Genomic DNA, 121896 nt, shown 5'->3' with positions numbered 1-121896 from the left:
CCACAAAAATATTAAGCAGAACAATGGTTTTCAACACTGATAATATTAAGAAATGTTTCTTGAACACTAAATCAGCTAATTACAATGTTTCTGAAGTTACAATGAATTACAATGATTTGCTCATGTGACACTAAAGACTGCAGTAATGATTGCTGAAAATTCAGCTTTGCCATCACAGGAGTAAATTGCATTTTAATATGTATTAAAAATAAAGTAAAATAAAAAAGTTATTTAAAATTGTAATATTTCATAGTTTTTACTGTCAGCCCTTGAGGTGTAAGATATGTTGGCAGTGTAACATTCTTGTGGAATGAGTAACTCAGTACTTAGAAGTCAAGCCCTAGAAAGTGTGTCAAGTGAGATAAGATGCTAATATACTTCAGTGGAATTTGTTGCTATTGGCTGCCCTGGTCCTTCTTATGTAATCTCTGAATAGACTATTACAGAGTCCATTACATTCTCAAGGTGATTGCTGACTTTTGAACCTTTGGCGATTGCTTCACCCTGCTGACCTTCATATAGGGCTGGAACCCTGTTTGTTCATTATTCAGTGATTGCTCTTCTCAGGACTGCACAGAAGGAACGAAACTGTGTTATGTAAAAATAAATTAGCTGCACCCTCCCATTCCCAGATTAAAAAATGTGCTGAAGAATTATTTAACACTGTGTTTAAAGGGAAAGTTCACCTAAATATAAAGATTCAGTCATCATTTATCATCGCCCTCAAGTTGTTCAAAAACTATATGAGTTTATTTCTTCTGTTGTACACAAAAAAAATAAGATATTTTGAATAATGTGGGTAACCAAACTGTTGACGGTAGCCATTGACATACGTAATATGGAAAAAATTCTATGGAATCAATGGCTACCCACATTCTTCAAAATATCTTTTTCTTTTCAACAGCATGATTTTTTTGTTTGTTTTGTTACCTTTCATACATTGTTACTTGATATGAACAATGTTGTATGGCAACATAACGCTTTATTGTACTCTGGCTTGACAGGACCTACGGCTGAGGCAAAAGGGTGTCTGTTTCTTTCTAATCTATCCCATCCATGAGTGTGTGTAACCTTAACATAGTCTAATCTGCTTCTGACACCAGATCAATAAACTGCCCACCCAAGTGCAATTCATCTACTGTGGTCGGCCATAGACTTGTTCTTAGCTTCAGTGCAAACCTCACCCACCGCACATCTGTATGGCATTAGCAACGCTGAGAGATTTACAAGCGCTTTGTGAATCCTGCGAATGCATAGGCATCCTCCACTTAGCCCAGCTGGGCAAGAAACGCCGCAAAACTGAGTATACCTATAAATATGAAAAATCACATTTGGGATTCTGTCATATTGGATCAACAATTTAGTGTGCTTCACATGGCATTGATCCTAGATGGATTCTTCCTCAGCTAGCAGCAAGCATTTAAATCCATAAAACTGTAGAGATGTCTTAATCTTTGACTAAAATATAATTAAAGTTCAAGTACACCAGCCTAATTTTCTATTGACCACATAGTTATCTTCGGTCTAAAACTATATTCAACTCAGATGTGAATTATGTTTCTGCAGACCAAATGCTGTTTTTTTTTTTTTTTAATCAAGATTGTGCTGTTATATTGAGTTCATTAGATCATTAGTCTAAGTATTACTCACATATGCCAGTCTGGTTTTCTGAAAGTCTTCTTGGATTTCATCACTGGTCACTCTTATTTATTTATTTTTAAACAGTCTGTTAAAAAGCTAGAGTTGTCCAAATTCACTTTATGACTACTTCAGTCTATTGCTGCCTGTCAATGCCTCTGAAAAGATGGCAGTTGAAAGTGATGGCATTGACATGAATTAATGATAATGCATGGTAAAGATTGTTTACAGGTTAGAGAGTGTTTGCTCATGTTAAAGGAATAGTTCATTCGTCTGAAAATTTTATTAACCTCAGGCCATCCCAGATGTAGTTGAGTTTGTTTCTTCATCAGAACAGATTTGGGATTAATATAGCTTTACATCCACCAATGGAATCCACTGCAGTGAATGGGTGCCGTCAGAATGAGAGTCCAAACAGCTGATCAAAACATCACAATAATCCCTAATCCACATGACTCCAGTCCATCAGTTAATGTTCTGTGAAGTGAAAAGCTATGTTTGTAAGAAATACATTTGTTATTAAGGTATTGTAACTTTTATTTATATATTAATAATACTGCTTCCTAAGGTGAAAAAGTCAATTCTCTGTTGTCCTCTCACATAAAAAATCCACGGATATATTTGATTAGAACGGTTTTCAACTTTTTGCTTAATTTGATCATTTAGGTCTCCTGATTCAGGTGAGATGACTTTACACTGCAAAAAGCAAAATTATGGATAGAGGACTCGTTTGAATGGTTTACATTAATTGATGGACTTGAGTCTTGAGTTTGGATTATCATTCCGACGGCACCCATTCTGCAGAGGACCTACTGGAAAGCAAGTGATGTAATGCTAAATTTCTCTAAATCCATTGAAAATTAGCATTTTGTCAACAAACATCTTTGCCATTTTAAAGAATATACCGTATTAACATAAGAGAGTCTGATTTTACCGCTGCTGGACCATGCCGTGCTGGCCACTTTTCCACTCTGAAAAGAACAGATTTGGCAGCAGCAGGGAATTGCCATGTGGTGTTTTCCTGCCACAGTTACATGGATCAATGCATAACGCATGACCTGCCCTGGGCGCATGTTTTATAGTTGAAGTGACTCGCTCCAGCGATCCTGCCACGACATAGCTCGCTCTCTTTCGTCTCCATCTCCATCTCAATCTCAAAGCCAGCAGGGGAAGCTGCAGGCACTGTCATTTTAACAATTTTCCTCCAAACGGTGTAATCACTGTTCACCCAGATCTGAATTGGAGCATAAAAATGTATTTGTCGGCAATTTTTGTACAATATATACACTACTGGTCAAAAGTTTGGAATGATTAAGATTTTTTAAATGTTTTCGAAAGAAGTCTCTTATGATTACCCAGGTTACATTTATTTAATAAACACAGTGAAAACGGTAATATTGTAAAATATTATTACATTTTAAAATGTAATGTATTCCTGTGATGGCAAGTTTGAATTTTAATTTCTCAAGTCTGATTTGAACAGTATGAATGATTTCTGAAGGATCATGTGACTCTGAAGACTGGACTAATGGCTGCTGAAAATCAACTTTGCCATCACTGGAATAAATTACATTTTCAAATGTATTAAAATAGAAAGCAGTTATATTACATTGTAATAACATTTGTTTTTACTTGTATCTCTAAATTCACTTAAATGCAACAGCCCTAACTGTTGCATTAACTTGCTATTTACTTATTTTTCCAATTCATTCTGATCTGGTTTCTCTCATTGCGTAATATCATGCAATAAATCAGAGTAGCCAAACAGCAGTCTTAATGATATTGTTGGCTGTAATTCCAGAGGTGGATGTTGTTGTTGTTGTTGTTGCACTCTCTAGCAAGCTGTTGCATTCCCTTGCAGCATGAGTGAGCGCATCATTCATTTGATGGAAATGCTGAACAGCTATAACAGGTTTAAAGCTGGAGTCCAATAGCAGACCCAGAGCAGAACTGTTTAATGCATGAAGTATGCACACACGCTGTGCCAAGAATCCCCTTATTGACGGGAAAGGGCAAACTCCAACCCCCGGCGAAGCATGGCCAGGTGGATTAGCAAGTCAATGCTAACATCATGTGTGGGTAATCTTACTGCAGACACATGTGACCTTTGTTAATGATTTCACTCAAAGCTGCAGGTGGTGTTTCAATTACAGCCAAATGAACTCTCCTGAGGGGTGAGTGCTTGGCAAAGTAGTCACTCGCAAATGTGTACTCTAATAGAAGTACTGCACTAATTTGCAGTACAAATAATACCACCCTACACTGGGATCATGTACTGCTCTGGGCTGTGTAATTGAGCTCAGGTTCTTTTTGTCAATTTATATAGACAAATTGATCTCTTTCCCTCCTCAATGGGAATAACTCTCACATGTGTCTTATGATGTGTGTTTATGCAAGGAATTCATGTTATGCCCTTGTTCATGTAAGACCACACCATGATGGATCCAAATTAGAATAATTTGTGGGAGTGATAATAATCATTAATCACAGAATTTGGAAAGTAACTATAGTGCAAAGGGCTCGATAGAACTTGGGAAAGGTTCACACATTCTCAGAATGCAATTCTAGTTGCAATTCCTATAAAAGTTACAGGGAACAAATTATTTTCTCATTTGATGCATATTAAAAGTAAATTTAAAAGCCAGCTTGAGCACAAATAATAATCATTAATAAAGTAATCAAATGATCATTCTTGTTTTGTTTGCTCTTTTAAAGCTATACACTTAACTGGTGACTATGGAGGACTAAAAAAATAAATGAATAAATGGTAATTGCAACTTTTTATCTCACAATTTTGACTTTTTTTCAGAATTGCAAGATATAAACTCAATTTTAACATATAAACTCAACTGCAAGAAAAAGAATAGAATTGTGTGGTTAAAAATGTAACAATTTTTTGGCGAAAACAAACAATAAAAAATTCTGAGAAAGAAAGTCAGAATGAAAATGCGTATAAATAGTACGCAAAATAAAAATGAAAACACGTGGTATTGATACGCAAAAATGGACTTTGGCGTATATATGATACGAACGTGTTTGGCGTGCATATAATACGCAGTTTTCGCGTGCATATGATACGAAATTTGTTGGCGTGCATATGATGCGCATCTACCACACAACCCTAATCCTACCCATCGCGTAGCATATACACGCCAAATTCCATTTTTGTGTACTATTTATACGCACTTTCATGAGATCGGGTTGCTCAGATATGAGACTAAAATGATCAGGTAGGATGTATGTGCAGAGTTGCAGGTCTTACACACAGCCAGAAACAGGCTGGTAACGGTTTGACAATATTTCCTCATTCTGTTCTAACATTGATATATTGTTGCATAACCCTTATGTTGTTTCTAAAGGTTCTAGTCTTTATACTGTCCTCTGCTGTTTCAGTAAACTCTTATTTTAAATTTCCAGTTCTGAAAATTGCAGTATGGTTTTTTTTTTTTTTTTTTTTTTTTTATTACCTCAAGCTCTTTAATCTCAAAAAGAAAGAAGGTTTTGATTCCTCAAGATATGACTCTTTTAAGAATTCTTCTTTGAAGGATTCCTTTGATTGCATCACGACATTCTTCCTGACACTTAAGCAATAATTTCGTCATGAGGTGTGGAGAACTTATTTCTGCTATAATCAGATAACTGATAACAGTATAGACAGTGTATCTTCTGTGTACATTTTATGTGCTCATCCAAAATATGTAGTACTATAAATATTTAGAACCTAATATTCATGCATATATTAGGTTCATTAAAACAAGACCACTTCAGGGCATTAGGTTTATTTGAAAGTGCTTTTCTTGGAAAGCCTGTCACTGTTCCATGTGACATTAGCGACTTGCCTGAGGTTGCCTGCTTGATCAGTCTTTCAAACACAATAGCTTTAATACCATCATGAAAGGTTTCTGCTTATGATAAAATGTCACCCTGCTTGTTATTGAAGCCAAAAAAAAAAAGCCCTGGACTTCTCTCACCTCAGCAACAACCCCCTACCATCTTTCCTGATTCTCTCTCTCGCCTCATGTTCTGATGAAACACTCTCCATTATCCAATCCCACTTAACCTATTGTCCCCCATTCTCTGCCTTTCTCAGCCTCTGTCTCTGGCTTTAATGCATTTTCCCACCCACACCTCTCTGATTCCCTCTCTCTCCCTCCTCTGCTTTTCTGAGTCTCACACTTATCACATGTAATAATATGAGTCTAATGTGAAGGTTTCTTGCCCTCTCAAACTGTTGCAGACACATCATAATGGAGCTTAGGGGCTGTGGAGGAAAGTGATAAACACATAAAGCATCCTGTTCCTCTATCCCGTGAGTGCCAGATGGATATTTTCTGATAACTTCAATCATCTGGGAAGAGAACAGGTAATAGGCATGTAGAAAAAAATATACAGAACTTCAGCATTGTCCAATTTTGTGCAGTTCACGTACGGTTGTGTGATTCGCAACCAGCTGAGTCACCAGAAAGAAAAGGGGAGCAAATAGACAAAGAGTCCTCTAAAGGTCCTCGGTTAAATGAATCAAGCACACAGGGGATTGATTGGCCAGTTGATTGCATCGCGCTCGTCAATGCGTTAATCAGTCAAATTGAACTGGAACCCTGACCTGGTGAGATTTTACCGCTTGGTTCAGTCTAAATATTAGCCATACTAAGTTGAAGCCTTCTTAGCCATAGACAGCAAGCAAACGGAGCACCTGCAGTCTGTTCACTGACCATCTAATGCAAACTGCACACAAAAGCATGGTTTTGTGAACCACTTAGAATTGAATTGAGAATGTCTTTTAAATAGATTGCTGCAGCTGTCAAAACCCTGAAGACTAATTCTCCATGGGTTCCCTTGAGACTTTCATATGGGTTTTTATAATGGGAGTTTCAATTCATGAGTAAAATAAGGTCTGTGGTAAACATAACTTGACAATACTTGGATATTTTGTTGTTGTATAAACTGCACACCCTCACACCGTAATCACTTGATGCAGTTACTTATTATATACATTTTTAAAAATAAATGTAGAGTTTGCATTTTCAGTATGGGTGTGTGTAATTTACATTGTAGAGCACAACAACCAACCACAGACCATGTTTTACTCATAAATTGAAAAACTCAATTATAAAAACCCAAAGGAAAATCTTGAGGGAACCTATGGCAAATTAGTCTTCCAGGTTTTGACATCACGGCAACAACATTTTATTCCAGTACAGTTCCTGAAACCAAATCGAGACAGCAAATTAAGTTTGAAGGTAAGAATAATAAAATGGAGTTCATAAAACTAGAAAAAAAGATACATATAAGGATATACAAATATTTAAAACACCCGGTTTCACAGAATGTAATACCTGTTTTGAATGTCCTTCAATTCCATTTCCTTTTCCTGTCCAAATTTAAGTTAATTTCCGCTTCCTGTGGCTTATGGTGAATTCAATTCAAATTCCACATCCTGAAATGAAAGAGAGCAAATTCTAAATTCTGTTCCAGTCTGATGGCTTTTACACAGCATCCAGGAGTTAGGATGGGATTTTTATCCGAGTCTGCTAGAAGAATAATTTGCAGGGTTCACAGCATCTAAGGTATTTTGTTTAAGGCACTTTTTAGTATGAGGTTAACTACCTATTTACATTCATAACTTAATATTTGATGTTTGGTTTCCAAGTTTACCTGTGGAATAAAATTCTCTTAGAACTTGTGTATGGACTGAAATTCTTTGCACAGTAGTGTATTATTGTGGTATCATCAGTTTAATGTACCCACCCTTAAATGGTATGTAAAACAAACTGTGGTTGGCCTAAATGTCAGTCAGACAGTTTAATGTCTAGCTCTGCGAGACTCAGGTCTCCTTGACCACATCAGGTGATTTATAGTCTTCTGGATAAACCGCTCTTGTCAGAAGTACCACATAAAAGCATTACAAAGTCTCTAAACCTCTCATTCCTTCATCTAAAGGTGACCTATGCTCAAAGAGCTTGATTTGAGTTTTTTCCTGATGGAAAATGTGCCACATTTCTTGGTCTGTCATGCCTGATTGTTTTCAAGTGACTCTGGTTTTGATAAACCTTTTAGGAAGGGCTTTAACTGTGAAGAGTGACAATTTGAAAGATAAGCAAGCGCTCTCCTTTTCAAAGAGAGAAACAACATCTGAAAGTGAGAGCGGCAGAGCTGGCAGCTGACGCAAAGCGTCTCGTTTTCTTGTTTAAAGTTACAGTGCGCCTCTGAGTTAACAAACCATGGGATTGAGCCTTCCCACCATGCTGCCTGCGTGCATATGCATACTCCCCTGCACACACACTTAGCTCACAGGCCTTTGTTCTGCAACCTTTTGTGAAGCTTGCCCTGGATTCAGTAAAGCTCTACGCTGTAGAGTGAGACTAAAGGAGTCTCTCTCTCACTCTCATTCTCTCCCCCTTCGCCCCCAACGCTCAGTCTGGCTCTCTTTGTCGTCATTTTTTCAGTCTCTTCACCTGACTTTAGCAGTCTGCCTCTTTCCTTCTTCCTCTAACAAATAAAACACTCACGCTCTGAGCGTTTGCCAGCATTTGGTGGGATAATCTACCTTCCTTAAGATTTGGCTCCGCTTCTCCTTATCACTATGGGCTCATCAGAGCATAAGCAGCTCTTGGCTCTCTACCAGAGTGAGAGAACCACTTTCCAAACAGGAACTCTTATGGAGACATTCCTTGTGTGGAAAAGGAAATCATGTCCTCCATTTCCCCCTCACTCTACCAGAGCACACACGAACACACATACGAAAAATGCCTCGCTATTTAAGTTGACATCACTGAGAATTACGTTGAGTGTGTATATAAAAACATATGTGCACTGTAAGAACAGTCCATAAAAATATGTTTTATCTGAATTTTGACTTATGCATTGCATTGTGTTTTAGGATTAAAGAAAACGTCCATCAACTGTTTTTCTATTAATTTTTTTTCCTTACAGTGTTTATTACAGCACTATATTATAAACAAGTTAGGTCAAAAGTAATCAAAAAGTAGTCTGATTATAATATCTAAAAGATGCAATGCAATGGATCATGTAATTTGGAATCAGTAATGGACAACAATTTGTTAAATGTGCTGTAAAAAAAAATTTTTTTCAAAGTTGTAAACGAAACAAAAATTATTGCAGTATGTCATATAAGAACATACTATTTCACGTTTAATTCAAAGTGTTACTTTACTTGTTACTTTGTAATTATTAGTGAAATTTACTAGCAATTTCTGAGTAAAAATTCCTACAGTATATAAAAACTGAAAAAAAAGGTTTTGCTTCTCTAATCTCTTGCCACAAATCTAAGTCATGAGTGATAGTGTGGGATCCTAAAAGAATGTGCATTTCAAGTACGCCTATCGATGGAGCCCTTCATTTGGTAGCGTGCCAGCTGAGAGCTCAGGCCAGATTTTGTTTTGAATCAGTCAGTGCTCTGGAAAAAAAAACACATAAAATTCCCAGCGTCAGTGCCAGATATGCATAAATGGTCAACCACATCTGTCTCAAGAGAGAACAGGGATTGTAAGTAGCTCAAATGTGTCACCAAACACTGTTTACTGATCAGTGAAAACATGTTTGAAGTGTAACACAAGCGTATGCACACACAATGAGTTTAGCCAACAAGAAGCAGCCCTAGGGGCGGCAGCCAGATGTGTTTTATCTGTAAGGTTAAAGGTCAAGTAGAACAAATTGCATAAACTCATTCCCAGTAGCAAGAAAACTATCCACAGGGCTGCAGATATGCATCCGATTCTTTCTTCTGGCTTCAACAACATTAAATTCTGAATTAACAGGCCCTTCTTTTCTTCTTTTTATCATGTCTCCTTAGCTTATACAAAATAGAAAGGAAAAGTACTGCATAGTATTAAGTGAGACAGGCTTGAAAATGGCAGCAAAGGTCAGAGTTGTGCATCAGAGGTAATTGTCGAATTACTGGTTTGAAACTAATCAGGAAACATGAACCAAACACAAACAAAATGATAGAAATCTAGAGGTCACCCTGATTTTGTCCTTGAGCCAGGCATATAGTGCTCTTTTATTTTTAGGATACATTGGCCCCCTCTGATTAAATTGATTCATAATGTGTTTTATTTACCCTGGAAACAAACATTTTAAATGGATTAAAATGTCCTAGTAAAAGCAAGCAGGTCAGATAAAAGTGGCTTTTATGTCATTGCATCACTTCATTCAGTCTGGTTTTCAAAGCCCTGATTTTATAGTGTTTTTATTTATTTATTTTTTGTGATTATGGCTTCAATGATTTCTTTTTTCTTGAAAGAATCATGAATACTTTCAAAAATTCACTAATAAGCATTTATTTATTTAGTATATGCAAATGCTGGGTCTAAAGCCATTTATGCGAAACAAATAAGATTAGAAAGTTTAATAATCTTTAGTTTTCACTTTTCTTTCTTTGTTAAAACCCATGTATCCAAACACTGTGGGCTTTTAAAATGCATCATCAAATAAAGGTTGACCAGCCACAATGAGAACAGAAAGAAAGCATGTTTTCAGCTTCTGTCGATTTCATCTGTTTGCTAGATTCTCAGTTCTGATTGCTGTGTTCATCTGAGTCATTTTTCTAATTCACCTACTCCCACATCACATCTCATCATTCGTGAGACAGCACGTAAGAGCTAAAAAATCTGTGACATCAATCTGGTACCACAAAGGTGACAGCCAAATGTACTGTTCTAATTTTAAGACATCACAGGCTTGCTCATCTAGATTAAGGATCTGACAGGTTCTTATAACTTTTCTCCAAGTTCTTTGCATTCAGTTATGAATCAGTGTTTGAAGGCAGAGCATGAACTTGTTTTGTAAGCTCAGGTAATCAGTGCTGTGTAATAGTTCATATTCGTCTGATGTGACTAAAAACACTTTGACAGCATCTGTGTTGTATTTTGTATTTACAATTGTGTGATTCTTGTATCATTTTCATGTTCATACTTCATTGGCCTTTGAAGTTCTTGGCTTTTCCGAACCTTAGATGTTTGTATTCGTAGCTGTCCTGGATTTTGTAAGGAACCATCTGCAAAGAGTTCCAGATCAAACATCCAATCAACATCAGCCGGTAATAAACTTACGAGTCTGTCATGAAGTTGCAACAGAGACCCAGCAGCACATGGAGAGAAAAGGGGGCACAGAGGGGCTGGAACCCCGGAGAGCAGCTAATGATTCACATTTCATATCCCCCCACACAGGGGCCCTTGTGTCTGCCATGAGGGGCCTCTTCGAGGGTTTGTTTTCACTGTGCAATCCAAAATAAATGGAAGCCGCAGATGAGGACTGGACACTTGAGAAATTGAAATCATGAAGTCCATAAGAAAAACACTGAAAAACACTAAAAACACTCATATCATCGTCTGCTGCTCGTTATGTGTGTGTGTTCCCTTCGTGATGTCTTTGGCTGTGTGGCGATGGTGGTGCGTGTTTCACACCAAGAGAAACAGGTGAGGTAAATTATGTTTATACTCAGGACTTCTTGTATCCTCCACAAGACCACAGTTTATTTTGGCACAATTTAGTTTCTGGTCATGCTTGTCAAAGCAGATAAAAAAGCTATAACTTACAAAATGTCAATATGCTGATGTCAGTTACAACAAAACTCCATTCACAAGTGCAGCATTTAAGCTCAAAGTCACACTAAATGAAAAATCATTTTTTCTAAATCCATCTTATGAATGACTGATCCATACATGTTTCATTTTTCATTTTTTTTAGGTCATCATTTTTAATCAAAATGTCATAAAATGGTGACATTAACTTTTTTTTTCTCGATAATTAGTTTCACTATATGTCACGATTACAGGGGGGAAAAACTGTTGTAATTTGTAAAAGTTTCTTCATACCCGTTGTCAGACACTTAAAAACTTAAAATCTGTGCTACCAAACTTGTTGCACTGAAATGCTTCAAGAAGACAGACTTAAAACTGTAGTTAGGTGATCATTCAATCCCTGCATTTCCATTTTTTGGCTTTTGATATGGTTAAGTGATAATATGGTTTGAGATGGTAAACCATAAGACAAAGTAAACGCCTTCAGTCATTTCAGTACTGAGGTGTCCCAAGCTGAACTTGACTTTTCTCCCCACATACAGCCCAATCCAACGCACACTCCCCGGTGCTGCTGTTGACATCAGAGTCATTCAGTCACCGAGTCAGTCTTTCACTACTGCTTCCTCTCACCTCGACAGGCACACGGTCTAATTACGTTTGGCAATCGGAGAGTAGTGTAGTAGCTTACTATTACTCTATCCGTGCCGATTATTTCTGGCGAGACTTTTAAACCGACGACAGCGGTGATTGGGCGGCGCAGTCACGGGGTCCGCAGTCTCTTCGCCCTGCCTTGAGTCAGTCAGTCAGTCAGTCGGGGGAAGGCGAGTCTGCCTGCAAGCGCTTCTCTCTGTGTGGATCCACCAGACGCACACATACACGCTCACACGGACCTTCACACACACAATTATTGTTAATTACTGAACCCTTTTCGCTCTTTTGAGAGTCTGTCTTTCCACCATGGGCGACAAAAAGAGCCCGACCAGGTAAGAAAGCGTCAACAGTCGGTAGTTTGCGAGGCGATTTTGGTGTCCGCGCGGCTGTTTTTTTCCCTCGGTGGATATTCCGATGCTTTTCTCGAGGAGTGTTTCTCCTTTCTCTCAGAAACAAGCGCAGCTATGGCGGCTTTCTCTTCTTCACAGAGGACTCTAAACACGACTCGGTGCCTCTCAGACAAAGAGATTTTCTTCCTACGGGATACGCCTGGCCTCTTCGGACGGGGTTTTTAATCGAAGTTCGCCGTTAAATGGACGGTTTTTGACATTCAATTTCACGCCGTTCACCGACGCGATATCTTTAGCTCGCTGGCTAACGCTAGCTGCCGTGCCAGCGGACACCAATATAGACCCTTTAAGTGTATTATATCTCTGTTAAACCCGGTGACTAGGAGCTACGGAGAATAACCGTGGCTAGTTAGCTGGTTAGCGTGTAAGTTATTTCCAGTATTTTCCGGTTCTAATAAACCGTCCTCTAACGTCATGGCTCGGATTTTCTGTCACTTTTCTGTGCCACTTCGGTTCCGTCAAACGCATTCGAGACAGTATAAGTCAAGGTGTAGGATGTTAGGGGGCAAACGTGGAAGTTGACCTTAATAATTTGAGCTATTTTTTGTTATTTTAAGGCCAAAAAGACAAGCCAAACCGACAGCGGACGACGGATTTTGGGACTGTAGTGTGTGCACTTTCAGAAACAGTGCCGAAGCCTTCAAATGCAGCATCTGTGATGTACGGAAGGGCACGTCTACCAGGTATGGGCATTTACACTGGACTTCTGCAGCATTGCGATCCTGATCTCATCACTAATGCAGCTGATTTCGATGCTTTACTTGTTGATTTGCTCTTTAAGATTCATCGAAACGCCAGTCCTCTCATGCAAGTTAAATGTCATTTATTCAGTCTGATGACTGGCGCTAGATTGAGTGTGGCAGCCAGCCTGTGCAGTCATTGCAGTGGCAGGCAAACTTTCTTTGTCTTGCATTAGCTTGAACACAATTTATTGCAGTGGATTTGCGTGCAAATGTTTTGACTGCAGCTCCGTGATCATGCATGCTTGCTGTTGCGGTGCTGCAGTGTTTGCATGTGTGGCTCCAGTCAGATTTGCCATTGAAGGCTGCGGCTGGCATTTGTTGGGTTTGATCAAAGGTGTTTAATGTCTGGGTGTGTTTATGTGCTGTCAAGCTATTATAGAGACGTTTGCTGTTCAGATCCAGAACAGGAAACAAATTTCCTTGGGTTTTTCTTGTCTTTTTTTTTTTAATGTGTTTAAACGGTTTAAAGGTCAATCAGGTGTCAGAAATTCTTGTTCTGTCTTCTGGATGTGACACTTATGTTGTAACAAATCTGTAAGTGAAACAGTTTCTGCTTGATTTAAGAATTAGAGTAACATGCTGCTGCCCATTTGTAATGTCAGTTTAGCTAAGAGCAAAGAATCAGATGTTAATGTTGTCTTTCTGGTTTGTCTAATTGGATGATTGCATTGCTCTAATGTCTGTGCTGTTCAGTTGGAAGCTGTCACTAACAGGTCTAGGTGTGCTCACGAAGGTCATTTAATCAAGTGGTTCTCATTCTTTGTCCTGGAAGTCTCTACATTTTGGAGGTCACCCTTATTTGACCCCTAGTTCAGGATGTCTGGTTGTTTTTTGAAAGCAGCATAGATGCATCCTTCGCTACCTATGACATCCAACAAAAAATTGCTACTGTTAAACGATTTAACCATGTGGAACAACTTTATTGATATCTACAGCACTTTAACACTACCTGGCTTACAGTTCTCTGCACTTTTTTTCTTTCTTTTGCTCTTCATCAAAGACACTTTCGTATTTCATGAAGAAACTTTAACATCCATAGAAGCTTTCCATTGCAAGTTCTTTTGATTGTTACAATGTTCTTCACATTCTTCACTTCACTGTTTTTTGGGAACCCTAAATTGATTCTTTAATGGCATTGATGTGAAAACCCCCTTTTTTATGAGTGTACTGCATTTTGCATGCTGTATCGCAGGGGAAGTATGTACGTAATATTTTAAGTACGGTAAATGGGGAGACATCCAAAATGTGCAGTGCTGGGGTACTCCAAAACCAGGATTGAGAACCGTTGATTAAATCAACAAATGAATGTTTTTGGTTTGCCTGAAATGCCATCGTGGTCATATTCCTGTAAGCGAATGTGGCTGTGTATCCTCAGATACGTATGTTCTACGTCTGTCTGGTCTGCACTGTGTTTATGATGTGTGAACCCGCCAACACTTCTCATCAGCTGACTGATGTGGTGTCTACAGCTATGAGTAATATGCGGCCGCACGCAGTAATCCCCGTGCTCTAACCTTTCATCTGCTTTTTTTACACCCAGTGCTTTCCTGACATTTGGGGGAAAGAAGAGGTGTTGGGAGAAGTCAGACACTCCAAAACGGCGTATTTGTCAATAACGATTAGTCTGTTAATTCCCTTCGAAACCGAGCACAGCTCATGGATCTATTTGCAGAAAGCAGGCGCGTTACATTCGTGGTAATGACAGGAAATGATGCCATGCGTGTCGGAAACCCCTCGTCTCACTCTCGCTGGCAGAAGCCCAGCTCCTATCAGTCTGCTAAATGGAAATCGCACGGTATTGCTGATGAGAGCCGCTCTGTCTCTGTTTGATCTGCGCTGTCAAGCTTTGATGGATGCGATTGTTTGCTGATGTAAGAAGCCTGGATCCCTTTGTAATGAGGACTAATTAGCCATCTTGTCCACGTTTGATGTATTCCAGTGGTGCACGGGAGGGAGCGCGGGGCGCTCGCAGAGAAACGATGCGCTCTCTTACAAGTGTGCAGCGGTTTATGCTCCCATCTCAGCACCTTTTATCTCTGTTTCCCCTCAATGAATGGGTCTTTGTGGTGTGATAACGCATTCCACTCACCAATTATTTTATCTTTGTTGGTCTTTGGAGTTCAAAGAATGCAGAGACCCCCCTGTGAAAGGATGCTTGTAGATTAGCAGTGCATGTTTTTTTTTTGTTGTGTAAAGAAGGTCTGTTTAAAGCGCCAGGATGGTTGCGGAGCTTAATTTGATTCCCGAGCACTTTGGGTTCGAGCTGATCGATTATGTTCATGCGGCGTGAACTTGGCTGCCGTGGACTTTTAAGATGATAATTAAAGGCAACTTTTAGGGAAAAATGTTAATTGAGCATAACACAGTCTCTTTTGCCCAACTGACTCCCTAACAGACCTCGTAAAGGTTTGGATGTTCACTTGTGAACTGGGCAATTTGACGCTCAACAGTGTGCTAATGAAGTGTTGAATGAATTATATGTATGGCTTTCATGCTCGTGTATCCGCAACTTGCGGGATTGTATGAGTTGGATGACATTTTTGCTGGAGGGCATGTCTCTCACTGTTTTTCCCACAAAGCAGCTGTACACTTCATAGACTCATTCACTTTGTGTTTCCATGGCAGTAGAGGTTATCTAGGGTCATGCTACTGTCAACCCGGCAGAAATTTGTACTGCATCACTGTGGGCTTGTTGCATGATAAGTAAGAAGTTGCAGAAGTTGGTCTGTATGTTATTTGTGAGGTTGCACTTTTTGGATTCAAGTTAACCCTCAAGTAAAGCTTAAAACCATCTCCTTTCCTCGGAGCCCATCAAAATCAAATGTCCTCACACAGCATTCCTTGCAGATCGTGTTTTAATATTACATTGGAATCCTGAGAACAGGAGTGAAGAATGTGACACTTTGTTTCAGTATCAGATTCCGTGGTTTCTGTGTTCCAAGATGCATATCAGTCACCCACAGGTTAGAGGGAAGAATCCATTAGGGGATTCTTAAGTTGATTGATGTGCCGGATCTAGGGGAAGTGCCATGTGGCCTTTGCGTTACCTTTATCTTCAGCATGGCTACAGGTGTACTTTTACTTCCCCTGAAGCTCCCTGCCAGGTCCTAGCCAAAGTTTTTCCTCCTTTTTTCAAAATCGATAGGCTAATCAAATGCAAAACCACATGAAACATTTTTACCAAATTCTATGAAGCAAATCTGATTTTGAATGTCAATTTGAGTCCTTTAAAGCTCACGCATGACAAGAATGTTTAGTCTGTAAACATTTATTAATGTAGGGTAATGGTAATTTATACTTTTGGTCATCATTAATTCATGTTAGTTTATAACACATTAACACATCAAGTTGTATAAATTAACATTAGTGTATTAGCATATGTAGAAATTAACATTAACCAAGATTAATAAATGCTGTAAAAGTCTTGTTCATGATACCTAATACATTAACTTAATGAACTGAGCCTTATTGTAAAGTTTTACCCTTTTAAATGTCCCTCTCAGTTTCTTCTCGGTGTTTGTCTCTGTGTTTGTCCAGTTTTCTTCAACTTTCTATATTTTAACACACTCAGTGGTAGAGTTAGGGAAAATTGATTCACAGATGCATTGCAATTCCTTTGCGGTTCTGAAGCGATCCATATTAGATTATTAAATTATTAAAAATTCTGTTTATTGATAAAGCATACACAGGACAACACATTACAGATATAGATGGTATGCAGTGAGTGTGCAACCTTGCAGAATTGGCTCTCTCAGTGCTTCTACAGTAGCATATATACTTATATTTAAAGGGAAATGTGTTTACTTTTATGTGCATCACATGCTCAGTAGTTGATCAGTCGTGTGCATGTTTACAGAAAACAAGACCTACTGATTGGCATAGTTTAAGCTGCCACTTAATGTATTTCTGTTGATTGGCCAGACCAGATCTTTTACTATGGCTTTTTACAGAATCCTTTCATTGAATTTGCAGAGGGATACCTTGTTGAAAAGTTTTAGTCACTGAATCAAAATTGAGTTGTTTTCAACATTCCATGTTCAACGAGTTTCAGTGTTGACAATCTCTCTCATGTGTCATGTGCAGGTAGGCACATAGAGCAAGCAGATAGAATATTAAAAGTATGTCACGGCGCATAAATTCATAGATCTGTTTAGCTGATTTGATTCTTTCCTGATTCAATGGGAAATTGAGGTTTTAAATGCCTTGTTCCGCTTGGAATAACACAATATTTTGTTGACACTATTGATTCGTGAAATCAACAAGGATGGCTTAGATTTGGTGTGTAATTGATGAAGCAGAGATTTACAATCCAGTAGGGCTGGGTTTTGACACATTTCATGATTCGATTCTCATTCACAAGCTTGCGATTCGATTCAATATCGATTATTTTGGATATATATCAGGTACAGTACATGCCAAATTTTCCAAAGGAAAAAAAATTCTCTCAACTAATGCTGTAAAATATACATGAGAGTCAGTTGGTACTACATTACTATAATATTGAAGGTTAAAATGGACTGATTTGTTAAAATTACACTTAATGAAGTTTTTAAAATAATAGTTACAATTAGCCTACATAATATTTCTACTTCAGTTAGTTTTTTTTGAAAAATAAACCTAATGGTGGCAGTCATAACTTGATGGATTTATTCAAACATAAATTAAACATTGAAGAACAGTAAATGAATGTTATATAATGGATATATTTAGCAAAATGCACCTCTCTACAGTTTATTTTTCTTTATTTTTTATTTTATCTGACTAATGCGTTTATGATCACTGAATATGTTGTAGGTAAATATGACGTTACGTGACATTGTTTACAAGCCGTTATAATATTGAAACACTGATTGAGCGATTACATGAGACAAGATACGGATTGTAGAGTTGTACTCTTTCTTTTAACTTGCCTTCGGATGTTTAGTCATGTTTATTTCGTGCTGAAACTGGTATTAATGTGGAGGAGATGATAGGTTCACATACGCTACGCGCTGCCGCGTCTGTTGAACCGAGGCACTACAGTGATCTGTCACTCCACATTAAACAGTGCCAAACGGCATTTATTGTTTGAATACTGCAATACAATGGACAGAATTTGAAATCTGAGACTTTGTTTCATATTAAAAGTATTAAAGCACAATGCTTATTGCAATATATTGGATGGGAAGTGCCCTTCAGCATTCCTTCCATTAACTGAAAACAGACTAGACTAATCGATTCTTGGGATTTAAGAATCGATATCGTTCCGTAAAAATGCGAATCGATTAATATCGAGAGATCGATATTTTTTTACCCAGCCCTACAATCCAGTAATTTTCTTCGCCATTGCTTGAGTGCAGACTGTTGAGGATAATGAAATTACATAATCAGGCGGTGCTAACACTGTGTCAAATTCTCCCATGCCTCTACAAACACACTGTGACACACTTTTGCTTATCCACAGTTATCAGCATTTAGACCTGCTTTAAACCACTGGAATAAGCTTTTAATCTATACCAGTGTGTGAACTGAGGGTTTAAAACTTCTTAATGAGATTGTAGACATTTAAGCGAATGAGCACAATAGTCGTCTTTCACTGAAAATGAGAAAGATCGGAATACACAGATGGGATTTTCGTCTTGTAGAGTTCAAATAGAGGTGTTGAGTAGTGATAGGTTAATATATCAGCCAGGCTGATTTATCACACAATATCTGGCAATTTTGTCATTTGGGTTTGGCAGAATATACCAACAGGTACTGAACATGTTGTTTTAAAATGTTGTAGTCAGCAATTAACTTGGATACTGAATTTCTGCAGTTCTATGTACATCTCTTGTGTTGTATGAAGTGAGATCCAAAAGTCTGAGACCACCAGTTTAAATGCATCTATTTTTAATGTAATTTTACATTTTATTGTAGTTTTTTTTTTTAAATTTGATTTATACTTTTAAATGGGTTTGAATAATCCCAGATTTTAATTGTATTTTTAGACTTTTTCGACCCCGCTGAACACCATCCTCCCTGCCCTGGTGATATGTTGACGCTTAGTATTAAGTTTGAACCAAATGTGTGTGTGTGTGTGTGTGTGTGTGTGTGTGTTTGGGTGGGCTGAAATTGGCATGAAAGTGATTTAGCAACAGAGAAATTGCTGGCCGTGTGATTCTGAAGGGAGGCAGATGACAAGGCACCAGGGAGGAGATAAAAAAGGCACCAAAAGAATAGAGAGAGTGAATGAATGCAAGAGCGTGAGTGAGCAAGTGTGCGTGTTGTACGTGTGTGCGCTGGGAGGAGGGGGTTGTGGGCCACTGCATGCTGAGTTTGATGGACGGCTCTGTTGGGATGTGCTCACTCAGCCAAGAGCCTCTCAGAGGGAAGGCAGAATGGAGCACATCATTACCCAGCGCAGGGAAGCACTGGGTTCACCCTCCTTCAACTCTCGCGGTCCTCCTCCTCCTCCTCACCCGCCGCATGTCATTCAGTCAGCGGAGGAGAGGAGGCAGCCGTTCGCCTGACTCATGCATATATCACGTAACCACAGTCAGTGACGTTCGGTGACCACACTTAATCAGCTAACTGAGTAGGAACTGAAGCCGTTTCGATTGAGGGACTGTGCCTCGCTGTAGTCTGCAGCGCTGAGCGCTAATGAAGATGGTAAGGCAGACAATGGAAGCCGACGTGACTGACAGCTAGTCTTGATATGAGCTGGAATATGCTTTTGCCGGAGGAAATATAAAGCCATTACAATCTGCAGCTCTGCTTGTGTATAGATGTTAGTGCTAAGAGGATTAGTCAGCTTACTATATTGCTTGCTGATGTGTTTTTCTATGACATATTGAAATTCTTCAGAGCAGTAAGTGCATGGATTCGCAGATAACGTATGAAGGTGATGGTGAGGGAAACATCTTTTCAGTGAAATCTTCATGTGAAGGTTTTATTTTACAACAGCAAGCCTATTGGAAAATGCATGCAATATACCAAATCAAGCAACATCAACAAATGCTGCTAGAACCATTTTTTTTTTAAAATTAATTGTAAACAACCAGCCTCCAAATACAGTTTGTCTGTTGTTTTAATACTTTATTAAAATTAATTCGGAAATGTCTTTAAATTGCACTATTTCTATTCTCTTTAATGCAGTCACTTTTTTTTTTTAAGTGTGACTTCAGCGTTCAAATACTTTGTAGGCCCACAGTCTCCAGATAGTTAAGTGGGAGTACATCAGTATTGAAACTTTTCTCTCAGTGCAAAAGTGAATCACAAAGGAGCAGTTCAGCGACAAGATGTGGTTTTCTATTTGAGCGCTTAACAAAAAGTGCTTTATTGTTGCATTTCGCCTTATTAGTTTAGCAGAGCAGGCCAGTCTAGACATAAATATTCAATAAATTGTGTTGAATAGGGTGCATATTGCACAGCCTTTAGCTTGTTCATACCGATTCGAAAAGTGACCTGTAATTCAGTCCGAGGCAAAGGTGGCACACAAGGTTGAGTGAATCGGATAGAAAAGGGATCACTCTATCAGGTCGTCATATGAAAAGAAACATGGCAAGCCTCTGCTGATAGATGGATCCTTATGTGTGAAACACAAACACTACACCTGGTTTGCTGTCTGAGTGATGAGGGGAATAGTGCGGTTTCCTTTGGTGAAAGGTCAGACAACACAGGAAGCCTTCTCTTGGATGGATCAAAAAGAGAAAGAGATGTTTAGAGAAAATTATTTCTATTGCTTCCTTTTTGCTAGTTATAGACAGGCCCACACAGAGTCTGTGCCTGATTTCCAAATCCAAAATGCCAGTCATATTTCTTCATTTTAAGGAACATTTTAAGGACACTTAAGGAACAAACCCGTTGTTTGTGTTGTTACTTGCAAACATTTTTCTTGTATTTTTTAAATGAATTTGAATCTTTTTGTCCAATTTAATTTATTTTGGTGTTCATTTAATGTCTATTAAACAGTCTGTGACATTTGTGTTTTTAAACATTAAGAAATGTTAATGTATAAAATGAATAGAAAACTAAATAATTCATGTATTCTTTAGTTTGACCTCCTGAGGGTGATAATCATTTTCTGATTTCTGCTACTTAAAAAAAAAAAAAAGTGCAAAATGCAGGAAAGGAAAAAAAAAAAAAGCCAGCAGATTGCATTTAGGCTACTAGTTGATGGTTTTTATTTCATTTATTTTTCTACGCTATCAGCTATCTGCTATCTGCTGCGCTTTCACATTGCATTTCACATCCATTTGAAAGTTAGATAGCAGTTAGATATCATGGTTAGATTTTTCACCACAGCTGAGATCTTCTCCCCAGAGAGAAATTTCCTCAGGGAAGAGAGAGGGCAGAGTCCCTCCAGAAGGTGGAGATGAATGTTTAATGTCCTCCACCCAGTCAAGAGCGACGGCACAAGAACCCAGGGCCTGTTCTCTAGGTGCTCTCTTCGCTATCCGTTCTGTACAGCAGGCACAAAGCCACTAATCGCTTAGTAGGATGGCTTATGGGAGCCCGGTCCCAGAGCTTGTTCAACACGCGCACACATGGCAGCTTCATCATCCCCCACCAGCCAAACGCTTAATGCTGCTACGCCAGAGGATCAAGGCGCTCCGCGAACTGTCACTGCACATAACTGTCGTGTTTGTCGTGATGTAAGAGGCGAGTGATGTTAAATCTAGTGGAGAATCTCACGAACGCTGTCAGGAAATGTCTAAAAAATTTAGCATATTTTCAGGACAAATATGAGTGCTTTGCATTGCTTTTTTTTTTTTCTCGTTCAGAGTCCTCCATCTGAGCTTAATTAAATCCGTAGGCTCAGTAGAGAGTCTGGATTCAGTTTAACTAGCCTTGTCCTTTAATTGACAACAGATTGCTTTTTAGATTGCAGTCTGCCTATAAAGGTACAGCCTTAGTCCAGTACCATGCATAAGTACCAGATATGTATCCCATTGACCTGATTGTCCTCTCTCCAGGCCACTTTGTGCCCCCATAGAACGCAAAGAGTCAATGACCATGATTGCCTGGTTATGCTGTACTTGAAATGGAGAGCTGTGTTAATTGAGCGCTTTTTTTGTAGCCTCTCTTCACTGGAGCGTTCTCTCATTCTGTCTTGCCTCTACAAGCAATCTGTTTCATTTAACACTGCTGTAATTTACTGCACCGCTAACATTTGTGTAACTGAAGCCTAGACCGGAATCTCGCGGAAATGCCAACCACTCCAGGAATTAAAGAGCCTCCATGTGCGGTGTTATTAATTATAGCGCATCAGTTTAAAGTGACACATGCCACTGTGGGGGTCTTTTCAGACCAAGGCTTGTTTTCACTCAATATTACATCAAATATACTGGTCATTTTCTAGATGTACATTTGAATTTTTAATTTTTTTTTATAACGTAATGAAAAATAATAGGATTACATCCAAGTAACTTTTTCTTCAATATACAGCATAAAAAGTGCAATAGCCGGTTGCAACAAAGCCCTTTAAGCTAAGACAACCCTTTGTGATAACCTTTAGTTTTAAATAAAACAAATTCTCTTAGCTTAAGGGTTTTGTTGCAGCTGGGCCCAGATCTTGTGCAGCAATGTGACTGTTGGATCTTGAAGTTTGTGAAGGGTTTCTGATTTTTAATGATTCATGCATTTTCAATTGGTTTAATCTGAGGTTTTCCTTTTGCTCATGTTGGTTTCTGTCCAACAAGGGCTTGTTGAGCACTACTATGTTTGGAGTGGAATACTAGCGTCATACTTGCTGTTTACAGCACAGTAAAAGTTGGTAAACTGGAACACATTGCATATTTAATTCATCAAGTGGCATTCATTTAGCTTCTGGAAGTAAATATGAATATTTCACATTTTTAATCCATTTTTGCATAAATTCTTGGGTTTAGAGCCAGATTAAATGAGATGTTGTAGAGTAAATCATGATTTATGTTTCTTCCAGTTCATTGGTCAAACTGTAAATGGAAGTACAAGTCAAGTGCATTTCATTGCATTGTGGGATACAGTGTTATATATTGTACTGCAGATTTTGTCTAATGTAGGTCAACCGGATGTTCTATGCATAAAGGAAATGTACTATGCACAGTAAACATACTATATACTGCAGAAGCATTATTTAATTTGATGCAAATGAAAATAAGCCTGTGAGGAAGAGAGATGCAGTCCATTCAGTAGTTTGGAATATTTGTCTTAATGTGTAATTTTTCCAGCACATGTTTTCTGTGTTTTCTAAATGATGGACACACCGAAGCACACAAGAGTGCATTGTCCCTTACGGCCTCATTTTCATTCAAGCCAAATTAAATGTGGCATATGCCCTGACTAATCCATAGTAAGAGTAGTATGGTTTTCCAAAACAACCACAATGACATCTCTTATCCAGCTTCATTCAGGTTTCCCTTGACTTGGCGACGTCTCTTCGCTAATGTGAATGTGAGTTTGGTCCGTGTCCATCTCAAACTGTGTGCCGTTCCACTTTTCCCACTGGAGAGATGCCATCTGTGTTCATGCACGAGTCCCAGGCAACAGGGCGAGGTTGTGATGAGGCGGTCATGTGTCGATCAGTAAATAATATATTGTGTGGTTTTTGTCGTGCTCGGGGAGTGTTGACAGCAGTCCTGACATGCCAGTGAGCTTGCGTGGCTGAGTTACAGCTGGCACTGATTCATTGCTCAAACGCTTGGCCTGTTTCTGTCTTGCTGAACTGCCCCTGATACAAATCTCCCCGCGTGGCAGGAGATCCACTGAGGGGAGGTTAATCAAATCAATCATGGGCCTGTCCGGCGCTAGACTCCTGGGCTAACCACAAGTTGGAAGGGATTTCTGGATCCCCTCAGGAGGTGAACTAAGCCAAGTACCTGTTAAGTGGAGGATCGTGCACTTTTGACAAATCCCTGGTCAGGATTAGAGCGAATTCCCCAGTGTTCAAAGTACTACAGGTGATGGACTGAGCGATGCAACTGTCCTTGGCTTTCAGTACTGGTGTGTGATGAACTGATTGTTCTCATAAACCTTAGTCAGGGTAATGCCATATTTATTTTTGACAGGAATGAAAATGAGACCATGAAGGATAGAAGTACACTGCGTTCAGTGGATTGTACTGTTGTTTAACAACATGCTGACGAAACGTATTTCTAAAAAACTTTCAAAAGACAAAAACTCCATAAAACATTTTTAAAAATTGGGAGTTGTGAAAATTACACGATTTGGAACTTTTTATACAGTACATGCCATTGTAAAGATTGTAGGTCACAAACTCATTTTCATCCGCATTAAATTTAATTATGGTATCTAACCTGATTAGGATCTATACAGTTGTTGTTAACTAGCTAATAAATTCTTAAAACCTGTAACAATTTTGCCAAAATACTTTCATTATAATTCATAGATACTGGCAGATGCCTGTGACATCTATCAGATAATAACAACAACTATTATAAATAGAATAAAACTAGGGCAGCACGATATATCATTTCAGCATTGATATCGCGATGTGCGCATCCGCGATAGTCACATCGCAGGATGTGCAATGTTTAGTAGGACTATACTGATCGTTTTCTTTGCTCAAACACAGACACCATGTCTACACCAGACATGACAGCTGTACAGAGATGTCCATTTTTAAACTTACGCATCGTTGAGGAGAGAATAGGTCATGGTTTCTTAGCAACGGCAGATGCCACGAAAGCGCAAGCTCCCGAGTGCATTGGAAAGGAGGAGAAAGCAGCGTAGCTGGCTTTTTCCACACGTTTTTAAGTGCGCCTTGTGAACGGAGTCTGTCTACACTGGACGCGACAAAGCGACCGTTGCCAATCATTTGTGTCAGTACGTTATAAATAGAACGAAGCATCAGTTTACTGGCGGGGATTTGTCGTGTCGCACCGCATCCAGTGTAGACAGTCTCACAGCATCACTGATTATAATGGGTTCTAGGGCTGTGCGATTTGGGGAAAATATATAATTGCGATTTTATTTTATTTTTTGTTTTTTTATTTAAATTTTGTGAAGTCAAGCTTCAGCTCAATATTGTCAATAGTGTGCAGCACAGTATGGGTATTGTTCTCTGCTGAAAAAAAATAGAAACCATCACAGAAATTCTTATGGTTTCCATTAAAACCATTAAAAATTCGTTTTTGTAGTGTGTTTTGGGCATTATTGCAATAGGAATTACTGTTGTTCTATTGGTTCCCATCTGCCAGATTACATCCCACCAATAGAATCCATCTAATGCCAGTAGACACTAGCTATATTAAAACCAATACAATTCCCATTATAACCCTTAAATCAATTACATTTTCTATTGTGTTTTGGGAGGGGTTCTATTGTTTTTCCAGCAGGGAAGATTATAATGGTATTACTACTTTTACAGAATTTACTTAATTTCACCAGAAAGATGAATGTTTCATTTCATCCAAGTGAAATTAGCAAAGCAGTTAGACTGAATTTACATTTGTTTCAAACGCAGAGCCAGGCACGAGTTGACACAGGTTGCGCACGTGCGTCAAGCCTCGTCCATACTGCCAGATGCGCTCGTATAGAGACTTGCGGTGCAGAGCCGGGCGTGAGACCGTGAATATAAATGAGCATCACGAAACAAGCTGTGTGTGTGCGGCAAGTGTAAATGGCTCGTCCGTGAGATGCGGGATATGCGCCGCGTGGGGCAGAGAGGAGCGAGTATGAGAAGCATTCAGAGGCGCATGTGTGTGCGGTCTTCTGAATTGGGAATAGCGAACATGCATTATAAACTTATTTCAAATTAGAATCTGTTGGGGAGATAAAAGGTGTAAGATAACGTTCATGTACTAATAAAAACAAATAAGAAAATGTATATTTTATTCTCCAGTACTAAAAGCAGAACCGATAAGGGACCTCTTTTGCGTTGTGGCACAGCTCTTGCAAATTAACCTTTTTTGTTCGGTGTCTGTCATTTTGAAGCCGAAGTTATCTCATATTACATAACATTTTCTTAAGTATTACTTTGCCTGACTATTGATCTGACCTTGTAGATGCCATAATCCCACTCTCGCACTTTCTGTTTTTATTTTTTTTTGTTTGTCACTCAAGGCTGGCAGTCATGCATTTGCGTTTGATCTGGAACAGAGAATATCGCGTCCACATCGTAGGCTTTGCGATTAGTAAAATCGCAACATCTCAATCGTGATTGCGGTTCGATTTCGATTAATCACACAGCCCTAATGGGTTCTATCGTATTTTGTCGCGTCACATCGTGCCGCTCACATTCACTGTAGACACGTTGAGAGCCATGCAGATTCAGATACAGATACACTGAATTCCATTCACTTCCGCTACTATTTGTGCCTGAAATGACACATGCACGAGACTGTCAAAATGCATGTCTCTGCAAGTATCCTTGTAAAAAACAGTTGCTTATGTCTTAGGTGAAGGTAAACAATTGAGAGAGAGGATAACAATAACAGCAGTTTAATGTCCCTGTTGCTTTCTTAGTCATGTTAATCAAAATCACTTGATTTATTAGAGACAGATTTATTAGATTTAATTTATACAGTGAAGACTATGCAGTGTTATTTTACATTTGATTATTCAATTTCTGTACCTGAATACTGTTAGACTTGCCTTAAAAATACAAACCACTGTTTATTTAATTTGTATCTTTGTTTTTATATGTATCTATGCTTGTAATTTGCTTTTTCCTATGCTGATTTACTCACCTACAAAATCACCCCAATCATTGAATATTTTTTTTTTCATATCGCTAAAAATCGCAATGCGAGTTGTTTTTTTTTCCAATATCGTGCAGCCCTAAATAAAACTTATATCATTTATTATATTAACTAAATATTTATATATTAGTGTTGTGAAAAGTACCGACCGCGATACCATTTAGTACTGAAATTTTAAAAATGTCCGTTTTAAAAAATCTGTTCAACAGCGCTCAAATGTTAGCGGGAAATGAATGTTTTTAAAATTTCAGTACCGAATGGTATCGCAGCCGGCACTTTTGACAACACTATTATACAGTGGGTACGGAAAGTATTCAGACCCCCTTAAATTTTTCACTCTTTGTTATATTGCAGCCATTTGCTAAAATCATTTAAGTTCATTTTTTTCCCTCATTAATGTACACACAGCACCCTATATTGACAGAAAAACACAGAATTGTTGACATTTTTGCAGATGTATTAAAAAAGACCCTTCATTCAGACCCTTTGCTCAGTATTTAGTAGAAGCACCCTTTTGATCTAATACAGCCATGAGTCTTTTTGGGAAAGATGCAACAAGTTTTTCACACCTGGATTTGGGGATCATCTGCCAATCCTCCTTGCAGATCCTCTCCAGTTCTGTCAGGTTGGATGGTAAACGTTGGTGGACAGCCATTTTTAGGTCTCTCCAGAGATGCTCAATTGGGTTTAAGTCAGGGCTCTGGCTGGGCCATTCAAGAACAGTCACGGAGTTGTTCATTATTTTAGCTGTGTGCTTAGGGTCATTGTCTTGTTGGAAGGTAAACCTTCGGCCCAGTCTGAGGTCCTGAGCACTCTGGAGAAGGTTTTCGTCCAGGATATCCCTGTACTTGGCCGCATTCATCTTTCCCTCGATTGCAACCAGTCGTCCTGTCCCTGCAGCTGAAAAACACCCCCACAGCATGATGCTGCCACCACCATGCTTCACTGTTGGGACTGTATTGACAGGTGATGAGCAGTGCCTGGTTTTCTCCACACATACCGCTTAGAATTAAGGCCAAAGTTCTATCTTGGTCTCATCAGACCAGAGAATCTTATTCAGGTGTTTTTAGCAAACTCCATGCGGGCTTTCATGTGTCTTGCACTGAGGAGAGGCTTCCGGGCCACTCTGCCATAAAGCCCCGACTGGTGGAGGGCTGCAGTGATGGTTGACTTTCTACAACTTTCTCCCATCTCCGACTGCATCTCTGGAGCTCAGCCACAGTGATCTTTGGGTTCTTCTTTACCTCTCTCACCAAGGCTCTTCTCCCCGATAGCTCAGTTTGGCCGGACGGCCAGCTCTAGGAAGGGTTCTGGTCGTCCCAAACGCCTTCCATTTAAGGATTATGGAGGCCACTGTGCTCTTAGGAACCTTAAGTGCAGCAGAATTTTTTGTAACCTTGGCCAGATCTGTGCCTTGCCACAATTCTGTCTCTGAGCTCTTCAGGCAGTTCCTTTGACCTCATGATTCTCATTTGCTCTGACATGCACTGTGAGCTGTAAGGTCTTATATAGACAGGTGTGTGGCTTTCCTAATCAAGTCCAATCAGTATAATCAAACACAGCTGGACTCAAATGAAGGTGTAGAACCATCTCAAGGATGATCAGAAGAAATGGACAGCACCTGAGTTAAATATATGAGTGTCACAGCAAAGGGTCTGAATACTTAGGACCATGTGATATTTCAGTTTTTCTTTTTTAATAAATCTGCAAAAATGTCAACAATTCTGTGTTTTTCTGTCAATATGGGGTGCTGTGTGTACATTAATGAGGAAAAAAAAAGAACTTAAATGATTTTAGCAAATGGCTGCAATATAACAAAGAGTGAAAAATTTAAGGGGGTCTGAATACTTTCCGTACCCACTGTATATCACTCTTTTTACCATTAATGAAGGCAATAAGCCATAAGAAGCTATACATTACAGTCATTTCTATCATGGTAAAGAGTATTTTAGACACTAAACCATGGAAAAATCACTTTAATGCATGACCTCTCGTGGCTTAGTCCTCTATTGCCTCTCATGGCATGATGTTTTTTCATCCTCTGGACTGGCAATTTTTCCTGTATATCATTAATTTAACTTTGTATATTTTCATTTTTTCAATTGTTTACTTTTCTTCTGTTATTCTGCAGTGTGTTAGTTCCTGATCTTTGTTTTTCTTGCCTTGACCAGCGCAGACCCAATGCACACTATTCCCACATGCTGTAAAAGATGCTCTCCAGTATCCTTTGCCAGCGGGCCCTGAATCTCATCTAGATTCCTCGCAGAGGTTGTATTGATTGGAGTTGTGCTGGCCTCTTGAACATGATTCCCCATTATGAGGGATTGATTGGCTTCTCATTGGCTGGTCTCTGTGAGAAAGGCGGCTGTGTCTCCCATCAGTCATAGGGAGTGAAGATACCATCGCTATCTAAGGGCCACAGGTTTTCTTAAAATCTCCGATAGACAGCTGTTTGTTTTATCTATTGTGTTTGAGTTGGATGACATCAACAGGACCAACGGGCCTTATAGATCACTAGAGCGTCTTCTGTCAGTACTTCAATATTGTATTCTTATTCATTTAATATTCTATGACCACTTACACTCCTAAATAGGCACAGCATGACATGATTCTAGTGACAGCTTGTTGCGACAGGCTGTTTAGACTTGTTTTCCTATGTCATTGCTTTCTGAAATTTGACTTAAAATTTGGTTAAGTCCATACAACGGCACAGCGCAATGCATTGGCTGAGCATGTTTGTGCACTTACGTAGTGTATCTGGCCTTAATTTTTCATTCATAAGTTTTGGAAATCTAACCACAATGTAAACAGCTAAACATTCGCAACTGTGACCGATCTAAAATATTGAGGTGAAGAGGACTCCCAAGTCTAAATGTTTAGACAAAGCAAAAAACACTCGTGGGCTTCGGCTCTTCCCCCATGATCAGTTGAAATCCTCTGTTACCCCCAGCTGCTGCCAGATGTTGGCCATTATGCTTGAGGAACGTGAGCTGGCTCAGGCTGCATGGCGCTCTGCCTCAGATCTCAGACACAGCCCCTCGGCTTTTAATTAACTCAACACCGCGCAGAGGAGAGAGAGCCTCCAGCGCGCAGCCGCTGCCTGTCTTTCCACCGCTACAGAATGTGTGTGTGTGAGCATAGAAGCGCAAGAATGGTTTCCTCAACTACATAGATACTATGCATTAGTAAAGAATAGTGGTTACAATGGATCACAAAACTCACTTTTTGGCTCATATTGTGGGTCTTAATCATTTTTCGGATCAGCTAGTAAAAAAACTACTAACTTTCTTGTGTAACTGCTTTCCATTTATTACAATGCACAATGCATGAAAACTAGTAGCCTAACTAAGAAAGTTCAAACAAGATTAAAGGCAAGTGAACAGTCAGTGTAAAAAAAAAAAAAATACACAAATTACAAGCATAGATAAACACAAAGTTACAAATAATATAAGGTCTCAGACACAGACAGCAGCAGGTATTTATTTGCTGCTGTCCCTTTAAGACCTGATGTACAAATCCAATATAATGATACACTTCCGATTTCTTTCTAAGCTGTTATCGTTCACTTAATACCATCTGCGTTTGAGAGTGATTTCTGAGATGGGTGTTTTGGCATAATTTTATGCGTGAAAATACATAAACATGCCTGTCTGAAATGTGCCTGTGTGTACGGCTGTGTGCACAGAAAAAAATGTGTAATGTGTAAATTGGCAAGACAAAACGCAAAATATAACACTTTAGAGTTATAGCTTATTATTTGTATGCAATTAATCTGCAAATCACATGTGTGCCGAACCGTGGGTCCTGGTCCGTACAGATCAACTATGATCCATTCAACCCCTAGTAAAGAAATTCATTTTCATTTTTAGAAATCACTTCGTACCTGGTAAATATTAATCCTGGTGTTTTTATAATGCATGTGAGAATAGGTGAATATTGTGCAGATTCTTCTCAGCCTTGGTTTCAGGTTTGCATTTTTTTGTGATCACGGTTCTCACACTGAAAAACAAAAATGAACAGTTTATACTCTGAAATTGCTAGTAAAATAATTACAAAGAAAGGGCAAGTAACACGTTCAATTAAACATGATATTTTGAATTAGAAAACCCGAAATAGTATTTTCTTCTAAAACACTGCTATAAACATTTTTATTTACTTAAAAAATACAATGTGGATTGTGAAAACAGCTCGTTTCAAACTTTTAAATGCATAAAGAAATCAGAGAGTAAATAAATACCTGAGATAAATATATGATATGGTTGTCTCTTTCTCACGCAAAACTATCATAGTGCTTCATTACACTTGTAATCGAGTCGTATTTTCTTTTTAAGGCTTTCTTTTTTTTTTTTTGGGACAGCCCTTGACTGTAAAGAGTTTATATGTTTTTATATATATATATATATACATATACATATACATATACATACATGCGTGTGTTTAAAAAAATGTTTTTGACCTTTTTGAGTAAACTTTTCCCTCTCTGTGTGTGTTTTAATGGGGCCTGTTTGTTTCAGAGGACTACCAGATTGAAAACCGCTTTCTATCCGGTTTGTAGCAAATGAGGCCAAACCTTCTAGCTAATCTGATTAGTCCCTATGACAATGACATGCTGCAAATGTCCCACCCTATGATCCTCACAGCCATTTATTAAAGGAGTAGAGTAATGAGATTACACATTCAGCAGACCCACACAGCTGGCGATGGGCCATCATCACATTCAGGAGACCAGTGAAAGGGTTTTAGTCACTGAAATGCTTGCGGAGGGCTTTATCTGGCTAGGTATGTCTTCACCACAATCCACAGAATCTGTGCTTTAAAATGTTTTTGTGTAAAGACTGGCTGAGGTGGATTACGTGCGGACGTGCGATGGTGTTTTGGTACTGTGCATTATTATTATTACATTATATGATGCATACTTTCTTAACCAAGTAAGTTGGTCTGACATAGTTTTTGCTACATGAATGGTACCTTAAGTGAACTGGATGGTGGTTTTTCAAAAACAAAAATACATGTTGTTTGAGCTGTAGATAACTGCATCTAACTTTTTCCAGTTGTTTAGTGATTATTCATCTCTTCTAGATGAATGAGTTTCTGGTTAAATGTTGCTAACCTAATTTAAGTTTGCTCCAAATAAAACTGTCGCTGTCTGTTTAATGGTTTTAAAATTAAAAATACTTTTGTTCACTCTAGTCTTCTGTTGACATGCATAATTTGAAGTGATGTTTTAACTTGTATATCCTGGTTGAGTGCATTTCACCATAGATTTCTGCTGAAGCTGTATTTTACTGTAAAAGCAATGGTTTGTTAAACCTAAAACATTAATTGAAAAGGATATGTTACATTTACTTCAGGCTTTAGATATTTTGAACTTGTACTTGTCTATGACCTCCAGGCTCAGCAGTTAAGTGAAGAGTTTTCAGCGGAGTTAGTGCCGCTCTGATACTCACTATCAACTCTGTTTGGCCCCACAGGAAACCCCGGATAAACTCCCAGCTGGTTGCACAGCAGGTGGCCCAGCAGTACGCCATTCCTCCTCCCCCAAAGAAAGAGAAGAAGGAAAAGCCTGAGAGGCCTGAGAAAGATCGAGCCGAGGGGGAGCGTCCTGACACAAATCCACATGACACCGAACACACCGACAAGGACAAGGACAAGGACAAGGACAAGATTGAGAAGGAGCAGCCTGACAAAGAGAAGAAGGACAGAGAGAAGGAAATCACCCCAGCCATCACCAAGAAACCCAACAGCAAAAAGAACAAGTACGTTAGTCACCAATAAGAATGTGAGAAACTTCTGACTTTCTGCTTTATGGAACGAGTAACCAAAAAAGTTTCTCTTCACAGACCCAAGTCAGACAGCCATCAAAGCCCACCCAGTGAACGAAACAGCATTCAGTCTGGCAAATCCACAACCAAGACCAATAACTCCCACATCTCCAGGTATCTCATCTTTATCTTTGTATTTCATCTTTTTTTGAAGTGATTACAGGATCATATAGCAACAAAGCATGAGTGGAGTGGAGCAACAGCAGCTCACTGTATTTTGTAATGACAAATCTGCTGTTGAGAGAAACCCTGATCAAAGTTAGCTCCATAGCCAAATTTGTGATCCTCTACCTCTCCACTGTAAAGTTCTTTTAATGTGTGCTGCTGAACACAATATGTATAAAATGAAATCATGTTTGTGAAATTCCCATCGAGTTGAATTGAGGCTGTTCTTGGCTAATACTGTTAAAAAGCCTGGTATGGTAAATGCAATATTTTCTTTTTTTTTTTTTTGTTCTGTTTTACTTATTCTTTCACTCTGCCTGCCTTCCTTTTCTACTTAATACCTACATACTGACTTGCCCACCAGTCAACCAAAATTCCATTACATTTTACACATTCCTGCTGTCTACTAATAGTATATCAACTTAGTTTAAGATACACAACTGTTCAAAGGTTTGTCATCAGTATATTGTTTTTTTTTTCTTAAATTAATACTTTTATTCAACAAGAACCCCTTAATTTGATCATAAGTGACAGTAAAGGCATGCCTAATTTTACAAAGAATTTATTTTTCAAGTCTTTTGAATTTTCTATTTATCAAAGAATGCTGACAAAATATTAGGGATGGGATATGATGTGTGCCGATACAATATGTATTGCAAATTATTTTATTTTTTATTTTTTAAAAGAATTTCGGTTCTACAAGTATTGCGATTTGATATTGCTGTGTGTAGCGATTTTTATTTTTATTTTTTTTAAATAACCATGGGAAAATTTGAACGATACACTTAATATACAGACTGTCACAATAAAAAAAAAAAAACACATTTTAGCAGTCACTATTGCGATTCGATATTACAATTTATTGTGATTTTTTTTCTTTTTTTTCTTTTCTTCTTTGCTTATTAAAGACTACACAATGGAAAATAGTTGATTATACCTTTAAAAGAGATATGCTATGAATCATATTAACATGTCATAAGCTGATCGTCTGCATGGTGCTGCTTCAAGTCGAACACACCGATACGTTTCGCCCTCTGTTGGAATTAAACATCGCTAACTTCTCCCCACCACCTCTTAGGAAAAGTAAAATAATTAAATATAAATCGATTCTGAGGTAAACCAATCGATTTTTAAATCGTTTTAAAAAGAATTTTGAGGGTGCTGATCAGATGCTGGTACCCAAAGTACCAATAATAACTGCAGTTGAAGGTCTGGCTTAAAAATGTGTTGTAAGTCACTCTGACAGTGAACAAAGCTGGCAGACAGCAGTGACGAACGTCACTGTAGAAAGTGCTCTGATTCACAAATGCCTCTCTCTCTCTCTCTCTCTCTCTCTCTGTGTCTGTCTCTTTCTCTCTGAATGAGCGAGTCGTGGGCTGATCTCAAATGAGCAGCACCGTTTACTCCCACACACGCCCTGTTGGCTGCCGTCCCACCATTCTGTTTCTGTCTGCTTCTGCCAGCAGAGCTCATTGTGTCACATTGTCTTGGAGGCATACTAACAACTGAGGCTAATGCCAATCAATGAGATTTAGCTTTGTGCTTTTGCCATGCACACAACCCTGGAAACATGTCTCCGTTTTTTGAAAGATTTAGTAGTGGGTTTTTTGTGTAAATGTCAGTTTTGGTGATGTTTAACTTTTGAAATGTATGCTTTTGAGTGTTAATCTGGCTGATCTCTGTTAGTCTTTGCATGCTTGCTTGGTTTCTGATGTTTGAGAAATGCGAACCTGGCCTTATTTTCTCAAAATCATCTTTTCATCTCAAATTTCTGAATACTAAGCAGTGTTTAGGGAATGTTACTCCTAAGTGTTAGCACTAATAAAGTAACTTAGTTTTATGTTGTTACTTAGGTTAGTTACTTTTGTCTTTTGCATTAAAGGCTGCGTGGGTGGACTGTTTTTACTGTGGACAAGTGTTTGTCCCCTAAACATGGTTTGCATGCAATGACCATATCCCTGTCCTTTTCTGCATTTAAATCAAAATCATGCAAATACTGTGAAAGGTGAAAGGTAGGATTTGCCCCGCATTGTCTAACCATTGAAACCTCATTGTAATGGATGGGCACAGAGAGAATCTTTAGTGGTGGGGGGTTTCCCAGCCATTTTTTTTTTTACTGGTTTATGTAATCTTATAAAATAATTATCTTTTATATTAAAATCTTTTATTTAAAATATGCAATACCATTCACAAAGGCTGCATTTATTTGGTCAAAAATACATGTGTAATTTTTGCTATTAAAAATGTTGAAATATTTATGATATTAAAAATGTATTTTAAAATGTAATTTATTCCTGTTTGCAATACTGAAATTTCAGCATGTTACTTAAAAGTCTATTATTCATTAGAAATCATTCTAATATGCTGATTTGGTGCTCAAGAAATTAATAATTTTTCTTATTGTGATTATCATTGTAAACAGTTGTGCTGCTTAATATTTTTATGGAAACCGTGATAAATGGAATGTTTCCTGCATGGATACTTTCGTGAATAGAACGGCCAAAACAATAGCATTTATTTGAAAAAAAAATCTTCATTATAAATCTTCATAATCTTCACTATCATTATAAATGCCTTTACTGTCACTTTTGATTACTTTAATGCATCCTTGCTGAAAAATCTCACTGAACCCAAACTTTGGCGGTGTATAGCCCACATAATTTTTAATATATAAATGAATCCATTTTTCATCATTCACCTGCCTTACCTGCTTTAATAAATTTGATAATAAAGTTGCAAAGAATAAATATGAAACATGAATTGTATCTTCATTTGAAAAATTAAAGTCATGAATATACAGCTATGTTACTTCACTATCTTTACACCCAAATTTTTTTCTAAATTGTGTTCTTTGTCGCCTTACCCTCCTGAATATTTCTCTCCGTCTCCAATCTACAGGCCCAAGCTGAAGAACATTGACAGGAGCACAGCCCAGCAGCTGGCTATCACGGTGGGGAACGTCACAGTGATCATAACAGACTTTAAGGAGAAGACCCGCACCTCCTCCACCTCGTCCTCCACAGTGACCTCCAGCGCCGGCTCTGAACAACAGCACCAGAGCTCCGGCTCCGAGAGCATGGACAAGGGCTCATCCCGTGCTTCGACACCAAAGGGAGACCTCTCGGTCGGGCACGATGAGTCATTCTGAGCACCACAGACGCTGTCGAGACAGCGGGGATGTACTTTGCCTCCATTTCCCCTCACCTTGCCCTGAGCCAACTCATATTCATTTCTACCACTGAGAGAGGAACATACGGTCCTCTTACCCACACATACTCAACATACCTACACATACACGTTTGTGTGAATGGTGCAACCATGGTGGACTGTGAATTTGGGCCGTTGGGCAAACTGCCCCTCCTTTCCCTTCCTGGAGACATCCCACTCTTGTATGTATTGTTTTATATTTGTACGTGGATGTGCAGCTGAATCAACGTTTTTGTTTTGTTAAAAAAAATTATATATGTAAATGTCCGCTGTGCACAATAACCACCGACATTAACTATTCCGGACCATTACTGCTCTTATTTATTATGTTGCGTCTTTCTACTTTTAGAGAATTTTTTTTTTTTTTCTTTTGGTCAAAGTTTTTTCAGCTAAAGTAGCTCAAGCCGACGGCTCCCCTTTAGTGTTGAAACGATTTTTCCGGAGATTCCTGAGAAACTTCTCACAATGGTGCTAGATACACTGTGAAATGGTTTCAGTCCTCAGACTGACGTTCACACTATAGAAACAGATCCCTCTGCTCCTGAAAACAATGGAAATATTTGTGTCCTGGTGTCAGGCTGCATTCTTCTGTTGCTTTGTTTTGGGATTTTTTTTTTTTCCCAATTTGCGAGACTGATCTGAACATTTGTGCACTGGGGGTCCCGAGATCTGGTTTCATCAACATACTAAACGGATGATGTTTTACACCCGTTGCGTTATGGAGAAGACAGCTGGGATTCACAAACTGCAAGGAGACATTGCGAGCATGATGTGTGAGCTTTGGATTTGATCATTCGGAGATGAACTGAGCTTTCTTAACGCTCACTTGGCTTAACGTCTGGTTTTGCAGTTGGATTCAGAACATTTTGTTTGACAGCTTTTGTTGTCCTTCATGGTCTAAATATGATGTATTGTAAAAACACTAAAAGGGTTTGATGTCTCAAAGGTGCGTAGGCCTTTAAAGTTGAAGAACTACTTTTGCATTTTCGAGTTATTTTTGATTGAAAGAAACGGATTTTAATCTTAGGGTTTTACTCAGCCTTGTTTTAATCTGAAGACAGACTTGTGATGTTTTCCCATTATTTTCAGAAACCTAGATGATGGTGAGCAGTGCAGTATTTACTAAAACAGTCCCAGCGCTAGAAATAAGATACATTATGCTGAACATGAACTGTCGTTGAATGCATGGGAACTCTCGCAAGCATTCGGCACTAACATTTATCAATTTGTTTACTTCAGTGTCACGAAAAATTGACACAAGCATGATTTCACACAATATTCCCGCTCCCCATTAACTCAAGATGTCTAGCTGGTGGTCCCGCAATTCTCAAAGTCAGCATATCTTCCCTTTGAACTGTATTAAACCTGTACAAAGTATGTGTATATGATATGAGTTTTATTTATTGAAGGACCAAAGGAATTTGATATTGATGACATGCTAGGCAGATGAATAATTCAAAATGTAATTACCATATGTGTGATATAACGTTTTAATAAAGTCTAATATAATCAATTTCAAATGTGTAATTCTTGTCCTCTTGATATATGCAGAATATTTGTATACTTGTAAAATCATAGACATTCAATCTGTAAAGACAGCACTGACTTTTGTCACTGTATTGCGTGTTCATTCTGGAATAGCATAGAATTATTACAGTGAACTCCCATCAAGCTGTTTTTCCCTCTGCAGATACTTTTGTATGTTTTGAAATGAAGAGATAAATGGACATTTTGATCCACTGGCAACTTTGATGCTTTGAATAGGTTACTGCTTTTGTTAATAACCTTTGAATTTGACTTCATTAGCAGGAGTAGACTGATTAAAGCATCATGTATGAATGAAGACTTCACTGGGTTGTTTTGCGAGGGTAACCTTGTGTCTTGTTTGTGATTTATATTTGTGATGTTAACCAACCAAACCGGTATTGATTGTTGGATACAAAGCATTTAAGTTGTATTGATATTGATTTTGTTTTCTGACCCAGTGCAATTCAAGATGGACACTATTCTTAAAATCTTCTTTTTTTCACAAGTATGCAAAGTAATAACCGAAATAGGGGTTGTTTGCAAATCACAAATCAGTGGGGTGTTAATTATTCTGCATTATTCAGATTATTGAGATTTTACTACATTTTAACCCCAGAAGTCATCGAATTTGCGATGTATAGCTTAACACATTTCGTAAAATGTATGAATATAGCCATTTTTTCACTTGCCTTATCCGCTGTCAGAAACAGTTACCTGAATTTTGTAAAATTGTAAAGAAAAAAAGAACAATGAATTGTATCTTTAATTTATTTAAATTTGAGGAGAAAAACAATTGCTGAGTTTAAACTGTGCTTATGTATAACTCAAAAAGGTGCAAAAGCCAACGTAATAGGCTATGAATGGCAATGGAGTCTTTCCTTTTTACGCGCAAGCAGTTCTGTTCTTGTGTACGACCAGTAACCTTAATTTACTGTGTAAAGATGGTTACTTTTTTTTTTTTTTTAGCTTTGTCAGAAACCCAAATATAGAATGCTTGTTTACATATGCTATAGCGTTAACTTTGTGAAATTACAGTGTACCTGTATAGTCCTGGCTCCCTTAATTTTGTCAATGTCTTGTAAAAAAATGCTTTTACAGTTTCCTTTTGCATAAGTTTTAATTTTGTTAGAAGGAATCTTTTTTTTTTTTTTTTCCCGTTTTGTTTTCTTGCTAATTGCTGTTATTGGTAAATTTTGTGTGGAGCTCATTCATTTAACTTGTAAATGTACATTTTAATTGCCTTTCTTAATTTTTTAATTGATCATTGCTCCTTGTCTATAGCTAATACAATGCTAACATTCAACAGACTTCTGGCATGTGCACGACTTTGCTTTTAGATGCTTCATCATTTCCCTTGCTTCCAGTAGATATGTCTATTGGTGCATTTTGCTTGTTTTTTCCCCACAAATAAAATGTTCAATTTATCAGTGTGTGGATTTTTGGTCTTTTTCATATAATTCAACTTAAGCACACCCAGAGCTAAAATAACCGATGAATACAGTTACCCTAAAATGCATTTAGACACTTGAAATAACGTTTAACCAACTGACAAACTGTCCATTGTCTTTATCTTTAACGGTATATATCTACCTATTTGACATGCTAGTCTTTATTAACAAACTTAAGTTCTGTGAAATGTTTTGATTGCATACTTATCTTTAAAATAAATGCCATTTGGTTTGATATTTTATCTAATGCATTGAGATTTATACATGTTGAGTGCAGCTTAAGTGTGCAGATACTTTTGGGGCCTATGTAGATCCCCATACTACTGCATTGTCCTCTGATGACCTCTTGATGGAAATAATTTGGCATGCAGAATAAAAAGCTTTTCCTCAGCACGCTGAGTGATGTGTGCTGCTCTGATAGTGAGTCCTGGTGCCCTGAGGCCTGCTGGGAGCTGTCTCATCTGGGATGGAGATGTCAGAGTATAGCTCTCGCCCCTCATGTAAAGCACTGACACTAGACTCAGAGGAGACCAAGTGTTTTAGCCCTACTGAGATAATCAACTCTGTTCTCTTCTTCTAGCTAAATGACTCATGTCAGTGTTACCTGATGCACTGAACTATACGGAGGTTTCGCAAAGCTATGGCGCTTCCATTGGCACTGTGCTGGTCAACACTTCAGTCATTTCAACATTGGCCCTATTTTGCTGACTTGTAAAAGAGCCAGTGATTACCAGACAATTGCATGATGTGTTTTGATGACTGGTTTATGGTTTCACATAAATAAAACAAAACGGAACAGAGACTTGTATGCAGACACATTGAAGTGATTTCTTTTTTACTCATGCCACAGAACAGAACTGTATAAAAAAGAAGAAAAAAAAAGAAGCTTTCCGAATCGCCCCCATCAGCCATTGATCGATTATTATTTACTATTTGTTGGTATTGTTATTTTACTATTTATTTAGCATTATAGTATTTATTCATATTTTGAATTGTCTCTGTTTATATTTTCAGTTATCATTTTATTTATTTATGTGCTTTTGTCATTTTTCTTCTTCTTCTTTTTGTGAGTCAACGGACGGAGCGAGCGATTATAAATACAGTACTGCCCCTTTAAGAGAGTGGAGGTCCGACAGTTCAAATGAGCTGAAATGTGCTTGAGTATATAGTAGAAAGTCACAAAATAATGTTACAATTACATTTATTGTCCATTTATGCACAGCTAAAAGCAACAGGAGTTCGGTCTCCCTCTTTTCATAATCACCGTCGTCATCCAGCACAGAGCACGACTCGAGGGACGTGGGACAAATTGCATACAGTAGGCTAAAAATACATTACTTTTTGTATGTTTTTACTGTTTACCTTGTCAACCTACTTTAGGTTTACCTAGCGACCTCATAACATCGTTTTAGGTAATGCTATTTGCAGACGGATGTCAAAATGGCGCGTGACACTGGTGTTGAGGGCTGCGTTGAAGCCCTGACACGTGAAAGGGGTTTTATGCTGGTTTTTGGATCTTCCCATACGATAATAAGCCTGAATAAGCATGTAAAAGTGGTCAAGTTTGACTTTGCGTGTGATTATTCACGGTCTCAAAACCACTTGTCTCCATCATCACCCAAAATCTGCCATAATCCTTCAGCTGCATTCACTAAGCCTGTCTGTTGCAGCACTCGTCCAGTCTCCAGTGTCCTGTAGCTTCTTTCATTAAACGGCAGAACCAATTGTAGTTTTAACTCCTCTCCCTGGGCTATCCGGTGACAGGCTCTGGATCGGCCCGCTGTGTCTGTCCCGATTGATGCGTTTCCAGACAAGCCCAAGGCTTCTCCAGAGAGCCAGGCGGAGAGGGGGGCCTCATCTCTACCATTACCCAGCTTGTTCCCACTCCAGATGGGTCTCTTCCGCAGCATTCCCTCCCTCCAGACCACAGAGTGAGGAATTCCATATGTTTGGGAAGGGGAGAACATCTGCAGATAAGGGAAGAGCGTTTTATATGAAGGAAACCAACAATCCCACTGTTCCAAAAGGTTAGAGTATGTGTTTAACAGAGACTCAGTAGAGAGAAATGGAAAATGTGCTTAACAGGAAAATAAAATTATTTTTTTAACCTGTGGATGGGTAAAAAATACAAGAGTTAATAAAAAAGAGTGTTTGGGCATGTGTGAATGAAACTGGCACCAACTATGCAAGTTGGTCTAAATATGAACAATATATTGTATTAACATAACAATATTGTATTATTGTCATTTTTATTGTTTCATTAAAAATATTTTAAATTATTTTATTTTATTTAAATGATTTATCAATTATTTTTAAATAATTATTTTAATTAATATAAAAGGATGAATTAAATATATTAATATAAATTGAAATATTAATATATTACACCCATTTATTCATATTGTTTAATTTAGTAAAACAAATATGTATGATGTATAATTATTTTTTTGTATAATTTTTGTTTTTAAAAGAGCTTGATATTTCACCTTTAGTTTGTATGTTGTGTGCATGCTATTTGATTTCTGGGGGGAAAATGCTAATAGAATATCATAATTTTGTAAATTTTGTCTTCCTAATAATTACGTTAATCTGTGACCTTTTTTTTTTTTTTTTGCACTTTTAATTTGCAGTCATCCCAGCAAATGAGATTCACACACAGCAACCCAGCCTGAATATAGTAATATCGACCTAAAATTTCTAATGATGAAGCAAGAAATCAGAATGCATGCATCTCACATTACTCAATGTTTATTAGATTACTCTAACTGGCTCTTATTACAAAATCACCATACAAGTAGATTCATGCTGTTACAGAGTGTGACTGTTGTGTCTTTCTGTAACCAGTGACATCTGTGATATGTATTTGGATAGGTAACCTATGACCAAGAATATTCGATTGTTTACATCCACAGAAATGCACTCGCAGATCTTACCATAAAACAGCACAAGTCCTCTGGCTTGCACATGTCAGTCTTCCAGCAGAATCAATAAGAAAAATCATTTACTCTGATGAGTGCGAGTCAATATAGCATTGATCTCCATTTTGCGGGAAGGAATTGTTGCCTGCTTAGAATTTGAGCTTCTCTTTGTTCAGTCCGGCATGACTTCCATGGTTTGATGAATGTAAGACAATAGTGTTTTCGAAGGTTTGAAAGGATGGAGAAGCAGTGGAGATTTAGACAGCTGCGGTGGTTTGTTTGGTTAAGTGTTTACATCAGTTTTTGTCGCTAAGAAGCTTTTTCTCTATCTCTTTTCATCCATCCCCCAACATCCCTTTAAGTTTGTTATCAATCTGACACAGATATTACAGTATGCCTGGGTGTTTCATACATTTTAAAATAACTAGGATTTAGTGTACTTGTGATACCCAGTTAGGAATGAATGTAGGTTTTAGGTTTTAACTAGATTGTACATGCCTAATGCCGTCTAAAGAGGTGACTCACTATTGACTAGGTTTGAATGTGCATATGTTGCCCAAAATGCTGTCTGGATAGGAGTGTCTATAGGTTTTAACTAGGTTTGAATGCCTTTGAATGAATGTTTTTGATGCCCAAAAATGCTCCCTATTAGTCAAAAATGCTGTCTACTGCATAGGTAGGTAACCAAGTTTTGATTGTGTCTAAAGCCAAAAATGCTGTCTTGGTAGGTGTCTCACTAGGTTTTTACTGGGTTCACATACCTACATGCTGCGCAAAAACACTGTCTCTAGACCTACTGACACTTTTAAAAATAAAGGTTCTTTTGTTATCAATGGTTTCATCAAGAAACTGTAACATACTTGGAAACTTTCCATTGCTCAAAAGTTTCCTCATGTTGGAAATAAATGTTCTTTAGATTATTAAAATGTTCTTTTAAGAACAGTTTTTTGGGGAACCCATCTATGGTATCACTGTGAAAACCCTCTTTTGGAACCTTTATTTTTTAAGAGTCTACTAGGTTTTGACTAGTTTGAACATGTCTAGGATGTCCAAAAATGCAGTGTAGGTAGGTGACTCAGTAGTATTGACTAGGTTTGAATATGATTCCCAGCATTATACACTGGTATTGGCATCTCACTAGAATTCACTAGGTAGAATGTGTCTGATGCCACTGTCTAGATAGACTGCTCATTTTTTACTAGGTTCAAAGTTGCCTATGATGCCCCCACAATGCTGGATCTAACTAGGCTTTGATTAGGTTAGAAATGCTGTATTGGTATAGTAGGCAGCACACTAGATTTTGACTATTTTGATCATAGACAAAAATGCTGTCTAGGAAGATGCCTCTCTAGGTTCACAAACCCGTGGTGCCCAAAAATGCTATCTAGGTCCACCTACTAGGTTTCGACATGAATAGAGCATGTGATTCTGAAAGTGTTCTTGGGGCCTTTGAGACGCAGCATCAGATAATTCCAGGCCACAACCAAAAACAACAAATTTAACATCAAATCTTCTTCCCCTAAAACATGGGATGTGTTTAATTTACAAGTACAGCAGAGAAGTCAACACTGTGCGCTTAGATAATCTGAGCCACTGTTGTCATGCTGAGCAGTCAAGTGTGCTCTCTATGAACTTCATTGCTCAATCTTTGTTTGCCTCTAACTGGGTGCTTCAATGAGCTGTGATGGAAAATGATGACTAGAAAATGTGCACGAGTGAAAAAAGGGCCCGTGGAGAGACAAAATTTGCATGACCAAAGTCATTATGTTTGAACAAGATAGTGACAAACAAGGGAATTCTCTGACAGAAAGAGGAAACATAGCATGAATTAAAAGCCATAGTTAGGAGATGTTCAAGAACCAGCCTGAATACTGAACTAAAACCCCATTATTAATAATTGATAACCCGGGTGCCTTTGTGTCGTGTGAGACAGACATATCTGCCAGTCTTGAGTAATAACCCGACTGCTGGTCATATCTTCATTTGTCTCACTTTGCTACAGCTCCTGTGGGCTCGTCTTTGTGTCTGCTTCAAAAGAAGACGTTCTGCCTGGCTATTACAACTCTAGAGAAGAACCTCTGGAGGCTTGCAAACTGAACAGCTATTTTTAAAGCATTTCGATTGACATCTACATAGGAAGTGATGCGTTGTGCATATTAAAGGGTTCCTGCCTGTCACGAAATGCGTAAATGAAGATTTAGAGATGTGTCCTATGCATTTTTACCTCGGTTTCTGTCATTACGCCGCTATTTTAATATTCCAAACTCTCCCTGTGCCTAATTTGCCAATGTGTGCAGAATTTGAAAGATTAATGAGAGGTTTATATCAATATGAGATAAAAAAAAAAAGAGAGAAATCAAAGGAAAAATGTTGTTCTAAAACAACCCCAGAAACAGCAATTAGCGTATGAATGTGTTCGTAGTGTATTGTGGTCTGATTTGACCTCAGCAATGTGAACTCCTTGCATGACTGGCAGGCAGAATTGTTGCTAATTCTTTTAATTTTGCAATGAGTGACTTTGCATTGGAACCCTCTCTTTATCACGTTTAATGCAAGCGCTTTATCATTTCAAGTAATTACCACTCAGCAAATGCTTTCTCGTTGCCAGCCAGTGCAATGTGTAATCATTCCTGACCCACTCGGTGATCTGCTCCTATTAAGTATCTGAACTGCATAATGTGAGGGCCTGGCCGCTAAATAATTAATGAGAATAAATTGCACCAAATGCAACCTCCATTTATCTGAACACTAATAACTTAGATTTTAACCGCCTGGCTCTAATGTCATGGCTGGGCAGCGAGTGTGTGTATAAGTCCAAAGCAAACACACACACACACACACGTTTGTTTTTGTGAAAAGTGGGGACATCCCATAGGCGTAATGGTTTTTATACTGTACAAACTATATGTGCTATTGCCCTACACCTAAACCTACCCCTTACAGGAAACTTTCTGCATTGTTACTTTCTCAAAAAAAAACTCACTCTGTATGATTTATAAGCATTTTGAAAAATGGGGACATGGGGCAATGTCCTCATAAGTCACCTTCTCCTTGTAATACATATGTCATACCTATGTCATTATACAAATGTATGTCCTCATTTGTCACAAAAACGCGCGCACACACTACATATTACAGTTTCTCTCTTCATTAATTGTGCAAATTTGAATTCAACAATCAGAGAATACAGAGCCAATGAAAATTTATAACAATTTACCAGTGGATGAAGCTGAATTAGACAATTTTAGATGTGCATTTCATGTCACTATTGTCATATGAATAAATGACCCAGAGGAATATATGCAGTTTTCATATTTGTTACTGTAACCAAGTTTTCTTATATTTTTATTTTTAAAATCCATTAATAATGTGAAAGAAACTTGATAGACTTGCGTCAATCATCAATATAGTCAATGCATTAAATTATGCGTTATGCAATATATTATTTTTTTGAATTACATATTAAATTTTTAAATCTATCAAATTTAAATCTGTGCCACTATGTTCAGTTTCTGTGTTCTGTTTTATTTATTTATTTATTGTTAATTTCAATTAAAAAAAAAAAAGTCACAGGGATACACATAGCACCATTTCCTAATGAGCCAAAAACCTTTTTGTTCTTGTGAAGCAGGATTTACTCCTCAACTATGAACAGTTTTTCTCTGCATCATTAACATTGTGCTCTGCTGGATAAGGCAGTGCAGTGGCTGAATCAGGGCTGAACCGGCATTAATCGACCATTATTCTCACTATATCACAGACTATAGGAAGAGGCAGAGCAGCCTGGCAGCCCACTCTGCATGAGTTTCCATGTGAGTCATATCCAAACTTCTCCGAACCTCAGCCAAGAAAGTCTCATGAGTTAGTAAAGGAGGTGGAGACAAAGAGAGAAAGGACGAGGTAAGGCAACATAAACTCATTCACTCCTTCCTCAGGGAGATGGGGGTTGTTTGTGAAGCGGTTTGCTCCTGTGAGGGTGGCCTGGGCTTTGAGGACTGATTCTGTCATCTTCAAACATTTTCAACAAGCCAAGAAGAAAATGTTATCTTTTTTAAGCCTTGTTATATGATGAAGAAGAAGATAAGAAAAGCTAATTCATAATATAGGTTTACATGCAGCATCACAGAAGAGTATCAGCTACTTAGCTATGCTTGTGCTGACTGTTAACTTAAAAGTTAAGTTTAAAACTTTCCATTGCACAAAATGTTCTTTATAGAGGAAAAAGGTTCTTTAGATTATTAAAATGTTGTTCACATTAAGAAAAAATGGTTCTTCTATAGCATCACTGTGAAAACCTCTTTTTGGAAGAGAGGTATATTTTTATGTTCCTCATCATTTTCTTACATTTGGTAGACCTGCTTGTAAATTTCATTGCATTACTTAAGGTTTACAGTATTTAAGTTATAAAAAGGATTCAGATTAGTACACTAGCATACTGATGGCATTAGAACTAACCGACACTGCCTAAAATCCACAAAACAACCATTGTAATTTTTAAGCACCCGTTGCAAATTTTCAGGTGGCGTTCACCTATTTCCCTTTTGTCTCTTTTGTAATTTTTTATCGATTTTCTTTGACAATGCGGTTTAACTTTTTCTCACTGACAATATCTGCAAGCTCTCAGGAATATGTTAATGAGGAATGTGATGTGATTTCGCCCTATGCTGACCACATTATTCTTCGACCAGCTCTGACCTTTGATGGGAATGGATCTTATCATCTCCAGGCGCCACCTCTCTTGGGAGCCTTTAGGATTTCACAGGCATACCAATCATCTGCTGTCCAAGGGAGGGAAGCTTTAGGAGACAGTTATGCTTACAATATTGGTGGAGAGTTATTGCTCTACTTTGTATTTCAGCTCTCTGAATCACATTTCTTTTATATCACAGTTTTATATTTGGTTCTTTATTCTTACGGGTTGGAGAGTCACTCTTGATAGTTTGGAACCCACTTTTATCCTCTTCAAATAACAAATTAAACACTTATTTGAAGATGTCGGCTATATTTGTCTTGTACTTGACTGAATGTTGATTACCACAGATGATCATTTCAGCTCATCCCTCAGATTATAAAAAGTTTACAATATAATTTTTTGCATTGCAAGAGATCACATGCAGTGAGTGAATATTACATTAATTATCGTTCATGTTATGCTCTGAAATGATATTTAAGCAGTTTTGAGCCACAGCGCTATTGCACTCAGAGCTGAGAGGGGCCTTTACGGGGTCGGTTTGAAATGATATACAGAATGGCATGCTTATTTAGAGCTCTGTTGAGGTCCGCCGGGCCTCTCAATAGTTTGCGTGAGGATTTGCAGGAACTGTTGGCATGGAAGATGGCTGTCTGAAATATCAGAACCTACGAGAGCAATGCGTTATGCCAAGCTGCCAGCTGGCATGCCTACTGTAGAAGTAACTCTACAGAGTAAAAGGTTCACTACCATGGGTTCAAACCAGATGGTTGAAAAAGGATCAAATATGAATACTAATGTTTTGGAACAATATTTCATTTGATTTGATGTGAGAGCAAGCTTAGATTTTCATTTACTATGCTGATCAAAGTTGTGCAAATCAGTATAGCATCACTCTTCCTTAATACCGGATGTAAAAAAGAAAATTGTCTTTTTTAGAAAAAAATTCCTGGCTTGGATTGTGAAAGTCAATTAGTTCTACTTTGACTGGTGATACTTCGGGTTAGAATTGTGTTTGCACTCTGGAGTTGCTTGAATTTTTCCAATTTTTCACTTCACTTATTGTTTTTTTCTCTCACCATCTATTTCAATATCCAGGAGAATGCCATTATTCCATAAAAGAGCTGATGGAAGGCAGACAGAGAAATGACCCACCTCAGGCAGAGTCTTTTCTTTCTCACTTTCTCTCCCACTGCTGATCATGATGCATAAGTCCACGGTGTAGAAAAAAAATCATCCCCATTCCCCTCCCCAAAACAGCATTAAGTGAATGAGATGTCTGTTGGCTTTCAGACAGAAATTGGCAGGGCTTCTGGCATATATTTCATCAGTGGTCCAGCCTCGCCTCCATCCCAGGGAATTAATGGCCGGGATTTTCATGAATGTGAAAGCAGCACAGCTTGGTAACCACGCACAATAACTGAAGATGCGTGAGCACACTTTGTGAGTATGTAGGTGCTACTGCTGTAATGTTCTGGAAATGTGTGTGTGTGTGTGTGTGTGGTCCTAAGTATTCCCTATGTTATGGGCAGGGGTGGACTGGAGCCAAAAAGTGGACTTTTTGGCACAGAGTGGCCCACCAAACCCGGTCCGCAACACACCGCACCACACCATAAATGACTGGCATTCTTCTTTACATTACAATTTGTCTTTCCTGGTGTAAATGGCAAATAGTAAATACTTTTTAAAGATTTTTTTACGAGGAACAGTTTAATATCACTAAAGTTAAATATTATCTATATTATCAGTCCATATGACACAATGCTCTGGTATCGTCTAGAACAGTGCCAACCCTGGTCCTGGAGGCACCCCAACACTGCACGTTTTGCATGTCTCCTTAATCAAACACACCTGATTCGGGTCATCAGCTCATTAGTAGATACTACTATGTAAAATGTACAGTGTTGGGGTGCTTCCAGGACCAGGGTTTGGAATCACTGGTCTAGAAGACTTGAATAGTGCAGAATGCGGACTGTTTTCATAGTGCCTTTCTATTGGTCATATACAGTAGGCCTATTTGTCCTTTTGCAGGAGCTTGACATCTATCATTTTAAGGAATAGAGCTCCAATTGTGGAAAGGAGTATACTAATTATTTTGATGATGAAAAATACAGTAAACAGTACTGTGAAATATATAATGTTACAATTTAAAATAGGTGTCTTCAATGCGAATATATAGTAAAATATAATTTATTGCTGTGATCAAAGCTGAATTTTCAGCATAATTACTCCAGTCTTCAGTATCACATGATGCTTCAGAGATCATTCTAATATGCTGATTTGCTGCTCAAGAAACATTTCTGATTATTATCAATGTTGAAAACTGTTGTGCTGCTTCATATTTTTTTGTGGAAAATGTGACACCATTCAGTATTGGGTAAGATTAAAAATATATAAATTAATATTTTATTAATAATAATTATTTTTTTACATTTTTATTAATTTGATTTATTAATCAAGATTTATTTATAATTCCTCAACAAGGTTGCATTAAATTGATTTAAGTGACAGTATGTCACATATATGTTCCTGTTGAGTTCCTGTTTTTCCTTATTTGGTTCTGTTCCTGCTCATTAGTTCATTGTCTAATTATCATTCAGGCTTATCACCTGTGTTTAATTAATCATCTCGTTTGCTCCTTGGTTCCCCTGTCTTTTATAAGCCTTCAGATTCTGTTTGTTCTTTGTCTCGGTTTGATGTTTATTAAAAGGAATACATGTGTTGATGCGACTTCGTTCTCCTGGCCTTCGTTTTGGAAATTGCCTTAACTACAACCACGTCCCGTGACAGAAACCGAGACCTAAAATGTAAAAAAAAAAAAAAAAGTTTTCTTTCCGCGGCATGGATATCGCCGTTCGGTTCTTCGTGTACGCCGGGGAATTCTGTGGGATCGCCGCGGTGACAGATTTGGATGACGCCACCATCAATTCGCTGTTCTGGCTCAGGGCCAATTACCATCGCCCTGTGGACCTCCCAGACACCACTGGACTAAGTTGGAGGGAAGGTGTCTTCCGGTGTCTGGGGAGTGTCCGGGCCCGAGCCAGAACCAGCCCGTGTCTAGTCTGTCAGCCGTTCCCCAGTCAAGCCCGCCACCGTCCGCGGCGAAGTCAAGCCTGCCATCCAGACTGTCAGCTAATTAGCTAATTGTCTAATTATTGTTCAGTCTTATCACATGTGTTTAATTAATCATCTCGTTTGCTCCTTGGTTCCCCTGTCTTTTATAAGCCTTCAGTTTCTATATGTTCTTTGTCTAGGTTTGATGTTTATTAAAAGGAATACGTGTGTTGATGCGACTTCATTCTCCTGGCCTTTGTTTTGGAAATTGTCTTAACTAAAACCACGTCCTGTGACACAGTAAAGATATTTACACTTATTAGGAAGTAACAATAACTGATAACAAATTAAGCAGCATTAAAATGATTTCCGAAGGGACACTGAAGACAGTAATGATGGAGTAATGATGCTGAAAATTCAGCTTTGATCGCAGAAATAAATTACATTTTAAAATATCCTAAATAGAAAACCACTATTTTAAGTGTAATATTTCATAATATTATTGTTTATATAATAATATTATTGTGCCAGGAACACACTGAATAAGGAGATTAGAGTGGCTAAAAGGACCTACGCTAAAAATCTGGAAGATCAGTTCACTTCCAATGACGCCGCTTCAGTGTGGAAAGGCTTGAAAGCCTGAGGTGAATCAACAACTTGCTGAAGACCTGAATGAGTTTTATTGTAGATTTGAAACACTCCACACCCGTCCTGACCATCTCTCTACACAACTATTAACACCTCCAGCAACCCCCCTCTCCCCCACTCCTGTACTGTAGATCAGTGAAGAAGATGTGCGCCAGGTTTTCAGGAATAACAAGAGAAGGAAGGCACCAGGCCCAGACGGTGTGACACCAGCCTGCTTAAAAACCTGTGCTGACCAGCTGGCCCCCATCTTCACACAGATCTTAATTAGATTTCTGGAGTTGTGTGAAGTCCCTTCCTGCTTCAAACGCTCCACCATCATCCCTGTTCCAAAGAATAAGAGGACCCAAGATAAGAGGACTTAATGACTACAGACCTGTGGCTCTAACGTCTGTAGTCATGAAGTCATTTGAAAAACTGGTTCTGGCTTATCTGGAGGACATCACTGGACCCTTACTGTACCCCCTGCAGTTTGCTTACCGAGCAAACAGGTCCGTGGATGATGCAGTCAACGTGGGACTGCATTACATCCTGCAACACCTGGACAAATTAGAGACTTATGTGAGGATCCTGTTTGTGGACTTTAGTTCGGCCTTCAACACCATCATCCCTACACTCCTCCAGATCAAACTAACCCAGCTCTCTGTCCCAAGCTCTATCTGTCAGTGGATCACCAGCTTTCTGACAGATAGGCAGCAACTCGTGAGACTGGGGAAATTCATGTCAAACAGCCTCTCCACCAAGACTGGTGCCCCTCAGGGATGTGTTCTTTCCCCGCTGCTCTTCTCCCTGTACACCAACGACTGCACCTCTAAAGACCCCTCTGTCAAGCTCCTGAAGTTTGCAGATGACACCACACTCATCGGCCTCATCCAGGACGGTGACGAGTCTGCTTACAGACAGGAGGTTAAAGAGCTGGCTGTCTGGTGCAATCTTAACAACCTGGAGCTCAACACGCTCAATACAGTGGAGATGATCGTGGACTTCAGGAGAAACCCCCCTGCACTCTCCCCACTCACCATCATAGACAGCACTGTGACTGCAGTGGAGACATTCAAGTTCCTGGGATCCATCATCTCCCAGGACCTGAGTTGGGACACTCACATCAACTCCATTGTAAAAAAAGTCCAACAAAGGTTGTACTTCCTTCGCCAACTGAGGAAGTTTAACCTGCCACAGGAGTTGCTGAAACAGTTCTACTCAGCCGTCATTGAGTCTGTCCTGTGCACTTCAATAACTATCTGGTTTGGCTCAGCTAAAAAAATCAGGGATCAGAAGACTACAGAGAACGGTTCGGACTGCTGAACGGATTATCGGTGCCCCCCTGCCCACCCTTCAAGAACTGTATACATCCAGAGTGAGGAAAAGGGCTCAGAAAATCACTCTGGATCCCTCACATCCAAGTCATCCCTTTTTGAACTTTTGCCATCTGACCGGCGCTACAGAGCCCCAATTACCAGGACAGCCAGGCACAAGAACAGTTTCTTCCCCCAGGCAATCCAACTTATGAACGGTTAAAATACCCCCCCACCCCCCACAATAACAATGTGCAATAACCTTATATTTATTTGCTACCACCTCCATCCTAGTACATCCCTGCATCTCCTTCTATTCTATCCCACTCTATCATCTATACAGCACAACTGTATATACAATCATTTATGTTTCAAATTATTTTTCTTTTTGCTCATCTGCTCATCTTATTTTTATTGTCTGTGTGTCGTTGTTGTCTCTGTGAACTGGAAGCTTATGACACTAAAACAAATTCCTTGTATGCGCAAGCATACTTGGCAGTAAAAGCTCTTTCTGATTCAGTTTTTTACTGTATTTTTGATCAATACATTAAATCTTCTTTCAAATAAATAAATAATAGCCTTATTTATTTTAAACTTTTGACCACCAGTGTGTTTATAAAATAATGCAAATATATAAAATAATGTAAAGAAAATTATATTTTTATATATCACTTATATAAATATAAATCAGTTTCCTATGTGCAGCACTCGAAAGCAAAAGTCTTCAGATTTACAATGTTCTAGAGTAAGACTGAGAATGATTTATAGATTTAAAAAATTTCTTAGACTATAAAGAAATATACATTAAGCCTATATAGAGATATACATTAACTCTTATCTCATGTCTGCTTAAAACTGCTATTTTATGTAGGCTACATTGTGACGAATAACGTAATGGCATTAAAATCTGAGAAATTTGAAAAGGCCAGTAGTAGCTTGCATTCCTGAAAATTAATGTCTGTCATTTAACTTTTATTTTATTTATAAAAAATTTTTAATATCATAAACGGTTGGCAAATATTGCTGAATTGTCTCGTCATGTTAGCTGCTACATCTTACCTCAGCTCGCATTCAAGTCGCACGCAGCTCAGCATTTGTAAACAGTAAATCCCGCCTTCTACATTTTGATTGGATATTTCAAACATTTTGACACTGAGGAGCGCTTTTAAGATGGAGCACGCTAAATTAATTAGATTATTTGACTCAAATGGGCTGCGTGGACCATTCGTCAGGGCTGATGGAAGATATACAAGGATTTACAATTCATTTTTTAATTATATATTTACGCAAAGGGCCAGCCCACATTGTACAGCAGCCCACCAAGAAAACTCCCGGTGCTCCAGATGGCCAGTCCGCCACTGGTTATGGGGATCAAATGTCCCCACAATTATAGTAATACCAGTCAATTTTGACCTTGTGGGGACAAAAGGAAAACATGAAAACAGCTTATAAGTCATAAAGAATTGTTGTATAATAATAATAAAAAAAAAAAAGAAAGTTAAGTGAACTTGACAATTCACTTAACTTATTTTTTTAATTATCATTTACTTAAAAATTTTAAGGCAACAGGTTTCCTCAATTTTTCAAGTTAAGCTAACATCACTTTTTACAGTGTACGCGAAAACTGCGTATCATATGCACGGCAACAAATTTCGGATCATATGCACGCAAAAACTGCGTATTATATGCACGCCAAACATGCTCGTATCATATGTACGCCAAAGCATATTTGTGTATCAATACTATGAGTTTTTGTTTTTATTTGGCGTACTATTTATACGCATTTTCATGAGAATGTCCCCATAAAACAAGGAAACCTAACCTGTGTTTATGTGTGTGTGTTTGTGGTAACATTAAAGGTGAGAGAGTAAGGGCAATAGTTTGAGATATTCCCATTATAAACAAAATTTAGTCATATTTCAACATGCTTACCAGATTGCCATAACCCGATTAAGCCAGTGTTATCTTTTGGACAGCTGGCATGTGGCATACTAATCAGAATGTTTGTCATGTAAATATCTTGCAGTATTGATTAGGCTACTTATTTATACCGGCACCTTTTCAAGCTATTAAACAAACACATTTTCACAGATTCTTTTTTAATAAACATTAAAATTAACATAAATCAATATACAAATAGATGAAAGTCCTGACCTGCAGTTTGTTACACTCATGTGTGCTGTTGTCAAGGAGAATTAGTGAATTAATTAAATTACTTTGCTGAATTATTACAAATAAATTGAAATAAATGGCAGGAGTATGTACACTCCTGCCATTTATCTCAATTTATTTGTGGTTAATTACAATATTTCCACCAAAGAATACCACATGCAAAATGCTGGTTACAGGGATACTGTGGTACCACATTACAGGATAATGCGGTACAGGGAAATTTCCAAAAGCTGTGAAATATTTTTTATTTATTTATGATTTTCACTGAAAAATTATATTACAGAAATTAATACTTTTATTCAGCGAGAATGCATTAAATTGGTAAAAAGTGATGATAAAGACAATGTTACAAAAGATTTCTATTTCAGATATATGCTGTTCTTAAACTTTCATAGAAACCTGAAAAAATTCTACTTTTTTGAGCAGCAAATCAGAATATTAGAATGATTTCTGAAGGATCATGTGACTGGAGTAATGATGCTAAAAATTCAGCTTTGAAATCACAGGAATAGGCCTACATTTAAAAATATATTCAAATAGAAAGCAGTTATATTAAATAATACAGATATTTCACAATATTACTGCTTTTGCTGTATTTTGGATCAAATAAATGCAGGCTTGGTGAGCAGAAAAGAATTCTTTAAAAAAGCAATAAAAATCTTACTGTTCAAAAACTTTTGACTGGTACTGTATCATAGCCTAACATTTGTTGTGATGTGAAAGGCCAAGGCTCCGCGAGTGTTAGCCAATCCCAAAACTCGATAGCGATTAATCCAATGACCTGTTTTGGGAAGAGCTACAGTAAACAGTCATAGACGGGAGGAGTGTAAGGGCCAAAAAGTCTTGATGGCCAGATCAAAGCATGTCAGATCAAAACTGACAAAAGCATGTAGGCCTTAACCGTCTTTATTATCGATTATGCCATGGTCTGTCTGAATACTCGATTCTGATTGGCTGACAGGTGTTGATTAAATTCGTTTAACGGCGCAGGTAGTTCCAGGTCAGTTTAATCACGTTCTGTATTATTACGCTTCTTATAAACATTGGTAACCATAGTAACATAGTTTCAGATGAATAGTAATACAGAAGAAAATAACCGTCATTTTTATCGTTCCGGTCAAATATTGCAGCGCAGATATTATTAACATCTTTAATATGTGAATGCTGGCAAATGACCATGGCATAAACGGTTTGACTCCATGGCATAAACGATTTGAATGCACTTCGCGGAGGCAACCAAGGTTCTTCGCCTCCACGTCTTGCATTCAAATCGTTTAATGCACAGCTAACGTTAGCCGTTGATTATCCTTTACACAATAACCAAGTCAGTCCCCTTCTCTAACGCATAATGCTTGTAACCGTAGTAACATTTAACGATATCAAAAATTAAGATTTTATTGTACCCTCAAAGGACTGCTGATGATTTTAAACCGTTTAGGACACTCCCTTTACTTACGTCGCTAGTTCACGTCCAGTTTTATCGTATGCAGCAACGTAAAACGAACAAGGTAAAACTAGTTATTGCAATTTGTGGATAAAACTGCTTGTATTTTTTTTTAATCAGTACTCGTTTTAACTGTATTTTAGGCTATATTAGGATTAGCATATATGCATTTTATAGCTCGTGTAACTCCTAATCTAGTGAAGGCTAGAAAAAGTGTGTGTTGGTGTTAACGTAGATGTTTGTGTTTCGCTACTGTTGTTTATCATTTGATATTTCATTTCAAAATTGTCTTCTTTTAACTTTTATCCCAATTAAGCGGCTGAGGGAGAACAATCTTTCAAAGGACCTTTACAGACGATGTGGCAGGTTTTTCAATGGTATTACTCTGCCATCTAGTGGTCACAATCCGTAAGTTTGATGTCTGTTTTTGTCTTATTCCTTGTGGTTTTGGAGTCAGGTTTTGCCTACGTAGAAGGGAGGGACTAAATGTCCCTACAAAAATAGTAAGACCTGAATTGACCTTTTTTTTTGGGTAACGGTACCCACAGGCCAATCAGCTTAATATGAAGACATGTATTAAAGAAAATGTAGAAATGCAAAAAGGTATGAGGGTTAGTTCTCTTGAGTAGAGGTCAGGCTAGGGGATAGATAGATAGATAGATAGATAGATAGATAGATAGATAGATAGATAGAACTACTCATTAGCTCAGTATAAAACATTAGAAGTTAGAAATCCTCACCATGATCGAAGAACAATGTATGTGAAAAATTGAGACAGCAGCCACAATCTTGCTACATTAACTCACTGATTGAGTCATTCGTTGAAGCATAGTGTGAGGTGAAGTGATTGCTTGTGACACTTGGCAGTGGCATGCCAATTTGTGACACTTATAGCTCAATTTCATTCATTTTCATCCTCATCATCATATCTGACAGTCCTCTGTCTAGCGACTGCATTAAAGATACCTGTCACTCCTCGCCCACCCTCAGCACAGACAGTTTCATGAGCCATAAAAGCCAGTGTGGCTATCCTCATTGGAGCTTACATTTACATTTATATTTATTTTCTAGACAGACTCCATCATGTTAAGGCGATTTAAAAGACTTTGAGGCTTAGCTGGAAAGATGTTGCACTCAAGAGATCGTTAGGAGCATGGCAGCTGTTACCACATGTTAATTAACACCTCATGCTGCTTGAGGACATAAGAAGGCCAAAAACTGTCACTTTTCTGTAGTTAGATTTTTTGCATTTTCATGTGATATTGGTGATTATAACAGCAATGCATTTGAGTGTATGTCAGCTATATGCACATAGATGGCAATCAGTGTTTTTGGCAGTCCTCTGAATTTGCTCTAATTGTGGCAAGTCTGTAGGTGGCGGCACTGTTTTAAGGACATGAAGGAGTGTAAAAGTTTTTTTTTCTCCTAGCATACAAAGTGAAGTTTACTCCCATGTCAGTTGTAGTTACGAGACACCCACTATTTTGCTTTTACATGTACGTGACGTAATGTTATTGTTAACTGCCTATGTTGTATTGTTCTTGGAGTGGTCTAGGTGAGAGGCTTGTGCCAGTCCTTTTTTTTAGTAGCGTGATTTATGCAAAAATGAATGTTTTGTCATTATTTACTCACCCGTGTTATTTCAAACTCATTATTTTCTTTGTTTTGCAGATTGTTAAGGGTGCTCTTTCTTCATTTAAAAGCAGACAATGACCAGTGTCCGTCAAACTCTACAACCCTGTGAAATCACCATAAAGGTAACATAGAAGCAGTTTATGAACAATTTACATTTTTTGGAGGGCAAACTGTTACTTTAACAGATTCTTTTAATAATTTCCACATGTATTACCATTCAAAAGTTTGTAGTTGGTAAAATTTAATTTAATTCTCACCAAGGCTGCATTTATTTGCTCAAAAATACAGCAAAACAATAATGTTGTTAAATAGTATTCCAATTAAAAATAACTGTTTTACATTTTAATGTATTTTAAAATATAATTTATTCCTGTGATGGCAAAGCTGAATTTTCAGAAGCTACTACTTCAGTTTTCAGTGTCATACATTCCTTCAGAAATTATAACAATATGCTGATTTGGTGCTTAAGAAACATTTCTTATTATCATCATTTACTGAAAACATTGAAACTTTGTGTTGTTTAATATTTTTGTGATTCATATTTTGTCAGCATTCTTTGATGAATAGAAAGTTAAAATAACAACAGCATTTATTTGAAATATAAATCTTCCGTAGCATTATAAATGTAATGCATCCTTGCTGAATAAATGTATTAAACTTACTGACCCCAAACTTTTAAAGGGAAATATATGAGTAAGCGAATATTTGTGATCTTGATGAAAGATGTGATCATCAAATGTTTCCTGTAAGGTCTTTTGTTTTGAGACATTTAAATGGATGGACATGGAAGTCAGCAAGGCCGCGTTTGCTAGCATACTGTGGGTGTCTTGCCAAGATATTTCAATAAAATGGAACGGTATTTATAGGCTATCTGTCTGAATAATTTATCTGAAAGTTGAAAAGGCTCAGGCCGAGAGCTAGCTAGCGCTGAGCAAAGCCTGTGAACAGTAGGCCTGTAGACGAAGTTATTAGAGCAGAAGCTGTCTTCAAAGGGGAAGCACAATGCAACATATTTTACAGTGGGGAAAATTCCAGAGAGGCTTGTGTCTCATTCATTTTATCCTCTGATTACTTTCAGTAAATGCATATTTAAGAGTTTGCCCCATGTGTATTTCTCAGATGATATTGGTTATTTTTGTTAAAGGCAATCATTCAGCATTGTGTGCTCTGGCAGATTTCACCATGCATAATTCAGAACGAAAAAGATTTGAAATTGTAAGTGGTGTTTTCCTGTGTAAAACTTGCCGGAATGATCCTAGAGTGTTCCTAGATGGATGGAAGTCATGAGAGGCCACCCCAAGTCTCTAGATATAGATCAATCTAATGAATTTATTAATTACAAAATAGAATTGATGGAGCTAAATTGTGTTATCTAATTGTCTGCAAACATTCTCCAAAACCTGTGACACGGTTTGATGATTTTGTTAAGCATATTATATTGCCATCAAACCTTGGTGCAGATGGTTATCAAGCCTATGAAATGGGTATCCACTGTGTTTGACTGTGATAAGCAACACTATGCAATTGAAATATCATGAAATGTCACATAAATATTCAGCCTGCTCCTCTGCTGAGCCACGTCTGAGCTGGACAACAACAGCTGTGCTCTTACAACTTCATTCGGATCCAACCGCATCACCATAATTATGTAAATATGGTAATTGGGCATCTGTTGCCTGGAGTCATCTCACGCTCTGACAGCTTCTCACATGTCCTTTCTCTATCTCTATGGTATTTCTCTTGGGTTTGCGATTTGCCCGATGAACTCAACATATGGCTCTGAGATGAAAGAATACAGAGACGCTTCGTAAATGATCATGATTCATATATGAAGGTGTTGCTTGAAGTGAGTGTGAATCATCTGGTTCGTGATTTGGTTCATTTAGAGGTGAAGTGTTCGTTTTCTGCCATGTATGGACTGGATGAGTAAAAGTCTCGTGATGGTTTTAAAGCTGGTCTAATTAGTTGACTGAATCTTTCACTGTGCCGTTTAGTGTTTAAGTACGGTTTGTGTTGTAAGGGGAAGCAGGAAGGTTGATATCAGGTGAGCTTTCGAGGGGAATATCCTCCTGTGGCACTTTGCGATAAATCTTTAAATCCCTTTTAAGCTAGTCAGAGTCCCATCTCTCCCTTTGAAAAGCTTCTCATCCCTCTCTTATGGGAGAGCCATCAGCCTCCAGGCAAACTGTCTTTCTGATCTCCCTATTTGTTGGTCTAGTAGTGCAACTAAAGCCAGTAAAATCCACACAGCATCTTCTTTACATATTTGAAATAGTCATTAAGTTATTTTATATAGAAATTTGGCCTGTGAAGTACAAATCTGAACAAATAATCCAACTTGGCCAGCAGATAAAATCCTTATAATTGAGATCTGGACTGTAAAAAAAAGACAACATATGATCATCTACAGCATTTGTAACAGAAAATATTCTCGCCTCTCTCGTTAGTAGCGGGTGCTTGAGCTGCTGTGATGTCACGATCATTCAAGTGAAAACCTTTCATTAACGCCTTGTGAGGAGGAATTCTCTACTCAATTAAGTGCGAGCGCCAGCAGCTTCAGCTAGATGTCATGCGGACGTGCGTGGTTAATGAGCGTGCCTTGCTGCCCACATGCAGGTGCGGACAATAGTGATAGAGCAGCGTGAGGATCAAAGAAAGGGACAGGCTGCCTTTGAAATGTGCAACATGGTTCCTTTGGAGGATGTGTCCTCAAAGAGAGCAATTTTGTAGCTTTTATTGTTCTAAATTGTATTGGAAACGAGGGCTAGTTTTTGACGCAGTACAAATTTCTCAGTTTATTTTTGGAAGTCAATTTCTGTATACATTCTGTATAAGAAAAAACGATTCAGTTCATTTAAGACGTTCACTGGAATATGTTATCACACTGAATGAAGTAAGATGTAAAAAAGGGATTATTGAACTTATTGAAACCTTTTTAAACTTAAAAAGAAAAAAACCTTCTTTAAAATTATAATCAGTGCTTTTGCGTTCAATCCCAAAACTTTTGCATTCTCTTGCAAAAATCATTGAAATATAGCTTTTCCATCCATCTCATATTATTTCCATCACTAGTTTTGTGTGTGCAAAAGTTTTGCAAAGCATTTTGGGGAATGTACCAGACGTACCAAATGTACCAAAATGTTTTGTGAATACCAACGTAAGGTTAAAAAAAATCGTATCATAGGCTGTTTTATGGCTTTTTTTATTTTTAGTAAGTAATACGGTTAAACGAATATGAAATGGCAAAAAAATACAAGACATTATTGTTAGGGAAGTTACTTTGAGCTCTATTCTTTTGAAAAGGTGATTAGCAACACTTCTGATGATAATTCATTTAAACTAAACGAGTGAACTGATTCATAATGAATCAGTATGTGTTGGGTTAGTTACTTTAAAACCAACTAGCGTGATTGCTCTGTATCATTTGAAAGTGCGAACTCTGCTATCTGGGCATTGGTGCACACCAAACAAGCTTGCCAAGACCCCTGAAAAGGAGAACTCAGCTAAGTGTAAACACACCCTTATTGTTACCCAGCATAGTGAATTGATTTAACTTATTTGCCCAAGAGCTTTTCCAACCGTAAACTAGGTGATTAAACTCGACATAACAAGCACTGCTTGACAAAATAAAGCATTTGTGCAACTGAGCTTTTGAATTTAAACCCTGAAGTTGCTGATATTTATCCTTTATGCCCTGAACTCTTTTATAACAATTAATGAAAATTCTTTAAAATGCCACTCGCTTAAAGATATAGAGCCAGTGTTATCCATTTGTAACTATACTGTGCTATTGTGAGTTTTAAAATGTTTTAACTGATGAAAAAGTAGACTGCCAGGCCTGTAAACATCATTAGCATTTGCTGTTAAATAAAAGATAATAGCATCAACTTTTGGACATGGGGGACTTGTATGGCTCTGCTATCACATCACATGTCTCCAACAAGGCGGCGTGAGCAGCACATCACAAAACATCACAACATGTAATATTCATATCCCCCAACTACACAGCTATTCAAGTGCATCTAAAGGGCTTCTGTTTGTCATCAAACACGCCTGCCAACCATGTTACATTACATAACAACAGCACAACTGTGCTGTCTGTGCTGTTCACGCACCTCTAACCCACAAATGTTATGATTCATCTCAAGATGTGCACATTTGAACTGTAATGAAGAGAGACGTTAGACATCTGTTTTAAAGATGCTCAGTAAACGGTAATAACTGATGCCACTCACAAAATATTAGCATGCTCTGAAAGCATACAGTTGTTGTAAATTTAGGTTGAGTGTAAATCCATGTGGTTGTTTCGTGAGAATATAAGGCTTGAAGAACTGAGAATAGTGCTGACTATTCACTTGAGCAAAGAGCACTGATAAAATATTTATATGTGTGTTTTTGGTTCCGAAGGCAATGGGAAAGCTCAACTCTGTCTGAGAAAGTAAAAGATAAATGTCTCCAACAACACTGGATATTGCATGTCTTGCAACTAAATGTTACTCACGATGTTTGAATATGTGCAAGTAAAAGATAAGGAGGATGTGAAAAAAATTTAAAATTGAAGAATTTAAATGTCAGTAAGTCAGTAAGATTGTATGAAATCTTTTTATACATATATATATAATTTTTTTCAAGGATACATGAAACTGATCAAAATGGTCAAGGTAAAGACTTTTACTTCAGTTACTTAAAAAAAATATTATATATATGCAGTGTATATACATACTTCAAATAAATGCTGTTCTTTTGAACTTTCCATTCATTGATAAATCCTGGAAAAAAAATGTTAACATGGTAACCACAAAAATATTATGCAGTTTTCAATATTAATAATAAAAATTATATTTCTTGAGAACCAAATCAGACAGATCACGTGACACACTGGAGTAATGGCTACTGATAATTCAGCTTCGCTATTAGAAATAAATGACATTTTAAAAATATTAAAATAGAAAACATTTATAAGTATGCTTCTCAAACAAAGCTATTGTAGCTGTAGATTTCAAATATAGTATACACAAGACATATTAACTACTTTTATTATTATTTTATTTTATTTTATTTTTTGCAGCTTGACAACCCTGGTCACTATATGCATTCGCTGTATGTAAAAGAGCAGCCTGAACATTCTGCCTAACATCTCCTTTTGTGTTCCATGGAAGGAACAAAAGTCATACATGTTTGAAGCAACATGAAGGTGAGTGAAAGCAGGAGGTGTTGTAAATTCAGAGTAAAGGGGAGGGGGAAATGCCATTTTTTTTCTGGTTTCCTGGATCATTGCCTGTACACAAATATGATTACTCAAAATCCCTTACAACAGCAAAAGTGTGCTACAGCTCAGCTTGCTCTCATCATTCATTCAAAAACACGCTGCATTGTGTTTAACTGATATAAATGCTGTGGGCACCACTAACATTAAACACTGGACTGATACCAACTCCTCTCTCCCAAATGATGTAGGCTATTTAAACATTAAATGCAGAGAGCACTTCTGACCGAGGCTCTCTTGTGTGAGGAGCCATTCACACAGGACACATTCTTGCGTTTAAAAGCAGCGTGGTACAGTACAGAGGAATAGAGCAGAACACAGAGATCCCAAAGCACACTTTTAAAAGTTAAACTTCTTTTTTACTTGACAGAGACTTTAAAACTCTGCACTAATGCTGGAAGACTCTAAAAGCAGTGTCACTACAGTCAAAGTTGTTCATCTAGTGCATGTTTACATAGATAATAATGTGATGGACTCTGTGGGAATGGCCTTTAACAATAATTTATTTACAGATATCTGAAAACGTGTTTCAAATTTTCTAATTTCTTTTTTAATTTATATACTACCGTTCAAAAGTGTAAGGGTTTTTATAAAGTTTTTGAAAGATGTCTTATCAAGGCTGCATTAATTTATTTAAAAAATACAGTAAAACAGTAATATTTATGAAATATAATTTAACTCTTCTATTTTAATATATTAAAAATGTATTTATTCCTCTGGTGGTAAAGCTGAATTTTCATCAGCAGCCATTACTTTAGTATCACAGTGGTTCACTAATATACAGGTGCTGGTCATATAATTAGAATATCATCAAAAAGTGAAACTTGTATATTATATTCATTCATTACACACAGACTGATATATTTCAAATGTTTATTTCTTTTAATTTTGATGATTAGAGCTTACAGCTCATGAAAGTCAAAAATCAGTATCTCAAAATATTAGAATATTTACATTTGAGTTTGAATAAATGACCATCCCTACAGTATAAATTCTGGGTATCTCTTGTTCTTTGAAACCACAATAATGGGGAAGACTGCTGACTTGGCAATGATCCAGAAGACGAACATTGACACCCTCCACAAAGAGGCTAAGTCACAGAAGGTCATTACTGAAAGGTGTGGCTGTTTACAGAGTGCTGTATCAAAGCATATTAAATGCAAAGTTGACTGGAAGGAAGAATTTGGGTAGGAAAAGGTGCACAAGCAACAGGGATGACCGCAAGCTTGAGAATACAGTCAAGCAAAGCCAATTCAAACACTTGGGAGAGCTTCACAAGGAGTGGACTGAAGCTGGAGTCAGTGCATCAAGAGTCACCACGCTCAGACGTCTTCAGGAAAAGGGCTACCAAGCCACTTCTGAACCAGAGACAACGTCAGAAGCGTCTTACCTGGGCTGTGGAGAAAAGAACTGGACTGTTGCTCAGTGGTCCAAAGTCCTCTTTTCAGATGAAAGTAAATTTTACATTTCATTTGGAAATCAAGGTCCCAGAGTCTGAAGGAAGAGTGGAGAGGCACAGAATCCATGTTGCTTGAAGTCCAGTGTGAAGTTTCCACAGTCAGTGATGATTTGGGCTGCCATGTCATCTGCTGGTGTTGGTCCACTGTGTTTTCTGAAGTCCACAGTCAATGCAGCCATCTACCAGGAAATTTTAGAGCACTTCATGCTTCCTTCTGTTGACAAGCTTTATGGAGATGCTGATTTCATTTTCCAGCAGGACTTGGCACCTGCCCACACTGCCAAAGGTACCAAAAGCTGGTTCAATGACCATAGTGTTACTGTGCTTGATTGGCCAGCAAACTCGCCTGACCTGAACCCCACAGAGAATCTATGGGGTATTGTCAAGAGGAAGATGAGAGACACCAGACCCAACAATGCAGATGAGCTGAAGGCCACTATCAGAGCAACCTGGGCTCTCATAACACCTGAACAGTGCCACAGACTGATCGACTCCATGCCACGCCGCATTGCTGCAGTAATTGAGGCAAAAGGAGCCCCAACTAAGTATTGAGTGCTGTACATGCTCATACTTTTCATTTCCATACTTTTCAGTTGGCCAAGATTTCTAAAAATCTTTTCTTTGTATTGGTCTTAAGTAATATTCTAATATTTTGGAATACTGATTTTTGACTTTCATGAGCTGTAAGCTCTAATCATCAAAATTAAAAGAAATAAACATTTGAAATATATCATTCTGTGTGTAATGAATGAATATAATATACAAGTTTCACGTTTTGAATGGAATTAGTGAAATAAATCAACTTTTTGATGATATTCTAATTATATGACCAGCACCTGTATATACATATATTCTAATGCTGAATCATTTATATTTCAATATTTTGGAGTGGCAATTGTTTCTTTACATCTTTGCAGTGTATTTTCCATCTGATTTCGGTCTACTGTATTTACCTAGTCATAAAAAAGCACTTTCTGCAGAATAAAAGGAGTAGTTTTGGTAGATGTGCACTCTGTCCCCTCAGGCTGTCAGCTGGGTCTCTATTTTTAGCGAAACGCCTTTGCAATTTAGTTGAACAGTGTGCACAAATGTACTTCGTGTTTCTATGGGCTTTGGGCACGCGTGCTCCATGAGTTTGACTTTAGGCCTCGCATATGTACACGAGTGTGTGTGTGTGTGTGTGTTTTGTCGCTATATTTAAAGAACATGTCCATTAGGATCGCTCTTCCTACCTCTTTCACATCTTCTATTCTCTGCTGTCCTGACTTTACACAACAGGAAATCCTGCTGCGCTTCATAAATCTTCCAGAAAGAATACAAAGGCATTTAATAATAGCTACACGTTTTTCCTTCCATTTTTCTCTCCTGCTTTTTTTCTATTGCTAAGTCACTGAAAGACGAGTCTCTCTCTCTCTCTCTCTTTCTTTCTCCATCTCACTTCCACTTTATTTAACAGCATTAATAACTGAGCGTCCTTGGGAGGTTAATTAGAGGGAACTTCTGCTGGCATCCATATTTCAACAGATGCATGTGTAATTATCTTTTTAATTAGTACCCCATTACAAATCATCAGCATTCACCTTGTGTTTAAAGACTTCTTTGTGGCTAGTGTAATGTCTTAATTAAGTGTCACATATAAGAAGCGAATGAGATAAATGTGTTTACTTCATTCACATTGCATTGTTTAAGATAGACTGCTGTTTAGGTCATATTTTGGGGGTTTATTTATATAATTAGGTGGTCCGAAGGACTATCAATTCATCAAGGAGAATTTATAATGCCACTCGAGGCGGATATGAATGACATTGTAAGTAAACCCACAATATAGCATAAGACAGTGCAGGAAATCCTTAAAGAGCCGTTTATGCAGCCATTTTTAGAGTAAAGGACAGATTGGAGATATTTCTCAATATGCCCACAAAGGCTACATTGACAAATGAGACGAAGCCCAATAGGGTGACATTGACTAAGAACCAGGAAGTAAGGTTATCAGCTACAGAACAGGAAAGCTATCAGAGGTAATAAAGAAGCCGGGCCTCTGGCAGGTGAAATTTCACTAAGGGACAAGGGTGAAAAACTAGTCTTTCTAGGAGGTTGATGTGTGTGTGCATGTGCGTCCCTGCAAGTATGTGTAAAGGTGTTTGAAATCGAGCGTGGGGCACCGTCTTTCATCGAGGAGAATAGATTGTGTTATGCTTCATTGCCTGGCTCAAGCAAACATCCATCATTACTGCCCCATACAGGCACCCACAGGATTCCCTGGTAATATAGGTCACACACACTGTGGCTGTGACAATTCAGGCCGTATATTTCCCACACCTATCATATGTTCATAAGCGATCACCCAGAGAGCAATAATAGCCATTGATTCAACATAGAGTCAGTCAATGTCTGGCACTGAAACCACCTCCAAGGGATAGTTCACCCAAAAATGAAAACTCTGTCATGCGTCGTGGTACTCTGATGAATGCACGTCGTTGTCTGACATGGAGGAGAAGAAATTGTTGAATAGACATTAGGGCCTGAGCACCGATGGTGCGAGGACCCTATTGGAATTGCTCATTTTCTTTTTCTTCTTCTCTAAAATGAATCGCATTTTTGAGGGCCTAAACCGGGTGTGTCTCACTCGTCCTTAAAAGTGAAGCTGCGGGCTCTTTGATCGCCCCCAGGTGACTGGCTGCAGTACAGGTCATAAACCCCGCCCTCTCCATGTAAACGAATGGGACTTCAGTCAAAATAAAAAAATAAGTTACACTTCCAATACAATTTTCCAAAATATGGTTTTGGTCATTTAAGGTAGTTGTTATTATGCAATATGTTCAATTGTTCGTTTTTGTGATACGTTTGATTTTAGCTAGTAATTTGATACTATAAAAACAGGGCGTGTCGTTATGGTTGATTGAGTCTGCGGGAGTTTGGGCGGGAGTTTGATTCTGCGGCTCCACCTCACGACTCTACTGCGCAGACTCGGGCTCCAAATGACGTCATTTACTCAAGATGGCAGCAGCCATACTGAGATGTATTTGCTTCACTTTTCTATACTGGAAGGAAGTGGAGACGCGTCGTTCATCTTTTTTTACAGTCTATGGCCTAAACATGCTCGAAAACTCATGAAACAACTGAAAAACTCATGAAACTGATGTAGGTTTCAGAAGTGGGAGTGGCAAAATGGCTCAATAGTACCACCTATAAAATTTCAATGAGATGCCCCTTGAGCTATGTTTCACATACATGAACAAAATTCGGTAGACACATGTAACACACCAATACCTACAAAAAAGTCCCCCAGTACAAGGTCTGAAACCCAACAAGAAGTCTGTTATTTTGCCATTTTCAGGTGTTGTATTCAAACGAACTCCTCCTAGAGATTTAAACAGATCAACACCAAATTTGGTCAGTGTAATCTAAAGTCCTTTGTGATGTTAAATTGCTAAGATCTTGAGTTTTCGTTAAAGGGTGTGTCCGTGGCGGCTTGACAAACTTCGATGTTTCGCCATAAAATAGGAAGTTGTTGTAATTCAGGCATACAATGTCCGATCTGCCCCAAACTTCACATGTTTGATAAGAGTCCTGTCCTGAACACATGCCCATGCCCATGCCCATATATATATATTTTTATTCTTTATTTATTAAATATTTTTGATTTATAACTTTTTACAGCAGAGCCAGAGATCTGCCCATATACAAAAAACAAAACAAAACAAAACTGGGGGTGGAGAGTAATGCTCTGACAAACTCCTCCTAGAGATTTAATGACGTCAACAGTATATTTGGTCAGTCTACTCTAAAGGCCTTTGCAATGTTAAATTGTGAAGATCTTGAGTTTTCGTTAAAGGGCGTGTCCGTGGTGGCCTGACAAAGTTCAAAGTTTCATCCATGATAAAGGAATTTGTTGTAACTCAGTTACATACAATGTCCGATCTGCCCCAACTTCACACGTTCGATAAGAGTCCTGGCCTGAACACATCTAAAGGCCAATATTCAGTTATTATCATAGCGCCACTTGCTGGCAACAGGAAATGACTGGTTTTACACTAACTTTAACATGCAATGTCCAATCTGCCCTAAATTGTTTGTTTGATAAGATTCATGGCCTGAAGACATCTAAAGGCCAATATTTAGTTTTAATCATAGCACCACCTGCTGGCTACAGGAAATGTCATGTTTAAAACTAACTCAAACATACCATGTTCAATCTGCACCAAACTTTACGAATTAAGAAAAATTTTGAAGTAGAAAGACTGAAATAGTATTTTCTTAAACCGTCTTGTCAGGATATCTCATTCTTGCTGGATGTTGAAGATAAACTGAAGGTTAGACAATGTCACTTGCACAAATCATTTAAAGGGATAGTTTACCCAATAGAGAAAATAAACAGACTCAGTAACCAAACTATTTTAGTGACCAATGACTTTCATTGCATGGACAAAAATCACTGAGGCACTTCTTTTGTGTTCCACAGAAGAAAGAAAGTAGTACAGTTTTGGAATGAAATGAGGGTGAATAAATGATGACAGAATTTTCATTTTTGGGTGAACTATCCCTTTAAATGCTATACAGTACCTTTCATAGATGTAAGATGGAAAGGTTTGAAATGATAAGCGAATACTCTTGAAACAGATGCATTTGGATGCTGCGACAGTTCCATGACGTCTCCTAAACTGTCTCTGTTTCTGGCTTGGCAGCCTGGGATGTGTCAAGAAAGGACAAAGATTTATTCGCACAAATCTCAGCTCACGTTGCACTGAATTAACTTCTCTCTCTTTCTCCCTTCCTCGCTATTTCTCTCACTCTTTCTCTCCCTCAGTATGGTGTTATTCTGCATCAGCTGTCAGGAGTGTGTGAGAGAGAGAGTGCTTCATTTTGCCTGACTCAAAAGGAGAAGAAAAGAAAGTGCAGTTTTACCTTCCAGCTCCAGAAAAATAATGCGTAAATATCAGAGTTTCTGCTTCAACAGCGTTTTCTAAATTAGAGAAAAGAGCAGAGGCCTCCCCAAAAGACTAAAGGTAATTTAATAATGTAACATGGAATACATTATTCTTTCACATTACTACGTCTGCGGTAAGTAATTGTCATTATAAATAATGCCATTATGAAATATGGCCTATGCAAAATAGCTGAATCTCTTTATTTAGCCTTACATTAGGGCTTCATGTGGTTCATTTTTCTCACTATCCGTGAGAATGATATTAAAAGCATGAAGTTGGTGACCAGATGTCATCAAGATTCAAATGAATGCAGATGCCCTGGAACATAATATACGTATATGATTAATCCAATAAACATTATAAAAGGTCAGATTACCTTCCTCAGACTTCAGGCTTATGTTACAGTTGTAATATTGTGATTATGATTATTTAACAAAGTTTTTACTCAACACAGCAAGATCCGGAGATGTTAGAATTATATATGATGATTATTTTCTTATTAATGATGACTTTTTCACACTGCCACTACAAACAATGTTAATACACTGATTAAGCAAAAAACAACAAATCATAGGAGTTTGGTACGTGTTGCCATTTGTTGGACCAGTCTGAAAAAGTCCAAACCAAAAAGAAAAAAAAAAGTTACTTCAAAGTTTTGACATTTGTAGAATGTTTTTAAAAGAGTAAATATAAAAGGGCAAATATTTATGACGGAGTTCCTGGAAGTCCTTTCTTAGTTGATATTTCTGTGGTTCTGTTCAAACAATAATTATGAACATTCCTGACATTTAAGAATGCAAGAATTCCCAGAATTTCCCAGACATTTTAGAATGAGTTCCCAGAATTATTTCTCAAGTTGTTAAACTACTAAGAGATTCTTTGTTTCCAGAGCTTCAGTGAATTTGAAGATGCTCGATATGTTCTCTTAAAAGACATTCATGTGGCCAGCTTGACCGGTGTCACGCATAGGAAATCAGTGCGAGTGTGTGCATATCTGCATGTCTGGAGGACAGTAATGTCATAATGCCTCCGGCTAACCTCTTTAATGAGGGAAGCTCCTTATTACTGCCGTATGCTGTGCATCTGCCAAGGGGGCTTGTGTCAGGGGTAAACAGGCTACAGAGGAAGGGGAAGGCACATCAAAGTGAGAAATGCAGGAGAGAAAGGGAGAAAAGGGATGAATCAGTTGAATTTGATGGCAGCTTTCCATTGGAAGGATTGTGAATGGTGCTGTGTGTTAGCAGCAGGCAGAGAGGTTTGTTGTCCCTTTTAAGCCTCGATGTTTTCACCATTCAGCATGATGTAATGCCTTTTTGCCCTCTGACCTCAAACTATCAGTGCTGTGTTTTCTTTGGACATATGATTAAGAGATTATATCAAGAAAATAAAATTTTTGTTGATCTTTTGAAATGAAAGAGTTGTTTTAGTTCTAAAAACACATGCAAGCTATTTAAAGGTATGAATACATTTTCACAGGAAAAAGTGTTTCAATGTATCATTTTGATTATGAGATCAGTTTCATAGTTTACACTGTATTATTCTTATGGTTTAGATGCTAAAGGTGCTTCCCCCATCAATATACAAGAAAGGCAGAGAGGTCTTCAGACCCGCAACCACGGAATCCCAGAAGTCATTCACAGATGTACAACCTGTAAGTTTTGTTTTACTTTTTCTACTCTAATAGAGGTGGATATATATATATATATATATATATATATATACATACACTACCAGATTTTTTATGTTTTTTAAATAAGTCTCTTCTGCTCACCAAGCCTGCATTTATTTGATCCAAAGAACAGCAAAAACAGTGAAATTTTTAAATATTTTTATTATTTAAAATACCATAACTGTTTTCTATTTGAGTATATTTTAAAATGTAATTTATTCTTGTGATGTCAAAGCTGAATTTTTAACATCATTACTCCAGTCACATGATCCTTCAGAAACCATTCTAATATATATATATATATATATATATATATATATATATATATATATATATATATATATAGCCACAAAACTCACAAAACATTTATTATTATTATTATTATGTTGAAAACAGCTGAGTAGAATTTTTTCAGGTTTCTTTGATGAATAGAAAGTTTAGAAGCATTATCATTTATCTGAAATAGAATCTTTTATAACACTATGAATGTATTATCATCTCTTTTGATCAATTTAAAGCATCCTTGCTAAATAAAAGTTTTAATTTCTATAAAAAACTATTTATACTGACTCCAAGCTTTTGAATGGTATACTGTATAATGTTACAAAAGCTTTTTATTTCAGATAAATGCTGATCTTTGGATCTTTCGATTCAAAGAATCCTGAAAAAAATGTACTCAACTGTTTTAAATATTAATAATAACAATAATAAAAAATGTTTCTTGAGCAGCAAATCAGCATATTGGAATGATTTCTGAAGCATGTTTTGACACTGAAGACTGGAGTAATGATGCTGAAAATTTAGCTTCGATCACAAGAATACATTACATTTTAAAATATATTCTAATAGAAAGCAGTTATTTTAAATAGTATTAGTAAATCTTAAAAGTAGTAGTAAATCTTACCCCTTTCAGAATCTGCAAAATGTTAATTATTTTACCAAAATAAGAAAGATCATACAAAATGCGTGTTATTGTTTATTTAGTACTGATCTGAATAAGATATTTCACATAAAATGTTTACATATAGTCCACAAGAGAAAATAATAGTTCAAAAATTTACAATCACCTTGATTCTTAATACTGTGCTGTTACCTGAATGATCCACAGCTGTGTTTTTTGTTTAGTGATAGTTGTTCATGAGTCCCTTGTTTGTTCTGAACAGTTAAACTGACTGCTGTTCTTCAGAAAAATCCTTCAGGTTCCACAAATTCTTTGGTTTTCCAGCTTTTTTGTGTATTTGAACCCTTTCCAACAATGACTGTATGATTTTGAGATCCATCTTTTCACACTGAGAGCAACTGAGGAACTCGTATGCAACTATTACAGAAGGTTCAAACGCTCACTGATGCTTCAGAAGGAGAAACCATGCATTAAGAGCTGGGGGTGAAAACTTTTGAACAGAATGGAGATGTGTACGTTTTTCTTATTTTGCCTAAATATCATATTTTTTCATTTAGTACTGCCCTTTAGAAGCTACAGGACATACTTACATTTTCCATATGACAAAATAGTAATAGTAATATTACCCTGATTCTTCAAATTCAAAAAGTTTTCACCCCCCAGCTCTTAATGCATGGACAGCAGGCTGTTTAACTGTTCAGGACAAACAACTATCACTAAACAAAAAACACATCTGTGGATCATTCAGGTAACAGTATTAAGAATCAAGGGGATGTAAACTTTTGAACGGGGTCATTTTTATAAATTCAACTATTATTTTCTCTTGTGGACTATGTAAACATCTTTTATGTGAAATATCTTATTCAGGTCAATACTAAATAAAAAAACAACATGCATTTTGTATGATCCCTCTTATTTTGGTAAAATAATTAACATTTTGCAGGTTCTGAAAGGGGAATTCTGAAAACGCTTGACCTCAAATATATATGATTATATATGATGTCCATAAAATACACTTAACTTGTTAGTTATGTTGCAAGACTAAGTGTTGTGTAATTAACAGGAGGGGACCAACATGGTGGAATATTTGTAAAATGCAGAGACCAGGACAAGACAACGGCATCCCAGACCTTCGCCATTGTTTCGGGCCATGCCATTGAAATGGACTCGTTACTTGAGGCTGTTGATCTTTGTTTCAAGTCCTTTTTCTGTTGATCTTTGCTTCAAGCCCTTTTTTTGTGCTTTTTATTAACTACACTAAGCAGTGTCTTTCTACCTGAGAATTTCTCCAGTATGCAGTATATCATATTGATGGAAATGATTCTTCATGTGTGAAGTTTTTAAAGAATAGGAATCTACAGTGCCTATTTTACACAGTTTTGTGTTTTAAAGAAACTGATCTGTTGTTTTATTTGTGTCTGTAAGAGATGGATGAAATGTGTTGCAGCACCCATTCAAAAAAAAAAAAAAATTATTTAAAAATAAATGTGAAAACGCATTAAATTGATATTTACAGTTGCATTTTTTTTGTGTTGTGTAATTGTATTACAGAAAAATTATAATTTTACATTCCTTTGTGATCTTTATGTATTATTATTGGTAATATTGGTAAATATAAAGGTAGCAAGGCAATAAGACAATAAATAACCCAATATTTAACCCAGCAACACAGTTAACCTGACCCACTGGTTGGGTCAAATAAACAACCCAGCATTCTGGGTTAAATGGTTAAACCCAGCGCGTGTTCTGTCCCATAGTTACCCAGCAGCTGGGTTAAGGTTGGGTTATTTTTTAACCCAGCACTTTTTAGAGTGTACTGTAAGTCTATGATCTCAAAATTAAAAAGACTGTCTATTAAAACTAAATGGCAAATTGCCTTGTTTTGAGTATGTTAACACAAGACTGCCCACATTAAATTGACCAGATGTTGTGATAAAAGCAGGACAGTACCACTTTTTTTAAAGCCATGCCACTTCTGAGGTAGTTATGGGTATAGTATGAAAAATGCATAATACACTTAAAAAATTTGCAGTATACAACATCAGAATCAGTAAGTTCCATCTTTTTATATTTATTTGGACTGCCAAAATTTATTTTTATTGGTAATGATCATTTCTACATAAACTAATGCATTTTTAACTAGGCAAGTGTAAGAATTAACATATAATGAACAAATATGAATTACCAGTGATCAGTGGTATATTTATAAATTAACATTAAGGTGATAATTAATATGCTATTGCACTACAGCGCAAAAGGTTTTGGTGGTAAGATTTTTTTAAAACTAAAAACAATAAGTACAATAATGTAAATATAATAATATACTCACCAAGTATGCATTTAATTGAAAACAAAAATCCCCAAATATTTAGAGATGCAGCACATAAATTTAATATTTCAAAATATTATTTCAATTTAAAAGAACATACTTTTCAGCAGTCAAATATTAATATGTTGATTTGGTGCTTTATTATTATTATTATTATTATTATCAAAGTTGAAAACAGACGTGCTCCTTAATATTTTTGTGAAAGCCTTGATAAATAAAAACCCCATTCATTTGAAATAGAAATGTTATCTTTTAAATAAATTGTCACTTTTGGATCATTTTAATGGATACTTGATAGACAGACAGACAGATAGATAGATTTGTATTAAATAAATAATAAATAAATAAATACAGATCTTGCTGACCTCAAGCTTGTGATATACTGCGGTTTTAAAAGTATGTTAGTATACTTTTGTGTATATTAAAGCTGCAGTCCGTAAGTTTTGCCTCTTTGTCGCCATCTCTGTTTGAAACCTGCCATTGCAGTTACATGCAGAATTATTTTCATTGTGTGGGTTGTGCTCTGGCACAGCTCCAGCACAGATTAAGGTAATGTTTTGAGGTGAATGTGTGGCTGTCAGTCACCGCACCGGTGTAGATACTGTATTCAGGAATCACAGATTCTAGCCTACGTCTTGGAATATATGACCCAAATAAGAATTTTCACCGGATATTGTCATCAGAACAAGTAAGTAACAAGTCTGTCATGTTTGTTCTGACCAACTGAAAAAAAGCATTACAATAAATCGCGCTACCAATGGTGATTAAATCTAACTATCGATTAGCTCATATCATATCAAACCATGCAAATTATTATTATTGTTATACTTCGTTCTCAAATTGTTAATGTTAACAACATCAGCATTGCGTGACTACGTGTATGTAGTATGTATTAGCTTGTAGATTTCAATTTCTGTACAGTTTAATCTCTTAATTGTCATACCATTCGAATTTCATATTAAGAAATTCTTTTAACCCAAAAAGCAAATTATTCTTTGAATTCGAACTGGTTCTCTTTCCTGTGTAATCCAGGCTATCTGTAATCAGTTGCACATTTAAAACTGGAATAATTTAATTTCAGTTTCATAAACACATAATCCTTTCTGGATTACAATCCGCCATCAAAATGATACATTTAATAATTCCAGCTGCTGTGAGAAAAGGCTATAAACGATCTGCCACCTGCAGGATCCTCACATGAGATAGCCTACAAGCCAGGATAATTTCTTTATGTTTACAGATGTGACGTAATGACGCAGTGCCATGCTCGAATTTCCCGCGAAAACCTATCCTTACCACTCAAATTAGAAAACATTATTATAAGCTTACCATTGTGAATCGGGCTAAAGTAAGGCGATAGTTTTGAACACTGGCTGATTATGTAATTGCTCAAATATTGATTTTGGATCATTTTTAACCAAATAAAGTTACAGACTGCAGCTTTAAAAAAAAAAATAATAATAAAAATAGCATACAGTATATATACTGTGCAGGATGCTGTAAAGTGCCATGTTCCATTGCATTAATATTCCATTTTATCTCAGCATCTGCTCTCTAGGCGCATTTTCAATGCATCATGTAATTCTTCCATAAAGTTACATTATACCTGAACATTATAAATACATGCAGGATTCAGCAAGAGCTGGTCAGTGTAAAGGTGCAGGCGCAACAGAAAATGTAATCATTAGTGACTCTTCTCTGACTCGGGCTGTCACATGATCACCACCATGTGACTGCCGCGGGTCCTGCTGGCCCTCCTTGTCAGCCCAATTTACCATCATGCTAGCACACTCTTGGCCCATGACAGCAGTGTGTGTATAAATACATGTTTCAGAGCCAGGGTTCTGTTTACAGGAGGTTAAAATATAGAAAACGTTCATCCTTGGGGACTGCGGGAGTCAATATGTTTTGATCCTATCATAGTACAAGCGGATAAGCATATTCCAAAAATGTAAAAAACTGGTAATAAAATAGGCTCATAAAATCACATGGATTACTATATATATATATATATATATATATATATATATATATATATAAAAAAAAAAAACCTGAACCATATAGAGACCAGAATATCATGGTGACTAAATGATGAAAGAATTTTCATTTTGGGGAACTAGTAACTAGTTGTTTAGCATTGTTTGAACCAGTTACCAGCCCTAATCTTTAATCACTATTGCACACCTTCCTATTGATGAAATACTAAATGATATAGTTTTGATGCTTGTGTGGTTTTGCCACAGAAACTCTGCATGTGTTTGTCATTTTATTTATTATTTAAGCCATTGTAAAAAACAAACTGAATTTTTGGTAGCTCTTTAAATTCAGCGAGCCTCTGATTTGCAGATTATTGCAGTCGGTTTTTGGGGACAGATGCTTTAGCACATTCAAGGACTTTCTGTTTATCAAGACTGATGGATTCCTGACCATGTGGGGGTGTTGAAGACATTAGAATCGTATTGAATGTCTTGGCAGCAAAAGGATAAACGTGAAACATCTCAAGGCCATTTTATTTTTTTTTTTTCAGTTATGAGAGACTTTTTTTTTTTTTAAGGACTTTTTCCATTTTGAAAGACTACCACAAAACAGCCTGATATTATTTCTACTAGGATAGTGCAAGTTGCTTCACTTTCATAAGCATGGCCTTATAACATCAAGAGCATGACATTTAAGTAATTTGCACACCACACTCTCTTTATTTAGACTTAAAGTAAATTACAGAGTATAAAATATGCATTTTAGTTATCAAGATGTTGATCTATGTCAAGGATTCTAGTGCAGGGCACTTGACTAACTAATTTTCGGTTTTTGACAGTGATTAATGATGAAAAGTGTGGCATTAAGGATTAGATGCATGGCGTACCTTACTGTTCACTAAAACTCTGTTTGCAGCTGTTTTGGAGACCTTCATGATGTCTTGTACATTTTGTTCCTCTGTTATTGGCCACAGGAGCCAAGGCTGTCAGGATCTCATCCAGGAGAACATGAGCTGCTACCCTTGCAGAACCAAATGTTATTTCCACGGGGGATCCTTCATATCACTTTTTACGTCATTTTATACGTCACACTTATGGTGTAGTTATAGTAAAGCTAAAATGAAAAAGCTTCAGGTGGCATTTAATGATGCATTAAGAATCCTGCTTAAGTTCCCAAGGTGGATGAGTGGAAGCCAATTGTTTTTATCTAGTGACGTTCCTACTTTGCATGCCGTCTTAAGGATTTATATGTATAGTTTCATGTGTCGATTAAGTGATTCAAGAAATACAATTATAATAGCCTTAAATAATCCCACATTAAGTGATAGAAGGTTTTCTTCCTTGTTCTGGAAGTACTGGAATTCAAGTTTGTGTGTTTTTGTTGTATGTGAATGTATGTTGGTATGTATGCCATGATATGGACCAAATGGTCTGAAATAAAGAAATAATAATAATAATAATAATAATATTTTTTGTCTTTTAAGGACTGTGGCATGTAAATGCCAGATATGCTCTAAATTGCATCATTTCCCAACCTGAAAATTATATTTGTTTATTATCAGTCTCATAAAGGAGATTCAACATAAAGTTTAGGGGTGAATTAAATTACAATGAAATATCTGCTCTGAAATGCACAGTAGCATACATGCACACAAAAAGATTGTTATTGTGCACATTGTGCTTATTGAGTAATGAGATGCTAATTTTTCCCAGTGTCCATTGGGTCTTCCTCAACCCTTCTTTTAATTTCTCTTTAGAACTAATCTTGCTGACATTGGGTTTGTTGCCCAACTTACACAAATTAGTTAGAAGAAATATGCTTTACGTGAACTTTTACAAGCTTTAAGAGGGTCCCTCTTTCTCATAACAGAGGTCATATTATATATAAATTATTAATTATGGTATTACTGGGGATAAGCATATAAATGAATATGAATAATAGTTGCATTAATTGTATATTTGATTTGTATTATTTTTGCCAAAATATGCATTTTATCCTTATATATATATATATATATATATATAAAGATATAAAGAGAGAAAGTGATCAAGTGTGTTTGTGTGTGTGTGTGTGCGTACTGTAGTGCTGTCAAATGATTAATCGCATCCAAAATAAAATTTGTTTACATATGTGTGTGTGCTGTATATATTTATTATGTATATATACATACACACACATACAGTATATACTTGTATTTACATGTATACATCTATATACATGTAATTTATATTATATATAAATATTTAATATATAAACATAACATATTCTTCTGAAATATATACATGCTTGTGCGTGTATTTATATAGTCATAATATAATCACAAATACTAGACATAAATAATTAGTTTGTGCGAGAATCAAAAATTAGTTAGAATATGGGCAATATAAGAATATCCATAGCATTTTACAATGGTTTTAATCAGACCAATACTAATTGCACTAATGTCTTCTGCCAAAGCACAGTCCCAGTCCCACAACTGTGGCAAAATCCAGTTCATTGGTTATGGCCTGATTGAAACTTCAGCCTAAATTAATCAAGTAGATTGAAGTTGCAGTCCAAACAAAGCAAAAACAATCAATGACACTCTAAAATAAATGAGTGATGAAACATTCTAAAATGAGCAGAGTCTCAGAGGCAAGCTAAAATTTAATTAAAGTAGAACATTCATTTAGGTTATTGGACCTTTAACTGAATTACAAGACAAGTAAATTACTGAACCTCAGAACCATTTATAGAAAGAAGAAACTGCACAAAATATGATGCTGTGATCCAAACGTAGAACTTGATACGAGGGGAAATAATTTCACTAGACTGCCAAGAAGCCAGAGAGCATGTAGCTGTGCTATTTGAAAGAAGCTGAAGATAAAATTTTTTGTTGTTGGCTGCTAGCCTAAATACCATTCAGGTCAGAGCATTTTAGCCATAAACCTCCTACACGCATTAACACTTAAACAAACCATCAACACTAGAGCAAAATCTATTTAAAAAATAAATAAATAAATAATTAATTAATGTTTTCTTTTTCTTACGTTCATGAAAAATAGGCACGTATAGGAGAAGTGTTCCATTTTAATTCAATTGTGCTCTGGAAATGAGAGAAAACTAATAATTATTTTTCAGTATGTATTTCATTTTTTTTTTTTTATTCTCACACAATGTTCATATTTTTATCAATATTTGAATGTAGTAGAATGTTTTAACATAGTTTTCTCTGATTTTTGTTTTATTTGTAATATTAATTTTAATATTAATTTCCTGCATTTGGAGGCCAAGCATTCTATGCCTATTGATTGCCTATGGGTAATTTTATACATTCGCAATTCACCAACATATATTATATATTTTAGGCCTAAATTCATTTGCTTATGACATAAAATTCATTTTATTTGCAGTGCAGAAAATTTTGTTTGACGTGCAAAAACTTTTTAGGCATAAAAAACATACAAGGACACATCAGAGGGCAAAGTCTGCCATCCACGTTTAAAACACCAAGGAGTGGGTGGAATAATTGGTGTTGGATGTAAACACATCCCTGCTGGTCTTTATTGTATCAACCATTTCTGTATTCATGAGGTTTTACAATGCAACGGGGCACTCCGTAATCTGTTATGACACCAAAAGACACTTCTGCACTTTCTCTGTATCATCCTAACTGCTCAACACCCACACAAAACCATTCTGATAGCATGGGGAACACAGCACGAAATAATTGATATGCTCTGTATGCATGTTTTTTTTTTCACCGTCAGTTTGACACCTGCTGAGGGTAGCAAACCAGAACGTGATGGCATAATTTCCAAATGCATCCAGACAAAGATGTTTCTTTCAGAGAACAGGCAGGATTACTGTTTTCACCAGAGTTTCTATTTTACTTTTGGGAAGTCTTAGCCTTCCCCTGGCTATGGGGACTTGGGGCAAAAATGCCACTAAATTATACAAAAATGCCCCAGCACAAACAAATTTAATTTAGTCTGTTGCTAACAAAGTGAAAATGAATAGACAGTGTCGACTGTGGCATTAAATTAAGATCTGCTCATGTTGCACCCTTATTTCATTTTAGGCATTTTTACAGTGTTGGGCATTTTAACAAATCACACACAATTTTGTTTATCTTAGGAATGCAATGGCCAATCAGAGGCATTCAGATGAGTCATCGCTGAAACTCAGTTATGTTAAGGTGCGCACATGTTCTCTGACTGAATTCCGGACTCTTGCAAAGTCTCTCATCATAAACAACAAAGCGCAGATGTATGTACAATGTAAGTAAGAGATTCATTTTACAGTGTATACAGCTGCAGTGATTGTAACGATATTTTTTTTCTTTTTTCTTTTTGAGAGTGCTTAAACTCGCGATAGATCAAAGTTAGCTATAATGTCACTTTCTATATATAATTTATTCGCTGTTTGAATAACCATGGAAAGGAAACGTTATATAATTATCAATTTCTAAAGTTTTTATTAAATTGTAATCACGTGAAATACAAATTCAGTCTCATTAAACATATTTTATTAGCCTACATTGACACCTGTCACAGAACAGCCAGGTCTCCACTCCAGCCAATCCCAGCATTCCCTCACCTGAATACTAATCACACACACCTGCTACTCATCTGCACATTCATCAAGCTGGCTTCAAAAGCACACACATCACCTCACTCCAATGTCCGGCCTTGTTTATGTGTAAAAGACTCATACCTTGCTCCTATGTACTCTCTAAGTATATTCTGCAAGTGTTATTCCTGTACTTACCTCCTGTGTTTCTCCAGTGTGTTCTTCCTGTCCTCATCCTCCATCGTCTCTGTGCCTCTGCCACCTACCTGCAAGTATCAAGTGTGTGTGCGCTCCTCCATTCATCCATCCCATCCATCAGCTCCTGGTCCTGTAAGACAAAGACTTTTCACTATCCTCATCAGTTCATTAAGTATTCCTTGCTCCGTCTACTCGCCTGATTCTCTTCTGCTCTCTCATTGTTTTTCAATAAACATCCTGTTAATCGCCATCTCTGTGTGCCGAGTATACTTCCGTAACAGAAGACCAGACCTTCAAATGGAGATATCCAGACAACGAGCGCTCCCGATCCGTTCCATGAGTTCGTGGATTCCCTTCGACGGATACTCACCCCCACACCACCTGTTACCACGTCCTGCAATGTTCGCTGGCCCTGGAGATGCAGCCGCAGTTATACACCACCGACAGAGCTAAAATAGCTTTCATCTCCCTGCTGACTGGGCGAGCGCTCTAATGGGCTGAAACCATCTGGTCTCAGGCCGGTACAGTAACACCGTCCCTTAATAATTTCCTCACTCACTTCCGGGAGGAGATTCCTCAGTGGGTGAGCAGCTCTATCACCTTCAGCAGGGTTCTAAGTCTATTAATGACTATATTCTCAAGTTTAGGACTCTCACTGCCAGTGGATGGAACAAGTGCTCTCTCCTAACCACCTATCGGCAGGGATTGGAGCCTAATGTGCGGCTGCATCTTGCCGCATACGATGACACCACTGGGCTCGAACACTTCTTCCAGCTATCAATCAGAGTCTCCTCTCGTATGCAATCATGCCAATAGGGCCAGCAAATTTTCACTCCTGTCTTCTGCCGGCCAGAGAGCATCAGCACCCCAGAATCAGGCTACGAACCCATGCAACTGGAGACCACTTGACTGAGTGGCAGAGGTGGCTGACCCAGGGCTTATGCCTATACTGTGGCACATCAGGGCATGTCATCTCTGCATGCCCAATCCGTCCTCCCAGACCTATGGTGAGTTTTATTAAGCCTTCCGTTGTCAATATGAAACCACTCACCACGGTAGTCCTGCTTACTGCTACTGCTGTTTCCATTCCAGTCAATGCCCTTCTCGATTCCGTGTCAGCTGGGAACTTCATCTCTGGCGCCCTCTGCCGCCAGCTCAACCTCTCAACCAAGACCATCTACCAGGTCCAATCAGTAACTGGCAAACCCCTCAGCCGTAAGCACGTACTCCACAGCGTTGGACCTCTTCAGCTCAGTTGGCCAATTGCATGAAGAAACTCCCCATCTCCTGGTTCTGGAGGATTCCACTGCTGATGTTGGGGCATAATCCCATCCTCTCCTGGAAATCTGGTGAGATCCTGAAGTGGGGCGAGAAGTGCTTTCCTGACTGTTTCCCTATAAAGCCTCATCCTCCTACTCGTGACTCCAAACCCCCTTCCTGTCTGTTCTACCTCCATCGAGTGCCCAGCGGAGAAACAGTCAGTCGACATTCCTTCCTGTTACGCCCCCTTCAGTGATGTATTCTGCCCTAAGAGAGCCTCCAAATCGGCCATGGGACTGCACCATTGATCTGCTTCCAGGTGAGCCAGTGCCCTATGGGAAAATATACCCACTCTCCATCCTGGAACAGAAGGCCATGGAGGAGTACATTGAAGAGGCTCTACAACAAGGCTACATCCACCCTTCTATGTCCCCTGCTGCTACCTGGGAATTGAACCCACAACCTTTTGCACTGCTAACGCAATGCTCTACCACTGAGCCACAGGAACCTCATTAAGTAGTCCTTGCTCAGTCTACTCTCCTGATTCTCCTGTTAATCGCCATCTGTGTGCAGAGTATACTTCTGTAACAACACCCATGTCTGGTTCTTGCCTAAAAAGACAGGTTTATGTTATGCATTTGGTTGCTTTTAGCCTTACCCTGGAGTTGGTTCACTCTTCGCCTATGTTTATATCTATTCATCCATCCATATATTGTTCCATCCACCTGTATATTGTTTTGTTATATCTATATATTGTTCCATCCATTATATTGTCACTCCATTTGTATATTGTTCTTTCATCCACCCACTTATCCATCCTTATATTGTCCTATCATTCTATCCATTCATTTATTGTTCTGTTGTTCCATCCATTCTTCCATCCAACTGTATTTTTTTTTCATCCATCTGTATATTATCCCATACACTTATCCATCCTTATATTGTCCTATCATTCTATCCATTCATCTATTGTTCTGTTGTTCCATTCATTTTTATCATTCCATCCACCATCCATGTTGTGCTATCATCCATTCTTCCATATCATCGTATCCCATCCAAACCTATCCATCTGTATATTTTCTTGTTGTGCTATCATCCATCCTTCAATATATCATCCTATTCTATCCCATCCATCCGTATATTGTTCTGTCATTCTATACATCCATATACTGTTCTATCATTCTATCCATCCATCCGTATATTGTTCTATCATTCTATCCATCCATCTGTATATTTTTTAGTTCTATGCGTTGATCCTTCCTATTCATCCATCCATCAACATAATATTGTTGCCAGGCCACTAGCTTTTGGAACTTACCTGTCTGATTATTACAATGATAAATTAATGATTAATAAATCTGAACCTAATGTTACTCATCAGATAGCCAGAGTCAGAAGAACTGTTTCTCGTTAGAGACCTTGGCAAATCTGTTTTACATTATGTTTCTGTTTAGCATTAAACATTTATGCTCCCCACTAATTCTTTGTAAGTCCTTCATAGGCTACAAAAGAGCTGCTATGTAATCATCTCTTCTGCAGTTTGCTTAAATCCCGTCTCTAAACCATCTGCTCCGTTTACTCAAGCATAATAAAGGATTATGGCACTGGATTATGGGGTCTTGTTAACAAACCATGATACTACAGAGAAGGCTTAGATAAACATGTATAGCTGAATTTTACGATGCAAGACTGCAGTTCTGGACCTCTGCTCATATGGTCCTCTTTAACCATTCACATCTCTCTTGGTCTGAAGTCAAAAAATGTCAGTGCTAATAACTCAGAGATGATGCAGGAGAGAAGCAGTGTGGAGGAAGAGGGCCAAACACCTGGCACACAGAGAGAAATAGAAAGAGAGAGGCACTAATGGGATATTAATAAGTCATTGATGAGGCTGAAACTACATTACTGTGCTGCCAACAACGTCCACTACTATGAAAGCAGAGCTGAGGTGTGTTTTAAATTGACCTTTTAAAAAATCATCTGTGAACTAAATTGTGTGAACCCACAAAGAAGCATAACGATGTGCTTGAACATTTACGAATGCCATTGTGCTTTAGAACAAATTGCTCCTGTCATTACGTGCCAGTTCAGATGTAATGGGTCAGCGGCCCTTGGCAAGTCAGTTGTGAAGCAAATTTGTGTTTGTTTTACTCTTCAGGCAGATCGATGTACAAACTATTGGATGGACACATAATTGGCAAACCTCCATAATGAAATGAAGGGGTCCAGTAACATAATCCATGTACAGCGGCCCCAAGGGGTATTTGGACACTTAAGTCAATGTCACACTTATATGAACACTTTTATTTCTTAGGGTTGATGATTATTAATAACAGATTTCATTCTTTTTGTTACATCAAGGTCATATTAAAACTGTTTTATCAGACCTTTTATTTTTGCTACTTTTCAAATGCATGTGTATATTTTATTTTTTATCCATGTCCCAGATCCAGACTTTCAATCTTTAAATAGTAAAAACCATCATAAAATATGAATTACTACAATTAAACAAAGAGTGAAATGGACTGTATTTATTGTCAGAATAATTTGTATTATTATTATTATTTATTAATATTATTTATTTATTTACTTGTTTAACTAGAAGACAGCAGTGAAATGTGTGATGTGTAAAGAAAACTGGAAAATTAAGGTAAATATCATTTGTGAACAAAATTATAGTGCATCATTTCAAGCTGTAAATTTGTCAAATTATGCAAAAAAAAAAAGTTCATTAAATATCATTTAACTGTGTATATTTAACATTCATAGAATACTAACTGTAGCCTTGACAAAAGACTAAATAAATAATGAATGAGTTAATTAATGTGTTTATTATTTATTTATTTAAACATTATTTCCACCACTGTCATTTTCATCACATAATTCTGTTAAACACATGCATACGTAATTCGAGATGTGGTGAAAGAGGACACTGTGGTGAGAGAATTTTCATGATTTTCAGGAAATATTCCACTATTGAACACTGTTTCATTGAAAAATCATTGAGAGTTTGAAAAGTATGTTTTAAGAGAGTTTCTGAAAGTCCACAGGGCCAAACATGTACGATGGCGTTTTAGTGCCTCGTTAAAAAAAAAATAATCTAATATTACGAGATTAAAGTTGTAATATTTCGAGAATAAAGTCGAAACTACGAGAATAAAGTCGAAATATTACGAGAATAAAGTCTAAATATTTCGAGAATAAAGTCGAAACTACGAGAATAAAGTCGAAATATTACGAGAATAAAGTCGAAATTACGAGAATAAAGTCGAAACACTACGAGAATAAAGTCGAAATTACGAGAATAAAGTCGAAATATTACGAGAACAAAGTCGAAATATTACGACAACAAAGTCGAAATATTACGACAACAAAGTCGAAACACTACGAGAATAAAGTCGAAATATTATGAGAATAAAGTCGAAATGTTTTGAGATGAAATGTTTTGAGAATAAAGATTATATAGTTATAATATTTTGATATAGGCTATTCTAGCCTTTTGCTCATGCAGATGGCCCGGAATTTGAGCACCAATCTCAAATCTCAGTTTTCAAAATCTGTCAGTTTTATAGCGAAATAGTCAGTCATCTTTCCGATTACAATAACGAACGACGAGACATTATTTTCATTATAAATTAGGCTAAACTGTTTTTTTTTTCATGCCTTATGTTCCTTCAATTTAATTACGATGGCGTTTTAGTGCCTCGTTAAAAAATAAAAAAAGATTAAAGATTAAAGTCGAAATGTTTCGAGAATAAAGTCGAAATGTTTCGAGAATAAAGTCGAAATGTTTCGAGAATAAAGTCGAAATGTTTCGAGAATAAAGTCGAAATGTTTCGATCATTTAAATAAAGAGTATATAGCCTATATTCGCGCATGCAAATGGCCCGCATTGAGAGCACCGGGAGAAGTTGCCGGGCCACCGGAATTGATTTGAATATTGTTGCGTCCGAGCAGCCGCATCATCTTACTGGGATGTCAATTTTAAGGACTCGCGGGAACAGCTTAATATCAAGAATATGATATTTATTAACAGACTGAACAGGAACAACTGTTTATCTTAACATAAACTCACACACTCAATCGATATTCCTTTGTGGGGCGCTGTAGCTCTCTTATTGAACCCTTTTTTAATACACTACAAATATAGCTATGTGGGATTATTAGCAGAAATCATACCATGTGTCATACTCGCGGGGACAGTATGCTTGGAAATAATATTTAATGTATTCCATTGCATTTATTTATTGCCAGCCACATAATAGCAATAGCTTAAGCTTTGTGCTTTTAGTGCTTTTAATATAAAACAAAGTCTCAGCTTTCAAAATCAGTTTTATAACGAAACACAAATTATGTGTCTTACAATAATGTGATTTTCAAGATCTTTAATGTGGCGTGACAGATCGCTGTATTTATGTGAATAAATTCATTAAATTATTGTGAAAATTCCACCACCTGCTCCGCAAAAACGTCCCAAATTTTCATTCCTCACAAAGCCTGTTTAATTAAACAGCAATAAAACGTTCTAAAGGTTGAAGTGGATTCAAATTTGTTCAATTCAATTCAATTCAATTCAATTCAAGTTTATTTGTTATAGCGCTTTTTACGATACAATCGTTGCAAAGCAGCTTTACAGGAAATTAAGTTTCTACTACACATATATATATATATATATATATATATATATACATATATACACATATGCACACATGCACACATATATACACATACATATGTGAAGAAGAAACCCAATATATTTAAATTATGACAGACTTAACTTGGTAATTGTGTATGTTGTCTGAGGGTTGGCATCCTCCGTGGTCCTCTGAGGTGTTGCCATCATCTCTTCTCAGGTGTTTGGTCATCCCGGATCTTTTTAAGGGTTGGATCCAGACTGATGCTTCAGTAATCCCGTGGCAGAATCAGAGAAACAGATAGAGACATAATTAGAATAGCTGCTGTTCTATTCAAGCAAAAATGATTTGTTCAACCCAATCTAAAGAATTATAATGTACATTTGATTATATATAAATGCAGTACACGATTATTATGTGAATGCTTGGCTAAAGAGATGTGTCTTTAATCTAGATTTAAACAGAGAGAGTGTGTCTGAACCCCGAACGTTATCAGGAAGGCTATTCCAGAGTTTGGGTGCCAAATGTGAAAAAGCTCTAACTCCTTTAGTGGACTTTGCTATCCTAGGTACTACCAAAAGTCAAGAATTTTGCGACCTTAGGGAGCGGGTTGGATTGTAGCGTGGTAGAAGACTAGTTAGGTACGCAGGAGATAAACCATTTAGTGCCTTATAGGCAAGTAATAGTATTTTGTAATTGATCCGGAACTTAATAGGTAGCCTGTGCAGAGACTGTAAAATTGGGGTAATATGATCATATTTTCTTGACAATATGATCATATTACGTCCCGGGTGGAGATCTCGAAGGCCGGAGGCGGAGAAGGGGGAGAGGTCGTCGACCAGGGCCTGGCTCGCGTCTTCCGCTGCTGGTGCACCCAGGGCCCGTGGTGTCCCGGCGCCGGAGTGAAGGACACCTGGGAAGATCGCGTCCTGGGTGCACAGGGCCTGTGCAGAGAAACACACGGAGTAGAGGTGGTCGGAGTGTTAGCAGCGCGCTGTATACTTACCCCGGACTTGTGAGCGTCAGCCCGGGATGTTTCCAGCGCGGCTCTCCGCTCTCTCAGCTGGGCCAGCTTCTCCACTAGGTCGCGGATCTGCTATCTCCACGGCCTCCAGCTCCAGCTGCACCGAATTTAGCTCGAACGTGTCCTCACCTGCACTCAGAGGTAGACACAATTCCGCCATTTAAGCAAGTAACAGTGAAACAATGATTAACATATTGTTATATCCACAGCCATATCACCCTGCAGCCCAAGACCGGTTGCCCATGGAAGCTAAGCAGGGCTGAGCCTGGTCAGTACCTGGATGGGAGACCTCCTGGGAAAACTAGGTAGCTGTTGGTAGAGGTGTTAGTGAGACCAGCAGGGGGTGCTCACCCTGTGGTCTGTGTGGGTCCTAACGCCCCAGTATAGTGATGGGGACACTATACTGTCAAAAGAGCACCGTCTTTCGGATGAGACGTTAAACCGAGGTCCTGACTCTCTGTGGTCATTAAAAATCCCATGACACTCATCGTAAAGAGTAGGGGTGTAACCCCGGTGTCCTGGCCAAATTCCCGCCACTGGCCCTTGTCAATCATGGCCTCCTAATAATCCCCATCCACTTGATTGGCTCTATCTCTCTCTCTCCTCTCCACCTGTAGCTGGTGTGTGGTGAGCGCACTGGCGCCGTTGTCCTGTGGCTGCCGTCGCATCATCCAAGTGGATGCTGCACACTGCTGGTGGTTGAGGAGAGACCCCCCACATGATTGTAAAGCGCTTTGGGTGTATAGCAATACACAATAAAAGCGCTATATAAATGCTTCATTCATTCATTCATTATATTGTTGTTTTTTCTGCTGTAAACGTTAAGTGATTATTCACAAACTATTTTATTCATGGTATACTGTAAATGAGGACATACTATTTTAATGTCTTCCATTCATTATTTGTAGCGTACGACGGTGTTTTAGTGCCTCGTTAAAAAAAAAAAAAATCTAAGATTACGAGATTAAAGTCGTAATATTTCGAGAATAAAGTCGAAATATTACGAGAATAAAGTCGAAACACTACGAGAATAAAGTCGAAACGCGACCTGTCACGCCACATTAAAGAGCTTGAAAATCACATTATTGTAAGACACATAATTTGTGTTTTGTTATAAAACTGATTTTGAAAGCTGATACTTTGTTTTATATTAAAAGCACTAAAAGCACAAAGCTTAATTGCTATTGGGCGGCTAGCGCACTACAAATAACGAATGCAATTGAAGACATGAAATATTATTTCCAAGCATACTGTCCCCGCGAGTACCCCGCGCCGTCGTAAAACATGTCCGTAGTTGAGCATAAATGTACTGGAAGCTGCAATGAACATGCTGAAACCTGGGAAAGCAGCAGGAACCGACGAAGTACTGACGGAAATGATACAGCTGACGGAAATGATACAGCACCTGGGACCTAAAGCAAAGACCTGGCTCCTAGAAATGTTGAACTCATGCATGGCAGAGAAAATAATCCCACCGGCATGGAGAAAGGCCAAGATAGTTGCAATTCTCAAACCTGGAAAGGATCCATCATCCCCAAAGAGCTACAGACCAATCTCACTCCTCTGCATCACCTACAAGCTCTATGAGAGGCTATTACTCCAACGCCTTATGCCAGTTATAGACTCTAAGCTCACTAAAGATCAAGCTGGTTTCCGTCCCGGTCGCTCCTGTGCTGGGCAGCTATTGAACCTCACCCAACACATTGAGGATGGTTTTGAGTGTAAACTCATCACTGGAGCAGCTTTCATAGATCTTACTGCTGCCTACGATACTGTCCAGCACCGCACCATGATTAGGAAACTTTTTGACATGACTGGTGATTTTGACCTGAGTCAAATCATCAAAAGCCTCCTCAACAACAGGCGCTTCTTTGTCCAATTAAATGACAAGAAGAGTAAATGGAAAGCCCAAAAGAACGGCCTACCACAAGGCAGTGTACTGGCCCCCCTCCTCTTCAACATCTATACTAATGACCAACCACTTCACTCACAATGCCGTCGTTTTATTTATGCGGACGATCTCTGCATCACCACCCAACAGGAGAACTTCCAGAAGATTGAGCCTATCCTGGAAAGTGCCCTCCAAGAGATGACAACCTACTACAAAAACAACCACCTGAAACCCAACCCATCAAAAACCCAACTATGCAGTTTCCACCTCAAAAATCGAGATGCGAAAAAAGAACTGAGCGTCTCATGGGATGGCTACAAACGCTCCAACCACCCTCACCCTGTGTACCTGGGAGTCACACTCGACAGGACTCTCTCTTTCAAAACTCACCTCCAGAACACCAAAGCCAAGATCAACACTCGCAATAACATCCTGCGGAAACTGGTCAACTCAAAATGGGGTGCCGACCCACCAACCATCTGCGCAACTGCCTTAGCCCTGTGCTTCTCCACAGCCGAATATGCGTGCTCAAGCTGGAGCCGCTCCCACCATACCAAACTGATTGACACTGCCCTCAACGACACCTGCCGCATTATCACGGGATGTATAAAGACAACGTCAGTCCCGTGCCTCTACGCTCTAGCTGGCATTGCCCCCCCCTACATCAGACGATCCATCATCGCCCAAGACGAGCGGAGAGCACAGGAGTTTGACACCAGGCACCCCCTGCACGGACACATAGCACCCCCACCCCGTCTGAAATCGAGAGCCAGTTTCCTGCTGACAGTCCCTCCTCTCCAGACAACCAAAGAAATAGCAAGGACCAACATTTGGAAAGATGATTGGAACCAGCTAATCATACGAGCTCAGGATTGGATGGAGAGAGGAATCACCCCGACTGAATGTCTCGCCAGCGGGCACGATCCTCAACCCTCAACAGACTACGAGTGGAACAGGGGAGGTGCAAAGCACTTATGAAAACATGGAACCACCAGACAGACGACACATGTAGCTGTGGAGCAGTTCAGACAATGTCCCACCTACTGGAGTGTGAAAACGCCCCCCAGTGCAGCCCCCAGGACCTGGCTGAACCGACCCCATCAGCTGTGACCTGCGCTAGATACTGGCAGAACGACATCTGAAATTGCAACGGACTCGAAAAGAAAGAGAGCATAAATGTATAAATATAATTTTGCATTAGATAACACAATATCGAAAACAAATGGCATTGAAAGACACAATGAATCAGAAGTGTTTTTGGTCCCACTTTATATTAGGTGGCCTTAACTATGTACTTACATTTAAATTAATAATTTGGTACAATACACTTATTGTGTACATACATGTGTTTACATTGTACTAATATTTTTTAAAATACCTATAGGCCTATGTAATTACATCTGTAATTAATTTCTGTAATTACATTTAGAATTACACTGTTGACCCATCCCTTACACCTTAACCCACCCTTAAACCTACCCATACCATCAAACCTGTCCCTAACCTTACCCGTATCCCACCTCAATAGCAGCAAATGTGTTTTGCAATACAGTATGAACACAATAAGTACATTGTACTTATTTTTTGATTTAAGTACATAGTAGTTAAAGCCACCTAATATAAAGTGTGACCGTTTTTTTTTTTTCTGTATCATGATGGAAAGAACGTAGTGTAGGATGAGGTCTTTGTTCGATCCACCGGTTGTTGATTGGATGGAGGCTGCAATGCATGCTTGCAGACGATTTACAGTGAGTTTATTAAGATGCATGTAAAAAAGAAAGATGGCATAAGCACCCTTGTCAAGCAAATCAATAAGGTATTTGGACACTTTCTGGTTGTCATATAAAAAATAGTTCATAGTGATGAACTACAGCTGTGGTTACTCTGACAGGGCACCTGTGTGAAGGAGAAATGGCTTTATATCCATGTCCTCAAACTCACCTTGACACAGATGGTTACAATCTATAGCAAAAATTCCACTTGGTTTGATATTTAGTTTTCTGATACAGAGACATGATACACGGGTAACTGAAATGCCCAAACACTTTTTTTTTTTAACACTTGAATGCCTAAAACAAAGCAAGGTGGCGCAATCTTAGAGTAAAGTGAAATAAATTTGTATTTTTATCTGTTAGTAGCAGCACCCAGAGTTTCAGACCCAAATTCTGCCAATGAAAAGCTGTAGTTTATGTTTTTGGGTGCTTTCAAAATTTCTGTGATCACAATGTTGACAGGCAGCTCTTTCACATTCCTTGCTGTGCGTAAAGGATCTTTTCAAGTTCTTTTCCACCTTGAACCACCGTTGCTAATGCTCAAGGACATTTGCATCTGACGTTGTCATCCCTGGCCTGGTGAACCAACACCATTCATAGCTTCCCTTCATCAGTTTTTTTTTTTTACTCACCATTTTTCATTGCCATTTCAGCCATTTATTAAAGTAAATATTGAATAAAAATAACTGAAAACAACCCCGGGAGTGGGGGAAAAAAACTCCTATTGTGTAGCACACATCATTTTTTTGACAGATTCGTGAACTGAAATTTGGGTCCAAACAGGTTTGTTAGCCTTGGGAAATATTGTAGGTTTTACAGGTCAAATTATTATATTTTAACCTAACAATAATTCACAAAAATTACATGCACAAGGACTTTGTAATTCTGTTTTTTAATTAAGTTTTTTGTTTTAAATGCATATAATATATGCATTTAAATGGCAACAGACCAGGACAATGGAAAATATATTATTAGGTATAAGGGAATGTTATAATTGGGATGTGAGGGGTGTAATGTGTGTCAGGCGGGTGGGAGTTCAACTGTATTACCTTGGATTTCTTTGTTCCTCTCTTTCGTACTCCATCTCTTTCACGTATGAAGACATGACTCACTGATAACTCTGAATGAAGGACAGTGCTTATAAACCATCCGTCCCTCGTCAGAACAACTGAGAAGCTGCCTCTCTTCGCATTTTGGAGTATACAGTACATACATATACTCATATATTACGTGACAGCCCTTTGTACCTGTGGGACATTGGCACTTGAAGAAAAACTATACTTCACAGTCTTTTTTTTTTGGTGTGGCAGAGCAGTTTGTAGTACTTGGACCCCCCTCTTCAGGGGAGAGAAACCTGTGAGACCAGCGTTTGAAGACCATGACATCTAACATTTCTGTCTTTCTCTGCCTGGTGCTGGTGTCTTGTGGTTCGACTGCAGTCATCACTGGGGTGAGTGACCCTTACAACTTCAAAGAGCCAATCTGGTCAAGTGGATTGAACAATATAGAACCACAACACTAAATTATTGTGTTATATTTTTTTATTATGATTATTGATGGTGTCATATTTGATTGAATAACTGAATTATACATTTCATTATTCATTTATTTCTCAGTTATTTACTGCATCTATCTTTGTGCCATTTGTGTAAGCATAGCATTAGTTTCACCATAGCATTATGTAGAACAAATTACAGTATATTTATTACCTGCAATATGGCACACACACACATATATATATACACACATGTTGATGTAAGATGCAAGATGTAACAATTTTATAACAATTTTAACAAGAGGCATGCATAAAATTGCATGTTATTTTTTATTGAGCACTGTCCTGAATAAGTTGTTTCACATAACAATAAGCATATAAATATCCATATTATATTCAATTAATTTATTTTATATTGATTTGTTTGTTTGCTTTTAATTTGTAACTGATTCAGGAAAAATACAGACTGAGGATGCATACGGAAAAAAAAAAGTGTGTTATTTTAATTCTCTTATTTTTATTGTTGGTTGTTGTTTTTAATCTATGACAGTAGTCAAGCCATTCATTGCTATCAAGCCTCAACAAAAGTTTTAACATGTTAATTGTAATACGTAAATAGAGAAACAAAAAATGCATAGCAGGTCAGTTTATAAAAGGCACAAAACAATCTTTTTAAAATCTTGACTGCTTCAATAAACCTTTCTTAATTAAATTTTTTCCAAAAATCTGTTTGCCATTAAAGGGATAGTCCACCCAAAAATGAAAATTCTCTCAAATTTACTCACCCTCATGTCATTTCGAACCTGTATGCATTTTCTTTTCTTTTCTGCAGAACACAAAGAAGATACTTTGGTAATTCAGTAGTTTTGATTCCATTGACTTTCATTGTATTTTTATACAAGTGCAAAATATCTTCTTTTATGTTCCATTGAAGAAAAAATGTCACAGATTTGGATCGACGTGAGGCGAGTAAATGATGACAGATTTTCCATTTTTGAGTGAAAAATCCATTTAACTCATACATTACCATTAAGGATGTAGCTGATATATTAGGTACACTGTTAATTCTGAATTATTCAACAACACTTTTAAAATGGCACGTCTACAGATCTTAACACACACAAATAATGTGATGTAATAAAATGATAAATGTAATATTTTAAGGATTAAAGCATGCATGAATTTGTTCAACACTGTAATGTTTAAAACTCTCAGAGCATTTCTTAGGGTCAGCAGAGATGCTGTGCTGTTTGACATGAATGTGTTGGGATGCTCAAATGCATTTCCTCCACACCTGTCAGGACAGTAAAGCCTACAGCACTCCCAAAATATGTGAGAGTGCTGTCAGAACACCCCAGGCCTAATGGAGATGGAGGCATGGCGTTTTCAAACACACTGAGACCATCATCCTACACGGGCTGTCAGGGCAAATCAGTAGCCTGGATCCACAAGAGAAAATCCTATGCCACTTTTGGGCTCTTACTCACTATACATAGCTTTAAAAATGCTTCAGATTGGTCGTGTGGTGCTATTTTACTGCATGAGGTGGACACACTGAACATTTCATCACTGCTGTGTTTTCTCACTAGATTCAGAAGTTGTTGATGTATTTATAATGAGAAAGAGCCCTAAGACCTGTGTGTGTGTGTGTGTGTGTGTGTGTGCAGGCATGTGAGAAGGACTCTCAGTGTGGAGGTGGCATGTGTTGTGCAATCAGCCTGTGGATCCGGAGCCTGCGAATGTGCATCCCAATGGGTCAGGAGGGAGAAGACTGTCATCCAATGAGCCACAAGGTTATTTCCTCACTTTTCTCCTCATGTTTATTAAGGTTTTTTTCCCCTATCTTCCTGTTTTTTAATCTTTAATTTCTACTTAGGTGCCGTTCTTTGGCAAGAGACTCCATCATACATGCCCTTGTCTGCCCAACCTAGCCTGCATCACCATAGCTGATGGCAAGTCCAAATGTCTCCCGGCATTTCCATTCCAGGATCAGTACCTCTGATGAAGATGTTTGCCTGTGTACCATGCAATTTTTTTTTTGTATAAAGTGTATAGTTGTAAAAGTGTTTTCTTGACTGATTTTAGATTTTATTTTATTGAATGTATCTAATCTTTATGGAAAAAAGAAAATAAATTATAGAAAATAAGTAAATTATGAGGTCATAAAATATAAACGCTATTGCCAAAATGTCAGAATATGACCAAAATAAATAAATATAAAAATGATTCTTTAGCTTGTTTAAAATATTATACACTAAGGTAGTATAATGTAAGTATATTAGCCATTAATAGTGTTTTTTTATTTTTATAGAAAGCAGTGTTCAGTAATGCAAGAAGAGCATTTTATCAATGTTTTTATTATTTTATTTCCTGCCTAATTGTCTTGAATTCTGCTGCTTTGCTGCATTTGTAAAGGGAAAAAATGAGAATGAAGAAATGTGGGCCTCTGAAACTTTGATTTAGAGGTGGTAATAGCTATTTGAACCTGACACCAAGATAAATGCTACTTCAAGTATACAAGCATGGTCAACATGTGGTGGTTGTTATTGGAGTGGAACTCTTTGACAGTTCATTGTTCAAGAACTATAGCGCAATCATTTAGTTTCTTACTGAACCATAGTTCTATGTAGGTGATAATGTAACGTCATCAACATTCAGAGGTTCAGTGTGTAAACCAAGTATTACCTTTTTCTCAACATTATTATTTTTGAATATGCACACTGTAATTTAATTCTATTTAGCTTTCAGATTTATGATTTCATGCCAAAACATGGAAATTAATTCCACTCAATCATATGCTTTTAAAAGCTATGATACCTAGAGAGGAACCTTTCATACTTGTAATTTAGAAGCGAGTTGATCACCACTTTTTAATTGGGGTTATGAAAACCCTGCTCCAGAGAAGGGTTAGCAGTGCTTTTGCGGTGTTAACCCCACAGTGGGGTGTCAAACTAATACTAGCTGTGTGTGTTCACACTTGTAGTTCGGTTCGTTTGGTTCATTTAGTCCGGACCAAAAAGGAAAATTATTTGGTCCTGGTCCGCTTAGCGAATCTAAAGATACTGAACCTAAAGGCGTAGAAATACGTTCACAACCAGATTGGTTGGGTTGAATGACGTATTCGTGACGAACACCCCAAACAAAAGGCTTGTTCGACTTAAAGTGGCGATGCGGGTGTATGATATCAAAGCACCCATCAACTGATCGGTCTGGTCAGCGCTGCTTTAAGTCGAACACACTTAATGCCGTCTGCTGGACTAAGCGCGCTCATTGTTGCGTGTACATATAATTTTATTTTCACCACCTGCAAACTCACGTCGCGTCGTTGCGCTCTCACAATACTTCAATGAAGGAAAATTCTATACATTTGGAAAGTAATTAAAAAAAAAAAAAAAAAAAGGTTTACTTGTTTTATTTTGCTCAGTGTTTGAGGAGCTGCAGTGTACGTACAACTGACATCTGTTAGAGGGAAAAAAGGAGGAGGATATTAAGAACAAAGTTTATCCAATTTTACCGGAGGCGATTTAAGGTTGTAAACACATCTGCGCTTGTGTGTATTTTTCAAATTAACGACGGTTGTTTACGGCGACGCAAAGAATTGTGGGTTATCTGTAGCAGTGAGGGATACCCCATGCATCCTCCGAATTCCTGTGAAAGAAGGTCGCATTCTGAGGCTGTATCCGAAAACTGAAAAACGCTGCCTTAGGAGGACACATTCCAAGGTAGGAAGGCATCAAGGCACATCCGAATCCAAAGTTAGCTTCACTTCCTGTCTCATGAGATACCTTCATCTGATCGATTTCTGAAGGCAGCATAGATGCAGTGTTGCCAACTAATTTTCAGAGAAAGTTGCTAAAGGAAGGTCAATTTGTTGCTAGAAGTTGCTAAATGACGTTGTGATGTCATTGCGCAATTACGTCATTGCGTAATCACGGCGCAAAATTGTGTCACAACATCAAATCTCAGCAAAAATATATATTTTATATATGTTAATTTTGATTTGTTTGTAAAATAATATGCATAATATAATATTAAAATATAAATAACTGTATTTTAAAAAACATTGAATTATTGAACACTTACACATTTTTGAATGATTACAATTTAAGTTTTTTTTTTTTTTAATAGCTAGTAAACTAGTAATATAACACATTCTCAACAATTATGCTTTAAGCAGTGTATTAGTAGTTAGTATGCTACACTCCAAGAAAAGGCTGTAAAAATAGGGCACAATCTATGTTAATATGAAAGAATTTTCCGTATTGGTTTTTTACCTGCATTTTAAATTACGCATTGTGTTTTCGGGTTACAGGGTTACAGTGGATAATGGATAATGTCCTGGAAAATTACTAGCAGCCTATATTTTCCATTTTTCTTACAGCATACTAACTGATCAACAATCGCAAGTACAAGCTATAACAAAGTGTAGCCTATCATAAATGAACAATTATTCAGTTGTTATTATTATTATATTGAAGAAATGCAAATAGCAGCTAATTCAATTCACGTGATGTGTGTACTGCTAGGCATCTTTGGTTTTCTTTTTGTGTAATTTGGATGGAAAATGTGTGTCTTTTTATTGTCACTTATAGTCACTTATCAAAAGTTGCTAAAAGTTGCCAAATAAATTTTTACAAATTGCTCAATTTGTTGCTAGGTGCTTTTGGAAGAAAAAGTTGCTAGGGTAGTCTGAAAAGTTGCTAAATTTAGCAACAAAATTGCTAAGTTGGCAACACTGCATAGATGTATCCTTCGCTGCCTTTGATATCCCACAATCCTATGCGTTCCATTCCGTGACGGTTGAGCTAAAAAATAAAGATGGCGTCTGAAAGTTAAGTTTGGTGGTTAGTTTGTATGTAAATGTATATTTCTGATTAACTTTTTGCACTTTTGCTGTTATTTCTAGTGAAAAATCAGTATTAGTAATTAAATATTCGTTTAGTTATCACCAAAACTCGTTCTATTTTGTTGTAGATCATTAAACCGTTACGCTGCCTCAGAAGGCTATCCGAAATCAGTTTTGTCAGGTGCCTTCATGCAAAAACGCTGCCTGCAAAGTCATTGCCTCATAAGTTTTCGGATGCAGCTGGAGTGTCCTACTTGCTTTTCTGAAATGAGACGGCCTCGATGATGTATGCAGCCTTCGAATGCGACCTCCGGAGGGCACAGACTTTTAAATGAGACACTACAACTACAACCGACAGCCAAATGCATGCCTCATATTCACATTCTTTGGACAGTCACGGAAAAACCGCTTTTGTGCAAAACTTGTTTTACCGTTTGAGGGAAGATGTGTCAAATGGTGACGGAAAACGTGAGTTGGAGCGAAGAAGAGACTTATTATTCTTACCTTTATATTCCGAAATGTCCTTTCAGTAAAAACTTGATAGTAGGCCTACAGTCGGCAGTAAAGCCTACTGAGGATCCGCAATGCTGGCGCCTCCATGTAAACAATGACGCCGACACCGCAAAATATGCAAATAAGAACGTTAACACGGGGTTTAGGAATGTAAAGTGTAAAACATCATCTTATGAATAACCAGGATTAATTTTTAACCCAGGGTAAATTATAAGCAGTGTGACACTTGAAACAAGATAACCTAGAATTCCGTTTACACGAAGTGTGAAAAGCCCTAATGATTACCATACTTATAGTTTTCTTAACGTGTTTTTTAAGGTTCTTTAAAATAGTAGTATGGTATATTAGTATGGGATATATGCAAAAAATATGCAAGTTCAAAAGAAAATGTGGTACTAGCCTACCATGCTACTTTATTTTGTTGGTGTGCTCGAATGTATTGAATACAAAGAAATCTATGATTCATTTCCTGCCTAACAATATGTAAAAGGCCTTTTATATAAAAATGTGTATTCAACTGGTCTGGTATATATATGTGACCCTGGACCACAAAACCAGTCTTAAGTGTAAATTTTTCGAAATTGAGATTTATACATCATCTGAAGGCTGAATAAATAAGCTTTCCACTGATGTATGTAGGACAATATTTGGCCGAGATACAACTATTTGAAAATCTGGAATCTGAGGGTGCAAAAAAATCAAGATATTGAGAAAATCGCCTTTAAAGTTGTCCAAATGAATTCTTAGCAATGCATATTACTAATCAAAAACGACGTTTTGATGTATTTAGTAAATTTACAAAATATCTTCATGGAATATGATCTTTACTTAATATACTAATGATTTTTGGCATAAAAGAAAAATCGATAATTTTGACCCATACAGTGTATTTTTGGCTATTGCTACAAATATACCCCAGCGACTTAAGACTGGTTTTGTGGTCCAGGGTCACATATTACTGTGCGGGTCTATAGAGGATGCGTCAAACTACTCTTGACAGAACTATTCTTAAAATGTTTAAATTCTTAAAATGCTATTCTTTTCTCACTTCAGTGTGTCACAGTGAAGAAACTGTATTGGGGAAAGGGCCACCGTCTCTTTATACCCTCCATTGCAACACTGAAGAACATTGAGAGTGCTGGAGCCAGAACACTGTGTAGAGCTATTGTGTCACTGTTAAATAACAGACGTGCTTCTAGAGCAATTATACAAACTTTTCTATAAGGTTTAAATAGGCTTTCTCTTTTGAAAAACCATTCGAGTCTGTGAAAATCCAATTGCTTGAACAAAACAAACTGTACACTGCATCCATAAGTTGGAGAGAAGTTTACACTGCGCTGTTGGATAAAATATTCATGGCCTGCTTTTCAAATAAGTATGTCTTTCCATCAGACTATAACTGCTGTTTTAATGCACTAGCTGGAAGGAGGCCAGAAAAAAGGCAGAATGTGTGGTGCATCTTTACACAAGGCAGGAATGCAGGGTGAATAGAAATGTTTTGTTTTTTAATAAAGCAAGTGCTTTGGTCTATATGTTTTCCCGTGGGTGCTGCAGCTACCATTCTGATCAGTATGGCAGCAGAAAAGCAAGCCTGAAACTGTTCTAAAAACAGTTTGTTCATATATAATATGGTAGTGTTAACTGCTCAGCAGATTGTGGCCTATTTCTATCTCTCCTTTGGGACTCTCGTGGATGGCAAAGGCCATTCAAATAAAACACTCCAATTAGCTGATGGAGCTTTTCATTATATTGCTACAGATGTAGAATGATCACAACAGGGGTCAATAATGCAGTTTCTCTCTGTGATATGAGCAGTTTGCATTTCTCGATTAGAATTTCATGTAATGATGATCAGAAAGGCTCTGTGAGGGAAAGTTTAAAGGGGACAGTTCACCAAAAAGTTATATGCACCCTCATGTCATTACAAACGCATGCCATTCCAAACCTGTTTGACTTTTATTCTTCTTCTCAGTTGTGTCCAAAAATACATTTCTCCTGTTTAAGGAATAATTAACCCAAAAATAAATATTTGCTGAGAATTTACTGTCCCTCAGGCCATCCAAGATGTAGATGAGTTTGTTTCTTCATCGGAACAGATTTGGAGAAATTAAGTGTTACAAGTACATTACAGTGAATGGGTGCCGTCAGAATGAGAGTTCAAACAGCTGATAAAAACATCACAGTAATCCACATGAATCCAGCCTTGTGAAGTGAAAACCTGTGTATTTTAAAGAAATTAATCTCTAAGACATTTTCAACTTCAAACCGCTGTTTCCAGCTAAAATAAAAGTAATCTATCTACACTCTTAAAAATAAAGTTGCTTCAAAAGGTTCTTCACAGAATGCCATAGAAGAACCATTTTTGGTTCCACAAAGAACCATTCAGTCAAAGGTTCTTTAAAGAACCATCTCTTTCTTACCTTTTTATAATCTGGAGAACCTTCTTTCACCACAAAGAACCTTTTGTGAAATTGAAAGGTTTTTCAGATGTTAACGGTTCTTTATGGAACCATTTAGACAAAAATCGTGAAGCACCTTTATTTTTTAAGAGTGCATAGTATTGCTTTGTGCAGTAAAAAAAGTCATCTCTGAATCATAAGAAAAATATGCACAGATCAAGCACTGTTTAAACAGTCCAAAACAGTTCTAAACAGATATGTCGGTGGATTTTGATGCGAGAAGACAACAGGGGATGGACTTTTTCACATGAGATAGTGTTATTATGGATTATGGATTTGATTCTGGCTGAAAGCAACAGTTTAAAATTAAAACAACAATGTTAACTGTTGGACTGGTATCATGCAGAATACTTTTGGATTATGATGTTTTTATCAGCTGTTTGAACGCTCATTTTGATGGCACCCATTCACTGTAGAGGATCCAATGGTGAGCAAGTGATGTACTGTAATGTTTCTCCAAATCTGTTCCAATGAATAAACAAACTCATCTACATTTTATATGGCCTGAGAGTGAGTACATTTTCAGTAAATATTTTATTTCTGGGTGAACTCTTCCTTTAAATAGATTTTTTAATATCTTAAAATTCTTTATAGTCATGTAAGTAACCACATACCTAAGATTGAGGGATCTAGTGTAATAATTTAGTGTAATAATGGTTGACTGCTAGTCTAAAGGTGATACACGGGGCAACTTTTTTGAGTAATGTTGCTTGGGCACTTTCCCATTGAGAATGGGCAACACATTTCTATCTGGATACTTTAGATTGGTTGTGGGCCCTGTGTCTCACCTGGTTTCCCTTTGACTGCAACACTGCTCAAAAAATTGCCCCCTGTATCAACACCTTAATATAAATATTATGGAAACCATGTCACCTTCAATAGCTATGGTGGCTATGGTCTTGTCTCTTGTCTGTTTTAACCAGAAATATTTTCAGGTTTTTCCTGCTTTTACATAGAAAGCAGCTACCCAGGATGCTCTGTTTACATTTATTGAAGACAAATAATCATATTTCACATCTCTAGTGGCCTGCATTCATTCTGTCAGTGCAACGCACCAGATCACGTTAATGTAATGCTGGAGTTGTGCAGAGGGGAGGTTCAGGAAAAAAGGGCTCTGTATTATATAACTGTCTGTAGGAAGGGTGGGGGATGGAAACGCAGCCAAAAATTTCTCCCTGGATGAGTATGTCTGAAACATCACATTATGTCTCATCCCCCCCCCCCCACAACATCTAAGAGCAAGTAATGAGATGGAGGCTTAGCAAAATATGCACAAAAGCCAGATGTTTTACATCAGTTTAGTCTGACATGACAACAACATCCCCTTCTTTTAATGCCTCGTTGGCCTTTTGCGTGCATTTGGCCTCGCATTTGATTCTTGTGTTGCTTTAGCACACCAACACAGTGCATTTATAATCATTTATTTTAATTAAAATACAAATCATAGTCTCCTCAACACTGACCCATCAAATTTGCTTGTGTCCATTGAAAACAAATTTCCAGTAACATTTTAAAGGGACTGTGAGAGGGACTTGGTTTATTCACATTTAGTCCATGTGATAGTAAAAAGCCACTGGCCATTTAGTTCACACAAAAAGTCATAGCAAATATATTACATATCAGTTATAAAGGGCTCCAGAATATAAATAAATCACCTTTTTACAGTATTTACATCGATATGTGGATTGCATAAATGTGGATACGGATCTTCTGATATGCAACATTGGAACAGTTCTGAGATTTCACCTCTGAATGAAGGAAAATATCACATGCTACAGTGGCTCCAAAAAGTATCAGGACACAGAAATATAAATGAACACCATTGCAAAATATCAAGTGGCATTAATTTTAAAAAATGTCATTGCCTTATAAATCTTTTAAAATATAAAAGATGTATTAGCGCAAAACAATTTTGACATGAGAAAGTATTTTGATCAAATGAATGGATGCTAAATGATAGAACAGTTGTCAGTGTTTTATGTAAAATATATTTTTGTGTGTGTTATTTTTTTATTGATTTCAATTAAAGTTGCATTTCCTGAATAGGGTGGCTTGTTACAGCAGCACTTTTTGTGAGATATACTGTTTAGTGAGAAGTATTTTGAAGCAGGATACGTTTGAACACTCCCAGGTCTCTTCTATACTTTTTGGGGCCACTGTATGTTTGACAAGCAGGCAGAGCCAGTGAAAACAAGTGAGCAAAACACTTCAAATCACGCAGTAGGGCTCCATGGGTGTTTGTGTAGTCAGGCAACACGGCAAACAGGCTCTGAATCTCATCCTCAGCTCCTTATTGAAAATGAAACATATGATGGGATTGGCCCCCGCCTGGGCGAACGTCAGCCACACGGCCGCGGTCAGGTACACCTGAGGAAGCGCGTTTCCCTTCACAAACACCCGGATGTAGCACGAGACGATGTAGGGCGCCCAGAACAGCAGAAACGCCAGCGTGATCATGTAATACATCTTTCCTATCCGTTTCTCCATCTTGAACTCGTCCAGCACGAGCAGCCTGCGGTTGGCGTTGTGTGACGCCTGTCTGATGCCCACTAACGTCGGCGGCGTCGGACCGCGTCCAAACCCCGCGATCCAGTTGGCAGCGGCCTGGCCGGTCGCGCCCGGTCCGTGAAAGGTCCAGTTCTGGCTGATAGCCGGAACCAGCTGCGCGGGCTTCATTTTACGGTGGTCGTAAACAAAGCACAGCATTTTGACATACACGACGTGCGTCGTGGCCACAATCACGGCCAGCATGAGCATGAAGCCCAGCGTGTCGTTGGCTTTCACGTATCTGTGCTCGAATATGCACTGCTCTTCCTCGCGGATAAATTTGTAGGTCCCGACGTCGAAGACCGGGGGAAACGCCATGGCGACCGAGAGCGTCCACACCATACATATGACCGCGACGCATGTCCAAAGCGTCATGCGTTTGGAGTAGAACCGGTGGTGCGCGATGGCCATGTAGCGCGTTACGCTGACGCAGAACAGGAGGAAGGCGATGTGGAAGCAGAACAAGACGGCCATGAACGCGATGATCTTGCAGCTGATGATGCTGTAGCTCCATACGGAGCCGCTGTTGATGGAGATCATCACGAACGGGAAGCACACGGCCGAGCGGATGATGTCTGCCACGCACAGGTCGAGGAGGAAGTAATACGGAGCCTTGTGGAGCGAGCTGTCTTTCAGCACCAGCACGGAGAGCACGGTATTCCCGAGCAGGCTGATGCAGGTGATGAGACCCAGAGACGCCAGTTTGACCGCAGACGCAGTGATGGCATAATTCTGGAGCGAGGGGTTGCTTCCCCCTGGATCACTTGTGTTCGCCATCTGTGCAAGCGCAACCCAGCCTGGGCTTTGTAATCCGACATTAAGCAGTCCTGGTCCCCCAGTTTGATGTACAAAATATCAGCCGTGAACAATCAGTTGAGTCTTTTATATGACCATACCTCGATCCAAGACATCTCGTGCGTCGTTTTGATCATAACAGCGTCGTACGGTTCTTCATGCTTCAAACCAGATGCTGGGTAATCCATTATTTGTCGAAGAAAAACAACGTGCATTACACACTAATAAACACGTATCCGTCTCCATCGATCCGATCGCGTAGGCCGAAAACAACCCAAGACGCTTCATCGAAACATCATTTTTGTATAAATACCAGCCTATATACGCACGCATCCAGTCTATTGTGGAGATCGCGGCGGAGCACGTAGCCGTCTTGTCTAGTGCGTTCTTGTTTTGGGGGGGGAGGGAGGTGAAGGGGAGTATAATGGGAACCTCCGATGACAGCAACGGTGGGTCCGTCTTAAAGGAGAGCGGTGCGATTCTGACACCGAGTCTACACTGGAAGCGAACGATAACGCTTCGCGACGCGTCGCGCCACAACGGCTGGAGGCTGTCTACACTGAAGCTGCACGTCATCTTAGTACGTTCACTAACGCGGACCAATCAGCTGTAAACGCGATGACTTCAGCAACGCTTAATGGGTGAATATCTGTATCTACAACTGTAAATGAATATAAATAAGCTATATATAGCTCATAAAAATAAAACAAAAATGCCATTTGAGAAGGTTTGTGGTTTCAATATTTTTACCGCTATTAAATTTTTATTTTTATTTTTACAATGTCAATGTCTCGGCATGTTATTTCACTCTCTATTAGTTAATTAAATAGGCTAAGTGTTAAAAAACCATATGTAGGTATACATTTCATCTAGACATGCAATAAAAGAGATTGTGATGATAGTTGCACTCTGAAGTTAATTAAATGAAATATTCGGAGACTTAAATTACACTTTACAAAAGTCTGAATGTCATTGCTTTAGATACAAAATGTCACAAGTGGTAACTTAGAGCTTTTCTCAGAACTAACTTTACTTTTGCAATTACGATTAACAAACGGTCCCAAAGTCCATTTTTAGTGGATGTACACCTATTAGAGTATTTACATCGACATTTACTACATAGTCCGTGGTGGTCGTCCATGAGTTTCGCTCTGGTGTTGTCATTTAAGGTAAGCGAAGCGCTGTCCGTGGTGCTGAAGTGACTAATCATGACTAATAGCTGTCAATCGGCGCGCTGTTGACCTGATAAAATCACCCAGCCTGAGGAACAGCATTGAAAGAAAGCTCTCTAAAGTAACACGGTGATATGTGAGAGGTTCTGTATCGTAACAAATATCTATTGCAGTGCGTGTGCCTGAATCGATGGTACTTTAATTTCCAGGCGATAAGAAGCACCAGTCAGTTTTGTGATGAATAGCGTCCTCTAGTGTTTAGTTATAATCATGCAATTAAGCAAAATTCCACCTATTTCTGTATTTGCTGATTGTGTACACACACTGTAGTGGCATAAAGACACATTACATAAACTATATTTAATGCATAGCAATCCTGTTAATATAAAGTGACCCCAAAAAGTATCTGGAAACTTAAATCACCCTTAGAAATCTATGAAAACATTCCATTTGACACAAACTATTAAACCAAGTGACAATTAAATTAAAGTTAATGAGAATGAAAATATTTAGACACTTTCTGTATTTAGACACTTCATACTGTAATGAATGTAAAAGTAAACGAAAGATACATCCTGGGGTAATCAGAAATTTATGAAAGAAGGGGGAAGTAATCTTAGCTTCAAACGAAACATAAATCCTGGCCTTGAAGTGTAAAATTAAATAAATAAATAAAAATAAAGGAAAGAAATGACCAAGATGACCAAGGAAAGACAACCACCCAAACAAACTGATTATACGATAAATACAGAAATGAAACATAACTATTGTAAATACTGTATGTCAGCAGTTGAATGAGGAACCCTTATTCCTGACCAAAATGGTAAATGGAGTGACATAAATGTGAAAGGCCAAGTTATTTCTTTGAATGAGTGGTCCTTCAACACTGATTTGGACCCTTGCAATTTAACCGTTATCTCACGAGAAGTTCTTAATAAACAGTGTTTTGTTCTGTGTTCTTATTTGAAACAGTTTAAAATCATTATAAAGTATATAGATTATGTAGCACTACATTTAGCAGAACAAATCAAACAAACGGTTGGTGGTACCAGTCAGTAGAATGTTAATTATGAATGAAATGTGCAGTGCATTTTTATGCCATGCATTCACTAAAATTCACCATTCTTTTTAAAAAAATAAATAAAGAAAGAAAGAAAGAAAGAAAAAAAAAAAAGAAAAAACTCTGTTGGGAGGTTAGATCTGAGAAAAACTTGCTTGCAGATGCCAGTTGGTTTAAAGTTTCATCTAATGCAATAAAATGAAATTCATTAAATAATTGTGGCACTATAATAATAGATATATAATGTGCTTTATTTTTATTAATGTGCCTGTTAATTATAAATGTTGAATTAATTTATATTGCATAGCAATGATAACCTAATAACCTATGCTTTCTGATTCACATACAGCATGACTTGTATGTATGTATGTATTTATTTATTTATTTTGCCTTGAAATAAAACTAAGTTAGGTCAGATTAGTTCACAGTAGGCTCTTTGCATTAACACATATATTTTTTTTTGGGGGGGGGTTTGAGAGACTCCAAGACCATTGCAATAGCTCAAAAACATACATAAGGTTAATTTTCAGTTTATTATTTATAACATTTCCTAGTGTTAGTAAAACTGATTATTAAAAAGTTTTAACTTTATAAAATGACTGAAGTATTGTATATTATAAATGTTGCATAAAACGTGAAAAAAATGCTGAAAAGTTTTGAGATACGATAGTTTAAATACTATCTGCATATTTAGATTAGTTCAGAGCAACAATATAGATAGGTAGGTAGATAGATAGATAGATAGATAGATAGATAGATAGATAGATAGATAGATAGATAGATAGATAGATAGATAGATAGATAGATGTTTTCCGTCACTGCTGTCTTCACAGGTTTGTTTTTTTGTATTGATATTTGGCAGATAGATAGATAGATTAGATAGATAGATAGATAGATGTTTTCCATCACTGCTGTCTTCACAGGTTTGTTTTTTGTATTGATATTTGTCTCCACCTGGTGGTCAATGTCGGAAAGAACGTAACCGCTCTTTGAGGTAATTCACATATCTATCATAACAGTTACAGCAATGTGACATGCTATATTTAATCACTCACTCACTCACTCACTCACTCAAATAAATACATAAACAAACAAATAAATAAATAAATAAATAGGTAGATGACGGGCTACAGTATAACTACATACTTTCCCTTATATAGCCTAAGCATATACATTTTAACCTAAAATGTTGTTTGTTTCTGGTCTTCTCTTCGTTGTTACATGATAATTCTCATACTGAGGTAAGGTATTAAAGATCTATTCTTTTAAATGGCAAAATGATTATAAGTAATACTTTCCATTGGATTTTCATAGTATCTTAGGAGTATTGTTGGTTATATTTGTTGTTATATTTCATTGAACTTGCTTAGTATGCTAACAGGGATGCCCTTTTGTGCTCTGCATTATTATTAAGTATAGATAATAAAAAAGTCATCATATTTTTCAAAGGTCAGTAATGAAAATATATGAAATTGTTCCACCTGTGTCATGACAGAATGAGATAAAGAGCTCTTTGTTTTTTATACAATAGGCAAATATCAGCTATTGTTCCTTTGTGTCTCAGTTGTGATTTGAGCCACAGGGACGGATATCGCTTTCGAGCCAGCCTTAAGAAGAACAGAGTCGTCTCGTTTCATTTGCTTAATTACCTAATTAACACAACTCTAATTACTCCCTTTTTGAGCATGAGTGCGTATTGAGAAGATGTTACATAATGAATAGTAATCCTCAATTAATTTTTTAGAGTGCCACTTTATCACAACAAGACCAAATCCAAAGAGCATCAGTCAAGCCACATCTACGTGATGTCAACACAATCCAAATTTCCTTTTGAGAAACAAACTACATGTCAATCTTGCACAAATGGCTCAGATTTTCCTGGAGACATCTGGAATTTGTATTAAAATTCTTCAGCCAATTACTTATGAGTTTTTTGTTGTTGTTGTTGTTGTTTTTTTTTATTACAGTGGTGACCTTTTGACCTCAAGGGGAATATTATATGATCTATTCATTATCATCTAATTTTAGAAAAAAGGCAAAATTCACACAGACAATATCTCTTTAAAACCTGACATTAAAATTACATAGGCAGATGATAAAAGTGTGTTATGTTATACAGTATAGTATCACCAAGAATAACGAATGTAAATTAATGACAGGCTGTATTTATATACAGGTGATTAATTTTTTCATAAACAAAATACTGATGTAATTGACCAAATTGACCAAAATTGTTCGGATAAAAAATGTGTCATACAGTATACACACTTTGACCTCTTTTAAAATATGTATTATCTTGATAAGGTTTTTAATGTTGCTTTTATATATTTCAATAGAAGTCCATCACTTTCTTTAAAGTATTCTTGGTTAGCGGCCGTGGACACAAAGTAGAAAAATAAGTCAAAAATGGAGTATATCTCCATGAAGGGCGTGTCTGTGATTGATGTATCCGTCTCATGCCTGCAGGCGTGCAGTTTTTCTGGATAGGAATATAGGCCAGTGCCGCCCCTTGACATTAGATTTCATACTGTTAGCAATATGTCCAGGGACAAAAGCATTACAATGCCTCTCCTTGTGCTCTGCAAATGTCAAAACAGTGTTTATGGAGGTACAAGTTTTTTTTTTTTTTTTCTAGAAGATTTCTAAGATGACCCAAAATGTTATTGCAACAATTAGTTTAATAAAAAAGATTCTAAAACATATCTGAGAAAGACTAGTGTGAATTAAGCCAGGGCACCTTAACTGCACATATGTGTACATTTTGTTATTTAAAGTCTATGTTAACACATTTCTGTATTCTAGCTGGTATGTCAGGTGGTTGAAGTGTTTTATTTATTTATTGGTGTGGGGTGCTAAGGAGACAATCACTGCAAATTTTAGAATTGATACATAATTCGCTGGATGATTTTTTTTTTTTTACTACTTTTTTTTAAAACTTTTATGCAAAAAATGTGATAATTAAAATTATTTTTAACTATTAATTAGCTTAAATCAACTATTATTACTTTCACTATTAATTAGTTTATCTTTAACAACCATTTTTAGCAGACTTTTTTTATGTATTGAATTTATTTCATGACAACATTTTTTTTAAATCAGCTCCACATGTCTGCAGGAGACACAACGGTCCAGAGGGTGGCGCTCTATATCCGTGAAACACCTCAACTTGGGCCTATAAAGATGCGCCGTCTTACACTGTTACTTGAACTGTGTATTTCAGTCCTTGATCAAGGACAGCCAAACTGTCCCTTACTCCAAGATCTGAGATTAATGCTGGTCACACCGAACAGTAACCATCTTATTGACCCGACCAATAATTATGCTCTCTTTTTCCTTTTCTTTTCTTATTATTATTTAGTTATTTTTAAAGAATAATCTAATTATATATATATATACACTCTACAGTTCACTACATTCAGATTTAACTGAAAATGACCTTTTGGCTTTTGGGATTCTTCTTGAAATATATTTGTGGCTAGCTGATATGAAATACTTTTGGGAAGCTGGGTGTAACATGCTGTTTTAAACATAATTTTGTTAAATATTCTATCATTATTATGAATGCTGCTTTTATGACCTATTTTTTTAACTGAGACATTTATCACATCAGTTCGTTTAATGAGAAACAGCTCATTTAGATCTATCTATCTATGAGAAAACAAATCTGTTAAATTACACGCGCACACACACACACACACACACACACACACGTTGTGTTTCCATGTTTTATGGGGACATTCCATAGACGTAATGGTTTTTATACTGTACAAACTGTCGCCCTACACCTAAACCTGCCCCTCACAGGAAACTTTCTGCATTTTTAGCTTTTCAAAAAAACTTCATTCTGTATGATTCATAAGCTTGTTTCCTCATGAGGACCTAAAAAATGTCCCCACAAGGTCAAAATTGACTGGTATTGCTATCCTTGTGGGGACAATTGGTCCCCATAACGTGATAAATACCAGGTACACACACACACACACACACACACACTTTCCCTTAAACATTATACAAGATTTTACATTTAATGAAAAATCTTGATATTTACATTTATCAACTACCCTTATTTATTAGGCCAACGAAAGTTAAGCGAATATGGTAATACACTATAATATTATGTGAGTTTAATTAAGCCTAAATCTGGTTATAACCACTGAGTGGTTACTGGACTTTCACTTTTTATGCTGATATTTCGACTACTATTAAAATTACCACACTAACTGCACTTCCTTTCCTATGGGTTGTCCTTATCCTGAACTTTCACCCCCACCTTGTCTTGCTTCATTGGACATTTTCTTGGGAAAAAAAGAAATTCTTTACTTAGACTACATCAGTTGCAATTACCAAACTAACTATCAAATAAATGTCAAAATTACGTCGTCGGGCAAAAAAAGAATCTCCTATCTCTAAGCTAACTGATGTATCTATGACTTTTTGACACTTTTGCTTTGCAGCGCAAAGATCTGGATGAATGTTGTTTACCCAGCAGGTGGATGTGACGTCACGGGCGTAGAACACAAAAAAATAACAACATCCAAATCCGCGATTCTCTCTCTTTTTTTGTGTGTGCAAGGCGCAATAAAGTGTAATATCATCCGAAGCAGCTCCGTGGAGAAAGGCGGCGTAAACCGGGCTCGAAACGGCGGCGTTGCTCCCAGTACAGTGTTTGCAGCTGAAGTTAGTACCGCTGGCGGAGTGATATATTTGTTGGTTATTTACAGTACGTTTTATAGCACGCGCGCATGGTATACAAGATCGCGTGAAGAGTTGAATTTGTTATCGCGCAGAAATTTCCGCGTTTATCGCGTCTCTGTCAAACCCCGGTAAGTTCATTCTCTTCCAGCATTCTGCAACATTTTAGGACACATGGACAGTTTGTCTTTGTTATCTAATTGTTGGCTTATTGTTTTTAACGGCGTAATAAGCAAATTAACAAACAGCATTATTGCTCGCGTGTCTAATAACAGCTGTCCGGGGGATGAATTCTATTTTCAGTCTTCAAGTACTTTTCAGAAGTTAGCTGTGTGGCTAGCAAGTTGTTACGCTGTTCATTTTTGTTTGTGGAAACAACATTGTATCGCTACATATGTGCGACACCTCTGGTGCGACGTGATACGTAAAAACGATGTACTGAAATCTCTGTGCGTTCGTTATCGATGGCGTAAAAGTTTGCGAGCCGAGATTTCTTTCGGTGATACAGTGTTGTATAGGGGACTTTTCCCCACGTGTTCCCTCAACCACAACAAAAAAAAACCTTCTACTGGTGCATCTCTTCGTTTGGATTAAATAACATTATTAACGCGTACGAAAACTCTTCAGAATATCGCAACAATTATTCCGTGCATTAAAAAAGTTCAGTGCAGTCTATCATCCGGTTGCAGAAGCTTTCAGAATTAAATGTTACTTCAGCAAAAGCAGGCTGTGTTTCAAAACCTAGTGAGCTGCCTAACTAGACAGCATTTTTGAGCATCATATGGATATCGAACGTTCGAACGCGCCTGTCAATTCCATAAATGCTGTCATGTCTCAGGGTTTGAGACACAGCCCAAGTGCAGTTAGAGTGAAATTGGTTTTCAACATGATTATGTTGTAACAAGTGTCAGAGTTAAATGTGCCTTAACTGCTTGTACTTTCGGAGTTTGAGATGCATAACAAGTGGATAAATACATTTACTAAAAATACTATAATAAAAGTTAGCCTACTAAAACTGGAGGAAAGAAACTTTTAAACTGCATGTTTAAAAGTGTCCTTGTGCACTTAATCAGAATAAATGTAGCACTTTTCTTTTCTTAAAATGTCAGTCGAACTTTTAATAGTTTACATTTATTTATAATTAACCTGAAGTATAATAGGCCTCTTCACATAATAGGCTACTATGTTTGGTCCCACTATTGTTCATCTCTCTTTTTAAATATATAATTTACATTTTTTTTTTTTTTTTTTTTACATTTTTATATTTGGTTGTTTTTAACATTTACAAAAAAAAAAAAGTACCATAGATACAGTAGCCATAGATACAATTTTTATTTTTATTTATTTATTTTTTTTACATACATTACAATGCTGTACTTTATATAAATTTGCATACACACACAAAATGGATCCATACAGTATTTTATTTATTTTTTTTGTTAATTTTGAAAATGGAAAGGTACAATAAATGTTGCTTTTTGCATTTGTGTGTGAATGTATACTATGGGTGTAATAAAAATGGTACAAGCTGAGATTACTAATCATTAATTGTAATATTTACCATTACCATTTTTTTTTCTTATTGATTCACTTAAATGTAACTTTTAAATGTCTTTTAAAATCACACTTTAAAATAGGAAGCAGCAGCAGCTTTAACACCCAGCGTTGGTACGGCTCAGTTCTTTGGATTAGTCATTGTCTGAGGAAAGGAGAAGACAAAAAAAAAAAAAAAAAGAATGCTTTTTTTTTTGTAGGAGAAGTAAAGTAAACAGCCTCCAACAAGCGAACCTTGACAACCCAGATTAAGGAAAACACTGGAGATCAAACAGTGCTGCTGCTGGGCCGTTGTCATGAGCTGCCTGAGAGGGAGAGACAAAGAGAAGGAGGGAGGGAGAGAGAGAAAGACACTGTTTGAACAGGCACTGGAGTTTGTGTGCTCACTTATGCAGAAATGGACCTCTGCAAATGCAGACTGACCCAGGATTAAAAGCACTGGCTGAACTTTTCTTTGCAACTTTTCGGCCTTGGCGCTCAGTGGCAGGAGAGCCTGGGTTATTATTTCTCACGTTACTTCACTACTGTGCTCACCAACTACCTGTTGTGTAAAATCAACCCTTGCATCTCAATTCTGTATTTTTTCTCATAGAGTTTCCAAAAAAAGATTTGTGCAAAATATTTACCTTTGTCAGGGTATTACAGGAAAAGCGTGCAAATTTTGCATTCTAGAAGTGGTATTTTCAGATTTACTTGCAATCGTGCAAAAGCGCTTGATGACTCAGATGTGTGCGGTGGTTATGGCACAGAAAGGTTAATTGTTAATGTTAATTCGCTGTGGTAAAGTGCACTTAAATGAACTGTAATCTGAGAATCGTAGAGGTTATAGACAGCCTGCCGAATAATGCATGAAGTTGTGATGTCTGGAACATAACGTGGGAGAGAGGTTGCTGCGTCCCGTGTCTTGCTGTGTGTTCGGGCAGCTGTTGTCCCTCTTTACTGAGTGGCTTTCATGATGGGTTTCCTGGCTGGAAAGGCAGGCCACTGGCCAGACGCTGGATGGCTGAGGTTGAGGATGCAGCCAGCTTCTTGTTTCTATGGCAACACTGGACGCTGTCAGTGTGCGGTTAATTATAGCTTGTTGTTTGTCACACCAACCCAAGTACTTTATCATTTGCGTATTTGAAGGCAGTTGAAAATTATACAAGTTGACTGGAAGTTGACACTTTTTCTTTTTTAAATATCTCTCACCCAGTTAATTTAAACAGAATGTTGTTTTTTTCTCCTTTTTTGCTACTAACATGTAGATGGATGTAAACTGAAATTAAATTGACAAATGTGCCATTTTATAATTATTATTATATTATATAATTATATTATACAGTACAAGTCAAAAGTTTGGACATCTATTTGTGAATTCTGCATTTTTTTATTTATACACTACTAGTCAAAAGTTTAGAAACATATATTAATGACTTATTTAATAATTTTTTTATATATATATATGCACTGCCAGTCAAAGGTTTGGGCACACATTTATGAATTATTTATGTATACACTTCCAGTCGCAAGTTTGGACTTCATTCATTCATTCATTCATTCATTCATTCATTCATCACATCACATCACATTTTAGAATAAAAGTGAAATCTTCAAAACTATTAAAAACACTAATGGAAGTATTGGATTGTAGTGTCCAAAAATGTTAACTTATATTCAAAGTTACCATCCTTTGTTTAGATTCCAATTGGGATGTTTTTTAAACAAAATAAAGGTTTTTCTTTTAATACTGGAGATCTGACTACTGCTTTTCCTCCACTGTCTGCTAATTTATTAAAAATGCATTTACTTTTATGTGTAACATAATTTCTATTTAGCTGCTAAACTAATTTCAGTCATTTAAGTGTGAGCCTTTAGATTAAATATTTTTAAGGTCATTAGAAATTTAAATTAATTCAAGTGTGTTTGACTGGTAGTGTATGTCTATTCAAAACAGTGTACTAAAATTGAATGAAAAGAGTTTGAATCTATGCCGAAATGTTTTAGTGATCAAGACTTTCTGTACAGTTAGAGCTCACTGATTTGTTGAAATTGTTGATTTATAGCCAGTCATCCTGAGTGTCATTTTTTTATTGGATTGTAAATCCAAATGGATTGGATTAGAGGCTGGATTAAATGTTGAAATGGTGTGATACTCACAAGTCCCTTTATGCCAGCTGTGAAGTTGACAGCTGAGCTGGGATCAGCTCGTTGGATCAGTTTCTCACTGATCTAGCCCCGAAGAGCTGAAGAGCAGCAGCCAATGCCTGGATTCCTGAATTTTACAGCGAGCAAATCCTTAAGCAATAGGAGGCTGTACTTTCCAGGAATTCTAATCACTGCATTTGTAGACCTTTATGTCATGCATAATGTGCAAAGATTCTTCCCAGCCTTTTTTTTCTTTGTAAAAATTGGCATTGGTATTGGTAATTCAGTTCAAAGAATCAGCCAGAAAAGCATGCACGAACTCCATACAGTAGTTTTCTTTTCTTGTGTGATTTCTCATGTACTGTAATATGCAAGAGGCAGGCCTCAATAACGCTTATTTTCTGCTTGCCCAGTTGACCCAGTAACTCAAATTCTGACCAAAATCTAATAAATAAATTGATTGATTGATTGTATGTATTTGTTTATTTATCCAGAATTTATTTTATCATTATTATTATTTTTTATTAAAATAGTACTTTTATTTATTTTTTCAAGAACTTATATTGCATTTATATCTGGAAATTGCAGCTTATATGACTTCATTAATTATCTATATCTCACTTTTATGTCTTAATTTTTTTACTATTTTAACTGATATTTTTAAGACTGTCAGTTTGAAAATTTTGATAAAACTACTTCTGTTTGATAACATCACCTTGGCATTTAAATTATGAACTCAGCTGGCTATGGAGACCTTCACACCAGTGTTTTTCACTGAGTCAGTTCAGAATTTAGTTATTGTTACCTCTTTGGTACTCAGTCTTGCGCTTCTGAAATTAAAGCAGTGTTGCTAATTTTATATATATGTTTATATATGTGTGTGTGTGTGTAATTAGGGCTGGGCGATATGAGCAAAAATTCATATCTCTGTATTTTTTGGCTGATTGGCGGTATACGGTAAATATCTCGGTATTTATACACTTTTGTATTTGGATTAAACAAATAAAGTGAATGAAACCATAGGCATAATATTATGTTAAAAAAGGGTTAAAATCACATTACATTCTAACATAAAATTGCAATCTAAAACCGCTTTGTGTTCCGTTTTTTTCCGACATTCCTTTAATTTATATTTTAATGAATAAAAATTAAACGCATCTTATTTTTTGGAAAATAAAGGGGATTTACTATTGATAATAACATTGAAGGCATTGTATGAGTATACCTTAAAGGTAAGGTTTTAGTAGTAGTAGCCTATTACGTACGTTCTACTGAACAATAGTAATATATTTCTGCCCAATGTCTTCAAGTGAAACCGAACTTTTATTTTGACAGGTTGCCGTGAATACATTTTACATTTCTGTGTGTATATATGATGATAGTTTTTCTCAAATGAAACAGTCAAATGCTCATGAAGTGACTCTCAGAGCAGTTCTGGAGACGTTGTTCATGTATTTATGTCCTCATTTAGTGAGGCGGCAGACGTTAATATCACTGTAAGCGTCACGCGGGCTTCTGTATGAGCAGTAAACAAACCCGCGCATCTGCGCCATACATTAGCACAGAGACAGGCAGAAGTCATATTTAAATAGTCGTTTTGCGGCTTAATATTTACAAATAGGAGTGGGAGTGTGCTCACTTCTGTGTGCGCTTACGTTTGTGTGTGTGTGTGTGTGTGTGTGTGTGTGCACGCGAATCGGGGCGGAACTCCGCTGTGCGCGATACAGAGAGCGCAGCGTAGAGACAGAAATGACATGCCGTCGTGTAAATAAGATAAATAACATAAGGCTATTTAGTTTGTTTAAATATATAGAGAAATATATAGCGCTATAGAGAAAATAAAATTAAATAAAATTAACTTGACCTTCAAGGGGCGGGCCGCCCCCCTAAAATAATGATTGGGGAAACACTGGCTCCTATTTCATTGCGCGTGGCGGCACTCGTTCAATGAAGTCTGTGAAGTTTAGCGGAGAATCTCAAAGCAGAAGGCTCATGCACTTCTGACAGCAAAATGGAAATATTTCCATAGCTTTCTAACATTTACAGGTGGAGAATATACATGTGAAATGTAAGTTATGCATTTAGGAATACAGCACATCTCAAACACATTAAACAGTGCGAGTCTCTGTCAGCATATATATATATATATACACAGTGGTCGAATTAAAAAAAATCAGGGGGGATGGTGTGATTGGGGGGGATGTTCTTCTGGCTAATTTTACACAATGAATACAAAATTGGTCTCATTTTTAAAAAGGTTTCTATTTAATGAAAAATTAGCCTTATTAAATGAACTGTTATTTCTAAGTTGTTTTTTTCCCCCTTCCGGGGCCTGAAATAGAGGAATTTTGGTCAGTATTGATGATAATTAAACAATATTTTGCTGAATGTGTTTTTGTGCTGGCACCTTAGCTGGTTTAAGTCTGTCATGAATTAATAAACATGACAATACAACTGCCAGTAGGTGGCAGCAAGTCCCTTTTTTAATAAATGACTTACTGAATCATTCATATCAAACGATTCGTTCAAAACGGCTGATTAAACAGAAACGAAACAAGTGAGTCCATCTGAATGGACCGTTGAATCACTGGCTCATTCAATTAGTTCAAAACTGATTAATTCACGGTATGAAACACTGTGTTGTTCTGCACTGTTGTGTAAAACTAAAAGCACATTTGTGCTTGCGGCCTCGCGCACATGTGCTGATATACAGAAAAGTACATTGCTTGTGCAATGAATATAAAAACGTAAAAACTCATACATGGCTATTTTTTGTTTCATTGCTGGAATTATAAGGGCATTCTAACTGTATTCTAATGGGTTTCATCGCGCAGTGAATGCTTGACTCTCAAGATGTGTTTTTTTTTCTCAAAGTTGGATAATATCAGCTCTCCTATTCTCTCTCAGTCCCTCACAGTCACACATACATGATGTAAGGAGAATGTCTTTAAATTCTAATCAAGGAAAAATAATTTTCTTCTTTTAAAAGAACTTCAAATGTTGCGCTTGAACCATTTTGCGCGAAAAATGAAGAATTGCTTCCGCTTGTGCGCAGCTTGTTACAGTACCGAGTTCTGATTGGCCAATCGCCGATATTTAGATCGTAAATGATCTTAAGTAGAGAATTTTAACATTTCATGTGCATGATAAGTTTTATATAATACACAAAATGAATAATCCAAAGGGGATGGTAAGGGGGGATGGTGGTTTTACAGAGGGGATGCTTTTTGTCATTTTTTTCGACCAGGGGGATGCCATCCCCCGCATCCCCCCTCAATTCGAGCTCTGTGTGTGTATACATATATATGTATATATATATATATATATATATGTATGTGTGTGTATGTAATTATATATTATATGTTAATTATATATGTTACAAAATATAAATTTAGATTTTTATGTTTCTTTTATATACATATACAGTATCTCACAGAAGTGAGTACACACCTCACATTTTTGTAAATATTTTATTATATCTTTTCATGTGACAACACTGAAGAAATGACACTTTGCTACAATGTAAAGTAGTGAGTAGTGTTGTCATGGTACCAAAATTTCAGTATTCGGTACCGATACCAGTGAAAATCCACGGTTCTCGGTACCAATTTCGGTACCACATGCTAATTAAAAAAACACACTATTTTTAATAATAAAGTCAAACAAAAATAAAATGTACGAAAATCAATGCCGTTCTTTATACTTATTTAAATTGTGTTTCAGGTTTTTCTGCAAGTAATAAAAGTATGAAAAACGGTAAACAAGTTTCACCCAAATTTAATTTGTCTTTTAATTAATTAAATTTAAATACATTTTATTTTTTTGGTAAATAAAGGGGATTTACTATAAAAATTTAAATATGGAAGAAATATTGTGTGATTTCTTTAAAAATAAATATTTATAATTTTTTTTTCAACAGTAGTAATAGTATCACATACATTCTACTAAATAATAGTAATATATTTCTGGCACAATGTCTTTAGTGACTCTCAGAGCAGTTCTGTCGATGTTGTTTATGTATTTATGTCCTCATTGAGCCGGCAGATGCTGAAATCATCGCGAGCGTGCTTCAGTGTGTATAGTAAAAAAACAAAAAAACGTGCGTCTCTGCCTTTCATTCATTCATTCATTCATTCACACACAAAGAGACTCACAGAACATGCGGGATTCATATCTGAATCGACATTTGCAGCTTAATATTTACAGATACTAGTCCGTGTCACGATTTGATTTAAGTGTAATGACCTACTTTTGATTAATTCATCCAATTAATTGGGCCCAATTACCCATTTTCTCTCCCCCGTGTCATGTGACTCGTTAGTGTTACAAGGTCTCAGGTGTGAATGGGGAGCAGGTGTGTTAAATTTGGTGTTATCGCTCTCATTCTCTCATACTGGTCACTGGAAGTTCAACATGGCACCTCATGGCAAAGAACTCTCTGAGGATCTGAAAAAAAGAATTGTTGCTCTACATAAAGATGGCGTAGGCTATAAGAAGATTGCCAAGACCCTGAAACTGAGCTGCAGCACGGTGGCCAAGACCATACAGCGGTTTAACAGTCAACAATATTGGCAACTACTCTATCCTTTCTGGTGCATGTTTCTCCACTATATACAATGCTTATTGGAGAATATTTTAAACACCGTGTTCAGAACTTGTTACTCTGATGGTAAGTGTTGAAGAATGAATGAATGAATAAATAAATTAATTAATAATAATAATACAATAATAATTAAAGCATTGTATTTAAACTGGGAATTAAAATTGTGGAATAATTAAGATTTTTTTAATGTTTTTGAAAAAAAGTTTCTTATGCTCACCAATGCTGCATTTATTAGGTCAAATATACTATAGGAACAGTAATATGTTAGAAATTAAAATAACAGTTTTCCATTTAAAGATATTTTAAAATGTATTTCTTTCATGGAAAAGCTGATTTTTCAGCAGCAATAGTTTCAGGAAACATTCTAACATGCTGATTTGCTGCTCAAGAAACCTACAGTATCTCACAGAAGTGAGTACACCCCTCACATTTTTGTAAATATTTTATTATATCTTTTCATGTGACAACACTGAAGAAATGACACTTTGCTACAATGTAAAGTAGTGAGTGTACAGCTTGTATAACAGTGTCAATTTGCTGTCCCCTCAAAATTACTCAACACACAGCCATTAATGTCTAAACCACTGGCCACAAAAGTGAGTACACCCCTAAGTGAAAATGTCCAAATTGGGCCCAAAGTGTCAATATTTTGTGTGGCCACCATTATTTTCCAGCACTGCCTTAACCCTCTTGGGCATGGAGTTCACCAGAGCTTCACAGGTTGCCACTGGAGCCCTCTTCCACTCCTCTATGACGACATCACGGAGTTGGTGGATGTTAGAGACCTTGCTCTCCTCCACCTTCCATTTGAGGATGCCCCACAGATGCTCAATAGGGTTTAGGTCTGGAGACATGCTTGGCCAGTCCATCACCTTTACCCTCAGCTTCTTTAGCAAGGCAGTGGTCGTCTTGGAGGTGTGTTTGGGGTCGTTTTCATGTTGGAATACTGCCCTGCGGCCCAACTCTGCTTCAGTATGTCACAGTACATGTTGGCATTCATGGTTCCCTCAATGAACTGTAGCTCCCCAGTGCTGGCAGCACTCATGCAGCCCCAGACCATGACACTCCCACCACCATGCTTGACTGTAGGCATGACAAACTTGTCTTTGTACTCCTCACCTGGTTGCCGCCACACACGCTTGACACCATCTGAACCAACTAAGTTTATCTTGGTCTCATCAGACCACAGGACATGGTCTTCAGCGAACTGTTTGCAGGCTTTCTTGTGCATCATCTTTAGAAGAGGCTTCCTTCTGGGACGACAGCCATGCAGACCAATTAGGCATATGGTCTGAGCACTGACAGGCTGACATCTCACCCCTTCAACCTCTGCAGCAATGCTGGCAGCACTCATACGTCTATTTCCCAAACACAACCTCTGGATATGATGCTAAGCTCGTGCACTCAACTTCTTTGGTCGACTATGGCAAGGCCTGTTCTGAGTGGAACCTGTCCTGTTAAACCGCTGTATGGTCTTGGCCACCGTGCTGCAGCTCAGTTTCAGGGTCTTGGCAATCTTCTTATAGCCTACGCCATCTTTATGTCAAAAGACCCGGTATTTCGGTACCAAGTCGGTACTAAAAAAATGAAAACGTCACGGTACCAGGTTTTTTTAAGTACCGGTGGTACCGAGTACCTGGTCAACCCGGTTCTTGACGCGTACGGCCCTATGATTCCTGCAATGCAGAAAACGCAGACGGAATCTCAGAATCCTGTTATAAAAACGGAATTTACAGTTTAGCACGGAATGTCATGGAATTTGTCAAAGTTTGGATGAATTAATCAAAAGTAGGTCATTACACTTAAATCAAATCGTGACACGGACTAGTATCTGTAAATATTAAGCTGCAAAAGTCGATTCAGATATGAATCCCGCATGTTCTGCGAGTCTCTTTATGTGTGAATGAATGAATGAATGAATGAAAGGCAGAGACGCACGTTTTTTTGTTTTTTTACTATACACACTGAAGCACGCTCGCGATGATTTCAGCATCTGCCGGCTCAATGAGGACATAAATACATAAACAACATCGACAGAACTGCTCTGAGAGTCACTTCACGAGCATTTTACCGTTTCATATGAGTAAAACCAGCGTCATATCATATAGCTACACACAGAAATGTAAATTATTCACGGCAACCCATCAAAATAAAAGTTTCTTAAAGACATTGTGCCAGAAATATATTACTATTATTTAGTAGAATGTATGTGATACTATTACTACTGTTGAAAAAAAAATTATAAATATTTATTTTTAAAGAAATCACACAATATTTCTTCCATATTTAAATTTTTATAGTAAATCCCCTTTATTTACCAAATAAATTAAATGTATTTAAATTTAATTAATTAAAAGACAAATTAAATTTGGGTAAAACTTGTTTACTGTTTTTCATACTTTTATTACTTGCGGAAAAACCTGAAACACAATTTAAATAAGTATAAAGAACGGCATTGATTTTCGTACATTTTATTTTTGTTTGACTTTATTATTAAAAATAGTGTGTTTTTTTAATTAGCATGTGGTACCGAAATTGGTACCGAGAACCGTGGATTTTCACTGGTATCGGTACCGAATACTGAAATTTTGGTACCATGACAACACTACTCACTACTTTACATTGTAGCAAAGTGTCATTTCTTCAGTGTTGTCACATGAAAAGATATAATAAAATATTTACAAAAATGTGAGGGGTGTACTCACTTCTGTGAGATACTGTAGGTTTCTTGAGCAGCAAATCAGCATGTTAGAATGTTTCCTGAAACTATTGCTGCTGAAAATTCAGCTTTTCCATGAAAGAAATACATTTTAAAATATCTTTAAATGGAAAACTGTTATTTTAATTTCTAACATATTACTGTTCCTGTAGTATATTTGACCTAATAAATGCAGCATTGGTGAGCATAAGAAACTTTTTTTCAAAAACATAAAAAAAATCTTAATTATTACAAAATTTTAATTCCCAGTGTAAATACAATGCTTTAATTATTATTGTATTATTATTATTAATTAATTAATTTATTAATTCATTCATTCATTCTTCAACACTTACCATCAGAGTAACAAGTTCTGAACACTGTGTTTAAAATATTCTCTAATAAGCATTGTATATAATGGAGAAACATGCACCAGAAAGGATAGAGTAGTTGCCAATATTGTTGACTGGTAATTAATGTGCATTTTGTCCCAGTCTTCGAGTCGTTTTGTCTCTGCTTACGTGTTTGTGAAAGGGACATCGTTTAAGTGCCCTCCAAGGGAATAGAGTTTTTCCTCCCTCTCAATAGCAGCATGCTCTCAATTAGAGTATGTTTAATCAGGAAACCAGCTCGAGTACTAATTACCTTATCATAGCATGCATGTTAATTAGTTTTGCGAGAAGGTTTCTTTTTTTCCAATTGAATGTTCAAATGAATTCAAAGGCGAAAAACGATGGAACTTTTCTTTGATCTTCTGTTTACATCTGTATGTGTGTTTATACCAAAATGTGGCCTATTTGCTGGTT

At 37.4% G+C, this 121896-nt stretch overlaps 4 protein-coding genes and 1 long non-coding RNA gene across 9 annotated transcripts in view; 4 read left to right on the top strand and 1 right to left on the bottom strand.

The window, feature by feature from the left end:
- The first annotated feature begins 10967 nt into the window (after positions 1–10967).
- Positions 10968–38805, top strand: rybpb (RING1 and YY1 binding protein b). Of its 2 annotated transcripts, none has more exons than XM_058779620.1 (5): positions 10968–11075; positions 12799–12924; positions 32120–32404; positions 32489–32584; positions 35534–38805. In XM_058779620.1, exons 1-5 carry the CDS (start codon positions 11023–11025, stop codon positions 35781–35783), a joined length of 810 nt encoding a protein of 269 aa, XP_058635603.1. In that variant the 5' UTR covers positions 10968–11022; the 3' UTR covers positions 35784–38805. The 2 variants fall into 2 exon arrangements, with proteins under 2 accessions (XP_058635603.1, XP_058635604.1); XM_058779621.1 differs by lacking the exon at positions 10968–11075 and adding an exon at positions 11761–12163.
- Positions 38806–40160: 1355 nt separating this feature from the next.
- Positions 40161–47987, top strand: LOC131541825 (uncharacterized). The gene is made up of 3 exons (XR_009271599.1): positions 40161–40844; positions 45496–45635; positions 47524–47987. It is a non-coding gene; the product is annotated as an uncharacterized LOC131541825 (long non-coding RNA).
- A 25743-nt stretch (positions 47988–73730) lies between these two features.
- On the top strand, positions 73731–94076 carry prok2 (prokineticin 2). Of its 4 annotated transcripts, none has more exons than XM_058779235.1 (5): positions 73731–73910; positions 91631–91727; positions 91840–91979; positions 93692–93817; positions 93901–94076. In XM_058779235.1, the coding sequence occupies exons 3-5, from the start codon at positions 91908–91910 to the stop codon at positions 94024–94026; spliced, it is 324 nt and encodes a 107-aa protein (XP_058635218.1). In that variant the 5' UTR covers positions 73731–73910; positions 91631–91727; positions 91840–91907; the 3' UTR covers positions 94027–94076. The 4 variants fall into 4 exon arrangements, with proteins under 4 accessions (XP_058635218.1, XP_058635216.1, XP_058635217.1 ...); XM_058779233.1 differs by having other exon boundaries at positions 91631–91734; XM_058779234.1 differs by having other exon boundaries at positions 91631–91979.
- A 7103-nt stretch (positions 94077–101179) lies between these two features.
- gpr27 (G protein-coupled receptor 27) lies at positions 101180–103839 on the bottom strand. Its single transcript, XM_058779259.1, has one exon. The coding sequence runs from the start codon at positions 103164–103166 to the stop codon at positions 102051–102053; it is 1116 nt and encodes a 371-aa protein (XP_058635242.1). The 5' UTR covers positions 103167–103839; the 3' UTR covers positions 101180–102050.
- Positions 103840–110099: 6260 nt separating this feature from the next.
- The window catches only part of foxp1b (forkhead box P1b), a 185116-nt gene continuing 173319 nt past the window's right edge, over positions 110100–121896 (top strand). The window contains 1 exon segment of the mRNA XM_058779593.1: positions 110100–110239. The gene's annotated coding sequence lies outside the window, so the exon portion shown is untranslated.

The sequence above is a fragment of the Onychostoma macrolepis genome, chromosome 06, assembly GCF_012432095.1.
Source record: "Onychostoma macrolepis isolate SWU-2019 chromosome 06, ASM1243209v1, whole genome shotgun sequence".
NCBI classification, from domain to species: domain Eukaryota; kingdom Metazoa; phylum Chordata; class Actinopteri; order Cypriniformes; family Cyprinidae; genus Onychostoma; species Onychostoma macrolepis.
This window is presented reverse-complemented; position numbering and strand designations above follow the sequence as displayed.

Excerpts from the sequence above, each read along its gene's own strand:
- prok2 (XM_058779236.1), top strand. The coding sequence starts at position 73,789 with ATGTGTGGCTGTCAGTCACCGCACCGGTGTAGATACTGTATTCAGGAA. Across the intron at positions 73,911-79,965 it reads GGATATTGTCATCAGAACAA|TGTGTTCTTCCTGTCCTCAT; the intron begins GTAAGTAACAAG and ends GTGTTTCTCCAG.
- rybpb (XM_058779620.1), top strand. The coding sequence starts at position 11,023 with ATGTCTTTGGCTGTGTGGCGATGGTGGTGCGTGTTTCACACCAAGAGA. Across the intron at positions 11,076-12,798 it reads TTTCACACCAAGAGAAACAG|GCCAAAAAGACAAGCCAAAC; the intron begins GTGAGGTAAATT and ends TGTTATTTTAAG. Across the intron at positions 32,405-32,488 it reads CCCAACAGCAAAAAGAACAA|ACCCAAGTCAGACAGCCATC; the intron begins GTACGTTAGTCA and ends TTCTCTTCACAG.
- gpr27 (XM_058779259.1), bottom strand. The coding sequence starts at position 103,166 with ATGGCGAACACAAGTGATCCAGGGGGAAGCAACCCCTCGCTCCAGAAT.